Consider the following 144,179-nt stretch of genomic DNA (forward strand, 5'->3'; position numbering starts at 1 on the left):
AAAGTACATTGCTGTCAATGTAGGTTTCACATTTCTTGAAAAAGGAACATTTAAACCTCGCATAAACAGCTCAGTCTTGCATATGCACAGGAATAGGCTTGGGTTCCCAGTCTATACAAAGTATCCTCTGCCTGCTTGATTTGGCATCAGGAGCTGATTCTACTTCTTGCAGTAGTGCTTTTGTGCAAAGGAAAATTCATGAGGAACACTCACCTCATGGTGCAGTCACAAGGCTTTTGTACAATAAAGAGAGAGCAGACAGATGGTAAGAAGGGGAGGACAAAATCCATTTAGGAAGAGATCCCAAATTCCTATCAAAATCATATCAATGCAGGGAACTGTAGCAGAGGGTTTTCTTCTTGTTAGAAGCAAGCAAGCAAGGGGAGGGTATCTATTCTAGACCAACCTTCCTTATCTTGTATAAGAACCCTGTCCTCACTTGTCATTTGGTCACCCCATGTTTTTATATAGGCCTCTACATACAAGACACAACAGCTGTAACTCAGAATTGGTTCAGGCTGTGAGAAAGACTACTTTCCCAAGTAAAATGGAAAACTTCTGTTATCCTCTGAAATAATTATATTCACTTTACATTGTGTGCAAAACTTGGAAACTTTAATTCAGCATTTAAAGTAGAATATGCTACGCAAAAGATGCTACGAAATGCTTAAACTTACATAAACTATCAACACTAAAGTTTTGTCTGTGTAGATATACTTTTGCTCACCTTGTTCATTCTGATTAAAAAGAGAGTGGAAGAAAGCAATCTAGTTCAAATAAAAATTGAGTCAGTGGAATTTAGTAAAGAAGAAATAATAAAATTTGTTTAAAAAGTAGATACAACATACTAGTAGGCATTTTTCCTGTATATCCACTTTAGAGTAATCTTGATTTACTTTTAAAGCTTTGTTTGTTTCTGACTTTGAAGACTGGAACATTAAGAAACTCTGTATCTGTGAATTTATCTCCTCTCCTCAATTTGCTGAAAGACAAAAATAATTGAATCACTAGTGGCACTGAGAATAGAACTGGTGAGCTTTTCTGGCAAATATCATTCATAAATTTTACTTAGTATAAGAATTCATACAGAATAGTCATTCCTCTAATTAAGACACTTTGGCTGCAATCCTAACTCTACTTACCTGGGAGTAAAAAACCCATCCCCTCCTCCTTTACAGCCCTAAAAATACATAAGTAAGTTCTTTGTATTTTGCAATAAGCTGCAGTTGATTGAGAGATGGTAGTTTTGAACTTTTTCTCTAATGGGGTACTTGAAATTACCGGTATGTGATATAGTCACTATACTAGATTAGCTTAGATTCACACAAGAAGCCCCTCAAAAATCTGTGTACATTTAGAAAAGTCATAGCAGCTGTGTGATTCCAGAAAGGTGTACTAATTGTGCTCGTGCTCCACTTGCAAAATGTCAGCACCCATGTTTCTTTTTATGAGGCAATGAAATGACTAATACAGATCCATCTCCTTCATGTCTACTCAAAAATATGGGTTTAATGGGACTTAGGTGGAATCACACACATAAAAAATGATGTGAAAATGCTTTTTTAAAAAATGTTTTGAAAAAATACCTTGAATTTGGCATAGCTCACTGTTGCCATCTAGTGTCCCATTCATATATTCCACTTTACAACATAACGGTATTTGAAATGTTATTTATTTGCAGCTGTATAGCTGAGTCCCAAGTCCTAGGAAGTGTGATAATAATAATAATAATAATAATAATAATAATAATAATAATTTATTATTTGTACCCCGCCCATCTGGCTGGGTTTCCCCAGCCACTCTGGGCGGCTTCCAACAAAGATGAAAAATACACTAAAATGTCACATATTAAAAACTTCCCTGAACAGGGCTGCCTTCAGATGTCTTCTGAGGATAGGATTGCACTATTAGACTAGTTTGAGTATGGGTTGCAGCTTTGTCTCTCTTTGTATGTGTTATTCCTTAAAATCAAACCTAAATTTTAGGTATTATTAGTCTCAACTGTCATGATTATGGAAAGTGTTTCAATAAACTCTCACAAAGTAGTTATTCTACTCTCCTAAAATGTTTCTGGGTCACTTTTGGGATTCTTTTTTGTACAACTGTATGTTTCCATAAAATAAATATGCTTGATAAATGCCAATTACAGAATAAGGTGTCAAGCATACTTTGAAAAATATTTAAATATAACAAAACAAAAAGAAACCATCTGACAAAAACTAACCTGTTGATTTTGGGTTCTTTGTAGCAAACTGTAGCTCGCCTGCGTCTAACAGGTGATGTGGAATTTTCTTCTAAGTCTTTATTGGGTTTTGGAAGGGAAGGTGCTTTGATATTTGTCAGTTCTTGAAGAGGCTTACGCCCTGAAATTACAGCTATTATTGAATCATTAATTGCAAAAATATTTGGAACGTTAGTAAACTTGAAAAAATAATAAAGATATATTTTTGGAGACACAGTAGTGTGGTTGATTGCATGCCAAACTTAAAATGGGAAGACGAGTTCAGATTTTGTTCAACCATGATACTTGGTGGCTTTGGGACAGTCACCCTCTCTAAAACTAATTTATTTCACAGAATTGTTGTGAGGATAAAATATTGGTGGGCAACATAGCTCTCTCTGGAAGACCAACAGGATGAAACTGTAATTAATTAATCAAACACAAGTTAAGCCATGGTATTTGAAATGAACTTGGTGATTTGTAAAAAGTAGATGCTGTAATATTCCCAGTTTTAGCAACTGAAACATAGCTCAAGTGAGAACTCTTAATGTTATTTCCTCACCTACTGTATCAGGCAATACAACTGGTAGCATAGAAGTACAATGTCTGATTACATGGAGGGCAAACTTTATATAGAGTGTGAAGGGATGTTGCACATTTGTGAACACGGAGCGACACATACTTGTGAGCTGCAATCAATCACATAACTGTTGTGCATGTTCACCATATTTAACCACTGTATCTCCCTTTAATTATTATTATTAACATTTATCAGTCAACTGGATAGCTCAGTTGGTTACAGCATGGTGCTGATAACACCAAGGTTGCAGGTTCGATCCCTGTATGGGATTAGCTGCATATTCCTGCGTTGCAGGGGGTTGGACAAGATGAACCTCAGGGTCTCTTCCAACTCTACAATTCTATAATTAATTTTTTGCCACAGCAGCTTAAAACGACTTACACAATATTTTAAGCAAGCCCTGTATACATACATTAAAACCAACACTTTCTTTTAAAAACCCCAAAAACAAACTCTGTACAGTGGTACCTCGGGTTAAGTACTTAATTCGTTCCAGAGGCCCGTTCTTAACCTGAAGCACCACTTTAGCTAATGGGGCCTCCTGCTGCCGCCGTGCCGCTGGAGCACAATTTCTCTTCTTATCTTGAAGCAAAGTTCTTAACCTGAAGCACTTTTTCTGGGTGGGTTAGCAGAGTTTGTAACCTGAAGTGTATGTAACCTGAAGCGTATGTAACCCGAGGTACCACTGTACACTAAAACATTCCAGCCATGAAAAAAAAAAGCTATAGATGATTAAAAGCCAAAGAGCGAATTAAAAACAAAATATTTTGCCTGGTCGAAATATATGTAAAAATTGTCCCAGGCAAGCTTCCCTAGGGAGAGTGTTCTACAAGTGGGGAGCCACCACTGAAAAGGCCTGTTCTTGTGTTGCTACCCTCCAGACCTCTCATTTAGGTGGGCATACAAAGAAGGGCCTCAGATGACAGTTGCAAGGTCTGGGTCAGTTCTTAAGGGGAGAGGTGGTCCTTGAGGTATTAGGGTCCTGATATGCAGAAGACTTTATAGGTCAAAACCAGCACTTTAAATTAGGCCTGGAAACTAACCCGTATCCAGTGCAATCAGACCAGGATTGGTGTTACATGCTGAGACCGTCTTGCTCCAGTGAGCAACCTGGCCGCTGAATCAGCTGCAGTTTCCAAATCATCTTCAAAGGCAGCCCCACATATAAAATATTGCAGTAATCTAACCTAGAGGTTACTAGAGCATAGACAACAGAATTTAGGCTATCCTTCTCCATATAGGGGTGTAACTGGGCCACCTATCAAAGCTGATGGAAGGCACTCAATGCTACTGAGGCCACTTGAGCTTCAAAGAACAGCAATGGATCCAGAAGTACCCGCAACTTACATATCCTTCAGAGGAAGTGTAACCCCATAAAGAGCAGTCAGCTTTCTGTTATCAGGTCTAGGGAACCACCCATTAACAAGTTTATTGTATGGCATAAATGTTCATGGACTATTATAACTCACTTTATCAGATATATGAAGTGGGATAGAAGGCCATGAATATGAGGCAACAATCATTAGATTTTTAAATATAGCTCAAAAGTTTCTGCATACCACTGTAGGATACCACTGATGGACATATAAGCATCGCTTCATACCAGAAAAGCAGTTAGTGCTACATGCGCTTCCAGATACTAACCAGAGCATAGGACATGATTCTTAATCACCCAGAGCACACTACCTGATCCATAATGGCTATGGTCCAGGCCTATTCAATTGCATATATTCTAGTTTCTTCGTACAGGGATGTATATCTGAAGAATTTAAATCAAGTATTATTAAAATCACAATACCCACCCAATTAAATTGGGGAACGGGGGCAGAAATTGACAGAGTCAGACTAATACCTAGAGTGCCTTTCCTAATATCCAAAGTAAAGCTACACATACCAAAGTCTGATACTGGTCTTTTGCTGCAAGACTCTTTACAAATTATGTTCACATTCTCTGTGGAAGCATAGTAATTTTCTTCCTGGTAAATTCTTGAGAATTGCAATGTTTCAGGGTTTTTCAGAACTGGAATGTTTTTTTGAATTTTATGGAACTCAGTAGCTATTTCAGTATTGTTAGAAATTACTTTCTCTACGCTCTTACCTTGATCACATGAAGAAACACTATAGGTCTTCTTGCTTGGGTTTGGTGTAGAATCTACCCTTTCTTCGGATGTTTCAACGCAACATTCAGCCGCTTTCTTTAGGTAACATGAAATTGTAACATGCTGAACATTGGAATTTCTTTGAATGTTTTCATTTCCTTCATGGATATTCTCAGCATACACATTTTCATCGTGTAACTTTTGTTTCACAGAAGTTTTTTTCTGAGAGCTTGGGTATATAATGTATGTCTTCCTACCAGCTTTTGCAAAAATTCTTCTTTTATCACCATGTGAAAACTCTTCATTAATTTGATCTGTTTTAGGAATACCTAAAGCATGAGCAGATCTCTCTGTTGTTGTTCCAAAATTGGAAGACACTTCTCTCTTATTAAAGTCACTTTTTATATCAGTCTTTTCATCTTGTATAGTCTGGCTATTAGAATTGCATACCTTTGATCTAGGCCCTTTCAAATACTGCCCATTTTCCATTTCACTGTAATGTGATTTTTTAATTTTGGAAACAACAGGATAGGTCTCATTTATGTCTAAATCCTGTATTGAAACCACACAGCTTTGTACTGGAGGCAAGCTTTCAATAGAATAACCTTCTAATGGTAATTTACCACCAGGTACGTCAAAATCATGTTCTGCGACCTGGTTTTCTGAATTCTGAGCTGTTTCAAAAATTTTATCTTTCATTTTTTCTTTTTCTAAAAAATGAGTTGTTTGCCGCAAGTCTACAAGTCTTAGGGGGTGCACCTGTTTGTCATTCTTGTTACAGTTCTTGAAATCTTCTCCAAGTTTATTGGTGTTCTTCAGTTTCATTTGCTGATCATTTCTCATTTGAAACAATCCTTTTTCTGGTGGTAGAACATTTTTAGATTCAACAATATCTTTAACTTTTCCATTACTAGGAACTTTCTCGTTACATTTTTTAGGTTTAATGTTATATTTATCCTCAATCTGTTTTTCTGTACTTTTAGTTTTCACTTTTCTCAAATTTGCTGAAATTTTATCAGTTTTTACTATTTTAGCATTCTCAACCTTGGCTTTTGATTTAATTAGGAGTATCTCACCTAGTTCACTAGCAGTCAATTCCATGTCAGCATCATATACAGTTTCTTCTGGTTTTTTACCATTTATAGAACATAGTTTATCAGTGTGATCAGGCTCCTTTCTAGGTTGAGATGATTTAGTGCATGAAACATCTTTTGGGGCCATCTGACCATTAGTGTGGACTTTGTCAGTGTCACAATGCAATATGCTATTTTGCTCTGTTTTACTCTCAAAATTGTTTATAGTAGACTGAATATTTGATGTGCAGGACAGTCCTCGTTTCTTCCGTTCAGTCACATATTTATGAATTAGAAAAGGACTACTGTGTGCTTTTGATTGTCTTTCATATTTTTCTACAGAAGATGCATTATCCAGATCCAGCTTAAAGGTCCTACTAGACATCTGATCCATACATGATGGATTTTCTGCAAACAAAGCAAAACTAGGTTCATTTACATTGCATAAACAGGTAAAGTTTGTTTTTTCCATTTGGAATATGCTTTATTCTAATCTTCAAAAACAATTTCAGCTTGCCAGATGGAACATTCTCCCCTTCCCTACACCTGTGGTTTTCTGATGGATCTCCAGACACCCAAGAGCCATTTGGGGAGAAGCATGTAGGGGGCACGCAAGGAGAAGGGAAAGCAGGGCTTCAGCTGATAGGGTTCGTCAGGGGAATCCCACCCATTATTATTAACTATTTATATATCAACAACATGCATCTGTTTAACTGAAACGGTTAACAGTGTTTTTATAAATATCAGATGGGAGACCTGAACAAACCTAGTGATACTGGAGCTATTTTATTCAAATTGGTCTGTAACCTACTATAGTGTTTTAAATAGCTTACATAAAAGTATCTTATGTGCCTAATTGTTTAAAATATAATGAAAAAACATTAGGAGTAACATTATGCATTTCTGTGTTGATGTGTCCCAACATAAATGTTCATTTATTTTTTAAGACTCGAACGAGACATGAATCATATATCTAGCTCTATTGTCCCTGATTTTATAAACATAGATTGCCAGCATGAAACACCCCCCCACCCACCGCAATCTGAATCAAGACACAGGCATGGAGTGGGAAGTAAGGTGCTTTAGTCCTTTATCCCCTTCTGTGGACCTGATGCAATGTGCACTGGGGTGAAATTCCTCCAGTGGGTGTATTTTTCATTTACAAATTGCATGCACCAGAGATCCAATATGGACAGGAACTACAATGAAGGGAAAGGGCTGAAGACATCTACCCACCATGCCGGGGTCACAATCCATACCTCTCCTGCTGACAATTTATATTTTAAAAGTCCTGTATTGAGACTCTTGCTTTCTGCAACATTTGTTGGGGAGAAAGGACCCTAGAAAATGAAGTGAATGCAATAAAATATGCTGTATACCTTTTGTAAATTTATTTGCGATAAATACTGTTTCTGTTTTATTTGTTTCACTTGATTTTGATGTATTTTTTTCAGACACAAATAACTCTGCATTGATTTGATCTGCTGCAGCTTCCTTTGATGTAACAAGATCATCAGGTACACAGACTGATATGTTACTTTGCTGATTTCCATTATGTTCTTCAGTCTGAGTGCTCACATGTTGCCTGATAGTTCTGAAAGAACAATTTATTATGAAAGAGAGTTAATAAAATGGGATTCACTTCAGCATTTAACTCATAAGTAAATTTCACTTTGCTCAGTGGGACACTACCAGATAACAATGCATGGATTTGTAATCTAATAATAATCACATTCTGTGTTATAAAAAACCCAAAAAATAAGTAGGAAACAAGATCTAACTGTAAAACAGAAGTGTATGAGATTACATCTAAGGAGAAAAACTGCTAGCACATGTACTACTGTAAACTACCTTAACCTAAGGTATAAATTGCTATTCCTAATAGCCTGCAAACAATAATTACCATGTATAGGTATAAATTATGTTTTTGTTGGCAAAATACACATAAATGTCAGTTCATAAAAGATCAGAGTCTTTGTCATGTATTTTTCCAGGAAATACTATAATCCTGCATGTATACTAGTTAAATCCTGTTAACCTCAGCAGGATTAGCTATGCAATCCTATACAGTAGATGTCTACTCAAAAGTAAATCCTGCTGACATTAATAGACTTTACTTCTGGGTGTGAGTATAGAGTTGCACCCTCAAGCAGTCAAACTGTACATATGATTGCAGCCTAAAACAAAGTTTATGCATGACACTATGAATGAAATGTGTTTAATTATACTGTATCTAGTTCTTTTTATTTATAAGTACAATAAACTAAACTTTAACGTCTTATTTAAAGCAGCCCTTAGGAACCTGTGGGACTGTAGCCCTGATCGATACAATCTTTTGGCAGGTTTTATTTAAGGTTCACATTTTGATTTCCATCTAGATTAATAAATCAATTTAAATATTACCTAATTGGTTGATCAGAAATCTCAGGCTTTTGACCAGAACTGTTGCAGTGGTCTTTTTCCATTGCTAAGGGTTTTTGAATATGCTGTTTAAAAAGAGAAAAACGCTCAGAACACTTAAAGAGAAATTTTATGTACAGTATGTCTATAGAGAAATAATTCCCAGTTGAAGGGGGTTTGCTCCCAGTTTTGTGGGTATAGAATTGCACCCATACCAATATATTAAGATTTCGAGTGTTAAACTATTTCAATGAGAACATTAATTAAAGAACAACTTTAATACAGTAATGTAAAGTGTAAAGATTAGCAGCTGTAAACTAGGAATATATGTATAAAGCACAAATATGCAGGTCAAGAAAATATTTGCTCACATAATGTAGTTATTTCATTGAAATGCCACTCTTCTTGTGCACATATTGAGCATTTATAACAGAAAAAGTTTATTAATAAACCATTGATTTTGTACATGGGTATCATTTTACTGCTAGAAAGTACAGTACAGCAATATTGTGTATTATGTTAGTTGAAGTCATCTAGTTGTATGTTTAAATTTATATAAATATGTCAACAATACAATTGGATTTCCATTGTTTTGATCAACATGTTTGTCCTGCTGTATCTGTACTTTAATCAAACCTCAAAAGTAAATCCACAGCTAACTTCTGAAAAACCAAAGGAATATTGATCACCAAATCAGTTTTTATACTGATTTTCAAAACATGAAGGCATACAGTAGCAATTCCCTCTTCACCCTATGATAATAAGCGTCACAAAGCAGCATACCTCTGAAAGAGTGCTCATTTCAATTGCAGTTGAAATGTTATTATTCAGGAATGCTTCCAGTTCTATGAGAATTTTATTCTGCATACAAAAAATTAAATATAAACATAATCAAAACTTTTATTTAACACAGTTAGAAAGTTAGAGAAAAACAATGATAAAAAAGAGTTATATTCCTGGAGGAAAGAAAGAGGCAGTTTTGAGAAATTAATATATTTTATTTGGCATTAAAGAGATGAAATTTATCTAAAAACAAGAAAACATTAAAGTTGTTTTTTTTAATAAAAAAAATATTGTAAAACCTTCCCCTGCTCCAACCAGGAGCATTTTCCCCTCTGCTCTTTTACACATAAAGTAATGTACCTTATACAGAAAAGATTAAGGTTCAGCAGTATACTAGTGTTTACCTGATGAAGAAAATGTGTTACCCAAATGGCTGATTGTGTGATTGTTCATTGTTTAAAAGGAACTTTGAGCGCAGAGTTCCAGTTGCTGGGCGTGCATGCACACACAGGGTCTGAGTGTGACCAAAAGCTAATAAACATTTTGCCCTGATATAACAGGGAAGAAATGTGTATACTCATGGACATACTGTAGCGGGGGGGGGGGGGAGAGGCTGGGGGGCAGCTACCCCCCCCCCCGTAAATCAAGTAAATAAATAAAAATAGTTAACTAACTGATCAATCACATTGCAGATAGTGAAGGAGGTGAGGACAGGTGACCCCATCTAGGCCCAAAGTCACCCCCCCCCAAGAAGGCTCAAAGCTTCTCAAAATCATTTTCTCAGCAGCTAAAAGGCATTAGCTAAGCATCAGAAGCATTTCGCTCTGCTGTAACAAAGGTTGCTTCTCAGGCTAGCTGACCTTGCCAAAAGGTACATTCAACTTGCAACTTTTCTTTCCGGGAATTGTGCCAATAGAGCAAGAGGAAGGTAACATATCTTGGACATGCTGAACGCAAGGCTTCTCAACCCCCTTTCCTGGGAAGAGTCCAAAAGAGTCCCAAGACAGGAGCTTTCTGTTCATGCTCAGGAAACAACATGGGGCAGGACTCTTGAAGAGGAGGAGAAAGGGGAGGGAACTGAAGGGGAATACCGTATTTTTTGCCCTATAGGACGCACTTTTTCCCCTCCAAAAATGAAGGGGAAATATGTGTGCGTCCTATGGGGCGAATGCAGGCTTTCACTGAAGCCTGGAGAGCGAGAGGGGTCGGTGCGCACCGACCCCTCTCACTCTCCAGGCTTCAGGAAGCTCTGCGCAACCCTCGGGAGACCGGCTCCGAGGGTTGCACAGAGCTGCCTGCAGTCTCCGGCTCAGCGCAGCTCTGCGCGGCCATTGTGAGCGGGGCGCTAAGTCCCGCCCCGCTCCCGATGGCCGCGCAGAGCTGCCTGCAGTCCCGGGATCAGCGCAGCTCTGTGCGGCCACCGGGAGCCGGGGGAGAAGTCCCGCCCCGCTCCAGATGGCCGCGCAGAGCTGCCTGCAGTCCCGGGATCAGCGCATTTCTCCCCATCGCCAGCCCCACAAGCTCGGGGGACAGCGGGGAGGCAGAGCGTGCCTTCCCACTGTTCCCCGACCTGGTTCTTCCAGCCCCGCACCTGGGGGGGAAATAATTTTTTTTCCTTTATTTCCCCCCCAAAAAACTTGGTGCATCCTATGGGCCGGAGCGTCCTATGGGGCGCAAAATACGGTATATGCTCTGTGCAAATGGCTGTGAACTCGTGTGCTTTTTTTTGGGAATCATCACACTTGCTCCTTCTACCAGCCCGGATGGTAGAAATAAAGCTTTTTCTCTGAAACTATTCCTTGAGTGTCTGTTGACTCCCATTTCCCCGTCCCAGGCGCCCGCCTCCTGCAAAATCCTGGCTATGCTCATGTGCATACCGCTGGTGTAATTCCCATTATGATATATCATTTGCATCATAATGCTTATCAAAATCCCACTGAACAGGATCTTTGGAACAGATGGATGCTACTAGCTGCTTACACTGCACTAAGGTGAGCATTCCACCAGGGCAAGCATTCCCTCTCCTCCCACATGCACTCTTCTGGGGGTTATTCCAACCTGACCCACCCCCAGCCAATTTGGGGAGTATGGTGATTGTGGGGGTGCCCTGGGACTCATAGCTGAATCCCTCCCCATAAGTTTTATTTTCACAATATATGAATAATGTAATAGCTCAAATAGTATTTTTCAGAACATACCAGACGATTCAGCTTTTGGCGCAGTAAGACATTCTGCAAATGCAGCTCATCCACTTCTTTCTGTAATAAGAGCTTTTCATTTTTTAGCTTCCTAGAATTTTCTTTCTCTGCGCTGAGGGCCATGGCCAGAGCCTTATTATTGTGTTTCAAAGAAATCTTAAAAAGTGAAGAGTTGCCTGCATAAAATAAAAATAAAATAAAAATATGAAATAATAATTTGGGATTTTAAAAAACACCTATGTATCAGTGTGTTTAAAAAATGTATCTATTCTATTTCTTTATGTTTTAAAATATTGTTTTGTATTTATTTTAAACCTGCATCCAGACTCATATCCACAACCATGGAATAGTTATATAGAAGACATACAAATAAATACTGATATTGCTAATACTCTTGCACTCTACACAAAAAAAATAATTTGTAGGTGCCAAAACTTCTGTTTCTTCACTATTAAAAATTAATTGAGAGGAATTGTATTTATTTATTTAAAACCTTTAAATATCACATATTCAAATATAGTAAAAAACAAATAAAATCCTTCAGGCCTATATACTTGGGGTAGCTAATACGGTGCCCCCCAAATGTTGTTGGACAGGACTACTTGTTGGGCTTACACTTACATGGGAGTGAATTCTATTGCATTCAAAGGAACTTACATCTGAGTAAACATACTGAAGACTGCACAGTTAAACAATTACAATTTTCTAGTTAAAATGCTTGAATGACAAAGATTGTGCTCTTGTGTACAGTGCTTGTAATCTTGCCTCACCATATTTTCTAATTTCTAGAAAATTGCTTTCTATTTCTAACAAGTCAGAATGCAAGCACCACCCTTATATACTATATTACTGAGTGATAATTTAAGTAGTGCAGATAAGGGAATATTTATTATCAGGAATTGATAATGAATTAAAATCTACAGTATATCATACTGAAAATGGCCTTGCCTTAAAGCACGGTGGTTGCCCCCCCCCCCATTTCACAGTGCTTTCCTCACTAGCTGTTCACATCAGGAAGGTTAGATTTGTTTATGTTTGTGTACATATCAGGGGACGTTGATGGGGAAGAGTTGTGTTAAGTTGTGGGTGAACAAATCAGACAACACAGCAATTCTTCAAACAGCTCTTGTTTATTCACAGGCCAGAACAGAACTGAACTGAACTGAAGGGTTCAGCCATCCTGCTTATATAGAGCTCCACTACAACGCAACAGTAACCACTTTCTGTAACTATCCAATCACTGAACGTCACTTTCAATCCCTTATTTGCATATGTGGACCTGAGTGAAAACTATCTACAGTATCCCCCTGCTGGCCCAGGGTGAGAACTTCAGTACATAACAGGTTGTCTTTACCCTGTGCAAAAATGTTCACAACTTGGCTAGAGACAACTTAGAAATGGCTTAAGAAATCCACTCAGTGTGAAGCTGGTTTGAGAAGCAATGCGTTTAGAATATGTGCACACAGATTAGAAACCTAGCACTGGAAACTGTGAGTACACAATAAACAGCAGTGGCAATACAGTCTGAGAGACAGTAATATCACAGGGGATGCCAACCATTTGGGGTCCCTGAGTGAAACTGAACCTTTGAGGAACACCAGCCACTCTGGTGGCCAATCTCCTAACCTCCTCCCTGTTTCCTTCTCCTCTCTTGCTTGCTCCATTTTCTGTCAGCTGCCAATCTAAATCTTGAAAACCACATAGAGCTGAAAGAGGGAAGAAATGGGAAGTGCAATGGTACCTTGGTTCTCAAACGCCTTGGGACTCAAACAACTTGGAACCCAAACACTGCCAACCCGGAAGTGTTCTGGTTTGCAAACTTTTTTCAGAAGCTGAACGTGCTCTGTTTTGAGTGTTACACTTCTGATTTGAGTGCCACACTTCCATTTTGAGCGTTACGCTGAGGACTGTCTGTTTATGATATTTATTTTGTGTTTTTGTGGCTTTTTTTGTTTTTGTGACTGTGTGGAACCCAGTTCTGCTACTGATTGATGGATTGCGTGACTGCAGTACATTGTTCATTGCTTTCATTTTATGGCTCAGTGGTCTTGTTAGATAGTAAAATTCATGTTTAACTGCTGTTTTCGAGGTTGTTTTTAAAAGTCCATTTTGCATTACTTTCTATGGGAAAGAACACCTTGGTTTTGGAATGCTTTGGTTTTGGAACAGATTTCCAGGACGGATTAAGTTTGAGAACCAAGGTACCACTGTATGCTACTTTTCCAGCTTCCTATCCTTCAGTTCCATGCACTTTTTGGGGAAGACACCCTTGCCAGCCCATGAAGAAAAGGGCAGTAAGGAGTAGCAGTGGGAGGGGCAGATCCTCAAGGTCATTGTGCCCACATGCATAACATTATTAAGCTTATCCTGTTTTATTTGTACAAGCTACTAGTTTATTTAGAAGCATTTATAAACCACTTAATATTTTAAAACCACCAAGTACTGTACAACATAAAAACAACAAACAATATCTTTTTTAAAAACATCAACATAAAAACCAGTAAAAACAAAAGGTATAATTATGCTAAGACGGTATGACTGGCCCAAAATTGCTGAATATAATTTGAATAAAGGTTTCATGAAACATTGGCTCTTTTTTCATTTCGGATGACATATTATACTGGATATTTTAAAAAATGCTATTACTAATGAGGTCTACAAGTATTTTATTTTTCTGAGAGTTACATATATTATCAAAATTTTAGTTGACACTCACTTCTTATCTTAGTTTTGATTTTACATGCCAGAGAAGCATTCAGCTTCCCAGCTTTTAGAGATCCGTTCTTCTTCCCCCCAACACGTCTTTTAATATCTCCAAAGATCAATGAGGAAGATGCTTCTGGAAATGGATTGCTATCCATTTTAAAGGATTCAGTTCATTACCCAGTAGAAATCTAACAATGGATAACACAAAGAAAGATACATTAATGTTTTAGTGGATATTTTTATTTCCATAGTTTCAGTTAAGGTTTATCATACTCTATTATTCATCATTTGGGTCTTGTATTCATTCTTAAACAAACAAACAAGTTTTAATATATCTTTAACCAACTCACTCACTCTCCAGAATCCCAAGTTATTCCACACATTTCCAAAGTATGTAAGGGACATGAGAGAAAAAGTAGGAGCAATATAGTGAAATTACTATCTAACAGTCTCTCCAGAGCTGGCCATGTGTGAGACTCCGTTTGGAACTATTAACATATTGAATAAAAGAAATCAGTCAGAAAGGAAATGACTCTTGTTGGTCCGTCCTTAAGTCTTTTTTGAACACACTAGTTAAATAATCTACTTCAGATTTTCCTAGCAGCACTTCCTTAATTGTTCAATTCGCCATCAAATTCAAAGCTGCATGTGAGCTATTATTAATAATACATCCCATTTGTATCCTGTTCTTCCACTGCAGAAAGCTCAGGGCAGCCTTTCTAGGCCACAAACAGGAATTACAAAGTACAGTATGGGGAAATTATTTTTGAGCCCTCTCCATTAGGAAAAATGTGTAAACCACAGTAGAAAGACACAGTGGAAGCCCTGTTTTTTATATGACTGAGGTAAATGATCAGGGCTGGATTTAGTTTTGATGAGGTAATGGGGTAATGGCTACCGAAGGTAATGGGGCCCTTTATATGTCGTTGTCCTTTGTCAACAACAAATTGTCGCTGTTTTTTGTGTTGAATATATGCTATATGGTAATTTAAGGACCTAATACAGTAGATATATAAAGCCATTTGCACACAACAAATAGGAGCCTACAGGACACAAAATACTGTTGCTGTATGTAGGCTTTATTTTATCTTATATTTTTGAAATGTACATCCAGTTTTTTTTCTCCTTTAAATGTTTTAAGAGGCCCAAGAGAGTGGGGCCCTAAGCTATAGCTCGTTAACCTTGTAAGTTAACCTTATAAGTAAATCCGGCACTGTAAATGATCTTTCCCATTTATTATTTACTTGCGGAAAGGGACTCGAGCTCACAGGCTCCCCGGGGTCGGTTTTAAAAAGTGACCCTTTTTTAAAGCAAAGTTTGAGGTAAAAGGAGGCAACACAGGGTCGTTTCTCCACACAGCTCCCCCACCGCTCTAGTTCCCGCCAAAACGGCGGCTGGCGGGGCGCTGATTGGATGGCCCGTCCCTCGCGCCGGAGCCGTTGAAACCGTTGAAGCCCGAGGAGGGTGCGCGCGCGCAGCTGCGGGGTTCCCGCCATCAGCTGCTGCGACCCAGCCGAGGGCGACCCGGACGGCTTTGCTTCTCGCGAGCCACGTGGGCGCGCGCGGGGCGCGTTGCAAAGCTTTGTAGCCCGATCCATTCCTACCCACGTGTTTGCTCAAAAACTTAAGACCCACGGGGTTCAGTGGGTAAACTCGATGTTTGCTCTCTCACGCTCAGCAGTGCATACCCAAGTTCAAATTCACCCCTGGGAAAACAGGAGGAGGTCGCTGTTCTTGCTTTGCCCCTGTGTCTTCAAAACAAAACACAACCAGAATTTGGAAACGTTTTGGGAGAGCTGCTTTCTCCCCAAACAGAAGAGTTTTACTAGTTGAGGCTGGACTCCTATACAGTGGTACCACAGGTTACATACGCTTCAGGTTACATGGCTTCAGGTTACAGACTCTGCTAACCCAGAAATAGTGCTTCAGGTTATGAACTTTGCTTCAGGATGAGAACAGAAATTGTGCAGCGGTAGCAGGAGGCCCCATTAGCTAAAATGGTGCTTCAGGTTAAGAACAGTTTCAGGTAATGAATGGACCTCCGGAACGAATTAAGTACTTAACCCGAGGTATCACTGTACATGCTTAAAAGGTAAAGGGACCCCTGACCATTAGGTCCAGTCACGGACGACTCCCTCACTTTACTGGCCGAGGGAGCCGGTGTACAGCTTCCCGGCATAGCTGTCAACTTTTCCCTTTTCTTGTGAGGAATCCTTTTCGGAATAAGGGAATTTCCCTTTAAAAAAAGGAGAAACGTTGACAGCTATGCTTCCGGGTCATGTGGCCAGCATTACTAAGCCGTTTCTGGCAAGGCAGAGCTGTGCACGGAAATGCTGTTTACCTTCCCGCCGGAGTGGTACCTATTTATCTACTTGCACTTTGACGTGCTTTTGAACTGCTAGGTGGGCAGAAGCAGGGACTGAACAATGGGAGCTCACCCCGTCACGGGGATTCGAACCGCCGACCTTCTGATCAACAAGCCCCAGGCTCTGTGGTTTAACCCACAGCGCCACCCAGCAAATCATATTACTGACCAATTGTTTTTGTAGGATTGCGCTGCCGTTTCTTTTCCTTTTTTCCAAATTATTATTAATTTTCCAAATTATTACAAATCAACCCAAATTAATCTAATAGTTTCTTAAAATCAGGTTCCCCCTCCTTCTCTGAACATATGACCACCGTCGTTTCCTCACGTTGCCGCATTGTTTCTTATTTAGGGTTCAGTTGACGTCCTTCAATGTTCAGTACTGCCATTTCTAAAGAAAAGCTGGTACAGTGGTACCTCAGGTTAAGTACTTAATTCGTTCCGGTGGTCCGATCTTAACCTGAAACTGTTCTTAACCTGAAGCACCACTTTAGCTAATGGGGCCTCCTGCTGCTGCCGCGCCACCGGAGCACGATTTATGTTCTCATCGTGAAGCAAAGTTCTTAACCCAAGGTACTATTTCTGGGTTAACGGAGTCTGTAACCTGAAGCGTATGTAACCTGAAGCATATGTAACCTGAGGTACCACTGTACTTGAGAGTAGTCCTGAACCTCCCACTTTGAGCCTACTGCTCCAGCTTCCTAACTATCCAGCACAAATTATATATGCTTGTAAAGCGTGTCCCAGCTATTGTAAAAACAATTTACAGCCCAATTCCATGCATGTTTGATTGGAAGTTCATGCTTATTCTTATGCATGCATAGGATCATAGCTTTAGACATAGATTTGGAACATAAATGGAGGTGTTAGGGCAAGTGGGATGCCAAAAGGAGGGTCGTTTGCTTCTGTGGGATAATATCTGCCAGCAGAAGGTTCCTTGTTCAATTTCTGGCATCTCCTGACAGATGGGAAATACTTTTACCTGACACCCTGGAGAACTGGGCTAGACAAGACAAGACTGGGCTAGATGGGCAAATAGTTTTATCTATGCTCCTCTGTTCCCAACAGCAAATGTAATTATATTCCAGGTTTCACCATGGGGTTCTTAGTTAATCTTTACCTCTTAGTAAATCTTTTTCCAAACAGTTGTTACCACAGATAATTGACCATGCATAAGACCCATGTTGCAGTGAGTTACTGTGTGTTGCTAATGAGTAACTGGTGGTTTTGTACAATCACTGTGGAAAAAAATGTAATTGAAACACTCAAAGCTACTTTATTTATTTATATATTTGCTGCATCAGCAATCTCTTTTGCTGAGCCTTTCTAATTTATGTCAAAGTTTATGCCATCTTAGTATTCTATTAGAAAAAAATGATTATAGGGCCACAGTCATGGCATCATGTTATTGGTATGATAGAAGGCTTGCCTGGAGCCACATCAATTGTTGGGACCAACAACGTGAGGATCATGATGAATCATCTGAATGGTGATTTGAACCCTAGTCAGCAAGAGCAGTGTGTGGGATCAAACATGCCAGGCACTCACTGGAAGGTATTATAAGATTTCCTGTTGCATTATGGGGCTGGTCAACCTGGGAACATAGCCCATCTAAGAGTAGGAAAACTCTGATCCTAAATCTCTGCTTGCGCATGCGCAGAAGCACAAATGATGTCACGCACATGCGCAGAAGCGACGAATCACAACCCGTGCATGCGCAGATGCGCTGCTGCGGGTTGTGCTCTTTTCATGTTGCAAACGGACCTCCGGGATGGATCCCGTCCGCAACCAGAGGTACCACTGTACATATTTATGCTTAACCCCCATAGTCAAGTGGTTAAATTTATTTGGATCATGCCCATTGTTAGCTTTGATTTACAAAGCACTAATTAATTTTGACCAAACTGCGGGAGGCAGTGGAAGATAGGAGTGCCTGCCGTGCTCTGGTCCATGGGGGTCACGAAGAGTCGGAAACGACTAAACAACAACAAAAATTAATTTTGAGTGGTGTGAGGTTTCATTGTTGTTGTGAATTAGTACAATGTAAATTGACTTCTTGTAGATGAGGCTTCTTATCTACAAATGTATAGGCTGAGCATCACAAAACACACATGCTACAAGTTGGAAGGATCCCTGCACAGGCATATTCAACCAGACAGATGTTTACTACTGTTAACTTTCCTCCACCTTCCGAACAGGGGGTCTGCTTTACCAAAACATATGCACTGTGTATGCAAATAGCTGCAGCTGCAGGATGCATTTATCCAGCAAGGGAAACTGCTTCTGTAGCCTCCTTATTCAGAAGCCTGCTTCTGTATGCAGATCACACTTTCTGGACTGTGGGTGCTTTTAGATCATCTGTTTTGTGTGGGATTCATTCATGTATTGAAGCTCCTGCAGCCAATCAGAAGCTGTGGAAGCTCCATCGGATGCCCGGCTTTCAAAAGAACGTTTGAAAACCGTAACAGTCACTTCCGGGTTTTGATTGTTTGGGAGCCAAAAAGTTCGAGAACTAGGCTGTTCGACTTCCAAGGTACGCCTGTAATTATATATTGTTGGCCTCCATTTGTCTCAAGAGACAATGGAATGCACCACGAAGGGTGAAGTGAAACCACTGCGTTAGCAGCACAGAAGTGACCTCCTCAGGGCGCAAGCCTGGGCAGCGTATATGGAGGTTCTGGGCTGCCCTTGGCCTTGTTGCTGTGGCCCAAAGGAAAGCAGAGCAACACGTTTGGCACAGGAGTTGCCACAAAGAGGTGTACTGTGCAAGACACAATCCATCCAATTTAGGGGCTCTACTTCAGATTTGTGTAAGGTTTACTCCTATTTATCTACTTGCACTTTGACACGCTTTCGAACTGCTAGGTTGACAGGAGCTGGGACTGAACAACGGGAGCTCACCCCGTCGCAGGGATTAGGCTCTGTGGTTTAACCCACAGCGCTACCTGCGTCCCGGCAAGAGTGTTACTCGCCCACAAATGGAAAGAAGCAGAAGTCTCAGCAAAGGAAGAATGGATACAAAAACTTATGGAATATGCAGAAATCGCGAAACCTACCGGAAGACTAAGAAATCAAGATAACAAACTTTTTATAGAAGAATGGTTTATTGAATATTTACAGATAAATTGTAAACAGATAAGAACATTGGCAGGATTATTGTAATAACCTGCAGTTTTATAGGAGTATATATTTAAAGTAGATGAATAAATAAGCAAATTAAGTTAATTTGGATATGCGGAAGATATTAAAAATAAATCTAAGGAACTACAGAAAGAGGGGGAAGGAAGTCAAGTTTTGAAATATTAAAATGATTGTAAAATTAGTGAAATGTAGAAATCTGATAAGCATAAAATTTAAAAGAAAAACGACCAAAAAACCAAAATCACATGTAAATTCCTCCTTGAGAAGGGATCCCCTCAGAGTCTGTAGAACAATAAATACTTCCAGCAAGAAATAAAAAGAACCCTCGAGCTTACCTGTAAGAGGTTTCTTTCAGAGAGTGAACAGATGCTCCCAGGTGGGTGGTGGGCTCCTTCTAGTGCTTGCAGGCAGGATTGCAGCATTTTTCTCCTCGCTTGTTTACACGGATGTTAAAACTACAGCCATCGATCCTCAACACAAGAACGTTATTTTTTAACACCTCCTGCATCTGGGCTGGACCGATCTGCCTGCGTGGCTCAGGTGCCTCTCTGGCCGGGCACAGCCCTCTGCAAAAACCCCAGGGTGGTGCAGCCCCTTTGTCGTTTCCCCCAGGTGGGGGTCCTTCTGGCTGGGCAGGGATTCCCTCCCTCCTGGACCACAGCCCAATGCCTTTGGCCATTTGTCCTGGAATCAGAGCAAATGAATTACGTTTACAAAAATCCACGCAGAAGAACCCATCGGGGTCCCTGCCGACTCTACAATCAATCAATCAATTCATTCATTCCTCGAAAGGAATTAACTTTCAAATGCAATCCTATTCGAGGGCTGAGCAGCCTGCAACCCTTCATCCCTGTTGCCTGGCGGGCAGCCTTTCTCCACCTTGGAGTCTCCAGCTGTTGTTGGACTACAACTCCCATCATCCCAAACCACTGATTTTGCTAGCTAGGGCATGATGGGAGTTGTAATCCCATAGCCCAACAACATGGGGGGGACACCCAAAGTTTAGAAAATAAGGCAACATTTGGAGGGCTGCGAGGTTCGCCGCCTCTGCGAACAGACTGGAAAGTTGTGTGCTTGTTTCGGATGTTTCTGGCCTTTGAACCCCGTGGTGGTGCTGGTGGGGTCTTGCTTCTACGATCGCGCTACATCTCGTCCAGCCTCCCTGCAGCGGAGGAATCTCAACGTGAGCGTCACCATAGACAGATATTGATTCCTTCGTTATTCCGTTCACTCCATTCCCGCTCCTCCCAGAGGATGGTGGGAGTTGTAGTCCAACAACCTTTCCTCCGCTGAACGCAGGCGCCTCTGCGCACGCGCCGCAGCGTCTCCCCCTCCCCTTCGAATGGTGTGGCGAGAGAGGCTCGGCGCGCGGTTGGTGGGCCGTGACGACAGCGCTGACGAAGAGGTGGGCGGAGCTTCGAACCGGGAAAGGTAACGAGCTGCCGCGGTTGTCCCTCCTTCCCTCTCGGCTCCCCACTCGCGCCTCTATCCCCCCTCACACCCGGCTCTTCCACGGCGGGGGGGTTGGGCGGGGAGGCAACCCGAGGCTTGGGCCCCTCCCCCCCTTTGCTCCGGCCTGGCTGCTTTGCTTCGACCCCTTTGCCTCAGGCGGCTCAAGAACCATGGCGGTGTCGGGGGCACGAAGCCGTTTGGAAAGGGAGCGGAGGAGGCGTGTTCCTCAGACTTAAGAGAGTCTTGGTGTTGTTGTTTAGCCGTTTAGTCGTGTCCGACTCTTCGTGACCCCATGGACCAGAGCACGCCAGGCACTCCTGTCTTCCACTGCCTCCCGCAGTTTGGTCAAACTCATGTTTGTAGCTTCGAGAACACTGTCCAACCATCTTGTCCTCTGTCGTCCCCTTCTTGTGCCCTCCATCTTTCCCAACATCAGGGTCTTTTCCAGGGAGTCTTCTCTTCTCATGAGGTGGCCAAAGTATTGGAGCCTCAGCTTCAGGATCTGTCCTTCCAGTGAGCACTCAGGGCTGATTTCCTTCAGAATGGACCAGTTTGATCTTCTTGCAGTCCATGGGACTCTCAAGAGTCTCCTCCAGCACCATACAGTGGTACCTCAGGTTACATAGCTAATCTGATGTAGCCATGGTGAAAATCAAAACAAGGCAGCCTTTGTTCTAGATTAGTTAATCCAGAACACTTTTGTCACTGGTTCTATGCATTATCAGCCAGATTGTGCCACTACAGTGGTACCTCGGGTTACAGATGCTTCAGGTTACTGACTCCACTAACCCAGAAATAGTACCTGAGGTTAAGAACTCTGCTTCAGGATGAGAACAGAAATCGTGCGGCGGCAGCAGTGGGAGGCCCCATTAGCTAAAGTGGTGCTTTAGGTTAAGAACAGTTTCAGGTTAAGAACGGACCTCCGGAACGAATTAAGTACTTAACCCGAGGTACCACTGTAATTCAAAAGCATCAATTCTTCGGCAATCAGCCTTCTTTATGGTCCAGCTCTCACTTCCATACATCACTACTGGGAAAACCATAGCTTTAACTATACGGACCTTTGCTGGCAAGGTGATGTCTCTGCTTTTTAAGATGCTGTCTAGGTTTGTCATTGCTTTTCTCCTAAGAAGCAGGCGTCTTTTAATTTCGTGACTGCTGTCACCATCTGCAGTGATCATGGAGCCCAAGAAAGTAAAATCTCTCACTGCCTCCATTTCTTCCCCTTCTATTTGCCAGGAGGTGATGGGTCCAGTGGTCATGATCTTAATTTTTTTAAATGTTGAGCTTCAGACCATATTTTGCGCTCTCCTCTTTCAGTTTCTTTAATTCCTCCTCACTTTCTGCCATCAAGGTTGTGTCATCTGCATATCTGAGGTTGTTGATATTTCAAGAGAGTCTTAGGATGCCTTCATTTCACGGGTTTGGGCTAGGTCAGGCATATGCAAACTCGGCCTTCCAGATGTTTGGCGACTACAACTCCCATCATCCCTAGCTAACAGGACCAGTGGTCAGGGATGATGGGAGTTGTAGTCCCAAAATATCTGGAGGGCCGAGTTTGCCTATGCCTGGGCTAGATGACCCCTGGGCTCCCTTGCAATTCTGTTCCGGGGCTGAGGAGCCTGCAACCCCCTAGGTGTTGCCAGGTTCCCGACCCCCATCATCCCTGGGGCTGGTGGGAGTTGGGGATCCATAGGTGTAGGTAGGGGAAGATAGCTGCCTCCCAAGTCAATAAAAATCAATTAAGATACTTATCTGAGGTTCTCTGACATCTAAAAAAAGCTTGCCCCCCCCCAAATACTGGCTACACCCATATGGGGGTCCGGCAACATCTGGAGGCTTGCAAGGTTAGCCACCTCTGCTGCAGTGGTTAGTTGTGTGCTTGTTTCGGATGCTGTTGGCTTTTTAACCCCATAGTGGTGGTGGGGTCTTGCTTCTACGATTGGGCTGCATTTTGGTCCAGTGCTTCAGTTCCACCTAGACCAGTGGTTCTCAGACTCTTTTTCCTCCGGGCCACACTTTCAGAATAACAATTTCCTTGTGCCACACCAAAAATTTTTTATTCATAAGAAATACATTGGTGAACACAACTAGGATTGTCCTCAGTATCACTTGATGCCCTTTCTCTCATTTTGGTAATATATCCATATTCTGAAAATAAAAAAGATTATTTTGATACTAGACTACCCTGAAATGTTTACATGTTTCATTGTCCTTGAATCTTCCTGGCACACCTGTGTGGATGCGGGTGGTGCTGTGGTCTAAACCACTGAGCCTCTTGGGCTTGCCGATCAGAAGGTTGGCGGTTTGAATCCACTCGTTGGTGGTGAGCTCCCATTGCTCTGTCCCTGTTTCTGCCAACCTAGCCGTTCGAAAGCACGCCAGTGCAAGTAGATAAATAGGTACCGCTGCACTTGCCACCAACTGACTTTGGTCCAATTTGAAATAAGCTGTATCAAGACATCCACACACTTTCTCTTCCCCACTGTGGTGGACAGACAATAGGTGACTTGGTAACAGATCCAAACATACTGTTTGAGTTGTGTGCCTGTATTACAAAGCTGGCAGGTAACATGATCCAGTGCAGCATTCACCAACCTGATCTTCTCCAGGTATTTTGGACTACAACTCCCATCAGCCCTTGCCAGCATGGTCAGTAATCATGGGAGTGGTAGTCCAAAGTATCTGAGGGAGGGGCACTAAGTTGGTGAAGTGTGGTCTAGTGGTTTGACTATTGGACTGGGTAAACAGGTGGCAGGTGGTTCACATGACGTTTCTCAGTAGTCAAGGTGATGCCATCCAGTTCTGTCCTGCTTACTTGCCAAAACAATGCAAATGTTCTTGTAGAGAAGATGCATTAGCCTAGCATGCCCTTTCATGTTCCATTGCAGATAACTGGGTCATTTACATCAGTCCTTTTGAGTTGTTGTGTAAACTGATCCTGGAAGACCCAGAATTGCTCTGGGCAAGATAAAGCGACTAAGAAATTTAAAAAAGTAAACCCACCTCTGTCCTTATGCTGGGCTTCAAATATATGCTGCCTTTAACTTCTTGGAGGAAAGGCAACTTATAAATGCTTTTTATCTGCCTTTTCAGGAGCATAAATTATTGATCTTCATGGAGAAGCCAAGTTAGTCACTGTTCTGAGTACAATTTTTACTCTTTTCACAGCTTTGAAAGCACACCACCCAGCCTGCAACGTTAGCCACAAATGCGATGGAAGATAGCAAGAGCGAAAAGGTTGCAGATATTATTCGGCTGAATGTTGGCGGATGTATGTACACCGCTAGGCGTACATCTTTATGCCGTTTTAAGGACTCAATGCTAGCATCTATGTTCAGTGGACGATTTCCTCTGAAAATGGATGACACAGGTAAAAAAAAGTAGTAAATAGCTAAAACTTGATTGTAAAGTAATTATGAATTCAAATTTCTAATATTCTTCCAGCTTTGGCCAAGGGATAATAAACATGGGTCAATACAAATGCATTGTAATTTTTATTATTTCCAGTATAATGAGCAACTTATTTAATAGTTTAAAGGTTAGCGATTTCCAATAAAGTGTGGTAGAAGAAAAACATCAAGTATCATAGAATACAATGTAGGGCTGGAAAGAGCTAAAGATGTCACCAAATCTCTGTGCTTGAATATAGGATTGGCAACATCATCAATCGTTTGGTTCATCTAGGTAGCACAATATATTTGTGTGGTAAACAGGTGTAGTTTGAATAATATTTTGTTTTGCTCTCAGTATATTTAGAATTTGACAGATTTCCCTCAGGCAAAAATTACAGCATGACGTCAGCCATTTTGTCTGACTGGTCCCAAATTAAGTAGAAAGATGGACAATTTTGAACAATAGAGGAGAATAATATAATAGAGAAAAGGGCTGGAAAATTCCTACCTGAAACCCTGGAAAGTGTCTTCCAGTCAGTGTAGATGTTACCGGGCTTGATCGATCAATGGTCTGACTCAATATAAGGCAACTTCTGGTTCCTCTGGGCTGCTGTTCACAAAGAGAACGCTTCTTGCAAGCTAGCATCTCTGGGTTTTTGCCATCTGCATCAGTTTACTCTTGGGGTGTAGCCTTCCTTCCATTCACAGATAATTTCCTTGGAGCCTGTGCAGGAAGTAGTACTAGGTTGCTCAAGGATGTGAGCCAAGACCCATTCAGCAGGGGGAAACAGAACAAAACAAAAATCTTTCTATCTTCTCTGATCAGCCTGACGCCAACTATTGCAAATCCTCCAGATAAGGAGAGACTCGATCAAGGGGTTGTCCAAATAAAAGATTTTTGGGGCATCTCTCTTCTCTCCCCGCCTCCCCAGCGACTTGTTTATGCTGCCTCAGGTTATGATTCACCAGCAGGAGAGAGGACTTTCCTTATGCAGTTGGGGCCTATGTTCCGGTTTAGCACTTAGTCGGGGCTGTAAATTGCTTGCCACAAGCAACAAACTAATGTAGCTGGTTGAGGAAAGAATTAGCCTTTTTAATTATGTTTGCCTTTTGATATTATCTGTCGGTTAATACAGTGGTGCCCCGCAAGACGAATGCCTCGCAAGATGGAAAACTCGCTAGACGAAAGAGTTTTCCATTTTGGAGGTGCTTCGCAAAACGAATCTCCTATGGGCTTGCTTCGCAAGACGAAAATGTCTTGCGAGTTCCTGCGGTTTTTTCCCCCTTCCCCCCCTTTTTCTAAGCCGCCAAGCTGCTTATCAGCTGATCCGATAAGCCGCTAATAGCGCTAATCCGCTAATCCGTCAATGGGCTTGCTTCGCAAGACGAAAAAACTGCTAGCCGAAGAGAATCACAGAATGGATTCTTTTCGTCTTGCGAGGCACCACTGTACATACACAGGTTCTTTGTGTCTAATATTTTATTTGAGCAAATCTGAAAGAGAGATTGAAAAAAGATACGTCTCCTTAAAATATAACATCGCCAAGAAGAGATATACAGTGGTACCTCGGAAGTCGAACGGAATCCGTTACAGAAGTCCATTCAACTTCCAAAACGTTTGGAAACTAAGGCGTGGCTTCCGATTGGCTGCAGGAAGCTTCTGCAGCCAATAGGAAGCTGCGTCAGACATTTGGGTTCCAAAGAACATTTGCAAACCAGAACACTTCTGGGTTTGTGGCGTTCAAGAGCCAAAACGTTCAACTCGCAAGGCATTCGGGATCCAAGGTACGACTGTATTTGTTTGATCAATTGACAGCTTGGATGCAGTTATGATAACCATGCCCTTCTCAAAATATGGATTCAAATCCCCATTCAGCCATGATCATGACTGGGTGATCTTGGGCCATTTACTCTTTCTCAGCCAAACCTACTTTTCAGGGTTGCTTGGAAGAATAAAGGAGGGTGAAGAAGTAAAGGAGGGTGAAGAAGATAGGCACATTATAAATGTTGTACATGTTTTTATTTGCCTTTGCAGGAGCTTGCCTTATTGATCGAGATGGCAGCCTCTTTAAATACCTCTTGGATTATCTTCATGGAGAGGTTCAGCTACCAGAAGATGAGCAGACGCGAATTGCATTGCACGAAGAAGCTGATTACTTTGGCATTCCTTACCCTTACAATCTTGCTGACCATTTGGCCAATGAAATGGAGACCTATTCTTTAAGATCAAACACAGAACTCAAAAAGGTACGGGAATTTTCCTGTGCCTTTAAATTAAAATTAAATTAAAAACGTCATTAGCAGTTGAAGCACAGGGGTGGCTTTGATCTGATCCTGGGATACCCAGGATTGTCCTGGGCATGGTAAAGTTGACTCAGAAATTGAAAAAAATAAAAACACCCCAAACACAGTGAAACCAAAGTGACGTAAGGCTGCCCTGAGTCATATTGATAACTACAAGCCTTGCATTCATTCATTTATGAATGGATGGGTGGATGAATGGACCAGGCAGATGCAAAGCAAGTAGCTTATATGGGTGGGAGATAGGGGGCAGGAGACATTTGTGAGGCCAATGGGCTCTAATGGGGCAACAGCCCACTGTCCTTAAAGGAAATATCTCCATTGTCTATTATTCAGAGTAAAAGCAGTAAGGCTGCAGTCCTTTGCACACTTGCAAGTTAGTACAATTGAATTTAGTAGGATTTATAAGTAAACATGTACAGGTTTAGTCTGAGCACATTTTTGTGCTCTTTTAAAGTCCCACAAACACACAGAAAATAATAAAATTGTTTGTATGTATTTGTATATTTCCTCCCCAGGCACTTCTAGATTTTTGTGAGTCTTACGGCTTAATATGCACCAAGCCTACAGTGTGGGTCTTACACTACCTCAACACTTCTGGTGCAAGTTGTGAGAGTAGAATAATGGGTGTGTATGCCACAAGGGCTGATGGAAAAGCAGCAATTGAAAAGGAGCTGGGAGGAAGAATACACAGCAAAAATATTTACAAGAGGTAAGAAGCTTTATAGTCATGTGATTACATCAAAGCGTGCTTGTAAAATTCTGCTGAGAATCTTGTACAGTCAAACCTCTGTTGTCAAAACGTAATCTGTTCTGGAAGCCCATTTGGCTTCCGAAATGTTCAAGAACTGAGGCGTGGCATCCAGTTGGCTGCAGGAGCTTCCTGCACTCAAGCGGAAGCCACGTCTAACGTTCGGCTTCCGAAAAACGTTCAAAAACCGGAAACGTTCCAAAACGGAGGTGTTTGGAAACTGAGATTTGACTGTATCTACTTTAGAGGTGGCAGTATCAGATGTGTAAAGACATGCACATCTCTTCCATGCCTATGGAGTTTAAAGAGATGCTTAGTTACACAAATTTCCTTCATTATATTAATATTGGTGGATTACTGTTAAATACTTTGGGCCCCAGATGATTATAAACAAAAACAAAGGCTGGAACATCTAAATGCTTCTCCTCCAGATATAAACAAATAATAGTCAACCTGAATGTGGGAAACACTAGACTTGCTAGAATATTCATAAGACAATACTCAAAAGAGTTGTTTTTGAGTATCAGAAGACATCAGCGGTACCTGTTGTTTATTTTGTGTATTTCCCCCCTAGACAGTTAGGTGAGAGTGTTGCTTTAACCTTGGTGCAGAGAAAGCAAGAAAAGGAGAAGCTTACAATCTGCAAACCGTTTGATCCGGAGTCTTGTTTAAAGCCAGTTGCTGCGAACCGTTGTCCAAATGGCAACACTGAAGCTTGATGGACCCATTAAGACTAACCTTAGTGCCATTGGCTGAGTGATTCAATAGTTGCTGTGAACGTTCCCATTTGTTGTGGGGAAAAGTTGTTTATTAGTATTTATTAAGTTTGCATGCCGCCATTCATCAGAAGATCCCAGGGCAGTTAATAACATTAAAATGCAACATGGGAACACATAATAAAACAAAAACGGATCAATAAACTCCCTCTCTCAAAAGCCCATTTAAAAGGCCATTGAATGTTTATCAGCCAAAGGCTTCACTTGGCACCTCAAGATATGTAATGAAGTTGCCAGGCAAGCCTCTCTGGGGAGAGCATTCCACAAATGGGCAGTCGCCACAGAAATGAAGTATGAAACTCAAAAGAATTGTGGTTTTTGACAGTGAAGGTATATTACAAAATTGGGAAAACTGTGTTTTTATGCCATCGGTTTTAAACATACTTTGCATTTAGACTTTTAGCAATTTTTAAAAATTATTATTCGGTTTGTAAAGCAGCGTAATTTCCCCTCTTTACCTACATTTTTTTCTCCAGGGAAGCCGGAAACAATGTCCAATATATCTGGAGCTATTATTCAGGGTCCGAATTGGAAAAGATGATGGATGCATTTGAGGCCTGGGAAGGGAGAGGTATCTCATTTTTTATTATAGTATTTTCCGTAAAGAATAAATGTTTACCCTGCAGCTGTTTGTCCTGAATTAGTGTCGATTTGTGAAGGGCAGGCAAGCTTGCGATTGGCAGAATGCTAGGTTATGGATGTATGTATCTATTTAAAAGTCTGTGCTTTCATGTTTGTTTAGTCATGTCCGACTCTTCGTGCCCCCATGGACAGAGCACGCCAGGCACTCCTGTCTTCCACTGCCTCCCGCAGTTTGGTCAGTCTCATGCTGGTAGCTTCGAGAACACTGTCCAACCATCTCGTCCTCTGTTGTCCCCTTCTCCTTGTGCCCTCAATCTTTCCCAAGATCAGGGTCTTTCCCAGGGAGTCTTCTCTTCTCATGAGGTGGCCAAAGTATTGGAGCCTCAGCTTCAGGACCTGTCCTTCCAGTGAGCACTCAGGGCTGATTTCCTTCAGAATGGATAGGTTTGATCTTCTTGCAGTCCATGGGACTCTCAAGAGTCTCCTCCAGCACCATAATTCAAAAGAATCAATTGTTTGCATCAATTGGAGCAGGAACCAGCAAGCCACTCCAGTATCCCTGCCAAGAAAACTCCATGGACCAAGACAATGTGCTTTCATACACTGGTCCTATTGAGCTCTCAAAACAGCCAATTTATTTTGCATTGCAGTTGTGCACTGCTTTAAGTTTTAAGATTAAAGTTTGCAGATATGCTTGTGGAATATCAGTGGAAGATCTCTTCTGGTGGTTGTTTGTTTTTTTATTAACCTAGGAGAAAATTCGTAGACATCTGACTCTTAGCCTAGATAAATTCATGTTTCTTGGACATTAATGTCACTTGGCTTCAAATACTTGTCCTCTACTTGGATTAATAATGCCGAAGGCAAATGTGAAATACATGGAAGTATCAGATATTTTGGGAGAGCTTTCAGCCTTCTGTACATGAGGTATGTTAGTTTAAATTTGAGTGTTCGCTGTATCTGAAGAAGAGACCTGTGAGTTCTGAACGCTTGCACATTCTGAAAAGCAGGATTTAGTCCACCGAGTATCACACTCTCCCTCCCCTCTCTTTTCCGGAACCAACATGACACCACTGTATCAGACAGTTTCTTGACAGAAGGAAAAAAGACTGTAAATAAAACATTTAGCTCTTTAATTTGGAAAAAAACGATTCAGGGTGGGAGTACATTGTGTTATAGTTGAGCATTATAGTTGAGCACTCGGGAGATATATGGTGTCTGAAAGAGTTGCCAATGATCCCTGATTGCGTATCATTGGGCTTATACATTTGACAGAAATATCTTGAATATTGTATTGAAATTGCATTTGAAATTACAGGTGTCAGTTATTGGCGAGTCCCGCAGGAACTGATAGAATGTTGGACTCTTGAGGAACGCCCTTTGAAAGGAAGTCTTCAAAGCATGCCTCCAGTTCATAGACGGTACGTCTTACTAATCATGCTTAGTTTTCTCAAAGAATGCTTCATATGGAACAGGGACTATTTCAAAAATAGCGTTATCTCCATGTTAATATTTGTGCATCCCCTAGTTATAAGGGTGTAAAATCAAAAGATGATGCAGGAAGGTTTCATATAGAGTCTGTTAATTGTAAGTGTATTACAAAAGCTGGTATAATGCTAATTACATAACTAAGTTAATGTAACAAAACTATAATTGTACACATTTTAAGGACTAACTCTGCAAACGCATACCCTAAAACAGGAAAATATATAATTGTAAGTTACGCATTCCACAGATATCTGTGTGGTGGGCCTCTTGCTATATATTACAAAGCCAGCCATTAGCCCATTTCATAAAAATTTAATCAGGAGCATAAGACTCAGTACTTAGAAATATCCTGCAATCCATATTAGATAATAAAAGAATATGATTTCCCTTTTATTTGTGTTGAATCCAACTGGTTCATTCCAGTATGTTGGCCTGGTTATTTTTGGCTGAATATACATGTATTTGTATACTTGTTTTATACTTGTATATTTTTTCTTGCTCTGGGTAAGTCCAATATAAAAAATAAATTTGAATGCATACACCTACTGCAGTGTTAATCAGATCCTGGAATAAGAAATATTGTATCCAGAGGTGAATGTAGGAAGCACCGTTAGTTGCATCTGAGTTATGATCTGTGCGTAATTTCCCAAAGCAATCGAGTCAGTAATTTTATTCTCCGTGTTTACAGACAATTAATAGACCTTTCTGAAGAAGAAGAAGAAAGTCACTTGAGCAGTAGAACAGGCCGAAAGCCAATTCAGTTTTCTGGTCCGTCCACAAGTACTCGCATCACAATTAAGAATTCTGCTTTTGTAAAGGTAGCAGGATGCCCTACATCTTCCCGTTCCCAGAAGACTCTCAAGCGACCTAGCAGAGACAGTTCGTTACTGTGCAAAGACGTACCAAAACCCACACAATTGACTAAAAATTCTCAAGAATCCGTTAGGAGCACTGAAAATGGAGCAGACTGTCACAGGACGCTAAAGGCCCCGTTCTCAAAGAAGCCTGCAACCAGCCGTGCGGTCAAACTCAAGCGGACTCCGCTCTGTAACGACCGGTTAACTCAACACACTTCCCAGGTGCTGAGTACGGTAGCTGAGCACCAAGTTCCATCTGTTGCAGTTGGCTCCACTCCTGCTTCCCCAAACTTAGGCCAGGAGGAATTTGGACACTCCGAGGAAAACGTTACCGCTAAGAATCATTTACAGGAAGACCAACTGAACGATGTGGCATGAATTTTATATATATGGTGTTATCCGTCATGATCTGCTAGAGACAAAATTCTGATCTTTTGGGAGTCCTAATAAATGTGACACATTTGGGAGGGGGGAACATTCACATTTATAATCAGATTTATAATGATTTTTCTCTTTGCGTGGCGAAAGAGGCCTATGGATGTTTGTTCAGAAATATTACGTGCTTTTTGTCGTTCACTCATTACATTATATAAATAAAATTTGAGCTGCTCAGTCATTCTAGAATAGAGATTGTGCCAGGCTTTGTGTACACTTCATCCCTTTTTTCCTAAACCCCCAATTTTCCCACTCCATATACTTTTTGTGTGACTTATTCTGCATCTCTTTCCATTTTGTGTAACTTATTCTACTTCTGCTCCTCCTGAACAGCATCAAGGGCTTATGGAGGTCAGTGAAAACTCTGTACTCCACAATTCTAGTTTCTCAGCAGGCATTGTCCACATTTTTTCAAGCGCATCTTTGTAGCTGTTTGGGCTATATGGCATACCGTATTTTTCGCTCTATAAGACGCACCAGACCACAAGACGCACCTAGTTTTTGGAGGAGGAAAACAAGAAAAAAATATTCTGATTCTCAGAAGCCAGAACAGCAAGAGGGATCGCTGCGCAGTGAAAGCAGCAATTGCGCAGCCTGCATTCGCTCCATAAGACGCGCGAACATTTCCCCTTACTTTTTAGGAGGGAAAAAGTAAGTCTTATAGAGCAAAAAATACGGTACCTTATAATCTGCACCACGGGATCTTTCAGTAGACCTTGAAAATTAGGCTACATTTTGAGAACAAGCCTTGGGCTTGCAAACTCTGGCACAACTAAGAGGAGACTGGAAACACTCTGCTTGTATGTGTCTTTTGAACTCTAAAAACTGTAACTAATGTTAGCTAGACGTGGTTGAAACATGCCAGTTCCATCAACTAGGATTTGAAATTGGGTCCATAGTTACAATGAACTAGTGTGCCTGTGCTTGAAGAGCATGACTAGTTGTAGTTAATATAAAACAGAAGTGAGATTTTCAGAGTACAGTCATACCTCGAGTTTCGTTTGCTCCATGGTACGTTTTTTCAGGTTGTGTCCTGCGGCGACACGGAAGTACCGGAAAGGGTTACTTCCGGGTTTCACCGCTCACGCATGCGCAGACGCGCAAAATGAACGTCATGCACAGACGCGGGTTGCGTTCTGCTCATGTTGCGAACGGGACTCCAGAACGGATCCCGTTCGCAACCAGAGGTACTACTGTATTTAGACGTGTCAGAAGAGGAAGGAGGAATGTGTCGGCCCAGGGCTTGGTGTGGCTTATATTTGTAATACTAAGTTATGACCAATGTTTTGGTGTAGATTAGGAGCTCAGAGCTATGAACCATGGTGTCTGGTTTGAATTCCCACTCTTCTCTCATCCTTAGTACTCCACCTGCGATACGGGGATAATAATGTAGCCATTCCTTGCAAGTTCAGCGTGTAAAGATTATTGACAAATCAGGAGCTGCTACATTATTAAAATCAACTTGAAGTTTTGAGCCATTCATTCTGGTTTGAAATCAGTGCTTTCAGTCAGATGAGAGTATGCCTGCTGGATTTTTTTATTTTATTTTTAAAAATCTCTGTTAAGAAAACTCTTGTCTACAGTAGCAGGAAATTGGAAAATGCTGAAATTCACAAATTGGAAAATGCTGAACCCTGGCAATGTGATGAATGTGATTACATTTTTACTGAGCCATTAACTTGATTGAGAGTCTTCTAGTGCTTAGTGTGTGATTTGAATTGAGTGCTCTGACCTCATTTGTAACATTAAAATCCATTTTAAGTGGGTCTTATTAATGATAATACTTTTGTCAATGACGTCACAAGAAACATGTTTCTGCAAAGCTTGGTAAAAAAAAACTTCTACAAAAGCGATAAACTTATGTTAACTAAAAGAGATCATCAACTAAAAGAAATCAAGAGTTGTAGAACAAAGCTTTGTCCTTTGTTTTATTTATTAAATTTATTGCCTTTCCTCCCAAAAGAACTTTTAGGCCTGCTAATATATTGGGTGGGCTGTGTTCTTCCCGCTATAATACTTTTATAAGTACTGCTACATTTCACATAATCTATAATACGACTTTACTTAATGATTATTTATTACAAAAGTGCATTCTGAGCCTAAAATGACATTTAAAAAAAAATACCATTCATACCTAGAGGAGGCAGTAGAGCTGGATAGGTAAGGGAAAAGAACACAGGATACCCAGTCAAAGTTGACTTCTCTTTCTAGTCTCTTATATGAGAAACACGGTGGAGTAATCCTGCCCCCCCCCCCCACTTGAGAGGATGGCAATACAAGGGAGTCCAGATGTAAAATTCAGTATGACAAAATCATTTGCATGTGACAGAGCATGGGTTAGTCAGCCTGTTAACTGTCCTTAGGAGATGCCGTTCATATGGCTTTCATTAAAATAGCTGTAGGGTGAAATGTGAAAATGAATGATAATTTCATATGACAAGCACATGATTGTTTTAGAATCCATAGCATGACTTTTTTAAACAATGAATCTGGGGAGATGAAAAGCTGTCATAAATTAAGTGAAAACATAATGTTAAGAATTTGTCGGATTCTCCAAAGGGAGGGAATGTGGGGGTGTCTTTATTGAATCTTTACTGCTTGCCATTTTGGACTTACCCCCTGACTATCATTTGGAACTTGGAAGGGTCAGTAGATCTCCTCTTCCTAAGCAAGGCCATTTGCTTCCCAACCAAGGAAGACATTCCCTGTCATGCAAGGCAGAAAAAGAATAACGCTCAGATTTTATTTCCAGATCTAATAGAAGTGGTTGATCGATGACAAGACTTTTCAGGAGTATGTCAAATGGCATGCGCTCAGTACTTCCAGTCTCTGACGCATGGACCAATGATGGCAGAGCATTTCTCAGCAAGCTTGGATCCACTACAGCCATAGCCGACTGAGGGATGAAGATCACTGCCAGCATGTTGAATTTCCTCAAATTGGTGACTGCTCATTATTAACTTCATGACTACGGTGTTCCACCCCTGTCTCCTTTACCATTACCACTTGCTGTCTCTATGGCAAGTTGTTGCTGAGTTATTTTTTCAGTGATAAAGCTTGGGTGAGTATGTTACTTCAACGAATGGAGGCAGATGTAGAAGCTTAAAAAAATGGAAAACGGAAGTTGCCTTCATTTCAGAGGCTCATGTTCCAAAGGTGGGTGCGGAATAGTGCAACACCTTTTCTAGTGACAGTACCTCCTCTCCCTGCTCCACTCCCCCCCAAAAATATTATCAGCTGAATGAACAGGATTTAGGGAAGAAGAGGAATCTTTCACTTTGCATTAGGATTTTAAAAGGTAAAAAGCAAGACCACTTGGGAAGAAAGCATGGAAAGCTACAAATACTAGGTAAAGGGACTCCTGACCATCAGGTCCAGTTGTGGCCAACTCGGGGGTTGTGGCGCTCATCTCGCTTTATTGGCAAAGGGAGCTGGTGTACAGCTTCTGGGTCATGTGGCCAGCATGACTAAGCCGCTTCTTGTGATCCAGAGCAGTGCACGGAAACGCCGTTTACCTTCCCACCGGAGTGGTACCTATTTATCTACTTGCACTTTGACGTCCTTTCGATGTCAGGAGCTGGGACCGAGCAACGGGAGCTCACCCCATCGCGGGGATCTGAACCGCCAACCTTCTGATTGGCAAGTCCTAGGCTCTGTGGTTTAACCCACAGCGCCACCCGCGTACCTCTACAAATACTAGCTGGTTACTAATGCAGGCCAACATTTGTGGACCCCTGTCATAGAACAGTGAGCCCGACATCTTCCTTTTCATCATTAGGAGTGGCTGATTTGGGGAAAAGGTAATAAGGTAACAACAGGATCCAGATGGTTTGGTTGTTGCAAAACAAAACACTGCATTTTGTAAAATTGTTTGTTTTTTAATAAAAAGGGGGAATAATTTTTCTGAAGTACAGTCTTGGGCTATTTAAAGCTGTGAGCTTGTTTTAAAATATAAGCCTGGGATTTTGCATGTGCTCAGGTATGATATACATGGTATCCTGTCAGATTTGCAAGACACACAGGCCATAATTCAACAATCAATTGTATAGGATGAGACCCAAAGAAATCAAGTGCATACAACTCCGTACAGGTTTGTGGCCAATAGTGCTTAAATAAGGAAGGGATGTCTACAGCGACGAACAAGAAAATAAAAGAATCTCAGACTGAAACATGTCTGATTTTTAGTCTGCAAAGATAATTGAAAAGGATTTAAGAAGCTGGAAAACTTACTCTTACTTTTTCAGTTCAAAATTTATATCTTACCCAATCTTGTACAAGTGGCACAGCACAGAAAAATATTAATATGCCGTTTGTTAGCTAGTATTTGGGACTCATCTTGACAATCATTCAGGCTATAAAAACGCAGTTACATCAAACTGAACCATGAGGTTCGTTCTGCACAAACAATTTGGGGTCCATATAAAATGGAAATAGTTAAGAGCAATTTTATATGAACACAAGTATCTTGATTGCAGACCAACAATAGGAATGCCAGGATTACCCTAATACCAACCTTTTGGACAGTAACAAACACATTATCTATATTGACATCCTCCTGCCATTTATTTTTAACAACAATTTCATTGTTTTACTAGGCACTGGCTAGCTAAAAGCTGCACTGTTATGAGAAAAAACAATATCGAGTATATTGAGCAAAGCCTTTATAGTATGAAATGAGATATGGCAGATTACTGTGGTTTAGAAAAACCCCAGTAAGTTTGGTTTACCACAATTGTAGTATTCTACACAAGCTTTTTTGTGTGTGTACAGTAGTTGGAATAAAAAGAAAGCACCTTTAGTGAGAAACTTAAATATGAAAATGCATTACATTTGCTAGTCGTCTGTCTTTCCAATCCTCATGCCACCAGTGTCACAGCTGGCACTGAAAGGACAGGGGCCTCTGTGGAGGTTTCTATTCTTGCAGGACGTAAGTTGCACTGAGAAACCCTTGTAATATTGCTGCATAAAGGCCTGGGCTCTGTGGGGCCTGGCACAGGATGCTTTCGTCTTGTTTTCTCTGGATACGTTACAGTTTCCATGCTTTTTGCTGCTGCAGAATGCTCTTGGGTTTTAAATGTGCCTTTGTTTTTTGACCGGAAACTATTATGGTGCTGTCTTCTGTATTCCTGCCGAGAGCTCCCTTTCGTGCTGTTCTGATCTGACTCGTTAATGGCACTTGGAGACTTAAGCGGTCCATTGAGCCGAATTCCATGATACTGCGTGTGAAATCTCCGCCTGTGGCTAGAAGCTGCGTTCTGTCAAGAAAGAAAACGAAGGGTTATGGCAATCATGGATTTTGGGCTTTCAAGCTTCAACAACGCCCTGTGCAATGCTAAAACATGGCCTGCGGTCTGTCCCCCCCTTGTGCTCCATTCTACAGCAATGTTGTGGCACCCCCTGCAGCACAGACACACCAGTTGCACTTTTTAAAAATGCCTCTGCCAATGGATGTGGTTGCATCTTTCCTGTGCCCATTTTTGGTGAAAGCCGAGTAGAATCATTCTCATTATACCTGTATACCTGAAGGAGCTTCTCCACCTCCATCATTCAGCCCAGAGATCCAGCTCCAAGGGCCTTCTGGCGGTTCCCTCCCTGTGAGAAGTGAGGTTACAGGGAAGCAGGCAGAGGGCCTTCTCAGTAGTGGCGCCAGCCCTGTGGAACGCCCTCCCATCAGATGTAAAGGAAATAAACAAGGATCTGACTTTTAGAAGACATCTGAAGGCAGCCCTGTTTAGGGAAGTTTTTTTATGTCTGATCTTTTATCGTGTTTTTAATATACTGTTGGGAGCCACCCAGAGTAGCTGGGGCAACCCAGCCAAATGGGTGGGGTATAAATAATAGATTCTTATTATTAATAATATTATTACGCCTCCACGCATACTTATGAAACATAAAGTTTGGGATCAAGACCATTGCTGGCCACTGTGGCCTGTGTGCAATTAAACATGGGCAGGCTGGAAGAAGAGCCCTGTGGCGTTTGGGTGTCTGACGCTTTCTCGCTGCCTCCGCATCCAAACAAAGAGGAGATTGGAGAGCAATGAAGGAGACACTGCAGGAGCACTTTCTCAGAGCAGACGAGAGGACAGGAATGTTAGTGGCAGAACCAAGAAGGAGGGATACCTGAGATTCAGTTGGTGAGTTGTGGCAAGAGGGGAATAAGGAGTTCCTAAGGAGGCCTGATAATTAGTGTGAAAACCAGCTGACTACTGGACCATGTTGAAAGGGATAAAGAGCTGCCATGCCTTCTCCATGGTTAGTGCTTTCCTATTCACCATGAACCATATCTTCCCAGGTACTTTTGACCGTGGAACAACAACAGCAATGACAACAACAACATTACAAGGCCCTTTCTCTGAAATAATCAAGAGTACAATTTGCAATCTTAAAAAGTAGAGACATCACCTTGCCAACAAAGGTCCATATAGTTAAAGCTATGGTTTTCCCAGTATGGAAGTGAGAGCTGGACCATAAAGAAGGATGATCGCCGAAGAATTGATGCTTTTGAATTATGGTGCTGGAGGAGACTCTTGAGAGTCCCATGGACTGCAAGAAGATCAAACCGATCCATTCTTAAGGAAATCAGCCCTGAGTGCTCACTGGAAGGACAGATCCTGAAGCTGAGGCTCCAATACTTTGGCCACCTCATGAGAAGAGAAGACTCCCTGGAAAAGACCCTGATGTTGGGAAAAATGGAAGGCACAAGGATAAGGTGAAGACAGAGGACGAGATGGTTGGACAGTGCTCTCAAAGCTACCAGCATGAGTTTGACCAAACTGCGGGAGGCAGTGGAAGACAAGAGTGCCTGGCATGCTCTGGTCCATGGGGTCATGAAGAGTCGGACACAACTAAACAACAACAATTTGCAAAACCAAATCAAATTAATTCTAGTGGGTGTTGTGCTGCAGGAACAGAAGGAGAGTGTTTCTAGGTAAGGTAAAAATAAAAAGGTAAAGGACCCCTGGACGGTTAAGTCCCGTCAAAGGCGACAATGGAGTTGCAGTGCTCATCTCACTTTCAGGCCAAGGGAGCCAGGATTTGTCCACAGACAGCTTCCTGGTCATGTGGCCAGCATGACTAAACTGCTTCTGGCACAACGAAACACCATGACAGAAACCAGAGGGCACGGAAACGCAGGGATTCGAACCGCTGACCTTCTGATCAGCAAGCCCAAGAGACTCAGTGGTTTAGACCACAGCACCACCCACGTTCCTGTTGTTGAGAAACTGTGTATGTGCAGCTACTCACACAGAGTCAATTAAGGTTTGGCGGACAGCCAGAAGGCAATCTGAAGGAGTAAACCTGCCTGGTGATAACAGAGACATAGAGACCGCTCCCTGATTGGTCAAGCTCTCTCAAAGGAGTGATAATTAATGGAAGGGACGTGGGTGGTGCTGTGGGTTAAACCACAGAGCCTAGGTCTTGCTGATCAGAAGGTTGGCAATTCAAATTCCCGCGATCGGGTGAGCTCCCGTTGTTCAATCCCTGCTCCTTCCAACCTAGCAGTTCGAAAGCATGTCAAAGTGCAAGTAGATAAATAGGTACCACTCCAGGGGGAAGGTAAACGGCGTTTCTGTGTGCTGCTCTGGTTCGCCAGAAGCGGCTTAGTCATGCTGGCCACATGACCCGGAAGCTGTACGCCGGCTCCCTTAGCCAATAAAGCGAGATGAGTACCGCAACCCCAGAGTCGGCCACAACTGGACCTAATGGTCAGGGGTCCCTTTACCTTTACTAACTGGTAGTTCAGAGTTTGGAGTTCGTGAGTTCAGAGTTCTGTGTCAGTGTAGGAGTTGTGAGTCATGTCAGAAAGAGCTAGCATAAGATCAGTGTTCTGTCCCTGTAAATAGTCCACTGTATATAATAAACACCTAACTATAAGTTCCTGGTTCCTGCTTCATCTATTCTGTCTGCAGCCAAGTTGCCAATTGCTTCTGTGGATTCTGCGTGTACTCTGCTAGGTCTGGCTAAGGTCCTGCAACTAGTCAGAAAGTTGCGAAAAACCAAATAGGTTTTACCAATACCTGTTTCTACCCAGTGCAGGACTGATAATGTGAAAGTAGGAGATAGCTTGATATTACTGCATTTCTGATTCCAGGGAAGTTAAGGGGAGTGGATAATAAATTACAAACTTTGAGAAACGTTTTGGTCTTTTCTTAAAACAAAAACAAGATACGAGATATTGGTAGGGATTGAAAGCCACTATTATTCTCTGTACCTTACCTGTTTGTTTGTTGAAATGGCCTGAGGAGAGGATTCTGTGGTGCTTGTGCTAACTTGGCTGGAGACTTTAGCTGTTGCTGCTTTGCCATCAGGAGTCTTGGCACGAATTCGATTTGAAGACTTTTGGATGTATGTGTTTGCTATGCTGGTTGTTGTGCGCAAAGATGTCGACTGCAGCAGTGGGCCGGATGGTGTTCTTGAGGAATAATTGTTCTTTGGGTGAGAAACTACAAGGAAGAAAAATGCCCAACACTCACAATGACAAAAGAGAGCTTTTGGTTCCAAAATGGCAACAGTTTAACTGAGGGCAGAAAGGAGTCCGTTTTTTGTTGCTGTGTGCTGTGATTTGGCAACCAACAGTCATCCAAGATAATAAAAATAATCTTTGAGTAAAGTTTTGGATAAAGGTAAAGGGACCCCTGACCATCAGGTCCAGTCGTGACCGACTCTGGGGTTGTGGTGCTCATCTCACTTTATTGGCCGAGGGAGCCGGCGTGCAGCTTCCGGGTCATGTGGCCAGCATGACTAAGCCGCTTCTGGCGAACCAGAGCAGCGCATGGAAATGCAGTTTACCTTCCCGCCGGAGTGGTACCTATTTATCTCCTTGCACTTTGATGTGCTTTCGAACTGCTAGGTTGGCAGGAGCAGGGACTGAGCAACGGGAGCTCACCCCGTCGCCGGGATTCGAACCGCCGACCTTCTGATTGGCAAGTTCTAGGCTCTGTGGTTTAACCCACAGTGGCACCCGCGTCCCTATGTTTACAACACTTAAAACCATATTAACTGTGCTTTATCAAATGTTTCCAATTGGATACTTCAGTGCAGATATGAAATTAACATGGCCCACTTTTGGCCCATGTTTTGTTTCTTAAATATAAGCCAAATAAGTCAGATCTCAATCAATTTAGAGAATTTATTTCAGGAAAACAGTAGTGAGTGACATCTGCTGGCCCTCTGACTTAATTTTTACCATATATTCCTCTGTTCAGTTTCATTTGGACTTAAATACAAGTTCATATTCTTTTGGGTTATTCAGGCATGGCATTTACCAGCCTCTGTAATAGGTACACTGCACAGAATAAAAGAACAGCTGGATTCCTTCAATCATATTTTCAAATTATCCAATCCGTTTTAGAAGCCGGTCATCTGGTCATCTTCTACCTTGCCAAGTGACCAACCATCAAGGCAGAAGCTTGTGAAAGCCTATTTTGCTCAAAGGTGGGATAGTTGAATGAGGAAGAGACTATAGCGCACACACGCTTTGCCCACCTAGCTTCCCAAGAGGAAATGCAGTCAGAAAGGTACAAGCTGTACAAGGGAGCCAGTGTGGTGTAGTGGTTAAGAGCGGTGGACTCGTAATCTGGTGAACCGGGTTCGCTTCCCCGCTCCTCCACGTGCAGCTGCTGGGTGACCTTGGGCTAGTCACACTTCTTTGAAGTCTCTCAGCCCCACTCACCTCACAGAGTGCTTGTTGTGGGGGAGGAAGGGAAAGGAGAATGTTAGCCGCTTTGAGACTCCTTCGGGTAGTGATAAAGCGGGATATCAAATCCAAGGGAATCAAGAATTTACACAAGGCTTAGTCAGAAGCACCATGACTTACGTTCTCCGCACTGCAGAATCTCAGTCTTCAACTGTTCTATGTCACAGGAAAAGCGGGCAGATCTTCCCAATTCTTCATCATATTTACGTTCGCTTACAAAGTGCTGCAAGGTAGGGGGGGGGATGACTTAAGTTATAAACCAGGTAATAAAGGAGATGTGAAAGAAGCCTGCCCAATACAAAATAATTTTAGAGCCTTATCTGCTGAATCTTGAGCCTTTTGGAGACACTCCAGTCTTAAAGCGTCGGGGTACATTTTAGGCTTTGTGAAATGTCCCCACACCTATTGATGCACCACAAAAAGAACAACACCCTTCTATCTCATGATCTGGGAAATGCTTGTCAGTTGTTAAAAGAAAAAAAGTGGATTGAAGGCAGGGCCAGATTTAGGTTTGATGAGGCCCTAAGCTACTGGAGGGGGACGCGGGTGGCGCTGTGGGTTAAACCGCAGAGCCTAGGACTTGCCGATCAGAAGGTAGGCGGTTCGAATCCCCGCGACAGGGTGAGCTCCTGTTGTTCGGTCCCAGCTCCTGCCCACCTAGCCGTTCGAAAGCACGCCAGTGCAAGTAGATAAATAGGTACCGCTCCGGCGGGAAGGTAAGCGGCGTTTCCGTGCGCTGCTCTGATTTTGCCAGAAGCGGCTTATTCATGCTGCCCACATGACCCGGAAGCTGTACGCCGGCTCCCTTGGCCAATAAAGCGAGATGAGCGCCGCAACCCCAGAGTCAGCCATGATTGGACCTAATGGTCAGGGGTCCCTTTACCTTTAAGCTACTGAAGGTAATAGGGCCCTTTATATGTGATATTTTAGGGAGCAGGTGAGCAGGTGCGGCCCATTACTTACATCATAGGAGCATACACAGCACAAAACACTGTTGCTGCATGTAGGTTTTATTTTATTTGTTTTTTATCTTATATTTTGGAAATGTACATTCAGGTTTTGTTTCCTTTAAATACTTTGGGGGCCCCCAAGAGAGTGGGGCCCTAAGCTATAGCTTGTTTAGCTTATACGTAAATCCGGCACTGATTGAAGGATAATCCTGTGCTCTAGCGCAGAGGAGGCTGAGCACAAGCCTTAAAACAATCCAAAACCTTCGCAACACTGGTAGGGAAACTATGAATGGCGTTTTTTGTTGTTGCTCAACACTAATGTATTCACAAGCAATGTCCAATGTCTGTGATGGTCCTGCAATCCCACCCCACATGCCTTGTTTTGATTAGCACTCCATGCTCATACACACATCAAAATGTGTGCATCTCTCTATATCTATATCCATATCCACATCCACATACACATACATTTCAATAGCCAGCATAATAACAATGCTAATTCCAATAGGTAATCTGTAAACAGCAGCATAGGGACGTGGGTGGTGCTGTGGGTTAAACCACAGAGCCTAGGACTTGCCGATCAGAAGGTCAGCAGTTCGAATCCCCGCAACGGGGTGAGCTCCCGTTCCTTGGTCCCTGCCCCTGCCGACCTAGCAGTTCGAAAGCACATCAAAGTGCAAGTAGATAAATAGGTACCACTCCGGCGGGAAGGTAAACGGCGCTTCCGTGCACTGCTCTGGTTTGCCAGAAGCGGCTTAGTCATGCTGGCCATATGACCCGGAAGCTGTACGCCGGCTCCCTCTGCCAATAAAGCGAGATGAGTGCCACAACCCCAGAGTTGGTCACGACTGGACCTAATGGTCAGGGGTCCCTTTACCTTTACCTAAACAGCAGCAAAATGCATAACTGGGGACAGATACATAATTGGGGACAGAGGCATAATCGAGGTAGGGAATAAAACAAAATGTTAAGAACTGCTGCAGAGTTACTGCAGTACATGCATGGTTCAGGGAATATTTCTCTAAGGGCAAAAGACCAGAAGGAAGAGTTTAAATCTTGCTTTTACCATCTCTGGGTTCAATAGAGACCAACCTTTTAATTTCATGACATTAAGTGAAATTCATGGATGCTTTAGCTGAGTTCCCTGCATTGCAGGGGGTTGCACTTGACTCTTGGGAAGTCTACGATTCTATGACCTACCTAGCAAGTCAGATCTGCACTTTGTTTTTAAAAAAACCACCAACCCTGTATTTGAGGAATGAATTATTGTGTGTCTGGTTCGTACGCTACAGGAAAGGAGGCACGGACGACCTCAAAAGAAATGGCCACGCAGACTAACCTTAATTTCAGCCCTCAGTTCAGCCAACTGAGTCTCTGCCATTTGGCTAGCCAAATCTGTTAACCTCTTCAATTCTTCAGCTTTTTTCTGACGAGCGGTTAAGATTTCCACTGCCAAACAAGAAGGTGGTAGTAGTAATAATAATAATAATAATAATAATAATAATAATAATAATAATTTTTTTATATCCCGCCCTCCCCAGCCGAAGCCGGGCACAGGGCGGCTAACAACAATAAAATAGTACAACATTCTAAAATCATTTCATTATAAAATTAATTCAAATCAAATTGATGGCAACCATTGGGCTAGAGTTCTGTAAAGATTGCCAAAGGAGGGAGTCAGGCTGCGCCCTGACCAAAGGCCTGGTGGAACAGCTCTGTCTTGCAGGCCCTGCAGAAAGATGTCAAGTCCCGCAGGGCCCTGGTCTCTTGTGACAGAGCGTTCCACCAGATCGGAGCCACAGCTGAAAAAGCCCTGGCTCTAGTTGAGGCCAGCCTAACCTCTCTGTGGCCTGGGACCTTCAGGATGTTTTTGTTTGAAGACCGTAAGTTTCTCTGTGGGGCATACCAGGAGAGGCGGTCCTGTAGGTACGAGGGTCCTAGGCCGTATAGAGCTTTAAAGGTTAAAACCAGCACCTTAAATGGCAACAAAAGTTTAATGTGCATTTAATGTCAGAACAGGAATTGCACTTTGCCTGCAGGCCAGATCCACAATCTCTGCACCCTTCCCAGGCCAACTTTTGACAGGTGATGGGCGTGCCCACTTCTTGGCCACTTGCTTTCCTTGTGGCACCTGCCGCACCTGGCAGTTCTTGAAAAAGCTCTCCTGGAGGCAACAACACTCTCAGGGAAAACCTGAGATGTGGTGTGAGCAAGGTTGCCCAAATCCACTTGTGTGAGACTGGGTGCAATCTTACGCAAAGAGGTGTGCAAGACAACCCTGGCTTTGAACACTACAAACCCCACTGTGACCCCAGCCTTCTCTGCCCATTCTTTTGGCTTGTGAGAATTCACCCAATTCCATTAAAGCCTACTTTCATAGTTAGAAACTTGCTTTTTTGGAGAGGGGGGTGGTTAACATTTCAAACCTTACTCTCAGTCCAATAACCATGTGTGGCCTTATGATGGTTGAATGCACAGCAACCCTCATTACTCTTGAAAGTGCAATTTCAGGCCAGAACATCCGGCACAAAACCTAGGTGCAATTCTATCTCCGAAAACTTTATGTGGTGAAACACACAATGCTGCTTCAACAGATGAATGATTGCTTTTCTTTCTGCAAAAGCAGCTATAAACACCCCTTCCCAATTGTTTCAAAGCATACAACATTCCCCATTTACTTTCATCTTTACTTACTGGCTTCCTCTTTAACTTTGTCAACTTCTGCCATTAAAGAGACTTCTTTGTCTATGATACTGAAAATTAAAAACACGAGATTCAAAATAATTATATTCTTTCGAAGGACATACGGACAGTACCTTGGCAGTTTGGGCACATATTATAAGCAATTTATGGGAAGATATAAAGCATGGGCAAATTTCTGAGTGCCGCGATAGTAATTCATCATATGTCGCTGCTTTATTAAATTCAAGCCTGTGCAATTTATCTTAAGAGAATTACTTGGCTGTTACCAACAGAACACAGTGATTACAAATGCCACAATTTGGCTAGTGTTGATGGTATTTTGCCCCACGTTTCCCATGCAAGTCCTCCATATATCAACTCAGAAGCAAGCATCATTGAACACACAGGAAAGTGTGCCCAGGACTGCAGCCTTACGGAGCAGGCTACAGTCACATCATGCCAGGACTGGTTATATTTTGTTGCTACGGCTGCTGTAACCAATGTGTGGTTAGCTCAGAGGGAGGGGATATGGATATGGATTGGTGTGTGTGTGTTTCTGCAGTAAACCTTGAGAATCATTCCATCTAAAGGGGGGATATAAATCATCATAAATGTTATGTAGTGTAGTTTCACCCTGGGCCAACAGGGGGATACTGTATATAGTTTTCACTCAGGTCTGTAGATAGTTTTCACTCAGGTCCGCGGCAGTTATTTTAGGCGGGAACTCTGGGCTGTTGTGGTTACAATGTTGACAGCCGGCTGCCTATAAATACAGGCCGGCTGAGCTGTGTCGGAGTTAGTTCTATTCCAGCTTACCAGAATAAAGAGCTACTTGAAGAAATCGCTGTGCCGGCTGCTATGTCAACCCACGACCTAACACTGGCGACGAGGATGGGATCGATGGACATCAGAGCACAGCCAGATGCGGCCAGCCTCTGAACTGAGCTGAATCACTGAGCTGAATCACAGAGCGAAATCACTGAGCGAAATCACTGGGCAGAACCAATTCAGAGCTGACTGTTCTGGCTAGAGCACTGTGTTCCATCCATCGCCCTTCACGCCGGCATCGGAATCATGGCTTCACTTGTGCCTCTACCGCCGTTTGCGCCAGCCTCTGAATCATGGGACTCCTACCTCGCTCGGTTCGACTGCTACCTCCAAGCCAACGAGCTGACAGCAGTATCCAAGGATCGGAAGCGGGGCCTATTCCTCAGCCTCTGTGGGCCTGAGGTGTTTGAGACGGCCCGAGCGTTGGTTGCGCCTGAAGCAGTCCAGGCAACACCATGGGACACGATCCAAGAGAAGCTCCGCAACCACTACGCACCAAAGCCGTCCAAGATTGCTGCCCGCCATGCGTTCTACCACCGGAACCAGGCAGAGGGGGAGTCAATCAACAACTACACCACCGCCCTGCGACAGGCTGCAATGCACTGTGAGTTCCGAGACTTAGACGATGCCCTGATGGATCGAATCGTCTGCGGGGTCCGGGACATCCATCTGCAACGGCGCCTCCTAGCCAAGCCAGACCTCACGCTACAGAAAGCCATTGAGGAGGCTGTGGCCTCAGAAGCTGCTGAACGCTCCGCCCAGGAGATCCGCAAGTCCAGCAGCCCGCGTCTTGCTAGGGAGCCAGTTCCGGTGCATCATGAAGAGGCCAGCAGTGAGGAGGCATCCTCCAGTGAAGACGATGACGTGCACCAGACAAAGCGGGAGCGCAGGAAGTTCCAACAGAAGTCCAAGGGCCAACCGGAATGTGCTGGCTGCGGAGGCAACCATTCCCGTGCCAAGTGTCGATTCAGAGACGCCATCTGTAGGAAGTGTTCCAGAAGGGGCCACATCGCTAAGGTCTGCCGATCGGCTCCGTCTGACACCCCCCCTTCATCGACTCGCAAGTCCAAGTCTTCACTCCAGTCTGCCAAGGAAAGTTGTTTCGCTCTCACCAACTGCCGCTGCCCGTCTGGAACCACGATTGGCCAAACCGACTCGCCTACGCGACGCAAGCTGAACGTCACGGTGCTCATTGAAGGAGCTCCATGTGACATGGAGATCGACACCGGGTCTGCACTGTCCATCGTGTCATGGAGCACCATCAAAAGACTGGTACCCAGAGTGTCCAAAAGGCAACTCGACTCTCACCGCATACACCTGAGAGACTACCAGGGAAACGACATTCCCGTGGTAGGCGTTGGCCGGTTCCGGATCGCCTTCAAGGATTTTTCGGGCCTGCTCCGGTTGGTGGTGGTCGAAGGTCAGCGGCCAAGCCTCCTAGGGCTAGACTGGTTTGATGCCCTCGGCCTGGAAGTCACCGGCATCAACTGCATCTCTAACGCAGAGACTGAGGGTCTGGTCAAAGACTTTGCCGAGGTTTTTGACGGCACCTTGGGCCAATATACAGGTACGCCCATCTCCTTTAGCCTTGATCCACAAGTCGCCCCCATCAAGCTAAAGCCACGCCGGGTTCCCTTTGCTCTCAAGGCTAAGGTGGACGAACAACTGGACAAACTGATCGCCCAAGGAGTTTTGGAGCCGGTTGACCACGCAAAGTGGGAAACCCCCATCGTCACGCCTGTCAAGCCAGATGGGTCGGTGAGAATCTGCGCTGACTACAAGTGCACGATCAACAAGGCACTTCAGCAGCACGCTTATCCGGTTCCTGTTGTCCAACACCTGCTGCATTCCCTGGGTGAGGGTAAGGTCTTCGCTAAGCTGGACCTTGCCCAAGCCTATCAACAACTGCCAGTCGATGATACCACTGCTGAAGCCCAGACGATTGTCACCCACCGGGGGGCATTCCGTTGCCGCCGGTTGCAGTTCGGGGTGAGTGTGGCTCCTGGCATCTTCCAAAGCCTTATGGAGCGTCTCCTGCAAGGGCTTCCGGGCGTGGTACCATATTTTGATGACGTCTTGGTGTCTGCAGACTCACACCAGCAGCTGTTCGAGCGCCTCCGTGCCGTGCTGACCAGGTTCCAGGAGGCCGGGCTCAAGGTAAAGAGGGAGAAGTGCCAGATCGCCGTTCCACAGGTAGAGTTCCTGGGCTATCTTATCGATGCCTCCGGTCTTCATCCAACCACATCCAAGATCCGCGCTATCCAGCAGGCCCCCACCCCAAAGAACAAAACGGAGTTGCAGGCATTCCTGGGGCTGCTGAACTTTTATAACATGTTCCTGCCCCACAAAGCCACAGTGGCTGAGCCTCTTCACCGACTCCTTAGCACTAAGACGCCTTGGGCCTGGGGTCATCGGGAGACGGCGGCCTTCGACGCGGTCAAGGCTCTCCTTTCTTCAGACAGTGTGCTGGTACAGTACAGTGAATCCAGGCCGCTGGTCCTTGCCTGCGACGCCTCACCTTTTGGCATCGGTGCTGTCCTTAGTCACCGTTTTCCAGATGGAAGAGAAGCACCGCTCGCCTACTTTTCCAGGACACTATCTCCGACGGAACGGAATTACAGCCAGCTCGACAAGGAGGCATTGGCACTTGTGGCTGGAGTGAAGAGGTTCCATGAATACCTCTATGGCAGGACTTTTGACCTCATCACTGACCACAAGCCACTCCTGGGCCTCCTCGCCGGTGATCGTCCAACTCCACCGGTCCTCTCACCACGCATGCTGCGATGGACTGTTTTCCTGGCTGCCTACCACTACCGGCTCATCCATCGCCCGGGGAAATCGATGGGCCATGCCGACGCCCTCAGCCGTTGCCCTCTTCCAGCATTTGTGGAAGACCCGGCTCCAGCTTCATCGCTCCTTCTGATTGAGGATCTTCCGGCAGCGCCTGTATCGGCTGCCACTGTGGCCTCCGCATCTGCCCAGGATCGCACCATCAGCCGGGTGCTCAACTGGGTGTGGAGGGGGTGGCCACAAGGGCCTTTTGCATCGGAGTTCCAGCCCTTCGCAACCAGACAACATGAACTCTCAGCTCATCGCGGCTGCCTGCTGTGGGGAGACCGCGTCGTGATTCCCCAGGGACTCCGTCAGCGCGTCCTGGAGGCTCTGCACGTTGGCCACCCGGGAATTGTCAAAATGAAGGCGTTGGCTCGGTGTTACGTCTGGTGGCCTAATATGGACGATGCCATCACTGCCTGGGTGTCCGCCTGTCAAGCGTGCCAGGAGTCGAGGCCTGCACCACCGGCAGCTAAGGGACACACCTGGGAGACACCAAAGACACCCTGGTCGAGGGTGCACATCGATCTGGCTGGCCCCTTTCACGGCCGGACCTTTATGGTAGTGGTGGACGCCTATTCCAAATGGCTGGAGGTCGCCCTGATGCCCTCCACCACTACCGAAGCTGTCATCCGGGTGCTGCGAGGCCTGTTTGCAACGCATGGGTGTCCTGATGTCCTTGTCTCTGACAACGGACCGCAGTTCACGTCAGGCACGTTTGAGCGGTATCTTTTGGGACTGGGCATCCGCCATGCCCTAACGGCACCCTTTCATCCATCCAGCAACGGGCAAGCGGAAAGAATGGTGCGCTCGACAAAAGAGGCACTGGCGCGCCTGGACCGGGGAGACTGGCATGAGCGGGTCGCCGAATACTTGTTCGTGCAACACATCACCCCTCATGCGGCCACTGGGAGGAGTCCTGCTGAACTGCTTATGGGCCGCCGCCTCAGGTCACCGCTCGACCGGCTACACCCAGACTTTGCCGTGGCTGAACCCCCAGGCTGTGCCAACGCACCACGGTCATTTGTCCCAGGAAACCAGGTCTTTGCCCGGAACTATGTGGGGGACATCCCTTGGGTGCCAGCCACAGTAGTGGGAGTCACTGGACCTCGCTCGTACCAGGTGGCACTCGAAGACGGACGCTTGTGGCGACGGCACATCGACCAGCTTAGGCGCAGGGTTGGGGACTTGGACACTACCGAGGTGCCCCCAACTGCGCTTGCGGCTCCAGAAGAGACACGTACAGATGGCGAGGCCCCACCTACACCTCCCTCGCAAACTGCCAGCGTGGAGCCGAACCAAGCAGTTTCAGAACAGACTCAGACCACTCCACTTGCGGAGGCTCCACCCACAGCAGCGGATCCAGGGGAGTTGGTTCCAACGCCACCTAGGGTCGCACCACAGCCTCAGCGAGAACTGTGTGGCCCTCCGGACTTGGCTACCAGTCCCCGGCGGTCTGGCAGAGTTTCCAAGCGCCCAACTTATTTAAAGGACTATGTTGTTGGACAGGTATCACTGTTGGTCTAAGTATGGGAAATGTAACCGATATGCTTTTGTGCTTAATTGAACCATTACGCGTAGTGCTGTATATAAGGAAACCATTACGATTGTAACTAACGCCTTATCTCGGTGGGGAGGGGTGTTATGTAGTGTAGTTTCACCCTGGGCCAACAGGGGGATACTGTATATAGTTTTCACTCAGGTCTGTAGATAGTTTTCACTCAGGTCCGCGGCAGTTATTTTAGGCGGGAACTCTGGGCTGTTGTGGTTACAATGTTGACAGCCGGCTGCCTATAAATACAGGCCGGCTGAGCTGTGTCGGAGTTAGTTCTATTCCAGCTTACCAGAATAAAGAGCTACTTGAAGAAATCGCTGTGCCGGCTGCTATGTCAACCCACGACCTAACAATAAACATGGACTATGCACACCCCATAGTCACCTTTGACTGGACTTAACCACCAAGGCGTCCTTTACCTTTATCTTTACCTGTCAATTTTAACCAGCTTCTTCACCTAATAAATATTTTAAGAATGCCTAAATGTCACAAGGGATGTGGGTGGCGCTGTGGGTTAAACCACAGAGCCTAGGACTTGCCGATCAGAAGGTCGGCGGTTCGAATCCCCGCGACGGGGTGAGCTCCCGTTGCTCGGTCCCTGCTCCTGCCAACCTAGCAGTTCGAAAGCACATCAAAGTGCAAGTAGATAAATAGGTACCGCTCTGGCGGGAAGGTAAACGGTGTTTCCGTGCGCTGCTCTGGTTCGCCAGAAGCGGCTTAGTCATGCTGGCCACATGACCCGGAAGCTGTACGCCGGCTCCCTTGGCCAATAAAGCGAGATGAGCGCCGCAACCCGAGTCGGACACGACTGGACCTAATGGTCAGGGGTCCCTTTGCCTTTAAATGTCACAAAAGGGCACATCACAAAAGGAGGTGTTCCGAATAGGTGTAGGTAACAGTCTCATTAAACATAGCGCAGCCCCCAATGCATTTTGACAAAAGATGTTCCTCGTGGGCAGCATCTTAGAATTCTTCTCTTGTAAAGGAGCAACAGATTTGAGCTCCTGCAGTGCTTTCATGTCTTGGTACTTGAAGAACATTTCTACGCATGGAGCTCTACAACCCCAATGTGGAATGTACAATATAGAGCGGCCTATCCAGACAATAAGGCAGTTCATTCTACCCTATATACGCGTTTGCTTCTGTCCTCCTTTTTCAGCCATGCCGTTCTATTCCCGCACCCCTTTGCTTTTTTGAGAATCTGCAAAACCTGGGGTTACACAGAGCCTGCCAATACCTCTCCCTTCTGTGTGGGTGGTGCAATTTTGCTGCCTAGCCCACCCCCCCAATTCTGCAAGCATGACACAAATTAGCATTAGTGCATATTATTTCCTGCAACTATTGGGGAAATCGTTTTTTGTGGTCTGGATTTGATTTAGCAATTCTGCTTCGGGCGCAGCTGAGATGCAATTTCCAGCAGATGGCGCCCTATGCATAGGTTCTCTAGGTGCTGCTGCTCAGAATGTTGGTCCAGTAGGAACATCTGTAAAAAACGAAGAGGTCTGGCAGCTGGGACAGCTATGTTACTTGCCCATGACGGATCCCAGTGACCCAGTTACAAACACCCCCATCTTCCTTCTGCGTGGTATGAGATGATATTACTGCAAAACCATTACAATACTCTGCAGCTATTGTCTCTCCCTCCCTCCCTCCACTCCCCAATTCCTATTTAATATATTTTCAAAGGGTTTGACTTGGAACTCAGTGGCAATTTCTCCTAGCTCTTCAGCTTGAGTCTGTGTGTGTGTAGGGGATTTTAGGGAACTGTTATAAGGAGGAGCAGTTTTTTCTTATAACAGGAACAATGTGGTACAGTTCAATACAGTGTTAACATCATGCATCGTGGTGGGGTATGTTTGCTCATACGGAGCCATGGGAGACCAGCCTGGGCTCAGATAGCAGCTCTTGGGGTTTGGTATGCCTTTACAGGGAACCGGGGATCAGATGGGCTGAATCAGTGGTCCCTCCCTACTCAAGAGAAAGCACAGTTCTTAATCGGTCAGTCTCCTCCCTCCACTGCTGTGCAGATATCTTTGGGAGAAGAGGCTAAAGACTAAATTCTACACAAATCTAGAGTGCAGTATCTAAGACGGATAGATGGCACCTCGTAGCCTCCTTCTGGCAACTTCTGCAGCCAAGCTGGTGCCAAACATATTGCTCTGCTTTCCTTTGGGCCACATCAGAGAGGCCAAGAGGGAGGTCTTGTTGTCTGGTTAGCCCAGGACCTCCAAACACACTGTCCAGGCTTGCGCCCCTGGAGGGGGTCACTTCGATGCTGTTAACGCAGCGGTTTGACTTTACCCCTGGAGGCACACTCCACGGTCTCTTGAGACAGACGGATGCCAAGAATAACAACCACCACCAACAACAAGGCTTTTACAGTGACCAATAACTATTCTCACATTTTTGTGGGGTAAAATAATACCAGTGTTCAGTAGTGGGTAAAGTTTGGAAGCACTTTCACCAAATCTTTTATGTACTGAAGTTCTCACCCTGGGCCAGCAGGGGGATACTGTAGATAGTTTTCACTCAGGTCCACATATGCAAATAAGGGACTGAAAGTGACGTTCAGTGATTGGATAGTTACAGAAAGTGGTTACTGTTGCGTTGTAGTGGAGCTCTATATAAGCAGGCTGGCTGAACCCTTCAGTTCAGTTCTGTTCTGGCCTGTGAATAAACAAGAGCTGTTTGAAGAATTGCTGTGTTGTCTGATATGTTCACCCGCAACTTAACAAAATCAATCGGAACTTTCCCCCCAGCATCAAGCTGGTTGTTGGATTTGGGAGGGTGGGGTGGGAATGTTTGCTGGTGAGGTGGACGATTTTGCAAGTTTGCAGCATGGGCTCGCCGTGAGTAGCACTGACCTGTTTGCACCCATGAAATCGCCTAAATGCTCAGTCTCCGGATCAGTTCTGCAACAGTGTTTAAATGCTGCTGTTTATTTATTTATTAAAAAGATAAAGGATGAACACATCAGCAGATAGAGGTACATGTGGCACAACTGGGGGCAAAAATTAGGGCAGAAGGAAAAGGGAAATAGTGAGAAGGGACAGGACCGATGACGGAATCCGTGATTTGTGTGTCTGTCACACGCATTGCAATGTCAGGAAAAATCTGCTGTGAATTCTCTTTAGATATGTGTCTCTGCCTTTGCCCTGATTTACTTCTCACAGGCAAAGTTACAGGGTCCTTTGAAGTAAGAGACAGCACTGTGAAATCTGAAGTGTATGTTGAGTGCTTGCCCACTGGCAAATTAAGCAGCCAATGCATGTTTGGGAAGGTCTCTAAAGACAGCATGAAATCATCTCAGAGAAGATCCAGGTTTTGTGTGGCGATTGCTAATTCGGGCTGGCTTCTTGCTGTTTCCAAAAGGCCAAAAAAATGTCTCTCTCTCCCTCCCCATACTGAGAACTTGGCCCACAGTGTTACTGGAAGTTGGCTGCCTTGAAGGGCTTTAGAGTAAACAACATAAATCGTTTCATTGCTGCTTCAAATACCCCATCTAGTGAGAAATTTTATTAGTAGGAATTCTACATTCTAGAGTTCTGCTGGCTTCTGCACCCACACAAATGAAAACAAACTGAAAGGAAGGAGCATATCCACTTGCACAGATAATCTTTGGAACATCAGCACCACCACGCCATAGTGATTACCATATTTTTCGCTCTATAGGACACAATTTCCCCCCTCCAAAAATGAAGGGGAAATGTGTGTGCATCCTATGGAGCGAATGCAGGTTCCTTGGCTTCAGCGACAGCAATGCAAAGCCTCCGAAGCACAGAGGAAGAGCTCCCCCCGCGCTCCAGAGGCTTCGCGTTGCTTTTGCTGAGGCCGCCTGAAGCCCCCGGAACGCAGGGAACTCCCGCTGCGCTCGGGGGGCTTCAGGCAGCTATCCACAAGCCTTCGGAGCGCAGCAGGAGTTCCTGCCGTGCTCCGAAGGCTTGCGGATAGCCGCCTGAAGCCTGGAGAGCGAGAGGGGTCAATGCACACCGATCCTTCTTGCTCTCCAGCCTTCGCTTCGCTGGAGAGGCGCTGCACAGTTTTCCCTCTCTGCGCAGCGCCCCTTCAGCGAAGCGGGAGGAGAAATGGAAGGGGCTCCGTTTCTCCTGCCGCTTCGCTGAAGGGGCGCTGAGCAGAGAGGGGGAGAATTTTTTTTCCTGTTCTCCCCCTCCTATGGTCCGGTGCGTCCTATAGAGCGAAAAATAAGGCATGTAGTACATGAAGGGGGGGAAACTTCCAGAAATGCTGATAGAAACATCAACAAAAGGCCCACACCCTACATGTAAATTTGTAGGTTAAGGCCAAAGGATCTTTTCACTGCTGCTGCAACAATTGCTGCATTTGCATGGAGTTTAGAAAAGGAATTCGGGTAAAGCACTAATAAAAATATTTGTTTATGTTTAGATGAATGCTTAGAACTGGAAATATTTTTTAGGGAACGAGATTAGTTGATTGTCAAGTGGCGTCTCAAACCCTAAATACGGTGAAACTACTTTTGTTCATTTTTTGAGACAAAAAGAACTTCAACTGTACGAGCTCTGTATCTCTTCAATGGAATGTGAATAACAAGAGACAAAATAATTACCTGGGTGCTTAATGCAAATATATGCATGATTGCAGATCTAGAAAAGTGATTAGAAGCTTTGTCAAATGACTGATGAATAGAACCACTGCCTGGCTGGGTGGAAACATGTAGGCGGGCTCTCTATTCAGCTAGGACCCCAGGAGGATAGCCATTAAATTACATAATTTTTGCCATGCTCTGGAATACAACACTGTTCCATTATTACCTCAGCTATATCCACTGTGCACAAGATTTGAATAACAAACCAGATTATGCTTCATTCTTATTCTTGATACAAGAATTAAGCTTGCTGGGGGGTGGGGGTGGGGAGAGATTTAAACATGTGATATAATATAAAGCAACTGGGCCAAAGTCCAAGAGTAAACTCTGTAGGATATAGTTAAAATACCTGAACGCGCTGTAACAAAAAACTCTATTCTGTAATAAAAATAATTGGATCCAACATTTTGCAAAGTGGGTTTATTCACCCTAACCTTTGCAACTGCTGGCCAAACACATACTGAACACTTTTGTTTTGCAGGATCATAGCCTGGATGCATGAAGGAATGCAGGCTGCCTACACAGAGCTCTCCCCAAGCTCTCTGAACTTTGGGAAGATTTAGTTTAATGTTCTAAGCCTGCAGCATACAAAAGGGTATTCACCCATCATTGGTTGTTTATCCAGAGTAGATGCCTGGAAAATGTCTGGAAAAAACTCAGAGGCCAGCATTCAGAGGGCTAGAAATCAAATTCTGCAAAAGATGCTGCTACCTAGAAGCAGGGACGCGGGTGGCGCTGTGGGTCAAACCACAGAGCCTAGGACTTGCCGATCAGAAGGTCGGCGGTTTGAATCCCGGCGATGGGGTGAGCTCCCGTTGCTCAGTCCCTGCTCCTGCCAACTTAGAAGTTCGAAAGCACATCGAAGTGCAAGTAGCAGTTCGAAAGCACGTCATGTGCAAGTAGATAAATAGGTACCACTCCGGTGGCAAGGTAAACGGCGTTTCCGTGCGCTGCTCTGGTTCGCCAGAAGCGGCTTAGTCATTCTGGCCACGTGACCAGGAAGCTGTACGCCGGCTCCCTTGGCCAATAAAGAAAGGTGAGCGTCGCAACCCGAGTCATCCGCGACTGGACCTAATGGTCAGGGGTCCCCTTTACCCTTTACGTAGAAGCAGAGGGTGGGGTGTGAGGTAGCAAAGATTGCAGCTGTGTGCTGTAGAAGCTGACTTGAACTCATAATTAGTTTCTTACAGACATGACTTCTCAACTGCAGACCTCTGCCCTATCAGAAACAGCAAGAAGTGTCTCAAGAGGCCGAATCAGGCTTGAAGCATTCCCCTTGTATGTTTGTTTGTTGCAAAGTTTGTTGATGGCCCAGTTAGTCTTCGCTCTGACACTATGTGGTATTAATATAGACAGAGCCTGAACACAATGTTGAACTGAAAGCAAACATTAGCCACTCCATTTTCCTTACCCAGCAGAACTAAGCTGTTCTGGTGTTTATACAGCTAATGCCACACCCCTCGCCTCTTGTATGTAAGTAAAATAATTCTATCAGTGCTGACTTTGGCTTTCCACCCACTTCCTGCTTTTTATTGCTCATGGGTTCATTCTATGTAAGTTTTCTTAGGACTGGTAATAACGTCTGGAATTACTCCTCTCTCTGCCTCCCTCCTGCACCCGCTGTGTTACTCTGGAACCAATTTCTTGAAAGCATCTGGGGAAGCTCTGAAAGTACTACCTGCACATTTCCAAATATTTAAATGCACTGAACTTAATGCTTGGCCTAAGCCATTTGGCGCATGGGAACGTTGAGAGGCAAAAGGAGGCGAGCTGTTTCTCCAGTCAGCTCCGCACATGACACAATGACGTCTAGGTAATTTCTTTCCCACAGTTTGCTTTGCAACGCTGGCAAACGACAGACCAAACGGTCCTAGGAACAGGTGTTTACTTTTCATCGGTAGCAAAGCAGTCATTTGGGGTGGAACTCTCTTCCTGATTCCTGTGTTGCTGCGGCTTACCTGAAAGGTACTGGGCAGGTGAGCTCAGGGCTGTGCTAACTCAGAAACTAAGCCCTGCTGTGTCCAATGTGACCACTCCAGATCATGCAATGGATCTCTTGGATCCCCTGCTCTCCCCGCAGGGTTGATGTCTTCTTCCCGCTGCAGCCCTGCTGTGCCACACAAACCATGCTACAAAGAGGCTTTTCACTGATAAACACAATGCACTTGGTCCTTCGGACCGAGTCGCTGAGGGTCCTACTAGTCAGCAGAGCAAACAGCTGCATCACATCTGTATGCAATCATCCAGTGACAGCAGAGGGACGGCTTCCGTTTTGCAGGTGCGGTGAAAACTCTACTGCATGCAAATATGTGTGTGTGTGTACACACACGTGTGTATCCCATCCTGGCCCGCTTTTATATTTAGACAACATTTTCTCTCTCTCTTTTTTTAAAAAAATATATCTGGCTCCTTTAAAGCTAGGAAATAAGTCCTCCCTATCTTCTGTTTTATTACTGCAGTACATGCCACCCAACTGTTCTACACATGTAAGGTAAAGGTAAAGGGACCCCTGACCATTAGATCCAGTCATGACCGACTCTGGGCTTGCGGCGCTCATCTCGCTTTATTGGCCAAGGGAGCCGGCGTACAGCTTCAGGGTCATGTGGCCAGCATGACTAAGCCGCTTCTGGCGAACCAGAGCAGCGCACGGAAACGCCGTTTACCTTCCCGCCGGAGCGGTCCCTATTTATCTACTTGCCTATTTATCCACTTGCACATGACGTGCTTTCGAACTGCTAGGTTGGCAGGAGCAGGGACCAAGCAACGGGAGCTCACCCCGTTGCATGGATTCGAACCGCCAACCTTCTGATCAGCAAGTCCTAGGCTCTGTGGTTTAACCCACAGCACCACCCGTGTCCCACATGTACTGTAAGCTAAAAGGACAGGAAGAGCATCATTTGTTGATTAGGTGACTATTTGGAGCAGGGAAGAGGAGGGAGGCAGCAGTGGGAATCTGCCCATTCAGAATCAGTGTCCTCCTATCAGGAGCATGGTGAGAATTAGAAAGTCAGGCATAGATAGAAGACTTCCTGTTGGAGCTGCTATCCTTGGCCTTGTGCCCTTGGCTGCTAAAGATGAAACTAGATAGCAGGCCGTTGTGTGTGTGTGTGTTTCTTCGCCTGGAACATTTCTATAATCAAAAGCAGCTGCGGGAGTCTGCAACCTTGTAAAAATGGCTGGAGTGAGAAAGGATTCAGCAGCTCCCATTCTCTGTACGTACTGCTTTGCTAAAAAAACACTGCAGCCCCCCCCCCTCCAACTGCTCTTGATCTCCCTCAAGAGAAGCATCATCATCATCATTCTCATTTGCTAGTTGTTTTATACAAAAATAAATAAATCTAAAAGCAACTGAACAAGCTGAAATACAGATAAACTAAATTAAAAGTCATGTATGATACAAATAGGGATGCGGGTGGCGCTGTGGGTTAAACCACAGAGCCTAGGACTTGCCGATCAGAAGGTCGGCGGTTCGAATCCCCTACGTGGGGGGGGGGGGGCTAGCCAGGTTTTTTGCCCTGGGGGAAACCTCCATTGGGGTGCCAATGAGGCGCCCAACCTGTGTGTGTCTGTATGCAAATGTGGGGGTGCGTGCCAAACTGGGTCTCTGACCCGGGTGAAATAAAGACTAGTTTCGCCCCTGCACAATGGCAAGGGGTAAGGTTCAGAAGAAAAATTATTTGCGCATCAGGTTAGACAGGACAGTCAAAGTTACATGTTTATAAAACAGAACTGTCCGAGTTATATAGAAAGAATGGGCGCGATCTGATTTTGGCAGCAAAAGGGGAAAAGAGGGCAGAATCATTTCCCCACCCCCCTATGTGGTTTATCTCCCCAAATGCTTTTCACGGCTTCATTAACTATGAACCCCATAATCTGGGGCCAACTCCAAATCTGCGCCAAGATTTTGCATTGTACATCTGCTTTGTTGCAAAACTTTGGTACAGGTTTGGATGGGATCCCAATTTTGTTTTGTTGTTGCTGTGCTACAGGAAAACATTTCAGAAATAACAAGAACAAAATTTATATTGACAGAGCTGCCTTTCCCCCAATGTGGCATGAAAAATAACTGAGCTGCAGTCACCTGCTTAGGTAAAATCTTGGTTAATAGGTCCTTGCAATTCTTACCTCTGAGACCAGCAACCAAAGAACATAAAATGTGCCAAGGTCTCAAGTGCTCTTATTTTTTGTGTGGAGTAAGTCCAGTGAGACTGGAATGGTCCTCTAACGGAATGGACTTCTGAAAGATCTCACCTGACTTCCTTGTCCTTCGCCTACTTACCAGCTATGTAGTTCTGCAAAGGCGGCTTTAATCTTCTTCACAGAATTATCCACCTCCTCTTTAATCATCATGCGGTATCTTGTCAGCGAAACAGTGCACCGCTGAAGATCTTTTACAGATTTTTCAATGTTCGGACCTGTAACAGCAAACAAACGTCAGCTATCCTTCTGATGTCAAATTTAATCTGGAAGTAAGAAAAATTTCACTAAGCAGCAGCAGATGTGTTGGGCTGCAATTTGACGTAGCGCCAACGAGCGCTTTGTGCAAGCAGGACAACACCCCCTTGTAAAGAAACCGTCATTTGCAAAATGGCAATTCTATTATGAAATAGACAGGGCTTCCCTGCTGCACACTGTAATCCTTCAACTTGTGGAGGAGGATAGAAGAAGGCAGAGATAGAGAACTCTCTCTCACCCTCATATTATGCCATACTGGCCTGATTATCACTGAGGCGTTCCCAAAATAAAAAAATTCCTTCCAGTAGCACCTTAAAGACCAACTAAGTTAGTTCTTACACACTGTGTATTCTTCAGATACACACTGTGTATCTGAAGAAGTGTGCATGCACACGAAAGCTCATACCAAGAACTAACTTAGTTGGTCTTTAAGGGCTACTTGAAGGAAATTTTTTATTTTGACTATGGCAGACCAACACGGCTACCTATCTGTAACGCATTCCCAAAGTAAATGAAGGAATGAACTCTGATTAATAAGAATACACACAGAGGCTTGAACCAGCAAGGCTCTGGGAAGGGTGCGTATAATAGTCTCTCTCTGTCTCTATCCCTCGGCCCAGGTAGTTTTATTCACAAAAGAACTTTTTACAGAGCGTTCGTAAGAACCAATCAGATTTCTTCTGAGCATTTCAAGAAACCCATGTGGGGACAAAGTTAAACTACCAAAACTAATTAAATACGGGGTAAACAAAGAACAGAACTACAAAGGAGTTCATTTGGCAACCCCGGAGGTGATAAACAAGCAATATACCGTATTTTTCGTTCTATAAGACGCACCAGACCACAAGACGCACCTAGTTTTTGGAGGAGGAAAACAAGAAAAAAAATATTCTGAATCTCAGAAGCGAGAACAGCAAGACGGATCGCTATGCAGCGAAAGCAGCAATCCCTCTTGCTGTTCTGGCTTCTGGGATAGCTGCGCAGCCTGCATTCGCTCCATGAGACACACACACATTTCCCCTTACTTTTTAGGAGGGGAAAAATGAGTCTTATAGAGCAAAAAATACGGTACATGATAAGAAGGATGGCCAGGGGGACAGCGATCATTATCACCTTCATGTGAGATCTGTTTCCTGCCCCTAAGATTAACATCCTAAGATTAACATATCAGAAAAGATACATCAAAGAAACTTGCCCACTATCTTTATGGCCCAGGACAACTGGCACTGTACGTGACTGGTCGAGAAATGGAACAGGGATGCAGAGGTGTGGATTGATCAAGAATCATATCAAAATAGTTTAAACCCAGTCAACGCAATGCTTTCATTGCTGACACAGATGGCTTACTCTATATTTGTTACAATTCCTCATAGCAATCCCACCTGATCACTACATATCACATCACTTTAAACCACAGCCAAACGAAGCTATAGTTTCATATGTGTGCACCACCATGCTGCTGAAATCACAGGTGCTTTGCCCCTTCTCATCTCCCACTGAGCTGCTGCAAGCGAAACCATGGTTTGGCCTAATACTACATCAGAACATGGACTCATGGGTTCCCCTACCACTCCAAACAACCATGAGCAGTAAGCAAAGAACAAACCTTGCTTGCATCTCACAGTTTATTTGCACTTGATACGTTCCATGAAATACTAGAGCGAAAAGACAGTTCGTTACATACATTTTTGTCTGAGCCGTGAAAATGGTGGTCTTCATGGATAAAGAGGCGGAATGAAGTTGGAATTGGTTAATCACCAAGGACACTTGAGCTGCCTTAAGGAAGTTCTGGGGAACTTGTGGCTCTCTAGTTATCGCTGGACCCCAAATCTCATTACACCCAGTCAGGAGCCTCAACTGTCCCGATTTAAGTGGAACATCCCGTTTGGGGGGGGTTGTGCTCTTGTCCTGGCTCCCATGAGCTCACAGCCCTGAAAGACGCATGTGCTCACGCAGGAGCAGCGGCGGAGCACGTTGTCATGGCGCCCAGGGAGCACATGTGTGCATACCAGGAGGGTGAATGAAGCCCGCTGCACACCAACCCAGCCCTTGTTGCCACTTGAGCGACAGCATCCCTGAGCCACTTTGCAAGGCTGGAATGGTCCCAGCCTTGCAAAGTGACACAGGGTCCTGTGCTGTTTTGCAAGGCTGGGGTCTGATCAGATTCCAGCCTCGCAAGCGGCGCAGGGCTGACTTGGGGAGGGCGGCGTTAGCAGCGCCTCCCCCCCAAAAATGTGCCCAGGGCGATCGTCCTGGCAGCCTCCCAATGCTACACCCCTGCGCAGGAACACGGTCCCAAACGACATGCGTCCCAGTTTTACCCTGGGGCATGTTGGAGTGCATGTCAGCATGGCCAGGGATCAGGATGTTTTGAGATGTAGTCTAGGTGTTATGTACTGAAGTTCTCACCCTGGGCCAGCAGGGGGATACTGTAGATAGTTATGCAAATAAGGGATCGAAAGTGATGTTCAGTGATTGGATAGTTTTAGAAAATTGTTACAGTTACGTTGTACTGGAGCTCTATATAAGCAGGCTGACTGAGCCCTTCAGTTCAGTTCTGTCCTGGCCTGTGAATAAACAAGAGCTGTTGAAGAATCGCTGTGTCGTCTGATACGTTCACCCACAATTTAACACTAACCACATCTGGAGGGCCAGAGGTTCCCCACTCCTACTTTACAGAGAAGACAAAAACAGCATTGACATACGATGCTTCTTTTAAAGATTACTAAATGGCTACACAGAATTTTTGGTAAGGTTAATAAAAGCTTTGGAAGTAAGAAAAAAAAATGCACTGGGTTGCACTTCAGAGCAAACAAATCTCTTGTACCTCTTTTCTTGACTGAATCCTCTGGTTTTATTTCAAGATGGGCTGTGGGGACAGACGGCTTAACCACGGATGTCTTTGCCTTCGGCCTACCAACACTGCACTGAGATGGGTGGGAGGACTGGAAAGGATCAGGCAGCTGTGCGCTATTTGCATATTTTCGTCCTGCTTCTATAGGTATGCTTTTTTGGTCTGCAAAAACCCAAAAACAACAAGTTGGAAGATCAATGGCGGAGTTTCTTGTATTGGTTCATGTGAGAAATCAGAGGCTCTTTCTCGTGGGGGGAAAATTCTAAAGGTACAGAGGAGAGGAATTATAAAAGGTCCATGATTACAAATGTCATCCTCCTGCTTACTTTTCCCATACTCTCTTACAACTTCTGGTGCTGGGGTCACCAACCCAGTGCCCCCGGGGCCGCATGATGCCCATAAAGACTTTTACTGGGCAGGTGCCTCAGAGTTGGAGCTTTTGTTGAAAGTAAGTAAGTCTCTAGTCCTCCTAGATTCAAGTTATGGGGGGAAAGGTGCTAAGTAATTTCTGTGAACTCAGAGGCGGTGTGGTGTGATCACCTTGTATGTTTTCCCTCTCTGCTATTAGACAGCAACAGTGTGTGTGTACAGTGGTATCTTGGTTTATGAACTTAATCCATTCCTGAAGTCCGTTCTTAAACCAAAACTGTTCTTAAGCCGAGGCTCGCTTTCCCTAATGAGGCCTCCCGCTGCCGGTGACCTTACACCATTCGGATTCTATTCTTAGACCGAGATAAAGTTCTCAAACCGGGACACTATTTCCAGTTTTGCGGAGTTTGTAAACTGAATCGTTCTTAAACTGAGGTAAGGTAAAGGTAAAGGGACCCCTGACCATTAGGTCCAGTCGTGGCCGACTCTGGGGTTGCGGCGCTCATCTCGCTTTATTGGCCAAGGGAGCCGGCGTACAGCTTCCGGGTCATGTGGCCAGCATGACTAAGCCACTTCTGGCGAACCAGAGCAGCGCACGGAAACGCCGTTTACTTTCCTGCTGGAGCGGTACTTATTTATCTACTTGCACTTTGACGTGCTTTCGAACTGGCAGGTTGGCAGGAGCTGGGACCGAGCAACGGGAGCTCACCCCGTTGCGGGGATTCGAACCGCTGACCTTCTGATCAGTAAGTCCTAGGCTCTGTGGTTTAACCCACAGCGCCACCCGTGTCCCTTAAACCGAGGTACCACTGTACAATCAATATTGTGTGATCTCCACAGTCAGGACCAGCAGGACATAGTTGACTTCCCATGGTGAGCATAAGGTTGCCAGGCACTGCAGCTTATCCAATTTGGTGTTATGCCATCTTCCCCATTGCAGCCATATTATGTTGTGCCACACACACCCCAGCACTTATTTTGTGCCTGGGATCTCCAGCACTCTCTCAGAATCCCAAGAAGTTTGGCAATCCCTGTTCTAGTGAGATGTATCTCATCATGACAGAATATCACCATGGGCTTTCAAACATCTCCCTACGTCAGTCAACGATGCTGAATGGAGGTGGCCTGTTGGCATGATAGGATGCACCAAGATTCATTAGAACCAGATACAGGGAGAGGCCGCTTTTCGACAGCAGGGGTGTCTAAGCTTTCCAAGGCAGTTTTCCCTGTTTTCACGACATTTCCCTGTTAGTTTCCCTCTTACTGTTCACATTGAGCTTTCATATGATATACAAGGCACTTCTGGAAATATAGTGCATGTATAGTGCTCATTTCCATGTTATTTGCAAACAGAACTTTTCAGTTTGCAAAGAAAAGGGGTGCTAAACTTGAGCAATAGTCTACTATATTGGAAGAGCATTCAAACATAATGCAGAAGTTAATTGTTAGAGAAACACTGGGAAAACAGAATAAACTGTCGTGTGAATGCAGCCTAAATCCCTCCCTGACACATTGTGTAGTTTCCATTTGTTTAATTCTTGGCATTTAGAATGTGCTTTCAAATGTTCAAAGTGCTCCACGTACTTTACCTTGTTGTAATGTTTCTTTTATATATATATATTTTTTAAAAAACTGAAATTGCGATTTTAAATTTTAGTAAGCTGTTCTGAGTCGTGCTTTAGGAATGAGGAGGAGTGGGGTATGTTTTAATAAATACATGAAATAAACTAACCACCTTGAAAAGTAGATCAAGGAACCCTGTAAGGTAGATCAAAATAACTTTCTTAGGTTAAATCCAACAATTTCTCCCACGATCCTCACAACTTCAAGAGCCTAAGTTAATGCTCTATTTTTTGATATATTTTGCTTTTATTGTGTTTTTGTGTGTGTGTTTTGTTTTGTTGTAAAGACTTCTCAGCAAACTTTGTGACACATGGAAAATTGTGTTCGCTAACAAAACTTAAAACTCGAGGGCACCAGAGGTACTGCCAGTGTTACAAACATCTTAATGAGAAATCAATTGCCGGTGTCTCAAGCACCAGAACAGTACCCTTTAGAATCTCTTTCACACAGAGCTGAAACACTATCTGAGATGTAGCTCTCCATTCACTGTATTAAGGGCTGAGTGTTTTATCAGGCCTGCCGATAATGGGATGAGCTCAAAGAGTCTACTCTGAATCCCAAGCTGCCACATCCCAAGCAGTGGCTGTTTTATCTCGATATTTTCAAACCCCCTAAAGAGGGGGTGGGGGAGCTCACCCTGAAGCTAGAATCCCTTTCTTATTAAAAAGCTACTTTGAAAGGTCAGCTAGGAGTTGGGGAAATTGCCAACTGCCTTTCGCGAGAAACACCACAACCACCACTCTATAACGAAAGGTGATTTCGGAAAAACTTCAGGCGCTTCTAGGCAATGCCCACCACATATCTCTATGTGGCTTTTCTATATAAAGATGCGCCCACCAGCAAGAGGTCAAAGGTAGTCAAAATCTAAGCTATTCTAACTGAACAGAATTACTTCATTAGCTCTCAAGACAGATACACCGTATTTTTCGCTCTATAAGACGCACCAGACCATAAGACGCACCTAGTTTTTTGGAAGAGGAAAACAAGGGAAAAAAATATTCTGAATCCCAGAAGCCAGGACAGCCAGCGGGATCGCAGTGCAGCGATCCTGCTGGCTGTCCTGGCTTATGGGATAGCCGCGCACAGCCTCTCCTGGGCAAGGGGAGCCTTCTTTTTTATATATATATAAATTTTTATTAAGGTTTTTCAATACAGATGCATATTTAATAAAACAACGTTGATTATTTAACATCTTTTCATTACTACTTTGGACTCCCTCACGTCTCCCGCACCCACTTGCATCATTATGAAATTGTTTCCAAGCAAATTATCATTTTGTTCATAGTCTTAGATTCAATCATTAAAGTACAGTCTCTTCCTTTCTCTTAAAAGAAATATATACTTTCCTTATTTCCCTTATAGTTGAACTCAAATCTAGTTTAGTGGTAGACAATTATTTCTACTCTGACATCCTTGTTAACATTCAGCCAAATTACAGTACTTTGTAAGTAAATCTTAAATTTCTTCCAGTCTTCTTCAACCCTCTCTTCTCCCAGGTCTCGGATTCTGCCAGTCATCTCAGCTAATTGCATATAGTCCATCAGCTGCATCTGCCATTCTTCCAGAGTGGGTAAATCTTGAGTTTTCCAGTTCTTGGCGATCAGTATCCTTGCTGCCGTTGTTGCATACATAAAAAATGTTCTGTCCTTCTTTAACACATTCTGGCCGACAATGCCCAAGAGGAAGGCCTCTGGTTTCTTGGTAAAGGTATACTTAAACACCTTTTTCAGCTCGTTGTATATCATCTCCCAAAAGGCCTTCACTCTAGGGCAAGTCCACCAGAGGTGAAAGAATGTTCCTTCATTTTCCTTACATTTCCAACATTTGTTATCAGACGAATGGTATATTTTGGCCAATTTAACTGGGGTCATGTACCATCTATATATCATTTTCATTACATTTTCCTTCAGAGCATTACATGCAGTGAAGTTCAGCCCAATGGTCCACAGCCTTCATCCCCCTGCCCAGGAGAGGCTGCGCGAGGCTAAGGCTCCCCCAAGAGCCGCGCTCCCTTTAAAGAGCGAGCGGAGTGTGTGTGCGACTCTTGGGGGCTTTTCCCCGAGGAGGGAGAAGGGCAGCCAGGGAAAAGCCCTGAAGAGCCACACACACACTCCACACGGCTCTTTAAAGGGAGCACTGAGCAGAGCCTCCCGCCTGCATTCGCTCCATAATGCATTACTTTTTAGGAGGGGAAAAGTGCATCTTATAGAGCGAAAAACACGGTATATCATGAAACCGCTTTGAAAGCTTCCTTGCTGCATTCAGGCAGGATTTTATTACATAGGGTTTAGCTATAACACACAAAAAATGTTCTGCAAGTCCACAAGGCAGCAGTCTGATTTCTTTTTCTTTTTTTAATTTAAGGCAATCATTACTGTTATTAATTAAATTTATGTACCTCCCCTTAGCAAAAGAGTGGATTAAAATGTAATTAAAGGGGGGGGGTAACCACACCAATAAAATATACGATTAAATTAAAACCAATAAACATGTCAGGCAATTGTGCTTGCGATACCACAAGCAACCTCCCCATCTCCCAGTTAGTCTTGCAATTGTTTTGAAAATGTTTCTGCCTGAATAAAAGGAAGGATGAATGCATAAATGAATGTTGCACAAAGTGGTGCTTTGAAATGTGTTTTAAAACTGCTAGGTTGGCAGGAGCAGGGACCAAGCAACAGGAGCTCATCCCGTCACGGGGATTCGAACCGCTGACCTTCTGATCGGCAAATCCTAGGCTCTGTGGTTTAACCCACAGCACCACCCGCGTCCCAGAAAGACATAAGTCAGCCCCAAATTGGCAGCAGCTTTGAAGTCTTCCTTAAGAATCAAGGATGAGTAAAATACTACAAAAGCCCCAGGAGAGGTATGTACTGCGAAAGGGAAGAAATGTCCTCTCTTGATGTTAAGACTGATGTGGGAGGATAAAATCTCCACATCTACAGTGGTACCCTGGTTCCCAAATTTAATCCGTTCCGGAAGTCCATTCCAAAACCAAAGCGTTCTAAAACCAAGGCATGCTTTCCCACAGAAAGTAATGCAAAATGGATTAATCCGTTCCAGACTTTTAAAAACAACCCCTAAAGCAGCAATTTAACATGAATTTTACTATTTAACGAGATCGTTGATCCATAAAATGAAAGCAATAAACAATGTACTGCGGTCACACAATCAATCAATCAGTAGCTGAACTGGGTTCCACATAGTCGCAAAAACAAAAACGCAAAATACCGTATTTTTTGCTCTATAAGACTCACTTTTTCCCTCCTAAAAAGTAAGGGGAAATGTGAGTGCATCTTATGGAGTGAATGCAGGCTGCGCAGCTATCCCAGAAGCCAGAACAGCAAGAGGGATTGCTGCTTTCACTGCGCAGCCATCCCTCTTGCTGTTCTGGCTTCTGGGATTCAGAATATTTTTTTTCTTGTTTTCCTCATCCAAAAACTAGTGGTGCGTCTTGTGGTCTGGTGCGTCGTATAGAGCGAGAAATACGGTAAATAGACAGACCTCAGTGTAACACTCAAAATGGAACTGTGGCACTCAAATCGGAAGTGTAAGATTCAAAACAGAGCATGTTCCAAAAAAAGGTTCACAAACCGGAACACTTACTTTCAGGTTTGTAGTGTTTGGGTTCCAAGTTGTTTGAGTACCAAGGTGTTTGAGAACCAAGGTACCACTTGTACACACTGCAAACAGCACATCACTCCTGGCAATCATGATAGCTCCCGCCTGCATTCCAGACAGGCTGGAATCCAAGACAGATCAAAGAACAGAGGTGGGGTTTGGATGGGAAGTGCACGGTCTTGCCTCCAGCACAGGTCAGCTTTAAAGGAAGTGGTTGGAGGAGATGCACCTATATTCACAGCCCTAAATAGCCTCGGCCCAGTATACCTGAAGGAGTGTCTCCACCCCCATCGTTCTCCCCGGACGCTGAGGTCCAGCACCGAGGGCCTTCTGGCGGTTCAATCATTGCGAGAAGCAAAGCTACAGGGAACCAGGCAGAGGGCCTTCTCAGTAGTGGCACCAGCCCTGTGGAACGCCCTCCCATCAGATGTCAAAGAGATAAACAACTACCTGACATTCAGAAGACATCTTAAGGACTTTTTAATGTGTGACATTTTAGTGTATTTTTGGTCTCTGTGGAAGCTGCCCAGAGTGGATGGGGAAACCCAGCCAGATGGGCGGGGTACAAATAATAAATTATTATTATTATCCAGAATAAATACAACAATGTCTTCAACAAAATCTTCCTGTTGGTGTGAGGACTTCCATCCTGGGGGGCTGAAAAGGAAGCTGTTTACGCATCTTGCAAAAGCCACCTGTCGTACAGTGCACTGACCTGCGGTATCTGGTTTTGCCTCTCCCCTGCCCTTGCCTTCAAAGCTCTTTGGTTCTTGAGGAATTGCTTTCGGTTTTTCACTGGCAGGTTCGCTGGGGGAAATCTCCTTATTACAGCCATCCAGGTGGCAGCCACATAATCCTTGGGATTCCAGAGACGACAGCTTTTCTCTCCCATCCTCTTTACCTTTCATATCTCTGCTATGGAAGTGCTGCTTAGGGTTGCTTCTTTTCCTTTTGCTGTTCTGCAGGGGGGAGGAAATAATTCAAGGATAGCAATGCCATGAAATATAGATCACATTGCAGAAGGTAAAACAACCCTCAATGTTTTCGTTTTCCAAAGCATGGCATAAATTTTACTAATTGTACTAGAATTTGAGTAACTGTGATGCACTACATCATAAGCTTTGTCTTTGCACCATAAAAGTAGATCAAGGAACCCTGTAAGGAAGATTAAATTAACTTTATTAGGTTAAATCCAATGATTTCTCCCACGATCCTCACAACTTCAAGAGAGCCTAAGTTAATGCTTATTATTTTGATATATTTTGCTTTTATTGTGTTGTGGTTTTTTTTAAGGCTTCTCTTGTCTTTGCTGCAAAAATCGTGACAGACAAATATATATACGTGTATATCGGATCTTGGGACGCGGGTGGTGCTGTGGGTTAAACCACAGAGCCTAGGCCTTGCTGATCAGAAGGTCGGCGGTTCGAATCCCCACAACGGGGTGAGCTCCCGTTGCTCGGTCCCTGCTCCTGCCAACCTAGCAGTTCGAAAGCACTTCAAAGTGCAAGTAGATAAATAGGTACCGCTCCGATGGGAAGGTAAACGGCTTTTCCATGCGCTGCTATGGTTCGCCAGAAGCGGCTTAGTCATGCTGGCCACATGACTTGGAAGCTGTACGCCGGCTCCCTCAGCCAATAAAGCGAGATGAGCGCCGCAACCCCAGAGTCGGTCACGACTGGACCTAATGGTCAGGGGTCCCTTTACCTTTACCTATATCGGATCTTGGATCTACAGAAGCTGTTCAATCTAAGTTCCTAGGGCCATTTTTTTCCTGTTCCATCCTGTGTTCCAAATGCCTCATTGCGCTTGGAGGCTAATCTCCCCTCTGTTGAATTACAGATTTGGTACAGGACATTTAATTATTGGCTTTGGCTAAATTTAACCCCCCTGGTCTACTACGCTTAGAATCGCAAGATTGTCATGAGAGCGCTTGGACTAAAATTGTCAACCAAAAGATTTACTTTTCTGGTTTATCACCACAACAGTTATTAACACTGGGCTTCAGTAAAGCAAATAAGTTAATCAGACAGCGCCCATATCAGGCATCCCCAACCTTCGGCCCTCCAGATGTTTTGGACTACAATTCCCATCATCCCTAACCACTGGTCCTGTTAGCTAGGGATGATGGGAGTTGTAGACCAAAACAACTGGAGGGCCACAGGGTGGGGATGCCTGGCCTATACGATATCGAGCAACAGAATAATTTGGCCACGATAAGGATTTTTTTCCCATGGTATGATTATTTTCCACCTAGTCATTTTGAAACTTTGGCACCTTATTTGCAAAATTTGACAATTCCAAAATAGATGCGCTTTCACTTCCACAAGATTGAATATACTGCTTTCGACTGTATTTGAGGGTCAATTTCAAAAAATATCGCTGGAAAAGCAGTTGTGTCCCTGTGGAGATGGCAGTATTGAGTCAGTGGCTCATGTGCTTCTGGCTTGCACTCTTTATAAAGGTTTGAGGAGTGAGGTTCTCTATTATTCTCCATGTTGGGTCGCTCAACCATTGCTACTGCAGCCTTCCTTTTAGCAGATGAAGATGATCAGGTTACAGCAAAAACTGCAAGGGTTTTAGCGCGGGCAATTAGAATAAGATCTATTATTTGATTATTGATGTAAACCTCCAAAATGTATTTTGTATAGTTAAGCTTTTACCTCTACCTTCAGTACATTTTATTTTATTTTATTTTATTGTTATGGCTAGTGGTTGATGCAAATAAAGATTCTTCTGATTACACACACACACACACACACACACACACACACACACACACACTTTCTCTCTCTCTCAAATACACCATAATATCTGGCTTCTTTCTGAGTTGCTATTCTGAACACAGATGTCTGCTCATTTCAACCACAGTAGTCCATAAGTATCAAGTATACATAAAAAGGAATTTGAGGACAACACTCATTCACAGCAAGAAAAAAAAAATACTGGCACCCAAAGAATTCCAGAACACATATTTCTTTTGGTGCCATCTGAAGATCACGTGGGATGGAAGTAGAACCCATGTTTCCTATATTTTTTCAAAAGTATACACTCTGTTCTTTTTGGAGCAGCAATCAACATCCATAGCAACTGAATTTTGGACTCGCTTGGATGCTATATTCAGATGGGTTTTATTTCTTTCTGCCAAACACCTGCCATTTGGCACAGTCAGGATAATTCGTAGGACAGTAATTTAAAGTGCTTTCCATAGCTGGAAATTATACATTATGTTTGCCCTGGCAGTAATTGCTTGTAGATTCTCTCTAATTCTTCCTTCTGTTTCACAGAAGATATCTGTGAGCTGACACTAGCATGAGTCTGGCATAATGTTGTTTCTGAAGAACAGAATTTATTTCATTTTTTTTATGATTGGGGACCATTAGATAAATAAGTGCTATTGTCTCTGTGCATGACATTAAGTGCCTACATACTGTCAGAGTTACGCCCGTATCAATAAAAAAGACAAGCACTTCCTAGAACCTGCTGAATCCATTGCTTAACAGAGCTAAACAGACTTCACTTGAGAGTTCAATACCAATTTGTTTCCCATATCAGAAATCTTAGAAAGGGACACTCAAGTTGACATCCAGCTTGAAACGCCTTGTGCAAATAGTTCTGAGTGAATCAGTAAGTACTGTAGCCACAGTGGGAGAAATCAGAGGCACACAATGTCACACCTTTGATTCCTTCCAGGAGTCAGTGAGCACTACAGTTGTACCTTGGGATGCGAACGGGATCCGTTCCGGAGCCCTGTTCGCATCCTGAATGGAACATAAGATGCGACGGCGCGTCTGCGTGTGCATGGGTTGCGTTTTTCCGCTTCCGCGCATGATGTCATTTTGAGTGTCTGAGCGAGCGGCGAAACCCGGAAGTAACACACTCTGTTACTTCCAGGTTGCCGCGGAGCACAACTCAAATGTGCTCAACCCGAAGCACATAGAACTCGAGGTATGACTGTATAGAAAAAAGCACACTTTTACTGGACTGCTGTCAACTACTTTCTAGAGTTGTGAGGAAGGGGGGGGGGTGAAGACCCAATTTAGCAGAGCACCCTTGTGGCCTCTTAGCATGCTTGCTTTGGGCAGGTGTATGTGCATATATATGGGACCTGGGTGACGCTGTGGGTTAAACCACTGAGCCTAGGACTTGCCAATCAGAAGGTCGGCGGTTTGAATCCCCCCGGCAGGGTGAGCTCCCATTGCTCGGTCCCTGCTCCTGCCAACCTAGCAGTTCGAAAGCACATCAAAGTGCAAGTAGATAAATAGGTACCTCTCCGGCAGGAAGGTAAACGGCGTTTCTGTGCGCTGCTCTGGTTCGCCAGAAGCGGCTTAGTCCTGCTGGCCACATGACCCGGAAGCTGTATGCTAGCTCCCTTGGCCAATAAAGCGAGATGAGCGCCTCAACCCCAGAGTCGGCCACGACTGGACCTAATGGTCAGGGATCCCTTTACCTTTACGTACATATATATGTAAAGTCCTTCTCTTATACAGAGAACAAGCCCTTCTGGGTGTAGCTCAAACATTTGCAGAACCTTTCCCCAATTGTGGCCCTGATGCCAGGGGCGGTGCAGTGGGTACAGGCCGCCCCAGGTGTCACCACTGAGGGGGGTGACAAAATGCCGGGCGGCACTCACCACAGGCCCTGCAGCGTGCCCAAGCCATGCGTCTCTCCTGGGAGTAACGCGGTGGCTTGGGTGCGCGCACGCTCCGCGCTGCCCAAATGGTCTGCCCGCTGCCTTCCCCCCAGCTGTAGGGCAGCTGAGTGGGAGGAGGCAGGCAGACTCCAGAGGCCCCGCGGTGCGCCCTGCCCCTATGGGAGACTCGCCTGCCCTGGGTGCCCTGCCCCAGGTGCCCGAACGGCTTCCTGCACCGCTGCCTGGCGCTACTCAAGAACCGTGTCCATGTAAGGTACTCAGGAGAGAGCAACACAGTGAAGACCAGAGCTTTCCCAGATATGGGATTTTATTAAGAAGCTAGCTATCAGCGGCTGCCCCAGAGAAGGGGGTGGTAAAAGGGGAAGAGAAGCAGCTAAACAATTCAAATGAGGACCAGAGTGCAGGAAAGGGTGTTACCCAAAAGTATATTTTCCTTAACAGGGCAAGGTGGTGTGTGTGTTTATATGCTTTGAATCAGGAAAGTGTGGGGGGGAAAGGGAGAACCCTTCCCTCGGGGCTGCAGTCCAGATCTGAATTAGGGAAAGCTGCTTAAAGACAGAAAGAGAGAGAGAGAGATGGAAGATACAATTCTGGATTTTCAAGGTCTCTTCTCTTCTCTGGTCCTAAGATGGTTGTCATCACTTGCATATCTTTACAGCTGAGTCCCACATGTGTATTACCCTTGATGTAAAGGAGAACGCCCTTTTATCATTCAAGGGTCAGTTGCCAGAGAAACAGCTTGGTGCTGATTAGAACTGCTCATAGCATCCTGAAGAACAGTTTTGCAATTTCCATATGAATACCTTAATTATTCTGACAATTCTGTCAGAATAGCAAGCTCAACCTGCTGGTATAAAAACAGCAACAGCAAAGCGGGATTAAAAATGTAAAAAGCACCTATTTATTTTGAAGTCTTTTGAAAGCAGGCTTGGAGCAAACAGTTCGCGGTTGTTAAAAAGAAAGAAAAGTGTATTTGTGTGTGTGCAAAAGCCTTGGCAACAAATATGCTGTTGTGCTCCAGCGAACTATGATGATAAAATGGACTTAATGACTTAACTTTCACAGGAAACTCCTTACCTTCTTTTTCCCTGACATATTCCATTCTTTTAGAACTTGAAGTGCACTGCCTAGAGGAGAGAGAGAGAGAAAAAGAGACTTCAGCAAGTCAACAATAACCCCCTTCCTGGCTGTTGACAATTTGCTCAATTTATTTTCATTGTTTTGGTCAATGTGTCCCAAGAGTCAGTGAAAATGGTATTTCATTTCCTTTAGTTCCCTTGTCTTAAAACAAGAGAATGTTACCTGTTACCTGTTCCCGTCCCTTGCAGGCTGCTTTGAAAAACGGCAGGTTAGCAACACAGCTGAGCCCAGAATTTAAGCAGGTGCTTAGACTTAAGCAGGACGCGGGTGGCGCCATGACCACATGGAAGCTGAACGCCGGCTCCCTCGGCCAATAAAGTGAGATGAGCGCCGCAACCCCAGTCGGTCACGACTGGACCTAATGGTCAGGGGTCCCTTTACCTTTAGACTTAAGCACCCAAGTGGAGAGGCTGTCATGTACCTTGCTCTAGGTATCTCTGCCTTCTGGTGAGATCGACAACCAAAAACAAGAACTTTCCTTAAAAGTTCATCTTTCTTATGAGTTCACCCTTCTACATAGTGGGTGGGTTTAGTCACCACAAACATTTTTGCTTGCCCAGCAGAACTATCTGCCCCACGGCACACGGTTCAGGGTGTTTTCCTGACCCTCCACAGCAGATTTGGGGGAGGCCTAGAGGGCACACAGCAGAGGGGAGGCAAGGGAGAAAAGACACAGCACACTAGCAGGAGTCATTGCTCCCGCTTCTACTAACAGTACTCGATAGCTGAATCCAGCTCCGTGTCCAATTGTTTCTCAACCTACACTTAGGTTAACAGACACCCCCGTTTCCCAGGGACAGTTCCTGGATTTACAAATCAGTCCCCATACAAAATCCATTGAAGTTGAAAAGTGTCCCCGGATTCATTGAAAAAAAGCTGGTAACCTTAACAGGCTAGTCCTCAAGCTCACAATGAATGAATAATGAGTAATAGATAAAATGCAACATGGTGAAATCTCAGGAGCTAGAGTTGGGCTGAGCAAGGAATCCAGCTTCCAGGGAATGTGGAGTCAGTGCTCTGCATAGCTCTTTGCATTGGCTCATGGCAAGGGCAATCACAATCCTTTTTAAAACTAAAGGGGTAAATTATACAGTGCATGTATTGCATACTGATAGTTAAAATAATAGCGTTACTGAGAACCATACCGCACATATGGACCACCAAAGTCATTTTGCTCGCTTTAGAATAGCCTAAGGATGAGTTAAGTCTTAAAAGCAAATTTAATGCTTGTTCTGGGCCTCCTGTGGTTTAACAGGATTTCCTTCTTCCGTGAGAAAATACAGTGTAAAGGGTTTGTTTTTGACAAATCAAAGGGGCAGGGATTTTAAATAAGGAATAACTACCCATGTGAAACTTGCAGTAATGAAATGTTTCCTAAATTTAGCTTTTCTACCAGACTTCGTCATTTGCCCAAGAATCTAAACTGGCTTGAGTATGTTTTTAACCATTTTGATTTGGTACTTTAAGAAATATAAGGTTTATATGAAAAGTTGAAAATGAACCTCAGGACGTTTTTCCTTGTTTGTTATCCATTGCTATCTCCTGCTAGGTAATGTTTTCTGACATCTATTGAAAGGGAGGCAGTCAGCAAATAATACTTGGCATTGCAATCCGCATTCACACACCCCCCCTCTCCAAATATGAACAAGACAAACTGCAGACTGGAAGAGGAAGGTTTGCACAATTTTTAAAAGCAACCTTCCAGCATTCTACACAGGCCAATTAAACCCATATTTAAGTTTGTTTGGTTAGTTCATGGACACGAAATGTGCTATGAAAAGGTATAAAAATGAGCAGATGCAGGAAGTGGAGGGTGGTCAGGAGTGCCCAAACAAAGATTTGATGAAGTGAACATGCGTGGTGAGGGCCGACCAAAATTGTTGAACTTTTTTTATGATTTTACCCCAAAGTTCTTGAGCTTTTTTTAGGAGTTTACCCCAGGAGATAGACTGCCACAGGGGGCCATATTAGGCCCCCAAAACAATCCTTGGGGCAATGTATGTCCTTAACGAGCTCTGTGCATAGACCTTTAGCAGCTAATGCAGCCAATGGTCTCAGCTTCTTAACCATGTGAAGTTAAGGCGCAAGTTCCTTTCCTCCTCTGGGGGTCGGTAACAACCTTAGCTGCAGTTAATGCCTAGTAAGGTTTCCCTGGAGTGGGACGTGGGTGGCACTGTGAGTTAAACCACAGAGCCTAGGACTTGCCGATCAGAAGGTTGGCGGTTCGAATCCCCGCGACGGGGTGAGCTCCCGTTGCTCGGTCCCTGCTCCTGCCAACCTAGCAGTTCGAAAGCACATCAAAGTGCAAGTAGATAAATAGGTACCACTCCGGCGGGAAGGTAAACGGCATTTCTGTGTGCTACTCTGGTTCACCAGAAGCAGCTTAGTCATGCTGGCCACATGACCCGGAAGCTGTACGCCGGCTCCCTCGGCCAATAAAGTGAGATAAGCACTGCAACCCCAGAGTCGGTCATGACTGGATCTAATGGTCAGGGGTCCCTTTACCTTTACCTTAAGGTTTCCCTGTGCCCAGGGTTTCCTACCACCTTAAGAACCTGCTTTCAAACCCTCATTTTCCAAAATGAAACATGGACCCTGCATAAAGCATGCCTGGATCCCCTGGAATCTCACAACGCTTGGAGATTGGGGTGATACGTGATGTTATCTACACAGGGATTTTTATACAGAGTATACATGCCCACACAGGTTGGCTAACTCTTGACTTTTTAGAACGGTCTCTCAGGTTGCTAAGAAAGACATCATAATATCTTTGGAAATTCTGAATGTTCACTTTTTAGCAGCATATACACATGTGGACGATCACTGCAGATGGTGACAGCAGTCACGAAATTAAAAGACGCCTGCTTCTTGGGAGAAAAGCAATGACAAACCTAGATAGCATCTTAAAAAGTAGAGACATCACCTTGCCAACAAAGGTCCGTATAGTTAAAGCTATGGTTTCCCTAGCAGTGATGTATGGAAGTGAGAGCTGGACCATAAAGAAGGCTGATCGCCAAAGAATTGATGCTTTTGAATTATGGTGCTGGAGGAGACTCTTGAGAGTCCCATGGACTGCAAGAAGATCAAACGTATCCATTCTTAAGGAAATCAGCCCTGAGTGCTCACTGGAAGGACAGATCGTGAAGCTGAGGCTCCAATACTTTGGCCACCTCATGAGAAGAGAAGACTCCCTGGAAAAGACCCTGATGTTGGGAAAGATGGAGGGCACAAGGAGAAGGGGAGGACAGAGGATGAGATGGTTGGATGGTGTTCTTGAAGCTACCAGCATGAGTTTGATCAAACTGCGGAAGGCAGTGGAGGACAGAAGTGCCTGGCGTGCTCTGGTCCAGGGGGTCACGAAGAGTCGGACACGACTAAACAACTAAACAACAACAACAACACATGTGGACTGTCCAAAATGGTGTTACTTTTCACAGTGTCCGTGAAATAGAAAAAGGATACAGACCATCCACAAAAGCTTGTACAGCTTTGTCGACGTTGTTATCAAACTGCTGTAGCACCAGCACTATTTCATTGTTGCTTTTGTTGGGTACAATTGATCGCACCGCATTGATCTGCAAGCAAGAGAGATGAACACAGGCATCTTAAAACACAGAAAAGGCACGCCACACCGCAAGGCAAGTAGGTATTTTTCACACAAATGCCCCACAATTCTGCAAAGGACTGTTTGTGCTACGTAGTAAGAGCGCCTTAACTACGTCACAATTACATCCAAAACACGTAAAAAAAACAAATGAAAACCATTCCCATTCCTTCCCACGCACTTCTGACGATTCCCTGAATGCTGATCTAGGTTGCAGTATATTATTTCTTTAGCAACAACTTTACCAACGGCACATGAAATTGGTGCTGATATTTTCCATTTATTTGCATCCTGTAGACTGCTTGATAAGTCTTAACTGATTTTCAGCCAATGGTACAGAAGCACAGTTGTATGTATGAATATGTATGCATGTATGTATTTACACACACACACACACACACACACACACACACACACACTTTGCCAGCCTGCATATGCTCTTGACATTTAAGATGGTTGGAGCAGCACTTTAACACTGTATAATTTCAACAAAATGAGATGCACTACAAGCCCCGTTTCCCTGGCCAAATTCAGCTCCCCCACTGTGCTGACTTTTATGCTTCTCCTAGCATGCTGCGTAGAATCATAGAACTGCAGAGTCGGAAGGGACCCCACGAGTCATTTAGTCCAACCCCCTGAAATGCAGGAATCTCAACTAAATCATACACGGCAGATGGCGATCCAACCTCTGCTAAAAAACAACAACAAACAAACCTTCAAGGAAGGAGACCTTTTGTAGGTACCACTCCGGCGGGAAGGTAAACGGCGTTTCCGTGCGCTGCTCTGGTTCGCCAGAAACGGCTTAGTCATGCTGGCCACATGACCTTGAAGCTGTACACCGGCTCCCTCGGCCAATAAAGCGAGATGAGCGCCGCAACTCCAGAGTCGTCCATGACTGGACCTAATGGGCAGGGGTCCCTTTACTTTTACCTTTACCTATGATTTCCCTTGATCTGGATATTATATTTCTGTTGATGCAGCCTAGAACAGCATTGGCCTTTTTTTGGCTGCTGCATCACTCTGTTGACTCATGTTAAGCTCGTGGTCTACTAAGACCCCTAGATCCTTTTACATGAGGTGCAGGGTGACAGATATGGGCAGAGTGCACCTAGAAGACCTCGTCTCATCTTGAGAAGAAACCTCCTCAGGATGTGCCCTTTAATAACCTCCTGCTGACTCATCGAGTGTTGCTACCACTGCAGAAGACAGCAACAGACAGAGAATAGAGGGGTGGTTGAATAGGGATAAAGAAGGATGCAGAATTGTATTGTTGGATTCTAAATCCCATCAGCCCCAGCGAGTGCGACCAATGGTCAGGGATGATGGGTGTTGTAAAGGTAAAGGGACCCCTGACCATCAGGTCCAGTCGTGACCGACTCTGGGGTTGCGGCGCTCATCTTGCTTTATTGGCCGAGGGAGCCGGCATACAGCTTCTGGGTCATGTGGCCAGCATGACTAAGCCGCTTCTGGCGAACCAGAGCAGCACACAGAAACGCCGTTTACCTTCCCCCCAGAGTGGTACCTATTTATCTACTTGTACTTTGACGTGCTTTCGAACTGCTAGGTTGGCAGGAGCAGGGACCGAGCAACGGGAGCTCACCCCATCGCCGGGATTCGAACCGCCGACCTTCTGATCGGCAAGTCCTAGGCTCTGTGGTTTAACCCACAGCGCCACCCATGTCCCTGATGGGTGTTGTAGTCCCCCCCCCCAAAAAAATATGGAAGGTCATGTGCTTATTGACCGTCTTTTTATATTATTATTCTATAACACAGAATCAGTCGTTATTCTGTTTACAGACAATATTAGATAGCTGTTTTAAGGCAACCAAATGCCATCAGTCAATAACCATAGTCTCAGCATATTTCCCCCCTTTACCCATGGCTAAGGCAAAAAACCCTATATCATTATCATTGTGGTATTTAATGGAATGCATCCAGGCCCTCAGATAAATGATACGATTTTATCATTTTCATAATTTGATGGGGGGAAGTCAGCATTTATCAAGCTAGGCCAGGAAATGTCTACTACTGCAGAGAGATTAAATGCTTTTCAGATATTTTCTTGCACAAATAATTCTCATTTTTATGGGCAGGGTAATAATAAAATAATAATTATTATTAATAGCTTGATGAACTATTTTCTTTTGAATTTGGCACCTTCTTATTCCCTTAAAACTCCTTATTAAGAGATTTGGGCCAAAAAAAAATGGGGAAATGGAGACAGAGATCAGTAACCAAAAGAAACAGGACCAAATAAGCTTTTCTGAGGCAGGAATGCAGAGTAGGGTCGCAACTTTCCAAATAGCCCAGTGGAGCCTGCCAAGAACCAGAGGAGTTGATTAAATATTTTATCTCCAGTGGGAAGGCAGCCGTGGCCAGTATATTTTTTAAAACATCTGAAGCTTCTGGACCTATAGGCTGTGTATGTGGAGCAGTATGATAATTAGAGATCTTACCTTTTCCTTGATGTTTGCTTGCGAGCCAATTTCTGCCATCTCCAATTTGATATGGATAAGACCTGCAGGTTACAATAAGTTAAATAAACAGTATTATTTTAGTAATTCAAATGTTTCCCTTGCTATGGAAATGCTTTGCTGTTATGTTCATTTTTTAAAAAACGAACTACATTGACAAGAAAAATAAAGACATGTTATATGCACTTATAATTTTTCGTTTTAGACTATCTCAAGCATATTTTTTATTTTTTCTCTTTAGGATATCTCAAACATGGAAATGCTTTCAAACCCTCAGGCTGCATATTAATGTCATCATCCTGCACTTACCTGGCAGTAAATTTAATCTGAACACAATGGGATAGATTCTGCTATAAAGTTTCAATCCTAGAAACAACCATAAAATTGCCAACTTTTTGTCAGCCCTTGGTTTTAACCAAACTTGATTGTCAGACATTAGGGCAGGAGTGGGAAATCTCTGGCCCTCCAGATGATGTCAGAGTAAAATTCCCATCAATCCTAGCAATTGGCCATGTTGGAAGGAGCTGATTGGAACTGGAACCCCACAATATCTGGAAGGCTACTGATCTCCTTTCTCCCCAGTTGGTGAGAATACTCTGAATAAAGTTCACCTGCTAATTTCTGTGGATTTGAGCAGCTGTTAAGGACAAAAAAAGAGGCTAAATCATTGGTTTTCTTGGGGGGGGGGACATTCCTAGCAGGAAAAAGTGGTTTGCAAATACTGAGGCAAGGGATCAGTACTTCAAAACCAAACATGGGTGTAGCTGGGGGGGGGCAGAGAGGGATAGCTGCCCCCCTAAATCAATAAAAATACATAGCTAACTGAGGTTCTGCCCCCCTTAAAAAAGGTCTGCAACCCCAAATCCTGGTTATGCCCATGTAACTAAGGTGCTTCTGTTGGGTGGGGGATAATTCCTCTGGCAGCCCTACCTGAAGTATCATAATAATTTATTATTTATACCCCGCCCACTTGGCTGGGTTTCCCCAGCCACTCTGGGCGACTCCCAACCAAATGTTTAAAACGCAATACAGCATTAAACATTAAAAACTTCTCTAAACAGGGCTGCCTTCTGATGTCTTCCAAAAGTCAGATAGTTGTTTATTTCCTTGACATCTGGTGGGAGGGCGTTCCACAGGGCAGGTGCCACCACCGAGAAGGCCTTCTGCCTGGTTCCCTGTAACCTCACTTCTCACAGTGAGGGAACCGCCAGAAGGCCCTCGAAGCTGGACCTCAGTGTCTGGGCTGAACGATGAGGGTGGAGACGCTCCTTCAGGTATATTGGGCCGAGGCCGTTTAGGACTTTCAAGGCCAGCACCAACACTTTGAATTGTGCTCGGAAACGTACTGGGAGCCAATGCAGGTCTCTCAGGACCGGTTTCGAAGCATTTTAACAAAACAGGAAACTAGTTTAGCATCTCTGTAAACATGTTTGCTATTACAGTGGTACCTCGGGTTACAGACGCTTCAGGTTACAGGCTCCGCTAACCCAGAAATAGTACCTCAGGTTAAGAACTTTGCTTCAGGATGAGAACAGAAATCGTGCGGTGGCAGCAGGAGGCCCCATTAGCTAAAGTGGTACCTCAGGTTAAGAACAGTTTCAGGTTAAGAACGGACCTCTGGTATGAATTAAGTTCTTAACCAGAGGTACCACTGTATAAGTGTAAGCGGCCAAGGTAGTTTGGTGGATTTCTTAGAGATGAGTGAAAGGACAGTGACCTGTGGTTGTCATATAATATGACTTCCTTTCACAAAAGTATACAAAAAGTCCAGCAAATCCTTAATTGGGATACGGAAGGCACAGCAGAATCGGGACCTTAAAGATGAGACCCACCGAACTGACAGCAATAGTGGAGATAGAAGGACCTTTTAAGCTTAAGATTCTTCTTCTGAGAATGAGGAAGAGAGAGGAAGGTCTCTACCATTCCAGTGAATTCAAGCCCTGAATACTAAATGGACTGAACACAGGGTATGTATAGAAAGCCTGCTAGAGAAAGCTTTTCAAGTCTGAATGTCAGCTTTAATATTATGCCTCTTTCTTTAGCAGCATCTCATTCACATTTCTGATACTGAAATGTCATTGCATGATCAGTCTTGTAAAAAGAAAAGAGAGAGGGGGGGGAGAACTGGAGGGGGGAGAGATTAAATAAAAGAAATAAAGGATCTCTTATTTAAAGAAGGTCTCACCTTCTGAAACTGGTTTCCAAGCGCATGTTTCTTGAGACAGTAAAACGCTTTTCTATTTATTCCTTACATAGCAAGGGACAGGAGGGCAGCCTCTGTTCTCATTCAAACTATACACCCTTTCCTTGCAAAACTGAGCAAGTTAAATATAACAGCTGTACACTGGGGGGGGGGGGGGAAGCAACAGAAAGCCTTTCCATTTTGCTGGAGCTTTTCTCCCATATGGAAAGTAGCTGTGACTTTCTCATGAAAGAAGAACAAAGAGACATTCAATGAACTAAGATGCGCCAAATTCTATAACAGAAAGCAACAACCCTGACACACTGTATTGGAATTTAGAGGCTCAAAAAAGGCATTTTTTAATTTTATTTTTAAGGAAGATGTATTTATGGCTGTCTTTTCTATTTAAAGATGGAAGTGTTCACAGTTCTACTTTTGCATGGCTTGTAGAACTCATTGCAAATTTTGATGAGATATGGAACTTTGAGAAATCTTGCATTAACCTCTAAGCTAAGGCTGCTTGTATTTCAAAAAGCAAATAAAGTTTTTCAGCTATTTTCTTTTAAAGGAAATTTGCCCCCCCAAATCAACACTTCCAATATGGGCTGCCAGGTTTTCCTGGACATTTCAACCGATTACAGAAAATTTTCGACAGGACACAAATATGATCTGAGCATTCCCCCCCCCCCCAAGACAGCACAAGGACACTCTTTTCTTACTTCCGTGTGAGCAGTGTTAGCATGCTGCAGCAAAACCAAAACAACTGTTGCTTCTGATGCAGTGGGGTGCTAATAAGACAGTGATGGCCAAACTTGGCCCTCTGGCTGTTTTGGGACTACAATTCCCATCATCCCTGACCACTGGTCCTGTTTGCTAGGAATGATAGGAGTTGTAGTCTCAAAACAGCTGGAGAGCCAAGTTTGGCCATCACTGTACTAAGAGGTGACCATAGAAACATAAGCAGAGCCTGAACGCTGGATCAGGTCAAAGGCCCATCTAGCGCAGCACTTTGCTCTTACAGTGACCAACCTATGCTGCCTTATGGGGAGCCTGTAAGCAGAACCCAAGCATGGCATCACTCTCCTCACCTACGACTCCAGCAAATGGTATTTAGAGGCATATACAGCCTTTGAATGGGACGCGGGTAGCGCTGTGGGTTAAACCACAGAGCCTAGGACTTGCTGATCAGAAGGTCGGCGGTTCGAATCCCCGTGACGGGGTGAGCTCCCGTTGCTCAGTTCCACCTAGCAGTTTGAAAGCACCTCAAAGTACAAGTAGATAAATAGGTACCACTCCGGAGGGAAGGTAAATGGTGTTTCCATGCGCTGCTCTGGTTCGCCAGAAGCGGCTTAGTCATGTTGGCCACATGACCCGGAAGCTGTACGCCGGCTCCCTCAGCCAATAAAGTGAGATGAACGCTGCAACCCCAGAGTCGCTCACAACTGGACCAAATGGTCAGGAGTCCCTTTACCGCCTTAGACAGCGGATATAGAGCAGTGGAGGTAAAGACATAGCCTCTGTGTCTAGAAGCGATTGGCATCCTTATCCTGCAATAATTTGTCTAATCCTCTTCTGAAGCCATCCAAGTTTGGTGGTTGTCACTGTCTCTTGTGGGAGCCAATTATATAATATGTGCTGTGTAAAAGAAGTACTTTCTTTTGTCTCTCCTGAATCTTCCAACTTACAAGGTCATTGAATGTATGGGGGGGGGGGTTGAGGTTCTACCTAACAACTTTCACCACACCATGCATAATTATACACCCACATCACATCTAAAGAGATGCAAATGTTGCAACCACTGAGCCTCTTGGGCTTGCTGATTGGAAGGTCGGTGGTTCGAATCCCCGCAACAAGGTGAGCTCCCATTGCTCTGTCCCAGCTTCTGCCAACCTAGCAGTTCGAAAGCATGTCAAAGTGCAAGTAGAGATATAGGTACCGCTCTGGTGGGAAGGTAAACGGCGTTTCGGTGCGCTGCTCTGGTTTCGCCAGAAGCGGCTTAGTCATGCTGGCCACATGACCCGGAAAAACTGTCTATGGACAAACGCCGGCTCCCTCGGCCTGTAAAGCGAGATGAGTGTTGCAACCCCAGAGTCGTTCGCGACTGGATTTAACTGTCAGGAGTCCCTTTACCTCCCCCCCACAAGATCCTTTTCAAGGCGAGGCAACTAGAACTGCACACACCATTCCAAATGTGGTTGTACCACAGATTCGTGCAATGGAATCATGCTACCGGCAGTCTTATTTTCAATCCCTTTCTTAACCATCCCTAGCATGGAATTTACCCTTTTCACATCTGCCACATACTTTAGAATTCTTTATGCTTTTAGTTACTACAAGTTTCTTGGTTGTTGCTGTTGTTTTGCTCTTTTCCTGTTGTACAGTGGTACCTCGGGTTACATACGCTTCAGGTTACAGACTCCGCTAACTCAGAAATAGTGCTTCATGTTAAGAATTTTGCTTCAGGATAAGAACAGAAATCGTGCTCTGGCGGTGTGGCGGCAGCAGGAGGCCCCATTAGCTAAAGTGGTGCTTCAGATTAAGAACAGTTTCAGGTTAAGAACTGACCTCCAGAACGAATTAAGTACCTAACCCGAGGTACCACTGTATATACATTTGAGCTCTGTAAAGAAATGTTACAATTGACTGTGGCCATTTCATAGCTGTTTGGCCCCTCAGCTCATCACTCCCGCCTTATGCAATATCCTTTGCACTGCAAAGGACAACTGCGCAAAAACTTCTAATTGTTTTTCCACAATACAAACCATTGCATTTATTTTTGCATTAATGTGTTTAATTTGAGAACCACCTTGAGAAATACTTTTATTAGGAGGAGAGGTTTTCTTAAACCGACCAGTGAAATAGTATTTTCATTTGTGACAGGATATTTCACTCTGCATATGTAATATCCTTGCTTGTTCAAACAGAAAATCACCAAATACCCAGCCAAATCCTAGGAACAAAGAACTAAGCTTTGTACTACTTTACATAGCCACGTTTAAAAGACTTTTCAGCTCAGATCACAGGTAATTGTCATTTACGATTTCTGGATTTTCACTTTTCAGATTGCTAAATGAGAGGCTTTGCCCACAATGCAATCTGCTTTTAATCATGTACGTGTAAATGGATTTGGATATTTGCCACCCAATAGCTTTGCTTAAGCCTGTCAAACAGCATTTGCAAGGAAAAACATCACTGCAAAGCGCCATGGGCGATCTCCTTTTATGGCATAATCAACATTTGTCAGGCTTATTTAACCGTTGAAGGAAACGAATGTGTTGGCAAACATGCCAGACAAGCAAAAGCTGAATGCGACTTAAGACAATTAGGACCATGAGCTTGGGCATATGTTCCATGGATCTTAACGTGCTAATGTTAGAAAGAAAATTATAAAATATGCAGTTCAATTCTAAAAACGTATAGAATGTTCAACAGGGCTTACTCTCGAGTAAATCTATATGGGATTGCAGCCTTAATTGCAAATAGAGTGTCGCAAGATAAAGATGTACAGTGGTACCTCGCAAGACGAACGCCTCGCAAGACGGAAAACCCGCTAGACGAAAGGGTTTTCCGTTTTGGAGGCGCTTCGCAAGACGAATTTCCCTATGGGCTTGCTTCGCAAGACGACAGCCCATAGGGAAATATCCGGGACAGCGGGGAAGCGCTGGCGGTGGGGCGGGAACGCCTCCTCCCGCCGCCGCCGGGCTTCGGAACGCTGCTCCGAAGCCGGGCGGCGGGGCGGGAACACCTTCTGAAGGCGGGCAGGGAGCGAAAGTCTTTGTCCCCCCTGCCTGCCTTCCCAGGGGCTTTTAAATCGCCCCGGACAGCGGAGAAGTCCTCCGCTGTCCCGGGGCGATTTTAAAATGCCGCCCGCCAGCATTTTAAGATTGCCCGGACAGCGGAGAAGTCCTCCGCTGTCCCGGGGTTTTTTAAAATGCTGGGGGTGGGAAGAAAAGCCCTTGTCCCCCCCCCCCCCCAGCCTTCAGAAGAGGTCCAGGGACAGACTGTCCCCGGACCTGGTCTGAAGGCGGTTTCCCTAGGAACGCATTAATTGATTTTCAATGCATTCCTATGGGAAACCGTGCATCGCAAGACGAAAAACTCGCAAGACGAAGAGACTTGCGGAACGAATTAATTTCGTCTTGCGAGGCACCACTCTACACGATAGAAATTAATTTCACATTCTGAGTTGTAATTCCAAGGTTCTGGACTAAACATGCTGAAAATCATGCTTTTTGCTGATGGCGGGTGTAGCAAAACAGCTCATCCATAGATATGAACACTCTCTCTCTCTCTCTCTCTCTCTCTCTCTCTCTCATTAGCAATTGAGTTCACAGTGATTGTCTTAAACTTGAAGTGGCTCTCTGACTCCAAATCTGACACTAAAACCTCAACACCACCACTGATTGGGGTGGGAGACTTACTCCTTGCCAGGTGGCCAATCATTTGCAGTTATCCAGTGAAATGTTTTCCATCAGATGCCCTTCCACGGACACAAACATCTCTTCCCCCCACAGGAAAACCCTGCCCATGAGATTTGTACTCTCCTGATTAAATACAGTTTATTGATGAGTGACATTCGTAGATTTGCACAGCTGAAAGACAAATGAGTTCACTGATCAACACCACATGGCCAACTGTATTATATTCTTGTAATTTTGAGTACAGCGGACAGCAAGGAGACAATAGAGCAGGACTGAAGAGGAGGTTCAGACCTTTTAGCAGGAAAGGGAGCATTTAGCTGTTCTAATTAAATGGCTAAGGTGATTTGAGTGTAGGAACAGGAATAGAACTCCATCACAATCTGGACATAATTGCAGAAGCAGAAAACATTATTAGCAATTCAAATGCACCATATGCACTTAAAAAATATGTTGTTTTACAAAATCACGTGTATCAAAAGGGTTATTTTAAGAGTCCTTATGTTGCACAGAGGGCAGCGCTTCAAGATTACAGCAACTGCATTTTAAATTATTACGGTACGGTCCTGATCGTGGTTTTGCACTTTGCATTAGGGCTCCAGTTTTGATCTTTTGTGACCCACCCTTAACGCGGAAAGAAAGGGCATTCCTTTCAACCTGCTTAATCAAGAGAATTTAAAACAGACTTAAAAAAACAAAAACCCTGCAAGATCCAGCATTGTCCCAGCAGATGGAAAGGAACTCATCCTTCCTCTCCACCCACTGCAACACCTCTTCATCTGCTCTGAAGGCTCCCCCATCCTCCAGAGCAGATTTTGGGGGCACACAGGGGACTGCAGGGGGGAACAGAGGATGTCCTTTTGTATAAGCAAGGTGTCAGAGTTGGCATGTTGGCACCATGTTTTTAAAGCAACCAAAATACTTGGGGCGCTAAGTACCACCGGAAGAACGAAATACTTGATTTCACTTTTGGAAAATGTTTCTTTTGTGTGTGTGCGTAAACTAAAGGGCAGAGGTACACGGGTGGCACTGTGGGTTAAACCACAGAGCCTAGGACTTGCCAATCAGAAGGTCAGGGGTTCAAATCCCTGCGACGGGGTGAGCTCCCGTTGCTCGGTCCCTGCTCCTGCCAACCTAGCAGTTCAAAAGCACTTCAAAGTGCAAGTAGATAAATAGGTACAGCTCCTGCGGGAAGGTAAACAGCGTTTCCATGCGCAGCTCTGGTTTGCCAGAAGCAGCTTAGTCATGCTGGCCACATGACCCGGAAGATGTCTGCGGACAAACGCTGGCTCCCTCGGCCAATAAAGCGAGATGAGCGCCGCAACCCCAGAGTCGGTCACGACTGGACCATTAATGGTCAGGGGTCCCTTTACCTTTTTAAAACTAAAGTGCATTTTAAAAAATAAAATAAAATGTAATCCCAGTAAACTTTCTTAGAGCACCTAGCCTCTTGAACACTAAAAGTACTTTGGCCTAGACAGATCTTTTCAAGTATCATCATTTCTCATTTCATTAGTTAATGTTGTTAGAGCGTTCACACGATGATGGAGCGAGGCTGCCTCCAAATCAAAACTGCGAGGCAAGATTTCTTACATAGGTTTCATATTACCAGCTTTCCTTCCAGCAAATATCACAGGTGAATTTTGAATGCTCTCAGAGAAGGCTGTATGCAAATCTGGAAATCAATATTGTCAAGTCTGAAAATGTTCCTTTGGGAAGCGTGAGACATTATGCTAAGTGGCCCATCAAAAAGTTGCCATTTAGGGGTCAGTGGTAATGGATCAAACTCATAGGGTAATGTCCAATGATAATCATACTCTGAGTCGTTCCACTGAAATCAATGGACTTAAGTTCATTGGTTTTCCTGGATCTACTCCGAGTACGAATTACTGGGAATCTTCCACAGAGAATCTGTGATAGAATGCATTCCAAGAGGGTTTAGCTTGTTTTTCTAAAGAAGGGCAGAAAGGCTATTTTACTCTCAAGATCTGTCTGGTAAACGCTGTGGTCAGTGTTCGAAACTACCATTGTTCTAGGCACGTCTTGTGACAGTGGATTTCATTGGCATGAGCAGTTTCTGACCTCTGGGAGCAGTACTGCGCCTAAGATTTCAGTTTAAAATTGCAGAGTGGAAGGAAGGGAGGGCCTTTTTCTGCCTCCCCACTTCCAGCTTCTCTCTGAAGACTGGAGAAGAGACCCTCTTAAAGAATATTAGGGGGTGGGCAGGGAAAGGACTAGACCATGTGAAAAATGAACATAATATTTCAACTGCAGTTCATTCATTTTCAGCTTTGTATTCTTGTTATTAAAAATGTGTGCCTAGACATTCCGTTGTTGCAGACATAACCTTGATTTAAGGCACCATTTAGCTCCATATCTCAGTTTCTAACACTGGCTGGGGTGTGGAACTATGAGAGAATGGGTCAGTTTACACCTGATTAAAAATTGTTAATTTGTTTTCTTTTTTTGTTTGTTTTTTTGTTTAGAACATAGTTATCTCTGTTAGCTGAAGAAGTGTGCATGCACACGAAAGCTCATACCAATAACAAACTTAGTTGGTCTCTAAGGTGCTACTGGAAGGAATTTTTTTTATTTTGTTTCGACTACGGCAGACCAACATGGCTACCTACCTATAACTATCTCTGTTAGCTGTAACTCACAGCATAACTTGCAGGGATGGACCTTCTCAGTGGCGTAGCATGGGGGGTGCAAGGGGGGCCGGCCGCAACATCTGGGGGGGCGCGCGCTCGCTGCCTCCAGAGTCGCCGAAGAGCCTCGGGCGCAGGCTGTAGCAGAGCCCCATGTCTCGCGGAACCGACGAGCTGTGCGCGCGTCCGGGCTGAAGGCGTCTGGCAGGCAGCGGCTCTCAGCGCTCGCCGTGGTCCCCGCGCGTCAGGGCCGCGGAGGACGCGCCAGGCAGCCCCTCCTCACAGCCCCGCCTCCGCCGCTGCTGCAGCAGCTGCTGGGCCATGTTGCATTTTCCTCGCCTCTCTGCCCCCCCTCCTCCTCCGGGCAAGCAGCGTCGTTTGGGCAGCAGCGCCAGCGGCAACTCGCCTCAGATCGGCAGGTTAGGGGTTGGGGGGCGCAAATTACTTGCCTTGCCCCGGGTTAGGGGGCGCAAATTACTTGCCTTGCCCCGGGTGCTGACAACTCACGCTACGCCGCTGGACCTTCTAAATCAGATTACTCAAGCCCTCTTAAACGAAATAGCTAAACACAACATATTAATCAAACAGACTCCCTAAAGAAAGTGCCTGAGAAAAGCTCATTATTGTCATTTGGTTGACTGAAAACCATTAAGACATTCTTGTGGATAAATAGTTGAGGAAATAGGCCAGAATGTGACCTAATTTTACCTCAGCAGTTAAATAAAAGATGAAGCAAAAGCTTATTAATATTGCTGTGCAAAGGGATAGGGGGAAAAATATTGTCTCAAGTGTCCCCACCCACTTTTTAAAATGTGAACTACCCATTTGGATTGGAATTTTTATACGAATAATGTATACATGCACAAGTTAAAGTAAGCCTTCATCAAGGTATGTTTTCCTCAGTAGACGCTATTAGGGAATAAAAATAATCAGCTGGTGTGGAATGAACAGAGTAGGAGATCCAAACAATTTGTTAAGAAGTTGCCTGTTATATTTAATACTTGCATGAAGGAGGGAAGTAGGGAAGGAGAGAGAGAGAGAGAGAGAGAGAGAGAGGAAGGAAGGAAGGAAGGAAGGAAGGAAGGAAGGAAGGAAGGAAGGAAAACACTGCATTTTAACTTCCTGTGGTTGCGTCATAAACCCTCAGTTCCCAGTAGTGCAGTAGCTAAGTTAGAAAATATTTCACAACCTCTCAGCCAGCTGCATTCTGAAAAAAGAAAAAAACACCAACACCAGGATAAATGTGACTTGAGGTTTGTTTTTTCCTAGACTTGTCCTGTTGATGTCTCTAAATCCATTGTCTTTGAGAGATACAGGAAGAAGAAGAAAGGTGTATACAGTGGTACCTCGGGTTACATACGCATCAGGTTACATACGCTTCAGGATACAGACTCCGCTAACCCAGAAATAGTACCTCGGGTTAAGAACTTTGCTTCAGGATGAGAACAGAAATTGTGCTCCAGCGGCACAGCAGCAGCAGGAGGCCCCATTAGCTAAAGTGGTGCTTCAGGTTAAGAACAGTTTCAGGTTAAGAACGGACCTCCAAAATGAATTAAGTACTTAACCCGAGGTACCACTGTATTGGGATGATTCCACCCTATTTCAGTTTGCTGGTGCTCAATTATAGGTCCATTCTGTCTCATTTTGTGCAGATTCCCCCCCCCCCCATGTCTGCTTTTAAATAGTATACATTTTGTCAGGGCTTTTTTTTTATTAGGGGGAACTCACCAGAATTTTGGAATTGTCTAGTTCTACCCTTTGCAAATTAATCTGAAGTGTAAATCTGGATGGATTTGTACCCAATTATGTTTTTATTTGCATTTTTAATACAGAAACAAAAATCCCCCACCCCTTCTCTCCACACACCAATATTTTTTTTTAAAGGATTTGTTCCTAATTATGTTGTAAAGTCTCTAGCTTTTCTACAAATTGTGGACCTGATAATGGGGGTACAGTCTTAAAGAAGTTACATATGTAAAACCCTCTCTCTTTCCAAGCTTTACATTGGAAAGAGATTGGAAATTAAACCCCGAGTAATTTTTTCACTACAATAAAACGGTGCAAGAGAAAGGGAAGGAGCAAGAATATGGGCACGGGTGTTAATTTATCCATCTTCTCCACACAGTCATTGTACTTTTCATAAATGGTTCTCATGTCTAAATATTTTTTTTTAAATAAAGAGCAGTCTTGTGAAGTCGCCTTCCCCCGTCCGATATTAGAAGCCTGTTTTATCTGCACCAATGGTCTATTTAGTTTAAGTTGAATTATTGCTGAAACAGCTAGCAAGGGCAGCATGGCATAATGTTTAGTGTGACTTTCCAGGTTCCCCCACATATATGTTTTCTATAAAGCACTTTAGTGATGTATGGAAGTGAGAGCTGGACCATAAAGAAGGATGATCGCCAAAGAATTGATGCTTTTGAATTCTGGTGCTGGAGGAGACTCTTGAGAGTCCCATGGACTGCAAGAAGATCAAACCGATCCATTCTGAAGGAAATCAGCCCTGAGTGCTCACTGGAAGGACAGATCCTGAAGCTGAGGCTCCAATACTTTGGCCACCTCATGAGAAGAGAAGACTCCCTGGAAAAGACCCTGATGTTGGGAAAGATGGAGGGCACAAGGAGAAGGGGATGACAGAGGACGAGATGGTTGGACAGTGTTATCGAATCTACCAGCATGAGTTTGACCAAACTGCGGGAGGCAGTGGAAGACAGGAGGGCCTGGCATGCTCTGGTCCATAGGGTCACAAAGAGCCGGACATGACTAAACAACTAAACAACAACATAAAGCACTTTGTAACAGAGTCTTACCCCCCCCCACCCACAATGGATAAATTTAAGAGGTAAATTTTGCAATTAAAAACAACACAAGATTTTCTTTTTTTAGGGTTATTGGAAAAAATATAGGGAGGAATTCATTGTCATCTGATCGTATTTTGGCTTGCCAGGTGGAACAATCCCCCCTCCCCTCGCTGTTCGGGGAGGGGGTTCTCTCAACCCCCCCCCCCCACCAGAGCTAAACTTGTCCATCTGCCATTTTCATAAAGCACGTGAGAGTTAGTAATTTCCCAAAGGCCAGCAAATGGAAGAGCCAGGAGCCTTTCCGTTGATTCTTGGGAGCTTTCTCAGAGTTCTGTGATCCAGTTGTGTTCACTCCTGCAGGCTTTTGTGGACATCTGGTCTTGTTCTTTTTTCTGTATTGTCACTGATAAGTGCCTCTCAATTCCTAGTCGATTTCGCTGTCATCTGAATCAACAGCAGCTATGCTGTCACCCATATTAATGCAGAGGGAATCCATAAAGCCTTTGCCATTTTGTGAGTTGTAGCAGCATGGGAAGATACCCTTATCGGACACAATTATCTTCTCGAAGGAATATCTCCCCAACTGTAGCAAACTCCTTAATCTTGAAGGAAGGAGGTATACACTGTAAAAATACATGTGTGATGCAAAGTGCTCAAGTCAGGGAAGCCAAATATTTGTATGAATAAGGTAGTGAGGAAATCACACAATAATATCTCTTGGTTTTCCCCTGTCAGTGTTGGTCTTGGATAGGGAGAGTTCTGTGAATTTCGTCAATGTTTCATTCCAGGAGTTCCAGTTGGTCAGGTAGCTCAGATAAACCTTTTACATATGACTTTTATCTTCCACGTCAACTAAGAGGAGTTTAATCTGTCGTTATGTTTAAGGAATAGAAGTGATAGATGGGTAACTATGCACACCTAAATTCCAAAGCTGAAAAAAGCAACCCTTTTATTATCATCTTTTATGACCACTCTTCTGATAAGTCACTCTTAATTTCCCCCCCAGCATTCTGGTAAGAATTTATACAGTGGTACCTCGCAAGACGAATGCCTCGCAAGACGAAAAACGCGCAAGACGAAAGAGTTTTCCGTTTTTTGAGTCGTTCCGCAAGACGAATTTCCCTATGGGCTTGCTTCGCAAGACGAAACGTCTTGCGAGTTCTTGCGAGTTTGTTTCCTTTTTCTTAAAGCCCCTAAGCCGCTAAGCCGTTAGTAGCCGCTAAGCCGTTAATAGCTGCTAAGCCGCTAATAGCCGTGCTTCCCAAGACGAAAAAACCGCAAGACGAAGAGACTCGCGGAACGGATTAATTTCGTCTTGCGAGGCACCACTGTAATTCTCCTTAACGTCACTGTGTTTTGGATGTCACTGCAGACCCACCAGGTTTGTCACTGAAGACTGCAGAGTGCTGCAAGCCAAAACAGATCTTGAGAGACATTTCTTCGAATCCATGGACTTCCTGGGATAAGCCCTTTTCAGGTGCAGTATTATAAATATTTATTTTATGTGTTTTGGTGCAGTTAACTGCTATTTATCCAGGTGAGGAAGGAAAACTTAAATCACCTATCCATCTTCATAGGGGCAGAGGAAGGGGGTGCGGTGGGGGAGGGCCGCCCCGGATGTCACCACTGATTGGGGTGACAAAATGCTGGGCGGCACTCACCGCGGGGCCTGCAGTGTGCCCGAGCCACCCATCTCTCCTGGGAGTGACATGGTGGCTTGTGCGCCCACAGGCTCCGCACTGTCCCAAACAGTCCGCCTTCTGCCTCCAACTCAGCTGCCCTATAGCAGACCCCACTGTGTGTCCTGCCCCAGCTCGCCCCACCCTGCGGGCAGCTGGCCCGACCCCTGGGCACAGGGCACACACATCACCCCAGGCGCCCAATTGGCTTGCTCCGCCGCTGCATCTTCATCAATGAAGTCACTGCTCCTTCTGCATTATGGTTTTTTTCCTCATCCCACACGCCTTCACAGTAAACACCATCAATCCATGACATAAGGATGTAAAGCTATAAATCACAACACAGATAATTTGATGTCACAAATTGGTTTATTTTCTCCTGTCTAGCATTTTTTTTAAAAAAATAGCAAGCATTTTTAAAGCAGTGAAAGAGAAATAAGGCTGGTACAAATAAGATTTATCTGATATAAAAAGCCTCTTCCAGAACAATAGCGTATATGTCATGTTCGATCAAATGGAATATAATTCCTTGAAAATAATAATAAATGGTTTCATATGGAACTTTCCTCTGTAATAAAATTACTCCCTTGACTGTTTTGTTCACTAGCTAAATGTTCCATGGCAGATCGTCAAAGAAAACACTGTAAGAAATAATGACTTAAGGGAGGGAAGAAGAAAGGAGTAAAGGTACTCACACTTCAAATGGTTTTTGGTAAATAGTAAACATTATAAAAGCAATTCTCCTGCCCATTCCGGAGTTACAGTGATGCCAACAGGATGTACAAATAACTGATAACAGAACTGCATGCTCTGCTAGGTTGGAGGCAAGGTATCAGATGCACTCACGTGTAGCAATAAGCTGGAACCTTAGCTTGATAAACTGTACTGTACATGAAAGTAGTCTTTTATCCTCCTTTCACACAGTTGGGTAAATGCAAACTTGCAAAGACACAGGCTAGCATTACTGAACCCAGGGTTGTGGTTTGCTCCCCCCTAACAAGCCAGGGTTCGTATGTCGAGACCAAACTCTGGTTGTCTCAGAGAAACAAACCATGATCCTGGGTTCAGCTATCCCTCCTCCTGGTTTGTTTACCTGCTCACACAGACGAAGAAGCTAAGTAGGAGCAATCCCAAATTTCTTGGCTTATTGTTATGTGCGAACACAGAAAACTGGATATGGTACAATGTAAGTTATTGTTGCTTTCGCAGAGTACCCATATTTCTTTGGTGTCATTATCCTCTCTGGTTAAACAGGTTTTGTAAATTTTTGAAGCACCACAAAACTCCGTTAGCTAGTACAGTGTTTCCCAACCGGTGTTCCGCGGCACACTAGTGTGCCGCGAGACGTTGCCTGGTGTGCCGTGGGAGGGAGGCGGGCGAGTCGGGCGGCGAGAGGCGGGGCGGCGGCGGCGAGGAGAGGCCGCCCAGCGCGGGGCTCTCGCCGTCTGCCTGCCTGGCTGCCTGCGTGGCGCTGACGTCACGGGGCTGTAACGTGCCCCACATAGGCACACACGGGGTGGCGAGCGAGCTCCCTCCCACATCCCATCGCCGCTCGCTTCGGCCGGCCTACTGGGCTGTCGCAGGCGGAAGGCCTGCGCATGCGCGAGGTTTTCGCGCCTTCGGGATTCCCTTCACGCCTTCCTCCTCCCGGGTCCTTGAGAGCGCGGGAAGCGGCAGCGCGAGACCGGCGTTGAGCCTGGTAGGTATTGCGCTTGCCAAGGCAGTCATTTGGGAAATGAAAACTTGCAAAGCAAGCAACCAGTTCAATCTGAAGTACGTGTATGCTTAATATCCTGTATCTGAAACCTGTTCTGCCCCCTCCCCCACACTTGGTGCCATTTTCATCTACACATGCAGCAGAGTAAGTTAACCCAGAATAGTACCAATTCAGATGGCAGATGGGAGAATGACAGTGCTGAATGCTTTCCCATGTAGAACAGTCCCTGCAAATAAAAACCTAGCATATTTGGAAGAAGGATGCTAGCCTAACCATTACCTTCTATGCTGTTACTATTTTTTAAATTTTTTTTACATAAGTAAAAAGTGACCTTTCCCCATCTGGCATGGTGGTGTGCCTCGAGATTTTTTTCATGAAACAAGTGTGCCTTTGCCCAAAAAAGGTTGGGAAACACTGAGCTAGTAGATAGTAGAACAAGTGCATACAGTCCATACAACAATGCCTCTTTCATACCACCCTCAATACCGGAAAAAAACTATTCTCTTTCTCTCGCCCTAGGTACTTTCCCAAGCTTAACAATAAAAGACCAGGCTCAGTAACAGCTTCACAGTTCAAATCTTTTCATGAGCTGGTAGGTAATATATTTCAGCTGGGTTACATGCTCTGTGCTCAGATGGCACATATATAATTGCTTGCAAGTTGACAATGTCTGCCTGCCTGGAATTAAATATGCTTATTGAAAAGAAAAGAAAAGAAAAGAAAAGAAAAGAAAAGAAAAGAAAAGAAAAGAAAAGAAAAGAAAAAGTTTAGGATATGTCTAGTGAGATTCAAGGTCTTTCTCCCAGGTGCAACAAATCCTAGATCCCTTGCACTCCAGCCACAGCAAACCTTTCCGGACTTTCCTACACAATCAGGATATTTATTTTTTGTACACCAAGAGTCTATTTGTTTATGATATTTTGCACATAGTCCACATGCGTCCCTTCAAGGCACAGTTCATTGTATACCTGGGAAAATGCAATACCTCCCACAAGCTATTAAATGCCTTTATGTGTGAAACATGGCGCTGTGGTTGGAAATATTACGTCTAATACTAAAAGTTCTTCCCCCAACTCATCCCAGGGCAGCTTACAAAAATATCAGAATTAAAAACAAAATACTGAATCAATAAAAATCACAAAACTGCCAAATTCTGTAACATATCTTGTGAACAGGGACATAAGATTCCTACTGGCTTTCATTAGTTGTTCCAAGATGTGGTGCCATTTTTCCTGCTTAAAAAAAAGATACATGGATTTGACATTTCCGATACACTTTGTATTATTTGGAAGCTGTTCTGCCACAATTTCTGTGTGGGAATGGGATGAGGTAGTGTGATTTTTATTTAATTATTTTTTAAAGGTGGCAAACAGCAGAGAGGCTCCTTACATACAACTGCTGCAAGAGCAATTGAGGGTGTTGATTGTAGGGCAGATGTGGCAATACCTTAAATTGCGGTTGAAGTGTATTTTGAATGATTATTCAAAAAGGACTTACCGTATTTTTCGTCCTATAGGGTGCACCGGCCCATAGGACGCACCTCGTTTTTTGGGGGGGGAAATAAATTTAAAAAAAATATTTTCCCCCCAGCCGCGGCTGCCGCCCCAAGCCTTGCGCACACCTGCCCGAAGCACAGGGCGCCCTCCGGAGGGCTCCCCGTGCTTCGGGCTGCCGCCCCAAGCCTCTCGCGCCCGGCGGGACCTCCTGCCGGGCGCGTGAGGCTTGCGGACACTCGCCCGAAGCACGGGTAGCCATCCGGAGGGCTCCGCGTGCTTCAGGCGGCAGGCTGCCGCCCCAAGCCTTGCGGGCCCGGCGGGACCTCCCGCCGGGCACGCGAGGCTTGCGGACACCCACCCAGGCTGCAGGCTGCTGCCCGCAAGCCTTGTGAGCCTGCGGGAACTCCCGCCGGGCTTGCAAGGCTTGCGGATAGCTTCCTGAAGCCTGGAGAGCGAGAGGGGTCGGTGCGCACCGATGCCTCTCACTCTCCAGGCTTCAGCGAAAGCCTGCATTCGCCCCATAGGACGCACACACATTTCCCCTTCATTTTTGGAGGGGGAAAAGTGCATCCTATGGGGCGAAAAATACGGTATGTGTTCCTACAGAGTCCAGAAAATGATCTGTTATGGCACAAAATGAAATAAAATGTTAGCTAGGAGTTATGCTTGAAATGTTGCAATACCGCATTAAGAAGAAGAAGAAGATTCTGAAAGAGGTTTAGTTTTCTTTATATTTAATTTTGTTTGTATTGCATAATATTTCTGGACATAAACAGAAATAGTTTATTAGGTTTGCATTTCTGTTTGTTTGGAAAATGTGCAAATGATTGCTTGAACAATGAACACGGGAAAGCTTGAAAGACCTGAAAGAATTAAGATTAATTAAATATACTGTGTGCCCCACTCCTTATGAGAGTCATCATTTTTTAGGATCAAGCCAGTTTCAGTCCTTGGCAAAAGCAACTTAGTACAAGTATGGCTCGCGTATTTTAAAAACTGCAATGGCCAATTGTGATCTGTTTACTCTTAGCAGATACCACCTGTATCTGTCAAAATGCTATTACTGTAAGTGAATGTTAGAAAGAATGATCCGAAGGACGGAAAGTCATCTCACGACTTAGAAAACATTATTATTATTATTATTATTATTATTATTATTATTATTATTGTTATTGTTATTGTTATTGTTCTTGTTATTAGAATACACACACCACTGTAATTGACTGGAGAGTAAATAAAACATTTTGGCAACTTCATTTTTAAATAAAAGTCCCAAACAATAAACAACTTGGGAGGAAATTGCAAAAAAAACCCCCACCATGTTATATTCATTATGGGCATTGAACCGCAAGCTTCAAAATTTACTAACTCATCAGTCTCTAGCAAGTCAGAACAATCAGCCATTTTATATTGAGTATGCTTAATGACCAGGGCCGGCCCCACCATGAAGAAAGGTGTGCTGACTGCCTCGGGCGGCAGGATCCACAGGGGCAGTAGATCTGGCCTCCAAAGAATGCATTGTCTGCCGCCGTTGCAGCAAAAGCAACAATGGCTGCAACATGTTTCTTGGAGACTGGATCTGCCACCTCTTCAGCAATAGCACCCCATGCTGCCTCTACAGCAGCCTCTTGGAGAATAGGATGAAGGAAAGCATTGCTTCTGCACATAACTGTGGCATGATGGGAAGTCTTGCTTCTAAGCTTTGTTCTGCTCATGCTGCACAAACCGTGCTGATGCTAAGACATTCCCTCATCACCCTGGTACGTTCTGTTCACCTTGAGTTCACACCATATCAATCTGTACTTACCCCTCCTTGTACATTCCTTTTCGTACCACTCTGGTACGGGCAGTCCGAAACCATGCCTGTGTAAACTCCGCGTTCCTTTTCCCAACCTTTAACCGGTCTATGATTAATGTCTTATATGCAACCCTTGCTTTGTACTTATGTTAACCAATCAGCAACAAGCACACACGTGGCAAACGCTGTATAATATCCAATAAAAGGGAGTCTCCGAGGCTTGCTCGAGAGACGCCTCCCGTATGACACCTACCTGCTCGTCTGTCGTTCATTTTCAACCCAACAATAGGAGGTGCTGCTGGTCTGCTCACACCCCTAGGGAGGAATGGCAAGGGCTGCCCTCTGGGGTCTCCTGGGCTCTGCACCCGCCTAGCCTGATTCAGAGTCAGCGCCTTTCTCCCCCATGACCAGGGCTGTCTTAAGCATATCTGGCGCCATGGTGCAAGGCTCCCTCGGATGGCCCCCCTGTTTTCCAGAGTTTTTTAGGGAGGACGGCGCTGTCGGCGGGGCTGGAGGAGGCGGGCAGTGGCCGGAGGGCAGTACCTCCGGTGGGGAAGAGGCAGAGGCTAGACGTGGCGCCTTCCGGTTCAGCTGGCCGCTTCGTGCCGCGGTGGCCATGGCAGACGGAGGCTCCGGGTGTGGCGCTGCATGGCGGAGGTGGGTGAGGGCAGCGAGCGGATGCTGGGAGGCGCCACGTCCAGCCTCCACCTCTTCCCTAGCGCCCTCCAGAACTTGGCGCCCTGGCACCCCGCGCCACTAGCCTCTATGGGTAAGACGCCCCTGCCATGACAACCTTTGATTCCTTCTTCAACTGTCAGGTAAGGTTGATTTCATTTCCCTCTGATTCCTTCTTCAATCATCAGGTAAGATTGATTTGATTTCCCCCTCCCTCGTTGCAGTTGTAGATCTTTACTCACCCCCTTGTTCGCAGTGTAGGATTTTATTCCACACACACACACCCTTGTTTCCAGTGCAGATCTTCCCTCAACCATCGGTCCCTGGCGAAGGGAGGAGTCATTTTGTGGTTTGCCTCAAGTGCCAAAATCTCTTGGGCCAGCCCTGTTGATGACAGGGGGAACACCTCACATTTCCTTTACAAATGTGATTGTAACTGCAGCGCTCTCTCTCTCTCAACATTCCTTTGGCATTCCTCAATTTAGACTCCATTCTATTATGTTTTCAAATTAAGGTAAGTCTGCGCTGCTGCCTATTCTTTGTTGTATGAAAAAGGCTGTCAGAGGAGGGCAACCAAAATGGTCAAAGGCCTGGAAACGATGCCTTATGAGGAACGGCTAAGGCAGCTGGGCATGTTTAGCCTGGAGAAGAGGAGGTTAAGGGGTGATATGATAGCCATGTTCAAATATATAAAAGGATGTCACATAGAGGAGGGAGAAAGGTTGTTTTCTGCTGCTCCAGAGAAGCGGACACGGAGCAATGGATCCAAACTACAAGAAAGAAGATTCCACCTACACATTAGGAAGAACTTCCTGACAGTAAGAGCTGTTCGACAGTGGAATTTGCTGCCAAGGAGTGTGGTGGAGTCTCCTTCTTTGGAGGTCTTTAAGCAGAGGCTTGGCAACCATATGTCAGGAGTGCTCTGATGGTGTTTCCTGCTTGGCAAGGGGTTGGACTCGATGGCCCTTGTGGTCTATTCCAACTCTATGATTCTATGAAAGTTACAAACTGACCATTTCTGCTGTTCTGCCATCACTTTCTTGAGAACTGTCCCCAAAGGCTTTTTTTTTTTTAAAAAAAGAGAGAATTAAACTGTACCTTGAAGTGAATACTGAAAGCAACCTTTGATGTCAGACTATGAAGTTTACACTACTCTTTTTAAACTGTTTGCTGATTGGGAATGGTTGTATAACACCGGTATAAAATTTACGGCATGTAATGCCCTAAAGGAAAATATTATGAAAATGATCTACAGGTGGTACATGACCCCAGTCAAGCTAGCAAAAATTTACCATGTGCCTGACAATAAGTGTTGGAAATGTAAAGAAACTGAAGGTACCTTTTATCACCTTTGGTGGACGTGCCCGAAGATTAAGGCTTTCTGGGAAATGATATACAATGAAATGAAAAAGGTACTTAAATGTACTTTCCCTAAGAAACCAGAGGCCTTTCTCTTGGGCATTGTCGGCCAATTGGTGTCAAAGAAAGATAGAATTTTCTTCATGTATGCTACGACAGCAGCAAGAGTACTCATCACAAAGTATTGGAAGACACAAGATCTACCCACCGTGGAAGAGTGGCAGATGAAAGTGATGGACTATATGACATTGGCTGAGATGACTGGCAGAATCCGGGACCAGAGGAAAGAGACGACAGAAGAGGACTGGAAGAAATTTAAAATTTACCTTAAAGACTATTATAAACTTGATGAATGCTAAAATGCCGAGGTGTAGAGAGAAAAGGGGATACAGCGATATATGATTAAGTTAAAGGAAAGATTAAGAGAACATATATTTGACAAAAATTATTTAGAAGCTGCTGAAATAATTTAGTAAATTGGGATGCAGAAAGGGGAGGTATGGGGAAGTCCGAGAGATGAGGGTTATGAAAAAAAGGTCATGAAATTATACTTGTTTGTTTGTCTTTTTATTTGTTTGTACTGTTTAAAAAATGTTGTAAAATCAATAAAAAATTTATAAAAAAAAAGAAAAGAAAAACGAATTGCTAATCAAACGAAATTCTAAACAGAAAGAACGGGATGGAATGTACAAACAGCTTTATTTCTAGATAGAGGCTTCTTCAGATCATCCCCAATATCCTCCAACCACACAAAGACCAATGTTGCCCTTATCCTTATTAGTCCAAATGGAAGACTGGGGAGTAGCCAGATTATGGGTGGCACTGCACAAATAGAGAGAAAACCAAGAAACGGTTGTAGCCATTTATAGACTGTTTAACCTAAGACGTTTCTGAGTGGTATGCAATAAAATTGCAAAAAAAAGTATACAGTGGATAAAATAAATCATAAAAACAGAAAGCCTCCTTAAAACATGTGTTGAAGTAGGAAGCTCTTCATCAAGCACCTGAAGTTTTACAGGGGGTGCTATCTGATTTCAAGCCCGCAGTACTAAATTGCTTCTGTTTTTTTTTTTTTTTATAAATTTTTTATTGATTTTACAAACTTTTTAAGAAAAACAAACAAACACTTAAAATGACAAACATACACGTATAGTTTCAAACCTATTTTCATAAACCTCTTTTCTTGGACTTCCCCATACCCCCCCTCTCTGCATCCCAATGTCCATAATTCAACTAGCAACTCCCAATTGTTACTTTCCAATCTCTGTCATTTTAGTCCTTTTTTATATTCTAACCTTATATCCCTGTACCCCCTTATTTCTGGAAACCACAACATTTTAGCATTCATTAAGTTTATAGTAGTCCTTAAGATAACTTTTAAATTTTCTCCATTCTTCTTCCACCGTCTCTTTTCGTTGGTCACGGATTCTGCCTGTCATCTCGGCCAATGTCATATAGTCCATCACTTTCATCTGCCATTCTTCCAGAGTGGGTAGATCTTGTGTCTTCCAATACTTTGCGATGAGTATTCTTGCTGCTGTTGTAGCGTACATGAAAAAAGTTCTATCCTTCTTTGTCACCAATTGGCCGACAATGCCCAAGAGGAAGGCCTCTGGTTTTTTAGGAAAGGTACATTTGAGTACCTTTTTCATTTCATTATAGATCATTTCCCAGAAGGCCTTAATCTTCGGGCATGTCCACCAAAGGTGGTAGAAGGTACCTTCAGTCTCTTTACACTTCCAACATTTGTTATCGGGCAAATGATAAATTTTTGCCAGCTTGACTGGGGTCATGTACCACCTATAAACCATTTTCATGATGTTTTCCTTTAAGGCATTACATGCCGTAAACTTAATGCCGGTGTTCCATAACCATTCCCAGTCAGCTGACATAATGTTGTGTCCAACATCCTGTGCCCACTTGATCATAGCCGATTTAACTGTTTCATCCTGTGTATTCCATTTCAGCAACAAGTTATACATTCTAGATAAATTCTTAGTGTTGGGTTCTAACAGCTCAGTTTCTAGTTTTGATTTTTCCACCTGGAAACCGATTTTCCTGTCCTGTTTGAAAAATTCCACTATTTGACGATATTGAAACCAATTTTGTACTTTATGTTTCAATTTCTCATGACTTTGTAGTTTGAACTTATCTCCATCCTGTTCTAAAATTTCCCAATACTTCGGCCATCCGACCTCCATATTGAGTTTCTTCACTGCTTTAGCCTCCACTGGTGACACCCATCTAGGGGTTTTATTTTCCAATAGATCTTTGTATCTTATCCAAACATTAAACAAAGCTTTTCTGACAATATGGTTTTTAAAGGCACTGTTAACTTTATCATACCAGAGATATGCATGCCAACCAAAAGCATTATTGAAACCTTCCAGATCCAAGATGTCCGTGTTCTCGAGGAGCATCCATTCTTTCAGCCAGCAAAAAGCTGCTGCCTCATAGTACAATTTTAAGTCCGGCAGGGCAAATCCCCCTCTTTCTTTAGCATCTGTCAATATTTTGAATTTAATTCTGGGCTTTTTGCCCTGCCAGACAAATTTCGAGATGTCTTTCTGCCACCTCTTAAAACATTCCATCTTGTCGAGAATCTGCAAGGTCTGAAACAAAAATAGCATTCTAGGCAATACATTCATTTTAATCACTGCAATTCGGCCTAACATTGACAAGTACTAAATTGCTTCTGGCAGATATAAGCTATGCATCTGAGCTATGGAGAACCACAGAGGCTTCCTCAAAGATCTCAGCGATCGGGCAGGCATATAAGGAATATGAAGGTTCTTAAGGTATCCTGGACCCAAATTTTTAAGGGCCTGGTAACATGTGGTAGGGTTGCCATATTTCAAAAAGTGAAAATCCAGACAGAAAAGTTGTTGAGTTTTTTTGGACTTCCGGTCGGTGCCAGCGCTTAATGGCGGTCCTACCTCCGAGCTCCGGAGAAGGACTGCTTCGCAAGTTCGGGTCTTACCCGCTACGGCAAGCGGGGGACCCCTAAAATCCCAGGCGCTGAAGCCTGAGAACAAGGAGACTCGGTGGGCACCTTTGCGCCCCCCGGTACCGTGAAAGAGCCTTTTTAAAGGCTACGGATCGACATCGGGAGTGAGCGCGGTGCTGAGAGTCGCTACCCAGCCTGCGAAGTGAAGCCGCGTCGCCATAAGCGGAGAGCGCCGATTCCTTCCTGAAAAGAAAATTTGGACTGAATCCCCGTGAGTAAGAGCTGAAATATAATCGGGACCCTTTAAATTTTAAAAATTGGGCTAAAAACGGGGGAGATCTAAACAAAGGAAGTCTGCCTCCCCCCGACTGCATGAAAGTGAAAGCAACGGAGCTTTAAACCTGCATCCGTTTAAACCTGCTCTTTGATCAGCTTAACCGGACATCTAGACCCTTTGATCTCCCCTCTAGCTAGCAGGGCAGAGGGGAGGTGAATTTGAACAATAACTGCATGATCTGTTGGAAGTAAAAAAACCTCTGCTGTCTCATCTATTTGAAAACGAAACGGTCTGCCTTTGTACCACATTGAACTGACTTTTCCCTGTGAAGTGATACCTTGATACAAGGTTTCCACAGTGCCTGACTACTGGACAATATAAGAAGAAGTAGCATAAATTGGGCAACTGTGGCAAACTGTGGCAATCTGAAGTAACAAGTTTTTAGTAATACTGACTTTGACTGTGTTAACCTCCCTTTTTACATTCTGGACAGTCTCCTTTGTTTCTATACTTGGAAACTTTGTTCTATGGCCATTTTGATTTGCTCCCTCTAGAGGACAAAGTGAGGCCCGGCACGGCCTAAGACAGTGGAATTTTCCAAGGGAGAATAAATCCCGTGGGAACTGACCTTGACATGAGTGGCGCACAAGAAGAGATAGTCACAAGAGCCAAAACCAAGCAACAACAACAACAGCTGCAGCAGCTACAGGTAAAGAAAAGAGGCTCAATCTCAGGCGCAACAGTTGGATCAATAGGAACAACAGGACAAGACAAAGGAGCAGCCGTCTCTATGGAAGCTGTGACAGATGCCCTGCTCAAGATAAACCAAACTCTGGAGTCTCTGACAAAACAGACTTCAGAGAATACACTAAAACTAACAGAAATTTCAGCAAGATTAAATCAGAATACAGAATCTATAAATAAATTGGTGGAGGAAAACGCCACTACGCGCCAAATTGCCGAAGACGCCAAAGCTACTGCGGGAGAGACACAGGAGAAATTAGAGCCGATCGCTAAGAAGGTCTATGAGCATGATGCAACTTTGGCCTTGTGGGAGTTACAGAGGAAAGAGAGAAATTTAAAAATAAGACTGATTCCGGAGAATGAAGGAGACAACCTTGTGGAATACTTGACACGGGAGTTTGTGGACTGTTGGGACCTCCAGGAAGACGAATTCAAAATTACGACTGCCTTTAGATTGGGCAAAAAGCAAAACAGAAAGACCCCGAGAGACTGTTTGATCACACTCAGATCCAAGGAGGAAAGAGACAAAATATTGGGACTACATTTTGAAAAGGCCTTGCAAATTGGAAACTCAGCTGTACAGATCTTCAAAGACATCCCAAAATACATTCTGGACTTAAGAAACTTTTATAAGGACTTAGCCCTTTTATTAAAGAAAAACTCTATCCGTTTCAGGTGGGAATTCCCACAAGGGCTGTCATTTGATTACAAGGCAAACAAGGTGAAAATAAAGACAATTCAAGACAAAGACAAATTTTTGGCAAGACACCAGGAGGATCTACAGAAGGGGACTGTGGACGTACTCGCAGAACAGAGGAGAGCGTTGGACATCCTGAATCTCTCGTTTGGACAAAAACTACCACCATCAGAAGAAGAGCAACAACTGGGAGCTGTTGGAGGAGCCTTAGAAAAATAGCAAGATGGCGCTGCAATTCCTTAGTTGGAATTGTAATGGGCTCAATGGGCCTTTGAAGAGAAGACAAGTATTTCATGTATTAAATAGAGAACAACTGGACTTGATATGCTTACAAGAAACTCACATAACCAGAGCCCATAGGAGATTACTTACAAACAAAAGGTTAGGACAAGAATTTATTTCATCCGACAAAGTTAAGAAGAGAGGAGTTGTAATATATGTGAAAGAGAAATGGGCTCCAAAAATGATATTCAAAGATGAACAAGGGAGATATCTGGCTGTGGAGATACAAGTACAAGGAGAAAAATTTTTAGTTGTTGGAATTTATGCACCAAATGAAGGCAAATCCGACTTCTTCAAGAGACTTCATGAAACGTTGATGGATTATCTGGATTACAATATGATAATCATGGGAGACATGAATGGCGTGGTCTCCACTAATATGGACAAGGCACAAAGACTAACAGTCACCAAAGAAGGGAGACTCCCTAAGACTTTTTTCGAAATGACTGAAAACATGGACTTGATAGACATTTGGAGAACAAGGAACCCTCTGGAGAGAGAGGGAACCTTTTTCTCCCAAGCAATGATGACCTGGACCAGAATCGATCAAATCTGGGTTACTAGTGGAATGGCTCCAAAGATTAAGAAAGTGGAAATCTGCCCAAAAACTTGCTCCGACCATAACGCCGTGAAGATGGAGATGAAACTTACAATAACTGGTCAATTTAGATGGAGAATGAATGACACCCTCTTTCGTGATAAGGAGATTCTCACGAAGGCCCAAAAGACTCTAAAAGACTATTTTGAAATAAATTTGAGGACCGACGTGGAGAAAAGAGTGATCTGGGATGCAAGCAAAGCGGTTATGAGAGGATTTTTGATTCAACAAAATTCAATAAAGAGGAAAAAACAAAATGAGAAAAAAGAGAAGATTTTGGAAATGATAAAGGAAGGAGAGAGGAAATTAAGAACAAAACCAAAGTCTCAAGACATTTTAAGAGAGATCAAGCTATATCAAACACAATATATGGAATTGATGAACCAAGAGATTGAATGGAAGATAAGGCAAATGAAGCAAAAGACCTTTGAATCAGCAAATAAATGTGGTAAACTTTTGGCATGGCAAATGAAGAAAAGGCAGAAACTAAATACAGTTACAAGCCTTGAGGTGGATGGAAAGAATATATCTAAACCCAATGAAATCAGAAATTGCTTTTTAAGTTATTTCAAAAAACTCTACACTCAAGGCCCGCAAAATGAAGAAGATATAGACAAATTCCTGGGAAAATATGGACTACAAAACATCTCTCATCAAAGTAAGATGGACTTAAACCAGAGAATCTCAGAACAAGAGATAGAGGCTGCCATTCAGAATATGCAATTGGGCAAATCTCCGGGACCGGATGGACTGACTTCTAGATACTACAAATCGCTGAAGGAATGGTTGACTCAACCACTAAAAGAAGTTTGCAATGAGATCCTTGAGGGAAAAAGGGCGCCTGAATCGTGGAAAGAGGCATATATTTCACTCATACCAAAGTCAGAGACTGAAAAGACCCAACTCAAGAACTACCGCCCAATATCACTCCTTAATGTGGATTACAAAATTTTTGCAGACATTTTGGCAAAAAGATTTAAAAGAGTTTTGATGGAGAAGATTCATAAGGACCAAGCAGGCTTTCTCCCTAAAAGACACCTGGCAGACAATGTAAGGAATGTAATAGACATTCTGGAAAAGCTAGAGGTGAATATAAACACTAAAGCAGTATTGATCTTTGTGGATGCGGAGAAAGCCTTTGACAATATTTCTTGGAGCTTTATGAAGAAGAATCTTCATGGGATGGGGGTAGGCCGGGGTTTTGAGAATGGTATGGCTGCAATATATTCTGAACAAAAAGCTAAATTGATTGTAAACAATGTTGTGACTGAGGAACTTAAGATAGAAAAAGGAACACGACAGGGGTGCCCGATTTCCCCATTACTTTTTATTTCAGTTCTGGAGGTGTTGCTGAACATGATAAGAAATGACCAGCAGGTCAAGGGTGTGCAGGTCGGAGCTAAACATTATAAGTTAAGAGCGTTCGCAGATGACCTAGTATTGACTTTGCAAGAGCCAAACACTAGTACGAAAAAGGTATTAGAAATAATACAACAGTTTGGCCAGGTAGCTGGATTTAAGTTGAACAAGCAAAAAACCAAAGTTTTAGGGAAAAACCTAACAGATATGGAAAAGGAGAAATTTCAAGAGGAAACAGGTTTGACTGTGGTCAAGAAGGTTAAGTACCTAGGGGTTTATTTAACATCTAAGAATCAGAATTTGTATAAGGACAATTATGAAAAATGTTGGTCAGAAATCAAAAAAGATTTAGAAATATGGTCAAATTTGAAACTGTCAATGTTAGGCCGAATTGCAGTAATCAAAATGAATGTATTGCCTAGAATGTTATTTCTGTTTCAGACCTTGCAGATTATTGACAAGATGGAATGTTTCAAGAGGTGGCACAAAGACATTTCGAAATTTGTCTGGCAGGGCAAAAAGCCCCGAATTAAATTTAAAATATTGACAGATGCCAAAGAAAGAGGGGGTTTTGCCCTGCCGGACCTGAAATTGTACTATGAGGCAGCAGCTTTTTGCTGGCTCAGAGAATGGATGCTCCTCGAGAACACGGACATTTTGGATCTGGAAGGTTTCAATAATGCTTTTGGTTGGCATGCATATCTTTGGTATGATAAGGTTAACAGTGCCTTTAAAAATCACATTGTCAGAAAAGCATTGATTAATGTTTGGATAAGATATAAAGATCTATTGGAAAACAAAACCCCTAGATGGGTGTCACCAGTGGAGGCTAAAGCAGTGAAGAAACTCAATATGGAGGTCGGATGGCCGAAGTATTGGGAAATCTTAGAACAGGATGGAGATAAGTTCAAACTACAAAGTCAGGAGAAATTGAAGCATAAAGTAGAAAATTGGTTCCAATATCGCCAAATAATGGAATTTTTTAAACAGGACAGGAAAGTCGGTTTCCAGGTGGAAAAATCAAAATTAGAAACCGAACTGTTAGAACCCAATACTAAGAATTTATCTAGAATGTACAATTTGTTGTTGAAATGGAACACACAGGATGAAACAGTTAAATCGGCTATGATTAAGTGGGCTCAGGATGTTGGACATAACATTATGTCAGCTGACTGGGAATGGTTATGGAACACCGGTATAAAATTTACGGCATGTAATGCCTTAAAGGAAAACATTATGAAAATGGTATACAGGTGGTACATGACCCCAGTCAAGCTGGCAAAAATCTATCATTTGCCCGATAACAAATGTTGGAAGTGTAAAGAGACTGAAGGTACCTTTTATCACCTTTGGTGGACATGCCCGAAGATTAAGGCCTTCTGGGAAACGATCTATAATGAAATGAAAAAGGTACTTAAATGTACCTTTCCTAAAAAACCAGAGGCCTTTCTCTTGGGCATTGTCGGCCAACTGGTGACAAAGAAAGATAGAGCTTTTTTCATGTATGCCACAACAGCAGCAAGAATACTCATCGCAAAGTATTGGAAGACACAAGATTTACCCACTTTGGAAGAATGGCAGATGAAAGTGATGGACTATATGACACTGGCCGAGATGACAGGCAGAATCCGTGATCAACGAAAAGAGACGGTGGAAGAAGAATGGAGAAAATTTAAAAGCTACCTTAAGGACTACTATAAACTTAATGAATGCTAAAATGTCGTGGTTTTCAGAGACAAAGGGGTACAGGGATATAAGGTTAGACTATAAAAGAGGACTAAGATGATTGAGATTGGAAAGTAACAATTGGGAGTTGCTAGTTGAACTATGGACATTGGGATGCAGAGAGGGGGGGTATGGGGAAGTCCAAGAAAAGAGGTTTATGAAAATATGTTTGAAACTATACGTGTATGTTTGTCATTTTTAGTGTTTGTTTGTTTTTTCTTAAAAATTTGTAAAACCAATAAAAATTAAAAAAAAAAAAAAAAAAAAGAAAAGTTGTTGAGTTTTTTTGACTTTTGCCCCAAAATTGAAGTGTTTTTGAGCTACTCTAAAGGGAAATCGCCAGAAATGACACGTGTTCCCGGACATTTCAGCGACTGCTGCCCAGGTACTGTACAGCAACCCTACATATGGACAGCGAGTGCAACCTTTTAGGCATCAGTTAAGGTAAAGGTAAAGGGACCCCTGGCCATTAGGTCCAGTTGTAACCGACTCTGGGGTTGCGGCGCTCATCTCACCTTGTTGGCTGAGGGAGCCAGCGTACAGCTTCCAGGTCATGTGGCCAGCATGACTAAGCTGCTTCTGGCGAACCAGAGCAGCGCACGGAAACGCCGTTTACCTTTCCGCCGGAGCGATACCTATTTATCTACTTGCACTTTGACGTAATTTCGAACTGCTAGGTTGGCAGGAGCAGGGACCGAGCAACGGGCGATCACCTCATCACAGGGATTCAAACTGCGACCTTCTGATCGGCAAGTCCTAGACTCTGTGGTTTAACCTACAGCGCCACCCGCATCCCACGGTGGCATTAGAAGTCTGACCCTTGCAATGGTCTAACTGCAGCATTTTGCTTGGGGCTTCCAGTCCAGGCTTGGGCGTAGCCCCCGAGCACACTGCAATGCATTTCAAGGGACTGCGAGCATTTCCTATTTTACATTATTTCCATTTGTGTCTCAGCAAACGAAAGTGAATGCATCACACAGAGTAGTGTTTTGGATACGAAGACCCAGTTTAGAGGAAGCCACTGCAAAAATGGCACAATGGGTCAAAGGAGTTGCTCAGTCCCAACACAAATGGTTTGTTCTGTGGTAAAATGATGCAAACAACAAAATTCCCATTCCAAGAAAGTAGCAATTTGCAACGAAAGCGATGTAATATAACCTAGCAGATGTAGGCTCAAACCCCAAATCAACTACAGACCCATGTGAATTCCATTCACAGCACTATGTTTGACCTTAGATTCCCATCTGCAAAATGTGAAGAGACTGCCTTCCTTAGAACGATGCTGCGAGTGGATACAACAATTGTACAGTGCTCTCTGTACAGCTAAAATCGCAATGAAATGCCATATATGCCTATACAACACACCCCTTGGAAGACTCAACTGACGAACTGTTACGTCTTACCCAAAGTTTTATATCTGATATTGAATCATTTTCAATAAGTAAAGCATCTTTTGGGCAAATCATAATTGTGGCAATACTGACAGCTGGTAACATGCAATGCAGAAGTAGAATTCTTCCTAACAGTGCAGGAAAACGTACAATACCGCAAAGTTGTTAAGTACTGTAATTTAACTCAGGATGTCATTTCATGCAGAACAGCAAGTGAGTGGGTAAGAGGCCAACACATTCCTTTGAGAGGACACTCCCTTCTAGTTGGCATTTGTGTTTCAGGATAGCATGTCAGCAATTTGTCTGTTTGTAATGTGCATATATTATATCCCATATAATAGGATAGGTCCCATATCACCATTCATGGGCTACACTGCACTTTCAACGGTTAGCATTTGGGCTATTATCTGTCTGCCTCCTTTGCAACAGAGCCAGCATCCATAAATTGAGGGGAATTTCAGTTTCATGAGGGGAAGAGGGGATTTTGTTGAAAAGGGAAGCGTTGCTAGAAATAACACATACACACAAAAAACCCATCAGCGTCGTTTTGCCTATTTGAAGTTAGCTGTTCTTCCTGTCTTTTGTGTGGATATTGTATAGAGGTTCCAAAATGTAGTCTGAGTGAAGACTACACACACACACACACACACACACACACACTGCATTAGCACTTCTACAAGAAGGGTAAGTGGGAATATTTAGTTGTTGACTGTATACAGAAAGATTGCATTAAGCTTTTACATGCCTGTTTTGCATTTCTTTCAGCATATGCTTATCCCGGCATTTGATAGTTATTTGTTTTGTGTGACATCTCTTCTGCTGAGTCTATACTGTTCTGTTCCATTTGGAACTCTTTTACTTGTTTCAGTCATTGTGTAATGGTTCTATATGTTTTATAACTGCATATTATTTTCGTCAATCTACCCTGGGACCTTATGGTGAAGGGTAGCTAAGGAGTCTTCTGAAATAAATATGTAGATGTTCCCTTGTAATGTCAGACTCTCCTTAACAAGAAATGGTGTGTTTTGTGTGGCGATGCCAGGTTTATGATATGTGCTACCCATCCACAGAGAGTTTTAGGCACCAACAACGGAGCTGGTTACTTTAGCAAGACGTCTTATGAAAATTATGTATTTTTCTTATCTTCTTGTCCAATTACCAATGTTGTAATCCTGATTCAATAATGTATTTGCTTTGATTTTATGTTATGCTGTTTTGGTTTCAACCAATATTTTGTACGCTGCATAGATATATTTTTATACGACTTGTGAAATGAAAACCACCACTGTAAAATGTGTCGTGTACTCCTAAAATTTCAGGCAATGGACAAGACCTGATATATTACTACGGATTGTATTTGCTGGGTGATCTTACTGAGATCCTAGACTTAATGCCAATCTGTGTGCTCGCCTGAGGCCTGTATCTGCTGGTTATGAGGAGTGTGTTCCTGTAGAATATGAAAAACCCCACAGAAGAGTAAATGGAACACTAAAGCTGAACCTAAAATTTCCGGAAATTTGGAAATTCCTGGATACTTTGTGGGTCTTCACCCATGCCCTTTTCCGACATGTAGATTATTTTCGCATAGAAAAAGTGCCAGGCATGAAGAAGCTCACAGCTAAGTCTCACTTGAAACCCAAGGAAAGTTAGTTTTTAACTTACATCCCATTTTTGGCCCCACTGATTACATCTGTTTTTCTCCATATCCTTGTAAGCGCCTGCCAACAGAGGATAACAATTCATGCATCTGACAAAATGGGCTCTAGCCATGAAAGCTCATGTCCCAATAAATCTGTGTTAGTCTTCAAGATAATGCAATACTCTCTGTTGTCCAAATCTCATTATTTTCAGTGGAACTAATAGTGCAATTGGAAGAAAGTCCAACTGTGTTGAGCGGGACTTACTCCCATGTAAGTGTCTTTAGGATTGCATGACTGACTGAACTGAGATCTTGCAGTGAAAGAGAGTGAAATGACTGTGCTACATCAGCTCAGTGGCTGATTCATGTCAATATCTCACTTCCAGCAGCGGGTAAATCTTAATGCTATAAAGGTAAAGATAAAGGACCCCTGGATGGTTAAGTCCAGTCAAAGGTGACTATGGGGTGCAGTGCCTATCTCGCTTTCAGACTGAGGGAGCCAGTGTTTGTCCACAGACAGTTTTCCGGGTCATGTGGCCAGCATGACTTAACCGCTTCTGGTGCAACGGAATACCGTGATGGAAACCAGAGTGCACGGAAACACCGTTTACCTTCCTGCTGCAGTGGTACCTATTTATGTACTTGCACTGGCGTGCTTTCAAACTGCTAGGTTGGCTGGAGCTGGGACAGAGCAACGGGAGCTCACTTCATTGTGCAGATTCGAACTGCTGATCTTCTGATCAGCAAGCCCAAATGGCTCAGTGGTTTAGACCACAGCGCCACACGCATCCTATATAATGCTATAAGAAGTCATACGACAACGGAGAAAGCTAATGGAGGGTTCCCATCAAGCATTTGACAATTTAGAGCATCCAGGAGCATGCTAAACATTAATATGAATGGTCTGAACATCGTAGCTAATACAGTGGTGCCTCGCAAGACGAAATTAATTCGTTCCGCGATTTTTTTCGTCTAGCGAATTTTTCGTCTTGCGAAGCACGGTGTCAGGAAAGTTTTGGAAAAGCTTCAAAAATCACCAAAGTCTTCAAAAACCTCAAAAAAGGCTACCACACCGTGTTCTATGACTTGCTCCTCGAAGTCAAGTCTCAACTGTATTAACGGCGTTAAGAAAAAGGAAACAAACTTGCAAGACGTTTTCGTCTTGCGAAGCAAGCCCATAGGGAAATTCGTCTTGCGAAGCAGCTCAAAAAACGCAAAACCCTTTCGTCTAGCGAGTTTTTCGTCTTGCGAGGCATTCGTCTTGCGGGGCACCACTGTAATAACTGTTGACAGCTGAAAGTTTGCTCTTCAAGTTGAAACACTTAAAGATCTGTTGTACTTCTTATGAGGTCTGGAATTGTAGAGGGTCACACAGTCCAATGCCCTGCAATGCAGGAATTTCAAATAAAGCATCCATGACAGATGGCCATCCAACCTCTGCTTAAAAACCTCCAAGGAAGGAGAGTCCACAATATACAGGGTTCCTCCCCAATGCAGAGAAGTCAATGGAGGGTAGACAACAGAAATGTGATCAAGACCAACACATACTCAACAAATACATATTGGACTAATTAGAGCTGGAAGATGGTCCAAGTATACAATATACTCAAGACCACTTTTTTGAGAGTAGCTAGTCGGGTGGCGCTGTGGGTAAAACCTAAGCGCCTAGGACTTGCCGATCGCATGGTCGGCGGTTCGAATCCCCGCGGCGGGGTGAGCTCCCGTCTTTCGGTCCCAGCTCCTGCCCACCTAGCAGTTCGAAAGCACCCTTAAGTGCAAGTAGATAAATAGGTACTGCTTTATAGCGGGAAGGTAAACGGCATTTCCGTGTGCTGCGCTGGTGCTGGCTCGCCAGAGCAGCTTCGTCACGCTGGCCACGTAACCCAGAAGTGTCCTTGGACAGCGCTGGCTCCCGGCCTCTTAAGTGAGATGAGCGCACAACCCTAGAGTCTGTCAAGACTGGCCCGTACAGGCAGGGGTACCTTTACCTTTTTAGTCCATGCCAAACCTGAACAGCTTTACTCTCTTACAAAATTGAACAAAAATCCATCTTACATGTTTGAAAAATCATTAATCCAAGCTGCAGCCACTTCCAGGGGGTGAAGGGTAAAAAGTCTAGTACAAACTGCAGTATCCCAAGGGAAAGAAGGAATCAATTGTTTCAAATGCTGGATCAAAGGAGCTTAAGATGGTACACAGTACATGGTTGTCTATTTTCACTCACTTTGAGGAGGTTTTGTTGATGATGACAGATGCTGTAAACTTATAACCTGGACCAAAATTTGACTATGGTTGCTTATGACAAAATAGTATTGCAGAATGATGGTTTGGAAACTGCTGGTTTTAGCTGTATTATGATAAATGTGCGGTCATGCTTACTTACTTCCAGTCTGTTGGGATCCCAGCACCTGAAGGCAACATACACACAGAAGGGGAAGCTATGCGAGCTGAGTTGGGGGGCTTTCCGCTGGATTACACAAGGCCTTAAAAAAAGTCATGTTGGGTCTGGGCAGAAGAGAAGGGGCACAATAGCTCATCTCCACTGCTGGATGGGAGAGCACAGTCCTGGGGCCAAGCCCCAGCTCTAAGCTGAGCAGCAAGGAAGCAGAGGACCAGGAAGGTGAAGGAACAAGGAATCCAGACTCCTTGCTGGGCTGGGAAGTGGGTCTTGGTTAAAAATTTGAGCTAAGCCCAGGCTCCAAGCTGAGCAGGGTGACACAGCAAAGGAGCAAATCTCCTTTCACCCCTATACTTTTTTGTGGGTTTCCAACTCTGTGGAATTTTTTTTTTTTAAATAGAGGTAACCATTTTATAGCAAAATTACATTTATTGCTAACTTGCACTTTTGAATAATAATGTTGCGCACATATCTGAGTGTAACCTCCACTGAACACAATGTACCTGATTCCATTCTGAGTAAACAGGCATAGGTTTGTGCTGCTAAACAGCCTGATTGCACACAGACTCTTTACCGTTCCGTTTCCATCAGCACCAAACTCTCTCTTACAGGAACAGCTGCAATCAGGGACGCGGACTTAGAAAAAATATTGGGGGGGGGCCGGGAAAGCTCATGAATAATAAATAAGCTCATGAATATGCAAATAAAGTGGCTCCGGCCCTAAATCGGGCAAGCCACGCCCCCCCAGCCAGCCGATTGGCTGGCTGGGAGGTGTGGCCAGTCGGGATTCCCCTGTTCTCGTGGGATTTCCGGCAGTGCCTTGGCTGGGATTCCCTTGGCCGGGGCTCTCCGATTAGGGCGCGCGGCTGGCTGGCTGGCGAACGAGCAGGTGGGGAGGAGGCGGGGGGCGGCGGCGGCGCTCTGGTGGAAGGGCGCCCGTCCGAGATTATTGGGGGGGCTGAGCCCCCCCAAAAAATTTTTTGAGGGGGCTCGAGCCCCCTCAAGCCCCATGGAGTCGGCGCCTATGGCTGCAATTACACCCCAGTTAGCAAGCTACATTTTAAACCCACAATTGATGCAGACATTGTGCTTATGAAAGCTTTCTGTAACTAAGCTACTTAACCGAGTGACTTACAGCAGTAGTAATAATAATAATACCGATCATTTGGCACCCCAGACAAAAGTAGCTTTAAACAAGCCCTGGGCTAGAGAATTCCCAACTGCCTCAGGTGCCCACTAAAGCCTTGTTGCCTGATCTCTGGAAGTTCAGCTCAGAACTTAAGAGTTTGGATTTGATATCCCGCTTTATCACTACCCGAAGAAGTCTCAAAGCGGCTAACATTCTCCTTTCCCTTCCTCCCCCACAACAAACACTCTGTGAGGTGAGTGGGGCTGAGAGACTTCAGAGAAGTGTGACTGGCCCAAGGTCACCCAGCAGCTGCATGTGGAGGAGCGGAGACGCGAACCTGGTTCACCAGATTACGAGTCCACCGCTCTTAACCACTACACCACACTTCTCCAGTGAAAAACTTCTTGAAAACTTCTGTGGCTTTTGAGATTTCACCAAGCGTTACCAACCTGCATACCTTTCCACAAGTTGTATCCCATTCTTTTACACCAGAGTGTAACATGTTTGCTACATGGGCCCCATGCCTTAAAAAGGAATTTTAATATCATTTCTTTGGGAGGTCATCCTGACACCTCCTCTTATTATCTGCATTTTGTACCTATTCTCAAAGTTGTTTATTCTACCATTCTCAACAAATGTGTAGGTACATGAGAAGAGCTTCATCAGATCACACCAAGGGTCCTTCTACTCCAGCATCCTGTTTTCTACAGTGGCAAGAAGACTCTTCTCATGTTCTCTTGATGTTGCTCCTAGCAACTGGTACTCAGAATCAAACCACCTCTGAAATCTGTCAACTGCATTTAAGTCATCCTATCTAGTAACTATTTATGGAATAATAAATTTGCCTACTTTCCAGTTCAAGCCATCTATGCTACTGTCCACAACCTCAACTTGTGCTAGCTAGTTCGATAGGTTCTCTGTGAAGAAGTACTTTCTTTTGTCTACCTTGAATCTTCTGCCAATTGGTTTCTCTGGATCACTCAGAGTTGAGGTATTAAGAGAAAGGGAGAACATGAAAGACCATTGAAGTATGCTGGGTGGGGGCGGATCAGGTTTAATTATTTTTAATTAACATAGTCTTGAAGAGAGCTTTTTTTCAGCCGGAACTCAGCAAAACTGTGTTCTGGCGCCTCTCAAGGGGGCACCATTGCCTTCTAAGTCACAGGGGTCAGCAGACTTTTTCAGCAAGGGGCCGGCCCACTGTACCTCAGACCTTGTAGGGGGCCGGACTATATTTGGGGGGAGGGGAATGAACGAATTCCTATACCCCACAAATAACCCAGAGATGCATTTTAAATAAAAGGACACATTCGACTCATGTAAAAACACACTGATTCCCGGACCGTCCGCGGGCCAGATTTAGAAAGCAATTGGGCCGCATCTGGCCCCTGGGCCTTAGTTTGCCTACCCATGGTGTAAGAGAACAAGGGAGGCATTCATGATGACTTCCAGAACCTCTTTTTCTAGAAAAATAGCACTGGTCTTGAAAGCAGGTTGGCAAAGCTTGATGAAATTGCAAAAGTTAGAAATTCTGAGTTGGGATTCCCAGTGGTCATGGGGGAAAGGCTTCAGTGACCATCTGAGAGGGCTGAGACAAAGTGACTTCATGTTTCCTTAGGCCAAGGTAGGAAAGCGTCATGGGTAGGGATGCAGGCAAGAATTTCTTCTCCCCCTTTTCACTCACAGGGTGGGTTTTCCCCTTTGTCTGCCTTACATTTTCCAACCCCACTATTCAGGCACCGTAACTGAATGATTTCCTCAAGACCTGAGGATGGCTGACTTGGAAAGAAGTTGTGCTGAGTTGCTTGGACAGGGCCACGGCTCCAACAGAGGTCAGTCAAGAAGGAAAGGCAGCAGCTCCTTTGAAAGGTCAGGCAAGATGCACTGGTTTGTTGAGGGATCTGGTTTCTCAAGGGAGAAGCCAGTGGAGATAGTCAGTTTCTCCTACAGCTCCCCTACCTTTTTGCATCTTTCCCAGCAGACTTTCTAACTACTCTGCTGGGGTGGTTATTTGTGGATGAGCCTTACAGGCTCACTGAATTCTTTTTTCTCTTTTGTCATGGACCACAAGGGCAGGCATCAAGCTGTAAAGGCTTGTATTTTCTCTTTGTGGGTCTGTCTCCTCCCACAAAGGTGTATTCCGAAAGACTTACAGCAACATCTCTCTAGACAACCGGAAACAGAACTATTCAGTTTTCCTTAATTTTATGCAAGTTGCAGAATTCAGCTTTTCTTGATGCAGAATTTCAGCTTTTAAAGACAGATAATACACACCCTGCATTTTATCAGCACTCATATATAATTTATAATTGCTCACATATATTCATTCACATATTCTAATGGATGGATAGAACTTCGGATTGCAAATGTTGCAAAGGTTTTTGCATGCGCAGGAATGCAAGGAATGGGTTGTTGCCTATTTGCTATCTCTAAATGTGGGCAGCTGCACACTGGCAACCAAAATCTCTTTCCTTCTCTACCTCACCAAGGAAAGAACCAGCATTTACAGTTGTGCAGGAAAAGAAAACCACTGTGATGATATGCAGCAAAACTAATCCTGTTGCTGCCAGCTGCCAGTAGACACAAAACGATCTGAAAATAGCAACGGCGATTTTTTGTGCTCTGCAAAGGAAGACACTGAATGTGAACAGCGAAGCGCTGACTGAAACAGCAGCTAAAAAATAAAATAAAATGACAAAACCGCCGTGCAAACAGCCGCTACAGATCACTCACCTTTGCATCTGCTCGTTAAATCAGCACATTTCTACAGCCAAATTTGGGGGCAGTTCCTCCAGAAAATGCCGTGCATCCTTTCTCGAAGAAACAAGCAGTGCTGCTGTCTCAGCACATTTTGTTTCATTTTTTTCCCCAGGGGCAGCCAGTACTACTGTCACTTCTGAGTTTCACGGCGCCGCTCCAGTCATTCAGAATTAATATTTCCACAAAGCCATCCAACTTTAATACCGATATCCTTTAGAGACTTTTAGCAGGGGTATGGGAGACAAGGAATGAGCAGTGGCGTAGCGTGGGTTATCAGCACCCGGGGCAAGGCAAGTAATTTGCGCCCCCTAACCCGTGGATTTGCGCCCCCAACCCTAACCCCCAGATGTTGCGCCCGGTGCGGCCGGGCCCCCCTGCACCCCCCACGATACGCCACTGGGAATGAGGGAGGGCGCCTGGGGAATGTGGTTTATATGTGACTCACACATAACATTTCCCCTTGCAGAGAGCCTTGGATTGCATCAGTACTGTACTATGTACTGTAAGACGAGCCTCAAAAACAAAACATGGGTCGCCAGCTATCTATGAGCTAGCTAGACGGAAGCTGGCGACCCATGTTTTGTTTTTGAGGCTCGTCTTACAGTACATAGTACAGTACCGATCCTGGGCTTCTGACGTCCCCCTCTGATGGAATCCAAGGGGAGCGCTTGTGGAAGGAGTGCCAGGATCAGATCCCGGAGGCTGTTTATAGATTGGACAATGGCACGGGCGGGCTCCTTTCAACGTACACTTCCCTAAAGCTGCAATTCTATTATCGTTTCTCCGGGCTGAAGAGCAGCGCTGCATTTGATTTGGGGGTGGAGGAGACAGAAAGAGATACCGAGTTCCCTAACTGGCCCCACAGCACCAGAACCACATTTGGTCCCCCCACACAGTGTCACAAAATCGCCTTCCTAAATATGCGCGCCCTGGAAAGGCTGGGGAGGGGGCACTTTATTTTGTGGGGGGTTCTGGATCCTTCCAAACATTAACGAGAAGACGGCAAGTCCCCACCCTGCTGCCCCCCGTGTGTGGGGAGCCAAAGGCATTCCCCAAGTCGAGGCGCCATTGCGCCCCGGAGAGGCGCGCCGGGTGCCTTACCTCACAGACGCAGCCAATGGTCTGTTGTCGCCTGAGGCGTCGAGGTCCGGCCAGGGCAGGCTTCTTCTAAAAGGGAAAGGCTGCAGCTGCCGAGGTCGAGCGGGCGCCTTCTTCTTCTCCTCCTCCCTTCCTCGCCTCTGGCTCCCCTCACAGAGCTCGCTTGGCAGGGAAGCGGCGTCCTTTCCCCGCTCCAAGCTGGGTCTCCACGTCCAGCCAACTTTCCTCGCGCGCGCCCAGATGCTCCCCCCGCGGAGACACTCCCCTTCTCTCACACAATCTCTCTCTCCTCCTTCTCTCTCTTTCTTTCTACGCTCCCTTCTTTTTTTTTTAAAGCAATGCACAGGAAGGCGAAGGGCTCTCCTCCTCCTCCTCCACAACTACCAAATGACTTTACGGCTCCCTGCAGCAGCCGCCACTGGCGTTCCCTCGCTTTTGCGCCGAAATGCAGAACCTTGGCTCCCTTCTGCGTTCCCGTGCATTGCTAGCTTCTGCCTGGAATTGAGGAGGAGGTGTGTGAGAGAGAAAGAAAGAAAGAAAGAGAGAGGTGGAGAAAGAGAGAGAGAGAGAAAGGGAGATCATGACAAGCCAAGGGGACATAGCCAGCATATTTTCTCGATGAGGCATTGCAGAGGGGGAAATAATATAGCCAGGAGTTTCTCACACAGCCTTAAACACGTCTCCCTGCCCTCCAAACTGGATCCTGAGGGAGACGGCCCCACTTATTTGGTCAGATTTTGTGTCAGATTTTAAGTCTTCGTTCCTCACAACTTGCCCAGGTTGCGAGGTGCGATTTCTCCTGCGATTCTAGCACATTGGGGCAGACACAGAAGAGGCAAACAGGGGAAAAAATAAATAGCGGGTTAGATGGGTGGCGAAAGAGACTAGCCATAGACAGAGGGCAAGAGTTCACTAGGTGACTCACTGAACTGCTTCAGAAGGATCCAATAATCTCCTTCTCAGACTATTTCCCCCCCATAAATAAGCCCCATAAATAAACTCCCTCCATCAGGACACGTAAACAAACCACACTTTATGTACTCAGATTGAATTATTTACCACATTCATCCATTCAAGGAGCTAAGAATCTCTCAGCAAATTGTCCATGAGGCAAACGATGGTGCTGAAAGATTGTGACAGGTCTTTCTTTGGTTGGTTGGTTGCTTAACACCAGTAATTTCCATTTTCAAGTAATGCTCAAGTACCGTTGTAGCTGCTAACTGATGGGCAAAATATGGGATTTAAAAAAAACTGGCTTCAGCAGAGCAATCCTATGCCAGTTTACTCAAAAGGAAGTTATATTGTGTTCAGTGGAGTTTTGCTCCTAGGTAAAATGTGCATAGCTTTTATTGTTGTTGTTGTTGTGTGGTATTTTGGAGCAATGCAATGTCAGTTCCATGGCAGTTTAAAACTACCTTGTTTCTTGTCCTTCGCTTCTGGTCACCCGGGGCTGAAACTATGACCCATAAAAAGCAGTAGGAGTTTTGCTACTAGCTTGAAAAGGAGCAGGATCCTGTTCCAAGTGTGTACTTAACCTTTCCCAATCTCTCTCTGTGTGTTTGCAACTGTAGTTCAGTTACATGTGGCATTTCTAACAATATTCTTAAGAAATGATCAAACAAAAGGATGCTTCATGCAGATATTTTCTAAGGAACAGTGCAGCTTACTTTACACATACATACAAAAACATGAATGCCAACAAGCATATTTGCAAGTGTGTGTGTATTAAAGAAAAACACTTGGCAAAGAAGAAACAGAGGAGATTGCCTCTCTATTAGGTAGAGTTAGAGAACTACCTCAGGCAACTGATTTGGAGTGCCCTAAATCCCAAATAGTTAAAGCCATGGTTTTCCCAGTAGTGATGTGTGGAAGTGAGAGCTGGACCATCAAGAAGGCTGATCGCCGAAGAATTGATGCTTTTGAATTCTGGTGCTGGAGGAGACTCTTGAGAGTCCCATGGACTGCAAGAAGATCAAACGTATCCATTCTGAAGGAAATCAGCCCTGAGTGCTCACTGGAAGGACAGATCCTGAAGCTGAGGTTCCAATACTTTGGCCACCTCATGAGAAGAGAAGACTCCCTGGAAAAGACCCTGATGTTGGGGAAGATGGAGGGCACAAGGGGAAGGGGACGACAGAGGACGAGATGGTTGGACAGTGTTCTTGAAGCTACCAGCATGAGTTTGACCAAACTGCGGGATGCTGTGGAAGACAGGAGTGCCTGGCGTGCTCTGGTCCATGGGGTCACGAAGAGTCGGACACGACTAAACGACTAAACAACAACAACAAAATCCCAAATAGTAATCACTTTGACAAAATTAAATAGTTTCCCCTCTGTGGTTATGTCAGGATGCTTCAGAGGGATTTCCCTAGAAAAGTACTGGTGTCCCAAGAGAACTTGGGATGGAGTTAAGTCTGTGTGCTGCTACTAAACTGTTGCTCCTTTTCTTTAGTCTCAACTTGCAGACAGGATAATACTGTTATGGATTTGTGGGTGGCAGGCTTCTAATCCCTATAATCCTAGCAAGTGTCAAAATATAAATCAGGCAGAGGTGATCGACTGGCAAACGGGCCATTAAGAGAACCAAGGAAAGGGGGCTTTGTGCCAGATGGCAAAATGGGCGGGGCTCCTCCTCTTCTCTCTCTTAGATCAGGAGTAGGACAAAGCAACAGTTGTTATGCGAGTGAGAAGCTGGAGTAAAAGCAGCAAGCAAAGGATCAGAGAGCAATGTTTGATTTCTGTTTCAATCACAGGCTGCTGCTATGGGAGAAAAAAGACCTTTTGGGGGTGTTGATGCTGCGAACCCCTCCATCGTATGCTCAGGTTGTATGTATGCATAACTAAACCATAAATCCTGAAGACACCACACTCTTGACTGTGCCTCATTTTGAAAAGGAAACACAAACCCTGGAGTTTTGCACTTTTCGGAGATAGGGGTGTCATGCAACAATACTACTCCCTAGGTTTTTGTTTGAGTGAAATGCATATGCAAACTAAGAGCCCGTGCTCAGGAGAGTGTACAAAGGGTTTCCCATTTTGTTCTTAAAGCAATCTATGGGGAAAAGGTTAAAATGAGACAGTGCTTTCTGGTGGCTTTCCACTGTGTGCATCATAGTCACAATGGAGACTTGAGCTCTGATCCACTATGTTACGTGGGCTGTCATTTGTATCCTCTTTCATATGACTGGCATACAACCTAGTAGGGATAAAGCAGGCATAGGGCAAACTCGGCCCTCCAGATGTTTTGGGACTACAGTTCCCATCATCCCTTACAACTGGTCCTGCTAGCTAGGGATCATGGGAGTTGTAGTCCCAACACATCTGGAGGGCCGAGTTTGCCTATGCCTGGGATAAAGGATCAAAATAAATATTGCGTGCAACTTCTGAATTTTCTAAACATACATTTTGAATTTCTGGGATCCAAGTTCTTTTCTAGTTACAAAGTTCAAACATGCATCTTATATTATGCAGTGCGGTGGGGATTTTGGGAATCACTGAGGATTCTTATAGAATAAAGCTGTTATTGCAAACCAGCTGGGAAAACAGGAATCGACAAAAGACTCGGACAAAGGTCTTGGAGCGGAATGTAGCTATAAGATTAAAGGCTGTAAAAGATTTACAAATTATATCTGGATATGGGAAAGTGAAGAGAAAAATCTGGAAAGTGAGCAAAAAAGTGCCCTGCTGTATAGTTCATACATCAAATGTATATGTTCAGCCAAAGGTCAATTAGCTTATTTTTCCATTTGATTCATAGACTGGAGTGTGTGTGGGTGGAAAGCACATGCATTTCTGTATTAGGAAAGTAAATGCTAAAGCATATCAGGATGCTGTCCAAGAATTTACGTATCATTTGTACTTATCTAAAATATTTAGTTTTTGTGTTAATAATTTCCCAACTTCAGCCATAGCTCCAAAGTTGGTTTTGCAGTCTGTAGCCATTTGGTTCACGTGATAGGAAACATTTTTCATTTGAGCCAGTGCTTCTTTTGTCTGCCAGGAAAAGTCCGACTATCCAGAGATGCCAGAACGCCATAAAGGTAATTTAATAAAAACCCACTTCTCCTTTATGGAGAACTACAGAGTTATGTGGCAATGCATATAACAGCATCCCAATGCCGTTTTTTGTTAAAGAGCAAAACAAATTTGGGAAGGGAGGAATCTATAGAAGAGGGATGGCAGGAGGGGGAGCTTTAGATGCTGCTAGGGAACACAGGCAAGCTACGGAAATGATGAGTTCCGTCTAAAACCTCTAAAAATAATACTCATTTTAACATCTTTTCATAGGAGTTCAGCATAAATCAGGGTCACTTCTTAACTGTCCACACATAAATAATTAAATGATAAAATTATTCCTTAGAAGAGATCTGTATCCTTTCATAACTGAATGCAGCTGCTGGCAATCTGGCCAAATCTCTCTATCCACACATTTTCCTACCCTAAAAATAGCCTATACAGATGACATTTATGTGCTCTTTCACAGCAGAACTGCAGGCTGTAGCTCTTGATAAAATATGCATTATAAGGCATTAGAACCTACTGTTCTGCATTCACTAACATATAAATGTACAGATTTTTTTTTTAATATACAGTTACTGACTCACACTTGCATGCATGAAAGGGTTAACCTTTGTTTCCTCCCTCTCAGTTTTGTTCTCTTCATGCTTCCTGGAACCAGTGAAGAAGGAGAAATGTGGCTTGGCTCCCAACTCAGCAAATGCTGCTTGTGAATGAAGAATCTCTCTAAAATGAGATTTTATAGCCTGCATTTTTGCTAACCTAAACATTGCATGATCCATTTTTTTGTAATCAATTCCTTTTCGTTTTTAAGTTCCTTGTAAACTTTTTTCTTATTTATTTTACTGCCCATGGATGGAGACTTATTTGCTTTAACTTCTGGAAACACTGTGAGTAAAACCTTCACTCATTTGCAAAGCTAAGTGCCTGTAATTTATTCTAGCCTAAGTATTTTTGTGGGGAACATTTGTTTAAAGGTGGATGAGGGTAGATGTAAATCTAACCAAGTCTGAATATGCTTTGAGTAATTGTCATTGGGCTTAACTCTGTTACTGGAGAGTAGGATCTCTTTTCCAAACCTCTCCCCAAACCTCTTTGAACCTCACTACACAAGTACAGTTTTCACAAAACTTTCCTTTGCCACATTCATACCTGGTGACCACCATCTCAACAAGTATCTACAAGATCACCACGCACACATACAAAAACAAACTCAGGACTGATTTCAGGAGCACCCTCCCATACTCCAAATTTGGGGATTTTAATTCCAAAGTTTTGCATAGTGAGATTATTGGCATTGCATGTATGTCAAAAATGACAAAGGGGAGAGAGGGTGGGGAGGCTTCTTTTTCACTAGCACAAAAATGTAGTTGAATACTACCCAAAACTTACAACGCCAGAAAAGCAACCACCAAAATCTTGTGACTTAGACCACTTCTAGACAAGCCATTGTTATCCCACACTTTCCGGTGCACCTTCCTGTCACTTACTACAAAAAGCCCAGGAGCTAATTCTGGATGCAAGTTTGTTGCACAAGAGTGCCAAATCCAATTTATATCTGCTGTTACTCCATTGAATCTCACCTGCAAAAAAAAGTGACTACAAGTGACATTCGTCTTTTTCAAGACAATCAGTTGGTCTCTACAGTGCCACAAGACAAGGCACATTTTTTGCATTTGCTGAAACAGATCAAACATGGCTACCCTGCTGCTATTGGTCACACCAGTAGAAGAGGCTTGAAAGTAATCTGGGCCACCCTAGAATTGCATGTATGAAACAGTCTCCAAGTAGCTGTCTGAATAATAATGAAAAAACCATCCCACTCAAGTCTCTTTCCAACCAGTGGATGGTGTGGATAGGGAAGCAAACACTTACCTGACCTCCCTGCTGCAGAGTTGGTGCTGCTTACCAGCTGGGAAGAGTGGAAGGGTTGAGTCAGCATGGAGTTTGGGACTATGTAAAACACACTGCATCTTAAAAAGCAGAGACATCGCCTTGCCAACAAAGGTCCGTATAGTTAAAGCTATGGTTTTCCCAGTAGTGATGTGTGGAAGTGAGAGCTGGACCATAAAGAAGGCTGATCACCGAAGAATTGATGCTTTTGAATTATGGTGCTGGAGGAGACTCTTGAGAGTCCCATGGACTGCAAAAAGATCAAACCTCTCCATTCTGAAGGAAATCAGCCCTGAGTGCTCACTGGAAGGACAGATCCTGAAGCTGAGGCTCCAATACTTTGGCCAACTCATGAGAAGAGAAGACTCCCTGGAAAAGACCCTGATGTTGGGAAAGATGGAGGGCACAAGGAGAAGGGGACGACAGAGGATGAGATGGCTGGACAGTGTTCTCGAAGCTACCAGCACGAGTTTGACCAAACTGCAGGAGGCAGTGGAAGACAGGAGTGCCTGGCGTGCTTTGGTCCACGGGGTCACAAAGAGTCGGACACGACTAAACGACTAAACAACAACAAAACACACTGGCAGAAATGCCATATGGGCTCTGCTGATGTGTTTGCACAACACTGACCTCCCTGCTACCTCATCCATCCCAAACGTCTTCCCAGTAAGAAGCAGAAACTCCACAGCTAGGTCAGGCAAATCCCTACCACCTCCATAATCTGCTAATGCTTACAACTGGTACTCTTTATGACTGCCCTTGATAGCTCTTTAATTTGGATGATTTTCGAAATAATATCCCTAATAGGAAGGGATAAGGTGACCACACGTGACAATATTTCACCCTGTTTTGACTCGTGGAAATAACAGTGGGAGGATAAGAAAACCAAGTGAGCACCCTTGAATTTGGCTTAAGAACAAATATTCAACTCAACATGAAACTGATGCAGATCACAGCACAAACATTTCAGAAGATAACGAGGTGTGCTCCTTCCAACACACATGGGAGTTATCAGGAATCTGCCAGCTTGTTTTAAGGTGTTGATATATAGTTGATATGCTATGTTCTTGATACAGAGTTACAGACCGGATATGGCCTCAAGGAAATGTCCACACTGAAGCCAGTTACCGTATTTTTTACTATATAAGATGCACCAGACCATAATACAGTGGTACCTCGGGGTTATATACCCTTCAGGTTACATACGCTTCAGGTTACACACTCCGCTAACCCAGAAATAGTGCTTCAGATTAAGAACTTTCCTTCAGGATAAGAACAGAAATTGTGCTCTGGTGGCGCGGTGGCAGCAGGAGGCCCCATTAGCTAAAGTGGTGCTTCAGGTTAAGAACAGTTTCAGGTTAAGAACAGACTTCCGGAATGAATTAAGTACTTAACCTGAGGTACCACTGTACACACCTACGTTTTGGAGGAGGAAAACAAGAAAAAAAAATTATGAATCCCAGAAGCCAGAACAGCAAGAGGGATCGCTACACAACTATCCCTCTTGCTGTTCTGGCTTATGGGATGGCTGCGCAGCCTGCATTCGCCCCATAAGACGCACACACATTTCCCCTTACTTTTTAGGAGGGAAAAAGTGCGTCTTATAGAGCGAAAAATATGGTAGCTTGTTCTCACCCCGTCATCTCAAACAACTAAACTCCTGAAACAAGAGAAGTGCCTAAAACCTATCTCCTTAATGACTTCGTTTTCCAAGAAGGCAACCTGAGCTCATTCCCATGCTGTTATATTACAGTGGTACCTTGGGTTATAGACGCTTCAGGTTACAGGCGCTTCAGGTTACAGACTCCGCTAACCCAGAAATAGTACCTCGGGTTAAGAACTTTGATTCAGGATGAGAACAGAAATCGTGCGGCAGCAGCGGGAGGCCCCATTAGCTAAAGTGGTACCTCAGGTTAAGAACAGTTTCAGGTTAAGAACGGACCTCCGGAACGAATTAAGTTCTTTACCCGAGGTACCACTGTATTACTATCATATTGCAGCTCAGAATTCGAATGCTTCAAGAAAAATGAACCTTGAAAGGGTTGCTTTAGGGAGTGTTATATGCACTGCAAAGCATCGCCTTGTTCTGGATGGCTATGTAGGGCGGTTCATTTGCTGATTTTAGCTAACCATAGCACTGGCTGAATGACTCCAACAGTATTTGTTTACTAGCTTGAAGAGTATCTGATCCCTGTGTAAAAACCATGTGCAACTTCTTCTGTGTCATAGTATATAATTAGTGAATTTGTCACTTGGGTTTGCAGAACAGTTCTTAACTTGCAGTGGGCCTAATTTCATGATAAACGCTTGTGCTTCACATGTCAAATGGATCGTATTGGTAAGTTGTTATTCCCGTCTTGTTTTAATTATGAAGATTAATGTCTATGAAATATGTCATCTAACTTGCAGTATGCATTATTTCATTACTCTGCTTGAAATGTAAATTAGCTTTTTGGGGTTTAAAATAGCCATACGGAATATGTAAGCAATGCCAGCATCCTTAATATACTGTATTTTAGGAACAGGATTAGTAACTAGAGTCTGGGGGGCGAGAGAGTCTTTGACTGCCTCTCTAGTCTACATCACATATAATCCTGCAGAACAGCTGAGTAACTTAAATTGGCTTAATATGTCACTCGTTTATTTTGTCCTAGTCAAAACCTGGAAAGCGGGAACCCATATGGGACAACTTTGTGAACTTGCATTGGTTGTCAGTAGAATGATGAAGAATTTCAGCTCTCTGCCTTCCTTACCAGGCTTGGGAGCTTCTTGCAAGACCTCAAAAGGTCTTGTGAGAACCTCCTACAGCCCAGTAAGTAGGGCAGAGAGCTTTTAAGTTTTTCTTGGGGGTGGGGGAAAAGACCCATTAAGTGTGCTGGCACGGGTGGAAATATAGGCTGTTAGACCTTTAAAATATGCCCTTCTAAGTTCCTTTCAAAGTTCCCCTCTCCCCACTAGCACAGAAACAGACCGCATGTTTGGTAAGTTAAAAAATGGTTTACTTACAAGCGTTCCAAAGGTCAGATTCATGTGCTTTTCCATACAGCAGTCAGAAAATGTTGCATAGGCAGTAGAACTTGGCTTAGCTACAGTGGTGAAAGTTCCTAGATTATTGGTATAGGAACTCAACCAGCTCAGACCTCCTCACACACTGAGCTTCTCTGGTAGACTGGGGAAACAAAGGCTTGATTACCTAATCCATCCCAAGGTGAGCTAATTCTGGCAGCACAGCTTACTCTATGGTCTTAACCAGGGGTCAGCAAACTTTTTCAGCAGGGGGCTGGTCCACTGTCCCTCAGACCTTGTGGGGGGCCGGACTATATTTTGGAGGGGAAATTGAAAAAATTCCTATGCCCCACAAATAACCCAGAGATGTATTTTAAATAAAAGCACACATTCTACTCATGTAAAAACACCAGGCAGGCCCCACAAATAACTCAGAGCTGCATTTTAAAGAAAAGGACACATTCTACTCATGTAAAAACATGATTTCTGGACCATCCACGGGCCGGATTTAGAAGGCGATTGGGCCGGATCCGGCCCCCGGGCCTTAGTTTGCCTACCCATGGTTTTAACCCTTTCGTGCATTAATTAGACATAAGCATGATGGTTATGGGACGCGGGTGGCGCTGTGGGTTAAACCACAGAGCCTAGGACTTGCTGATCAGAAGGTCGGCGGTTTGAATCCCCGCGACGGGGTGAACTCCCGTTGCTCGGTCCCTGCTCCTGCCAACCTAGCAGTTCGAAAGCACGTCAAAGTGCAAGTAGATAAATAGGTACCACTCCGGCAGGCAGGTAAACGGAGTTTCCGTGTGCTGCTCTGTTTCGCTTAGTCATGCTGGCCACATGACCCAGAAGCTGTACGCTGGCTCCCTCAGCCAATAAAGCGAGATGAGCGCCGCAACCCCAGAGTCGGCCACGACTGGACCTAATGGTCAGGGGTCCCTTTACCTTTACCTTTATGATGGTTATATGAGACTAATATCCCAAAGAATGGAGCATGTTGTTGACAGATCTGGATATGAAGCACTGCATTTCCAGCAGATCCAAGAATCAAGCCCAGTGGGGGTTTTTGCCAATGCAAAAGCTGCCTATTCACTGAAGATGTACAACTTTAAAAGAAAGGCTGAAGGTGAAGAGTGGAAAATGACCCTGAAGTTTAGAAAATAGGTTAAAGGTAAAGGGACCCCTGACGATTACGTCCAGTCGTGGCTGACTCTGGGGTTGCGGCACTCATCTTGCTTTATTGGCCGAGGGAGCCGGCGTTTGTCCGCAGACAGCTTCCGGGTCATGTGGCCAGCATGACAAAGCCGCTTTTGGCAAAACAAAATGGCACACGGAAACGCCGTTTACCTTCCCACCAGAGTGGTACCTATTTATCTACTAGTAGATAGGTAGCCGTGTTGGTCAGCCATAGTCAAAATAAAAAAATTCCTTCCAATAGCACCTTAAAGACCAACTAAGTTAGTTCTTGGTATGAAGAAGAAGTGTATCTGAAGAAGTGTGCATGCACACGAAAGCTCATACCAAGAACTAACTTAGTTGGTCTTTAAGGTGCTATTGGAAGGAATTTTTTTATTTTGACTATTTATCTACTTGCACTTTGACGTGCGTTCGAACTGCTAGGTTGGCAGGAGCAGGGACCGAGCAACGGGAGCTCACCCCGTCGTGGGGATTCGAACCGCCAACCTTCTGACCAGCAAGCCCTAGGCTCAGTGGTTTAGACCACAGTGCCACCCGTGTCCCACAGAAAATAGGTTAGACCATTATTTTTCTGACCAGTTTGGGCAACCCTGGAATTTTAGCAAGTGTCTGACATTTCCAACTCTGCTCTAGCCAAGGGTCTAGTTACCTTCCTCTATCTTCTTATACTTTGTCCCTTCACCAGTACTCTACATGGTTCCTGCTATTTTTAAAGCTCTGTGGCCTGTAAAGGCGGTAGCTTCATCTTTCTAAATATGGTAACTGTAGTTGCCACTAATTGATCTTGCATCAAGTAAGACCTAGTCTACATCCTAATCAGCTTCATCAGCTTATCTTTACAATTAGTCTTGCAATATTTCTCTGCTCTCACCTACGGCAATCGTGCATTTCATCTTAATGAAGGGTTGACATGTTGCTGAATAGCAGCTTGTGAGTAGAACCCCCCTTTTGAAAGGTTTCCCATGAGAAACTGGCATAATATATCATAAATCAGAACATTTTAATCCTCTGCAGCTGCTACAATAGACATGTTTACATATTTCTTTCCCTATTAAAAGCAGTCTTTATAATGCATTGCTTGATCAGGATTAGGAATGCAACGTGTACTCAGAACAGGGCGAGTTTTTTTAATATAAAAAAATAGCACTCTGCACAAATAATGAAATTTTTCAGACGCTACTTGAAAAAGGTTGTGGTTCTGATTCAGCAGTTTTCTTTACCATCTGCAATTATTCAGGGTAAAATCAGTGCTCTGCTCAAACCTACTAAACTATACTAAATGCAGCCACAAGCACGAGCTAAACCTTAATTCTTGCTTATGTGAGCAGTGCCATCTTTTTCATGATCTAATACTATTTTTCATGATTGAAAATACCTATATTAGCAACTCAAGAGCAGTGCACTGTCAATGTACTAGATATGTGCCCTCAAAGAAAGCAGGAAGCTTAGCTGATGGAAGGTGGAGTTTGGCAGGGCAGTTACCATTAGCCCTAATGGACCAGACTCCACCAACAATGGGGCTGTTTGCCACTGTCTCCAACATTTGCTATCCTTTGGGTGGTTGTTTGGCGGCCCTCTGGACTATAGGGCCCTGAACCTTGGCCCCCAAAGTCCAGCTCTAGATGCACCACTGGGGAACAATGTAACCCTTCCTGTTTCCGCTCTAAATAAAAAGGTAAAGGTAAAGGGACCCCTGGCCATTAGGTCCAGTCGTGGCCGGCTCTGGGGTTGTGGCGCTCATCTCGCTTTATTGGCCGAGGGAGCCGGCGTACAGCTTCCAGGTCATGTGGCTCTAAATAGGCTCTAGTAAATCCCAGTGCATGTACTCCGTCAACTTATTTTAGGTGAGATAGCCCTGAGCAATGAATATACTCTAGTCTTCAATGACCCTTCAGGTATTGTGTGGAACTGTTGTACCAGTGCAGTACACAGCCTACTATAACATTTTGAAGGTCTTAATATTAATATGGGTGACCAAGGTTTGCTGTGTGCCAGTCTCCCTGCAGGTTAAAAAGATAAAGGGACCCCTGACCATCAGGTCCAGTCGTGGCCGACTCTGGGGTTGCGGTGCTCATCTCGCTTTATTGGCCGAGGGAGCCGGCGTACAGCTTCCGGGTCATGTGGCACGACTAAGCTGCTTCTGGCGAACCAGAGCAGCGCACAGAAACGCTGTTTACCTTCCCGCCAGAGCGGTACCTATTTATCTACTTGCACTTTGACGTGCTTTCAAACTGCTAAGTTGGCAGGAGCTGGGACCGAACAACGGGAGCTCACCCCGTCGTGGAGATTTGAACCGCCAACCTTCTGATCGGCAAGTCCTAGGTTCTGTGGTTTAACCCACAGTGCCACCTGCGTCCCTGCAGGTTAGCACTGACCAAAACACCACTCATGATTACATTGCATGGTTCAGATTCAGCCACAACTTTATTGGTTACAGCTGCAAGAAGTTTGGCAAAGGCATTGGGTTACAACTGATGTCAACCAGCCCCAGAGGTCAAACCAATGTTGAGGAGGCCCTAGGACATACATCAAACAGGTATCACCTCCCGAGGATTGCCAGGCCCTAGTCCCCCCTCCTCCACCTGGACGTCCAGACAGAAGCACCACCTCCAGGATCCCCAGGAAGAGGACCTGAGTGGAGTCCTTGTTGGACCCAGACAGGTCCGTCCCTCAAAGTGAGACTGCCTCTGAGCCCACCTGCCATTGGCCAATCTTGCAGGTGGGCTACTTCAAATTATCCAGCTGGAGGAAGAGCGCTGAAATGTCTCCTTCCGGGCTGTTGCAGCTGCTACAAATACCTCATAATGCTTTTCTCATGGATATTAGGCAGCCATCTTCACTGCACAGTATTGTTTTCGTCACCTTCTAAAAACTTCTTTGTTTGGGTGAAACTACCCAGACATGCAAATTACATATCAATATATAATTTTGCTTTATAACGCCCTTTTAAAACCATTGAGTTCATTTGTATTTTAAGGTCAGCTTGCTTTTTAACACCAGCTTTCCTCAGTATCGTTAGCGTATATTTTATATGAACGGCTTAGAGGTTTTGATTATTAAGTGATATATAACTCCTGTTAAATAAATGAGAAAATAAAGGTCTGTATGGGATTGGACGAAGACATTTGGCTGCCTGAAGCAAAGCAGCAAATTGTGCATCATATATCCAAGGGTGGCTAAATTATTTTGGCAGTTGAGGCATGAAATCCCACAAGCACCTCTCTCTTTTCTGGCAGAAAAAAAATTGTTCTTGTTGTTGCTTAGTCATTTAGTCGTGTCCGACTCTTCGTGACCCCATGAACCAGAGCACGCCAGGCACTCCTGTCCTCCACTGCCTCCCGCAGTTTGGTCAAACTCATGCTGGTAGCTTCGAGAACACTGTCCCACCATCTCGTCCTCCGTCATCCCCTTCTCCTTGTGCCCTCCATCTTTCCCAACATCAGGGTCTTTTCCAGGGAGTCATCTCTTCTCATGAGGTGGCCAAAGTATTGGAGCCTCAGCTTCAGGATCTGTCCTTCCAGTGAGCAGTCAGGGCTGATTTCCTTCAGAATGGAGAGGTTTGATCTTCTTGCAGTCCATGGGACCCTCAAGAGTCTCCTACAGCACCAGAATTCAAAAGCATCAATTCTTCGGCAATCAGCCTTCTTGATGGTCCAGCTCTCACTGTAGAAAAAAGTAAAAAAAAAAATTAGTAATATTAAATTATATAACAATTTGCAGCTATTTTACAACACCCAAAATCAACTGCCTGAGGCAGCTGCTTTGCTCTGCCTAATGGTAGAACCATCAGTTCATGCAGCTGGGTGAGTTAAATCATCTTTTAAAAATAATAAAAAAATGCTGCCCCATCATTAAATACCTTCAGCAAAATGACTGGTGTCACCTTTAATCTCTTACCTATGAAAAGAAGCTAATCTCTTGCCCAACAAAAAAAATGTATGTCCATTGCCTTGATATATTTAGTGTAACATATGCTCTTGAAAAGGATTTGATTAATAATCCATGTTAAAAAGAGAGAGAGAGAGAAATGAACAGACCCCACTGAGTACAAAAGCCTGATAAACTGATTCCCTGAGCGTGAGCTGATGTCATCAAAATGTAAATGAACCAGTTCCAGTAATATATTTATAGCCTGAAAGTGATGTGGCTGATTGGAGATGCCTTATTTAATGCTGTTGGGGAAAAGTAGAAATATTGTTTGGTTTTTTTTAATACTTGCAAACAATTAATGTGTTGGCATAGAAATGAGCCCCTTTGGGTGTGTGTTCATAAAGTTGTGAGCAACAGATTAACAAAGCTTTTAAATGCCACGAAGCAGAAAAGCATCTGTTTCATCATTATCCTGGACATAGCACTCTCAAAGGAATCTAAGTCAAAAGGCTTGATATCTAAGATTTCATCCCAGCTACTAATGTAGGTCACACACATTTGGCATCCTATGAAGGTTTCCAGCTGTCCGCTTTGGAATACAAAAGGGGGAGGAATGAGTTTTGGTTACAAAAGATGCTAGAGAGTACATATTGAGTTAGAGCTATGATTCTAATTTCTGTGGCTTAAAATGTATAAATAAACTTTTTCTTGCCATCACTGTTGCTTTTATATAACAGTGGAACAGTCCAATTAAAACTGTGCATTCTTTTAATGACCAGCTGGAATGGAAATATTCAAGGACAGAAGCCAAATGTTGTTGGTCTTTTAGTAGAGCAGATGGAGAGGCCTTGCAGTCTTATCTCTCTCTTCTGTAGCCTGATGGAATGGCTACTGTAGATCACAGTTGAGGGAAGAGCCTGATGGAGCTTGTTAGTGTTGAAGTTCTGTGCTGCCAAGTGACCCAGGCGCTTTTAGGATAACTTTCTTTTAACGCCCATCATGATTAGAGATGCATTTTCTAAAGTCAAATCCCTGCCGGAACTTACCCCCAATTCACTGTTAGTTTTTGGGTTCCCCTTTCCAGCCTATAAAGGCAAAAGAACCCCTGACCATTAGGTCCAGTCGTGACCGACTCTGGGGTTGCGGTGCTCATCTTACTTTACTGGCCGAGGGAGCCGCTGTACAGCTTCTGGGTCATGTGGCCAGCATGACTAAGCTGCTTCTGGCCAACCAGAGCAGAAACGCCGTTTACCTTCCCACTGGAGCGGTACCTATTTATTTACTTGCACTTTGACGTGCTTTCGAACTGCTAGGTTGGCAGGAGCTGGGACCGAGCAATGGGAGCTCACCCAGTCGCAGGGATTCGAACTGCCAACCTTCTGATCGGCAAGTCCTAGGCTCTGTGGTTTAACCCACAGCGCCACCCACGTCCCTTCCAGCCTTTACAAATGGATCTATTTTATACCTGCCTGCTTAGAACCTGAAGTGTTAATTACTCGTGTAATTATGCCACTTGTGACAGCAGGCAAGTTGATTAGCTTGTAAAGTAGGAATTACTGATTAGAGTTGAAGAGGGTTAGGCTGGTAGTGAAGCTCAAGTGAGAAGACCAACCTTTTCAAACTGTGTGCAGAATAATTAGAGTGGCACACCACGTCTAGCATCACCGACTTTTCAACCTGATCATAATTGCTGGCTCCAATAACAATTGCTGGATCTGTAGCAATTGGTAGGCGGTTATGTTTAGCGCTATGTCATGAAAAGCTTCCCCAGTTGATGTATGCCTATGCTGCATAGCTGTCAACCATCCCTTATTTGGAGGGACAGTCCCTTATCCCAGCGCCGTGTCCCGCTACTGTCCCTTATTGATGATGTCCCTTAAATTTCCCAGGTTTCAAAGGAAGCAGCTCCTCTCCCTCTCTGCCTGCCAGCCAGGGAGGAGGGAGGCTCCAACTGCGTTGCTTGGCTGCGTTGCTCACCCAATAAGGAGTCTAAGAACGACTGGAGGGTGGAGCTTGCATGCCATGTGCTAATCAAATTGGCCGCGTTGCCTGGGGACTCACCTTTGCTCAGCGCTTCCCAGCAGAGAGGTGACGGTGGCTTTCCTTGCTGCATCCCCTTTGCTGGGTTGCTGCGCTGTGGGAACCACCGCTTGAGGCTTCGTTTGGCTGCTGGCTGGGCTTTCTGCCTTTGGCTCGGAGGGGCCCAGAAGTTGAACATACCTGTGCTTGGAAAATCCCTTATTTTGGCTGCTGATCCCTTATTTTTGAGGCTGCTGGTCCCTTATTTTCAAATCTGTAAGTTGACAGCTATGCAGTATGCTGTTAGGAGGAGGGGGACAGGATGGTGGGCAGGTTGGCATGGGGAGGATGCAATGACAGGACCACCAGATTAGCCCTGTGCTGACCTCCCAATGCCTTGCCCCTCTCACTCCTGGTAAGCAACAGTGACTTTGGTGCTGAGAGGACAGGTAAGGGTCACTGCCCCTCCTCACTGGACGCTCCTGAACTCATGACTTCAGAGGGGCTTTCTATTCTTAGCATTTAGCATCTAACCCAGGTATGGCAAACTCGGCCCTCCAGATGTTTGGGGACTACAATTCCCATCATCTCTGACCACTGTTAGCTAGGGATGATGGGAGTTGTAGTCCCAAAACATCTGGAGGGCCGAGTTTGCCTATGCCTGATCTAACCTTTTTACCTGCCTGCTTAGAAGCTGAATACAGTCATACCTCGAGTTGAATGTGCTTCAGGTTGAGCGCTTTTGCTTTTCCGCGGCAACCTGGAAGTAATGGAGCGCGTTACTTCCGGGTTTTGCTGCCCGCGCATGCACAAACGCTCAAAATGACATCATGCGCATGCGTGGAAGCGGCGAAATGCGACCCGTGCACGCGCAGATATGCCATCGCGTCTTACGTTCCGTTCGGGATGCGAACGGGGCTCCAGAACGGATCCCGTTTGCATCCCAAGGTACCACTGTAAAGCGGTCATTTCTTGTGTCGTGTCACTTGCAATGCATGGAAATTGATTGCCTCGCAACGTACTGATGAGTCTAAAATATCAAGGCTGAAAGATGCGAAGCATAATATGGATTATGCAGATAAACAATATATTGGTTGGCATCAAGAAACCAAGTGAACAACTTAAGCATTCAAATTAAATTATCTCTTAACTGAAGTCCGTCAGAGATGTGGCAAAGCAGCATTGAAAGCATTCCTAACAACTGACAGAATTTTAAAACTGTCCAAGTAGGCATGTGACTGCGAGCCATGAGATCCACAAGGGTTCTTGTTCAGTTAAGAACAAGTTAGGGAACCTTGTGTCTGTTAAGTATAGTGATTTAATTCACAGAAATGGTAAATGCTTGTGGGCATTACCATATACCTAAATTTGATTGGTTGGTAACTAAATTCTAGAGAGTTCTCTAGTAGTTCTCATGTGATTGGCTAATGCTGGTCACATGGGACATATCTAGTGAAGGAGAGACTCCATTTTAGGAATAATAATAATAATAATAATACTCCACCCATAATAATACCCCAACCATAGAAAGCGGTTTACATATTATTAAAACAATAAGCATCAATTTAAAAAACAAGTTACAATAAAATGGAAAAGACAGATTATTTATTTAGAAGCAGCTGTTACCGCTTCTTCTCATTCCTCTCAGGGCAAGATGGTTCTGCAGAAGCCCTTATAGTAGCGTTGCCATATTGGATTTTAAAAGCATTGAAAAACACCACCTCGCCGTACTTGCCATACGTCCGGCTTTTACCAGACATTTTGCTGACCAATTCCTGGACAATGGTTTCCTGTGATGGCAGACAGATAGTGGCAATCCCCAAAGCTTCTCTTCCATCTACAGTGGTACCTCAGGTTACATACACTTCAGGTTACATATGCTTCAGGTTACACACTCTGCTAACCCAGAAATAGTGCTTCAGGTTAAGAACTTTGCTTCAGGATGAGAACAGAAATTGTGCTCCGGCGGCGCAGCAGCAGCAGGAGGCCCCATTAGCTAAAGTGGTGCTTCAGGTTAAGAACAGTTTCAGGTTAAGAACGGACCTCCGGAACGAATTAAGTTCTTAACTCGAGGTACCACTGTATTCAATAAATGTTGAAGACTTATTGGCGTCTCCAGACAGGGCTGGGGAAGACTCTTTTCTTCTTTTCTTGTTGAAACCTTGGCCAGCCACTGTTGCCAGATCAGGATAGTCAATGTGATGCCCTCCAGATGTATGGTATAAGCCAAGTTCATATGTTCAGCTGAGAAAGACTTTCTAGGCCAAAAAGAGGGCCAGATTTGATGAAGTGAACATGTGTGGGGGCCGACCAAAGTTGCTGAGATATTTTTTTGTTTATGATTTTACTCCAAAGTTGTTGACCTTTTTAAAGGATTGAAGTTGTTGAGGTGAGCTTTTTTAGGGTTGAAGTTGCTGAGCTTTTTTACAAGTTTACCCCATAGTTGTTGGGCTTTTTTAAAAAAGGATTTAACTTGTTGAGCTTCTTTTGGGATTTGACCACGAAAAATAAACTGCCAGAGGGGCCGGATAAAAACGGCCAGGGGGGCCCCGAATTAGGCCTCCAAATCAAACTTTGGACATGTCTGCTTTAGGGGGTTGGGCTAGGACAGGGATGTGGTCTTCCAGATGTTGTTGATTTCCAACTCCCATCTTCCCCAGCCAACATGACCAGTGGGCAAGGATTATGGAAGTCCAATCACAACTGAAGGACCACAGGCTCTTAGTCCTTGAGCAAGGAAAACAAGTATTATTATTATTATTATTATTATTATTATTATTAATTTCAATTTACACACTGCCCTTTATCGAAAGATCTCAGGGCGATGTACAACAAGAGGCACATTACAAAACACCAATGATAGAAACATAATAAAAACATGGCAGAAACTAGCATGCTGACAGCCTAATATAAAACAATCATAATAATAATAACAACAGTTCTCCTCTACTAATTGATTTACTAATTAATCAGAATGCTTTTTGATTTGTTTAAACCTGGACGCATTACATTTCTGGACTGGAATTAAGATACTTTCCCCTCATAGAAGGCAACTAGTAGTTCAGATTAGAATTCTTACAGCATCAAAGCCTGTTCCTCTGCTCTTTCTTTTACCTGTTCCACTTGATTCCATCCCTTAGTTTTATGTCAAACAAATTCTTAAAGTAATGCAATGCATGGGATATGTTTTCCCTGGCTTTTGCTCCTTATTTTTCCTGTTGACCTTGGCTAAGAATATATCCAGACATTCTAGCCTTTTATTTGGACCTGTTGTGAGAAGCTCCTTTCGGCACGTCTGAAATGGTCTTCCTCAAACCAGACAGAACTCACTAGTTAGCAAAACTTGGTTTTTTTTATGTTTATCGGGAACAAGCATTCAAGGCAGTGAATGTCCTGTATGTTAAGCAGTGTTTGGAGGCGATGATAAATATTAGACTTATATGAAACATTCCTAGCATTCTTCCATTGCTCATGGTGAATGGATATTAATGGCATTTGCTTAGTGTTTTAAGTAAAGCTAGCTCAGAAGGATGTTAAAATTTGGTGTTGGGGAAGAAATCAATATTGGCCCAAGCAGTATTTTTTAAAAACAAACAAACATAGATTTCGTTTTATGGAATATTTTACAGCCTGAAAATTTATTTCCACACGTTGTCTCATATGCTCACTGCACTGGGAATTTAACTCTTGGTCTCTAGGCTGTTTAGCCCTGCCATCATAACATTTAATTTCAGGGAGGTTTTTGGAATGAGTCTTCTGGAGGAAAACATATGGTAAGCATTGCACTGCAATTGAAAACCCATGTGGATTTTTACAGAAAAGATTCCGACCCTGTATCTAAATGGTATCTAAATAACCTAAGATATCATTTCTTGAAAAGTTAAGAGAATTTTCAACACCAGTATTCCATGTATATTCCTCCACAAGAATCACTCTAAATCTGTGAACTATTAGAATGCTCTGGAATGTTTTGTGCAAATTTTCAGCACATTACATAAATATAGAATCAGCTATTTTAAATTCAGGAACAGGGCAGCCATGTTTATCTTGTTGCAGAGAAACCTACAAAGGGCCCTGTGGCACCTTGAAGACAAATTATACGTCATAATAAATACGTTAGCCATTTAACGTTCCAGACTTTATTACATTTCACCAAACTGCACTAGTTTCCTTGTTATCCCCCCCCCCTTCAGCAGTAAGGTAAAGGTAAAGGGACCCCTGACCATTAGGTCCAGTCGTGACCGACTCTGGGGTTGCGGTGCTCATCTCACTTTATTGGCCGAGGGAGCCAGCGTACAGTCATGTGGCCAGCATGACTAAGCCGCTTCTGGCGAACCAGAGCAGCGCATGGAAACACCGTTTACCTTCCCACCAGAGCGCTACCTATTTATCTACTTGCACTTTGACGTGCTTTTGAACTGCTAGGTCGGCAGGAGCAGGGACTGAGCAATGGGAGCTCACGCCGTCGTGGGGATTCGAACTGCCGACCTTCTGATTAGCAAGACCTAGGCCCCGTGGTTTAACCCACAGCACCACCCGCGTCCCTTCAAATTATTAGTGGGGCCCAGGAGTTGGCGCCCCTGACTGGAGGACAGATCTAGCTACACACCTATTAGTTAACAACATCACCTTCTTTTTCAGAGGACACTTGCCTCTAATAACCAGGTACAGAATGTCTGCCTCCATCATGCTTTGCTTATGAGCTTGGCAGTGGTATCTAGTGGCATCTTCCCAGGCTGAGGGGGAAATGGTGAAAACAGGTTATTTATTGGGACAGTGTGATTTTTGCAACTGCTGTTAAAGTTGCAAAACAATGGAGCACGGAGATCCAAAAAGTTGCAAAACAATGGAGAATTTCTGAAACTCCAATGGGATATTAGCTCCGCCCAAGGCATGATGGAGAACAGCAACAACTGGGAAAAGACAGACATAATATTCTACAAGGACAGGGAGAAACAACACGGACAGAATAATTGCCACACACAGGAAGAACAAGGATATAGTTTGAACGCTTCACCTGTAGATTGATGTCTCAATACGAATGGAAGTTGTTAATACTGCAGTTGTTGTATAAGGAATTGTTCTTTTGACTGGAGGGCAAATGAAATTAATAAGATCTTGGAACGCAGAAATAAAGTAAATAATCAAACCATCAATTCTAGCACGTAGGGGGAGCCACCTAAATTATATAATTTGGTATCTGAATGATTGGCATTAGTATTATAATTTGGCATTGTTATAATGAGGCTACTATTGGATTATTGTAATTGAAAACTAATCTACTGGATCAGTGTTGGAGACTGACTGCTGAGCTAGATGAGCTAGATTTTTGTCTAACACTCATACACGGATTCTGTAAGTATGCCAAGCTACAGGGAGTCTAAGTACAGAGGAATTGACAAGGAAAGCCATCCTGGTACACAACCAATCCATCTAATAATGCATGAAGTATTGTGTTTGGGCCTTAGACCACTGTATTCCAATCCTATAGATTCACTGAGTAACCTGTTGTGTCATAGTTTTGCTGCTCCTGTGCAAAATCACACCAATAACAACCCCTCTCTAAATAATAACATTTGTACATTAGAAGTATGAGGCAAACAAAAGATACTAAAAGTCAAACCTGCAGAGCCCAATAAAAGGATGTTCTTCGAACATTAAGCGTCAGCATACCACCAATTCAGCCCTACGTATAATTCAATGTTCTTTGTACAGCTGTTATTTTGTACAGCAACAAGCCGCATGGTTTTCCTGTTCCTGAAAAGTAAGAATGCCTGTTTCTACAAGTGTCTTAGTAGTACACTTACTTTACTTGAGAGTTATTTTGGTTTTCAATACAATCATAAATCCAAGATCAGCTGTCACTGTGATTACCAAGAACTGAACATGTGTTGTGGGCAGAGTATAATCAACTTGGATCAGAGAAGTGCTTGGTTTGAAGTATGAAGATCTCCAGTTGGCCTTCAGAAATGTATATGTAAAATCAACCTCTCAGTAGCCTAGTTTACACATAATGCTAAGCCATGGTTTATTAAACTAGGGCCTATTAAATCACATCTTAGTATTATGTATGAATCCTGTTGAAGAGCTTAACTATGGTTTGTTCAAGTCATAGTTTGCTTCTCTCTTATGAACCTTGGTTTGTCTTAACTATGACTTGGTGTTACATGTAAAGCCGGTACTCTTCCTTAACCATAGTTTGTTTGATCATCCCACCCCGTGAAATTACAAAGGTACAATACAAGAGCAGTTGGGGGGGGGGTTGAGAAATTAAGCTGCGGGTTTCTTTTTAATGGTCGATAGGAAAACTCATGGTTTGTTAAACAAACCATGGCTTAGAGCTTTGTGTGAATGAGCCAGAATTGTGAAGATAAAATGTACACTCCCCCTCCCAGCTCCTTGGAGGAAGGTTGAGATTACCAATATGAAAAGTGCTGATTTTCTCAATTTTGTTAAAAAGCCTGGAGAACACCATTTATACCAAATCAGCAAAGTTGTTCCATAGAAAGTAAGATGACTTACCCTTATCTCCTTCCTGTCCTCTGTGCTTTGGAATGCCTTTAGCGGGTTTGCTTAGAGATAACAACTTGGCAGATGTTAAATGCTAGAGTAAAAATCGATGACCATTCCAAACAAATTGCAAGCACATCAAATGGTCTGCTGTCAGCTTTAGGGGTCAGCTCCATGTCAAGAAGGCCTGCACAAGTCAATTCTACAAGCCTTGCATGTAAACACCGCTTTCAATGCAGGGTCACAGAACTCATTTCGACACAAAGACCTTGACATTTGTTTCAGTGGCTATGTACTGGAAAAACCATAATTGTGTGGTTAGGGAGGGAAATAAAACACCACATTCAGAGAATGACCTTGTATTATTATGTACAAAATCTTTAAGTAGCATGGCAATGGCAGTTTTTCTTTTTTCCTGATGAGTTACTGTCTTCAGAGGGACTCCCTTTCTCCTCCAGATGGAGTCTAGGCCAGGGGTCAGCAATCTTTTTCAGCAGGGGGCTGGTCCACTGTCCCTCAGACCTTGGGAGGGGGGGATGGACTATATTTTTTGGGGGGGGATGATGCAAGAGCATCATGAGCCCCGGTGACTGCTTACCTGTGTCTTGTGAGCGGCAGGGGCTGGCGGCGGCGGCGGTGGAGGGACGATGAGCAGCGTACAAAAGGACTCTGGAGAGGGGCTGCTTAAAACGGCAGCCCTCGATCGCTGCTGCTGACATCAAGAAAGCCCAGTCCCCTTCCTCCTCTAGGCAGGGCGGGGAGAAGCCAGGAGGAGGGAGGGAGGAGCCCACACCAGCGCCATGTGAGTGACAGGGAAAGAACATGCACACTGCCGATCCACACGGCTATGGGTTGGATCCAGAAGGCAATTGATCCTGATCTGGCCTGCAGACCTTAGTTTGCCAACCCATGGTCTAGGCTGATTGTGTAGGCCGGGGTGGAGAACGTGGAAGAAGAAGTGGAAGAAGAATATTGAGGGGGGCAAAGCCCCTTCTGCCCCCCATAGTTGATGCCTCTGGATTCTTATCTTAGATTCTTATCTAAAAGCTGTTTCCATGTTCCAGGAATAAGCCGTTTGGGGACAATAGTGGCTGGAGGAATTGTGTTTGGTGCTCGACGAACCTCTTCTCTTTGCAGTCCGCAACATTATTCCTGACACTGATCTGTACCATGGTAGGTGATCATCCTGGTTCTGTAGCTCCACCCCCATTCGCAGCCACTGAGAGAAGGATCCCTGGGGCATGTCAAAGAAGGAATGTCCTCTAACTACAGCTTTCCACACCTCACAACTTCCTGAGCAATCAGGACGAGCCCACATCAGTTTTTTGTTTGTTTGTTTTGTTTGTTTGTTTTGCTTAGTGAACAAAATAAAGGTCCAAGAATAAGCCCTCCAGGAACAAGAGATGGCAGGGAGAACTGAGTGCGCTATTCTTGCCAAAGGACAGGCTGTTGTCTGTCTGGTAGTGTGTTGGCCGAGGAACAGCTTTTGCCAAATTAATAGGAACACAGCATAGGTTGTTATGGATAAATGCTGTCTAGATGTGGCTCTGTTTATGTTTCTGTGACCTTTGCTGACGTTGGAGGTCTCCTGCCGTTCCTTTGTTGCTGCCTGTTTAGTGGTATGTAGCTGCTTGGTAACCAGATTTGAAAAGAGAGAGAGAGAAAGAAAACCCAAACCCCTTGCCTGGATCAAGTAAATTCAGATTGATTGATCTTGGGGAAAAACAGGCTCTGATTGGTTGTCAGTTTGGAGTTGATGGTCAGAGGGGAGAAATAAGGAGTTAGGAAAGACAGTTAAAAGGGGATGACTGAAGACTGCTGGTGTGGACTGTTGACATCCATCTGTCTTGGGAGACAATGGAGAAGTGGACCTTTCAGGGTGAAGTCAAACCATTGGGGAGTTACAGCTCCTGCTGTGGCTGTAGAGACTGATACAAGAAAGACATGTTTTGTTGCAGCTGGGGCAGATGAAGCCATCCGGTTGTGCTGTTGCAGATACACCATGGCATTTATTCTCTCCATGCTCCTCCCAGTGGTCATTCCTCCTCTGGTTACTGCTGTGGATACATGACCTGACAGTCTGTCTCCAGGCGCTGCAGTCATCTGCAAGGGATTTCCACATGGCAGGAGCTGATGCTGGCCAATGAAGCCACGCCATGCTCAGCTCTGTGCTTGGCCTCCTCTGCCTCCTGCTTTTGTTAACATTGCCCCTCCCAAATTATTAGGTAAAAGTAAAGGGACCCCTGAACATTAGGTCCAATTGGGACTGACTCTGGGGTTGCGGCGCTCAT

At 44.1% G+C, this 144,179-nt stretch overlaps 3 protein-coding genes and 1 long non-coding RNA gene across 20 annotated transcripts; 2 read left to right on the forward strand and 2 right to left on the reverse strand.

Moving 5' to 3' along the window:
• Positions 1–593: 593 nt before the first annotated feature.
• On the reverse strand, positions 594–20,828 carry SGO2 (shugoshin 2). Of its 15 annotated transcripts, none has more exons than XM_083468030.1 (9): positions 19,902–20,828; positions 14,071–14,248; positions 11,355–11,530; positions 9,157–9,234; positions 8,377–8,459; positions 7,353–7,567; positions 4,696–6,381; positions 2,225–2,375; positions 594–982 (listed from the first exon to the last, which is right to left on the reverse strand). In XM_083468030.1, the coding sequence occupies exons 2-9, from the start codon at positions 14,213–14,215 to the stop codon at positions 877–879; spliced, it is 2,640 nt and encodes an 879-aa protein (XP_083324156.1). In that variant the 5' UTR covers positions 14,216–14,248; positions 19,902–20,828; the 3' UTR covers positions 594–876. The 15 variants fall into 15 exon arrangements, 14 of the variants coding, with proteins under 14 accessions (XP_083324156.1, XP_083324153.1, XP_083324161.1 ...); XM_083468027.1 differs by lacking the exon at positions 19,902–20,828 and adding an exon at positions 15,429–15,542 and having other exon boundaries at positions 2,225–2,363; positions 4,900–6,381; XM_083468035.1 differs by lacking the exon at positions 19,902–20,828 and adding an exon at positions 15,429–15,542 and having other exon boundaries at positions 2,225–2,363.
• On the forward strand, positions 17,045–33,074 carry KCTD18 (potassium channel tetramerization domain containing 18). 3 transcript variants are annotated; one of them, XM_083469337.1, is made up of 7 exons: positions 17,045–17,498; positions 24,190–24,391; positions 26,449–26,660; positions 27,233–27,426; positions 28,718–28,812; positions 30,142–30,244; positions 31,000–33,074. In XM_083469337.1, exons 2-7 carry the CDS (start codon positions 24,235–24,237, stop codon positions 31,544–31,546), a joined length of 1,308 nt encoding a protein of 435 aa, XP_083325463.1. In that variant the 5' UTR covers positions 17,045–17,498; positions 24,190–24,234; the 3' UTR covers positions 31,547–33,074. The 3 variants fall into 3 exon arrangements, with proteins under 3 accessions (XP_083325463.1, XP_083325462.1, XP_083325464.1); XM_083469336.1 differs by lacking the exon at positions 17,045–17,498 and adding an exon at positions 20,914–20,997; XM_083469338.1 differs by lacking the exon at positions 17,045–17,498 and adding an exon at positions 20,991–21,377.
• Positions 33,075–33,518: 444 nt separating this feature from the next.
• On the reverse strand, positions 33,519–80,216 carry SPATS2L (spermatogenesis associated serine rich 2 like). The gene is given in 14 exon segments (XM_083468676.1): positions 33,519–34,308; positions 36,432–36,858; positions 39,821–40,047; positions 41,421–41,523; positions 43,590–43,699; positions 44,945–45,003; positions 59,051–59,186; positions 62,054–62,242; positions 68,395–68,400; positions 68,403–68,649; positions 73,419–73,468; positions 76,948–77,056; positions 79,542–79,603; positions 79,869–80,216. Coding segments are annotated over 13 exon segments (1,824 nt in total). The 5' UTR covers positions 79,996–80,216; the 3' UTR covers positions 33,519–34,308; positions 36,432–36,459.
• Positions 80,217–92,945: 12,729 nt separating this feature from the next.
• On the forward strand, positions 92,946–96,010 carry LOC310691311. Its single transcript, XR_014518459.1, has 3 exons — positions 92,946–93,085; positions 93,895–94,541; positions 95,428–96,010. It is a non-coding gene; the product is annotated as an uncharacterized lncRNA (long non-coding RNA).
• Positions 96,011–144,179: the final 48,169 nt, after the last annotated feature.

Source organism: Podarcis liolepis (genome assembly GCF_965112155.1).
Source record: "Podarcis liolepis genome assembly, chromosome: 1".
Lineage (NCBI taxonomy): Eukaryota > Metazoa > Chordata > Lepidosauria > Squamata > Lacertidae > Podarcis > Podarcis liolepis.

Bases quoted from the DNA above. Each gene is read 5' to 3' on its own strand.
- SGO2 (XM_083468030.1), bottom strand. From the start codon at position 14,215: ATGGATAGCAATCCATTTCCAGAAGCATCTTCCTCATTGATCTTTGGA. The intron at 7,568-8,376 runs GTAATATTTAAA...TTGTTCTTTCAG, and splicing joins ATTTCTGATCAACCAATTAG to AACTATCAGGCAACATGTGA. The intron at 2,376-4,695 runs GTATGTGTAGCT...ATTCAATAATAG, and splicing joins AAGACCAGTATCAGACTTTG to CTGTAATTTCAGGGCGTAAG.
- KCTD18 (XM_083469337.1), top strand. From the start codon at position 24,235: ATGGAAGATAGCAAGAGCGAAAAGGTTGCAGATATTATTCGGCTGAAT. The intron at 24,392-26,448 runs GTAAAAAAAAGT...TTGCCTTTGCAG, and splicing joins TCTGAAAATGGATGACACAG to GAGCTTGCCTTATTGATCGA. The intron at 30,245-30,999 runs GTACGTCTTACT...CCGTGTTTACAG, and splicing joins ATGCCTCCAGTTCATAGACG to ACAATTAATAGACCTTTCTG.